The sequence below is a fragment of the Anabrus simplex genome, chromosome 1 (genome assembly GCF_040414725.1).
Source record: "Anabrus simplex isolate iqAnaSimp1 chromosome 1, ASM4041472v1, whole genome shotgun sequence".
NCBI classification, from domain to species: Eukaryota; Metazoa; Arthropoda; class Insecta; order Orthoptera; family Tettigoniidae; genus Anabrus; species Anabrus simplex.
This window is the reverse complement of record NC_090265.1, coordinates 638,356,477-638,500,655: the sequence shown is the minus strand read 5'-3', so window position 1 is coordinate 638,500,655 and position 144,179 is coordinate 638,356,477. Positions and strand designations below refer to the sequence as shown.

The window sequence follows — 144,179 nt, the reverse complement described above, 5'->3', positions numbered from 1 at the left end:
AGGGTTGGCGTCAGGAAGACCATCGGGCCGTAAAACAGGGCCACATCCACATGTGCGACACAGTTCGCACCCGCGACCCCACCAATGTGGGAAAAGCGGTGGTAGAAGAAGATACATAAGGCTACGAAGCCCGTTAATCTACATAATTCGCTCTCAAATAATAGGTGTTAAGATCTTACACAAAATACAATACAGTAGAATATGAAAAATACAATGCAATATAACATAACGCATCCTAGAGTGTCATAAAGAGAGTGTTAAAACCATAAACATGAACTGTGTTCTGGTATGGTCATGAGTTAATCTGCTTTTTAATCTATCTTGAATCTTCGAACACATTTCCTGTAAGCAAAACTCTCGATTTACTTATCCATGGATTATTCCATATATTCCCCGTATAAGTTAATGCTGTAATACCTGCATGTAACTGTTCGGTTGCCTGGCTGAATGGTCTGCGTAGTTCAGAGGGCCCCAGGTTCGATGCCCGGCCAGGTTAGGGACATTAATCATGTCTGATTAATTCCTCTAACTCGGGGACTGGATTTTCATATTTGCCCTGACACTCTTCACTTTATACATACACAACAGGGCGTACTACCAACGACTACAGATGCAAGCAATAGTAAATAATTCCTCCACATAGAGTTGGCGTCAGGTAGGACACCTTGTCGTAAAACAAGGCCATACGCAACACAGTGGCGGAAGGAAAGAATACTCGTCACTGAAACCACACTTTGTCAGTAAAGGGCTCTATTTCAGAATTCTCTTCACCTCCTGATCCCCTTTTGATGGAGCCATTTGTAACAAGCTGAGTGATTTAGAAGGCAGAGAGTGCTAGCTTTCGAAGTCTTTCTCGGAGCGTAGGATATATTTGATTGTGCCCATTTACGTCAGCCTAGTGTCAGATGTACCGCGGGAGAAAAATTTCGACACTTTCATGTCTTCAAAAACCATGAAGTTATACAATGCAAAGTAAAACTATTAAAAATATTCATCATAATCAAAAGCCAAGATTCACTGCCGTAGTCCACGGGTTCCCACCTTGCCTACCGTGACTGAAATCCTGACTCTGCTCTGAACATTTTAAGGAACTTTGCAGAGTCTCTCTCACTCTCTCTCTCTCTCTCTCTCTCACACTCTTATTTCGAATCACGAAATTTGGCTCGTATGTGGCCATCGGTCGTGATATTGTGCGTGCCGAATCTGATGACTGTCTTTCCTATAAGTTGTGCTGATAAAAAGTACAAATTTTACGTAAAGTCGAAAAATTCTACTCTTTCTAACATATAAGGGATGGGGATACGACAAAATGTTACAGGACCAATGTTGTAGAACCTTTCAAGCCGAGTTCGATTGTAACATCCGTTTTGTGATACAACTTACCGTTTAGCCACGAAATGCCTCGAAACGATGTCTGCGCGGTCATTGAAAATTCCTCCGTATTTCGATGTTTTCCGGGGTAAAAAGTGAAAATTTTCTAGCTCGTCTGGCAGATTGTGCCGCCATCTTGATTTGGGGGAGGGGGTAAAATGAAGACTTTCAGGAAACAAATGCTAAAAAATATGCATATGATCACTATTTCGCCAGAAACGGATAACTACGAAATTTCGCCAAAATAGTCAATGTACAGACACACGATCGTTACGATTTTAATTATATAGGTATCATAATAAGAATACTTCTACCCCAATATCACTTCTTTTCTACCCTCACCCCATCTTTTTAACAAAAAAATAAGTGTCTAAATTTTTAAAGGAGATTCCAAGTACCAATTTTCACGCCTGTAACCTTCAGCCTTTGAGATATCAGTATCCAAATCAAAATAATTTAAACCCTTCTTCAGTTACTTTTACCCCCATCCCTCTTAAATGCTTTTACCGAAAACAAAAAATATATGTTCCTTTATATCTAATGGGGATTCCAAAAACTACTTTTCATGACTGCAACATGTTACACTTTTTAGATATACCCTTGATATACTCATTTTAAAAATTCACCCTTTGTCACTCCTCTTCACCCACCGTTTAGTAAATTTTCCGAAAACAACAAATACGTATTTATTTTTAAAAGAGATTCCAAATACCAATTTTTATATCTGTAACATGTTCAGTTGCTGAGATATAAGTTTTCTCATAAAAGGTATTCAACCCAATCTTCACTGTTTTTCACAACCCTTAAGGGAATTTTCCGAAAACAAAAAATACCATTATTTTTAAAGTAGGTTCCAAATACGAATTTTTACGGCTGTAAACAGTTAAGTTTTTGAGATATAGGTGAACTAATTTAAGAAATTCACCCCCTTTTCACCCGAAAATCCTCTCTTAGTGAGCACCTACACTGTAACATAAATGTATACCCAAAATTCATTTCTTTATTGAAAAGTAGTTTTGGATGGGCGTTGATTAAAGTCAATCGGACTTAGGATTTTATACAGAGAGACGATATCGATGACATAAGCATGGACACGTTTATAAGTGTAGACCTTCATTTCGAGATTTATTGCTCCTAAACGATACATCATACCGACAAACGGATTGTGGCATCAGGCGGCCCCTTAATCGTTCTACATGGCTAGTCCTATAACATTTTCTAGTATCCCTAATATTTATGGTCATGTTGAGTTAGAAACTTTGCAGAGGGCGAAATTTAGGTACATTGTTATCACTTCACATTATTTTTCGCATAGTTATGTGGAAGCTAGAACAATGAAATTTGGCTCGCATATAGCCATGAGTTGTGTGAATATGAGTGCAAACTTTGATGACTATCTTTCCTATAAGTGTGCCACAGTATAAAAATACTTGTAAAAAGTATAAAAATTACGTAAAATCGAGAAATGCTGCTCTTTATAACGTATAAGGGATGAAGACACGACAACATATCACCGGACCAGTGTTATAGATCTCTTCATGCTGAGTTCGAATGTGCCATTCGTTTTGTTCTACGACTTACCGTTTAACCACGAAGTTAATCGAAACGAAGTTCTGCACCGTCATTAAAATTGCCTCCATATTTCTATATTTTCCGGGGAAGGGGGAGGGGGGCGGAAGGTAAGAAGTGAAATTTAAACATCAGAGAATTTTTCTGTCGGTTACAGGCCAAAACCTATAATTTTGCCAAATTTCAATTTTCTAGCTCGTCAGGCAGGTTGTGCCGCCATCTTGAATTTGGGGAAAGGGCTAAAAATCAGGACTTTCAGGAAACGAAAGCTAACTGTACAATAATTTCGTCGAAATAGTCAATGTACAGACACACGGTCGTTACGATTTTATTTATATAGATAAGTATCAAATGAAAAATACTTCAACCAATACTTCACTTTTTTCCAAGCCCCCTTAAGTGGATTTTCCGAAAAAATTGTGTGTGTTTCTTTACGTATACAGGAGATTTCAAATACCAGTTTTCACGTCCGTAGAATGTTACATTTTTTTAAGATATACTATTGATATACTCATTTTAAAAATTCACCCATTGTCACTCATGTTCACTCCCCCCCCCCTGGTTAAGTGGATTTTCCGGAAACAAAAAAATACGCGTTTGTTTATTTTTAAAGGAGGTTCCAAATACCAATTTTCGTGTCTCTAACATCTTCAGTTTTTGGGATATAATTATCCTCATAATAAGAGGTATTGCACCCCTTTTTTAAACCATTTTCACCCCTTAAATTAATTTTCCTAAACAAAAAATACGTGTTTATTTTTAAACTATATTCCGAATACCAATTTCTACGTCTGTAAACTGTTAATTTATTGAGATATACATGTAGTCCTTTAAAACGTTCACCCCCCCCTTTTCACTCCCTCAGCGACGAAATATTCAAAATCCCCCCTTAGTGAGCACTTACACTGCAATATAAAATAATGTATCTCCAAAATTTTATTTCTTTATGTCTCGTAGTTTTGGTTGGGCACTGATTACAGCTAGTCGGAGTTAGCCTTTTATATACAGAGATTAATCAAAGCATGTAGGATCATTGTCATGTAATGTGGCACACTGTGATTAAATGGTTTAAGAAACACCCACAACTACAGACCTTCGTTATAAAATTCTACGCCTTTCAGTATCCAGTCTGCAAGCTTCAATGAATGAATTAAGCGTCTCCACAATCCTCTTTAGCCTCGTTTTTTTCCTATCCTCTTACTTTTAAATTGTTCATGTGTGTAGTGTAACGGTTAGCGTTAGTAAGTGTCGGCCTCGAGAGTCCGGGTTAGATTCCTGGTACTGCCAGACAAATTAAAATTGGCAGAAGAGACAATATGGACAACAAACGGCTTCAAAACTATCGCAAACTTATTCGAGAGGGTAGCGTGGCTTGTCAGAATTCTAAAAGAGTCCAAACTTCCCTACGCCGAGCGTCAAAAGGCTAGTTGAGAGCTTCTCAAAGTTAAGATAAGTGAGCACCGTGAGGCGAGTTTCACGCTACTAAACCCTAGTCGAGCACTTTCGCCCCAGAAGTAGACATCATTTAGAGCTCATGGATATGGATACTGATCACCTTGACAATGGTGCAAGAGGCTCCGGCGTAGTCATCACCAAAGCCCGGATTTTCATGCCGTAACAGGTTAGATTGCAAACTCAATTTGGTTAATAGGAAGTGCCGGCCACCAGCCCTTCCATAATGTACCAGGAGTAACATAAATTGTAGGAGTTGTGATGGGCCGTACCCCTAATGTTTATGCAAACCTCGTAGCACGATCGTTGTGAATGTAGACTATGCTTGCTGCTCGCTTCAGAATCTTTGCATTCTAACCTATTAATGCATAGAAATCCGGGCTCTAGCTCATCAAGAATGTATAAGCTTAGAATTAACAAATAAAATGTTCATACAATTCCAAACTCATTGACTACTGGGAACGTCCCACGGCTCTCCTTGTACCGGCAAGCTACTGATCCATATCCTTTTATACAATACAAAGATATAAAAAATGTGAAATCATTTACGAATTTCACAGCCATACATCATGACCACTGGATATATAAAGATTACAACGAGACCAACAACGCAGTTCTCCAACCACCTCAAGCCGAGAGAAAAGGTACATCACAAACTTGATAACTTATCTTGGAAACATAAAATTCTGAAATTTAGATTTCTTTCTGCTACTGCAAACTGCCATAAGACAAAATAAATCTGTAATAACAAATTATAACTTAATTTACTTAATGAACTGTTTAATAAATTTCACTTTTTTTGTATCCACACCTAGTTATTCTTCATCTACACAAATGAAGTCGTAACGACCGCGTGTCTGAACATTGCCCCCCCCCCCAACAACCACGGCTATCCCTGTACCGGCTATGCGAAGAAAAAGATACTTTTTTTTAAATTCCATGTTAGCCACTTAAAACTAAAAGCAATTTATAGAAACCCTGTTGTCTATTACCAAATTCTTTCCTTTAATTAACTTAAATATTTGAAAATAGCGGAAATATGCACAAAAGTAATTCGACGCAGCTAACAGATTTTTCAGCGCCTCACCAAGTACTGAAGACTCGCGCAGCAGCGCCTAGAAGCGCGACTGGTATCTGATGGCACAAAAGCTTAGTTACTCACAAGTGTAGTTGTTCCTCTGGTGAAAATATAGTATTGAATTTAAAAAATATATATTTCCGCAGTTAAGTTGGAAAACTGTCAACCTTTACTTAGCTGTGGAAATTCGCTCAGAGAGCAACAAAAACTTACCACTTTCTACAGTAGCTATTTTGTTGTCTACCCCACACTATATTCCCCAGGTTCCCGGTACTATTCATCAATTAATTGTAATACTACCGTTGATTATACGGCAAACTAATTAATAACAGTAAATTTAGGATATTTTAATTCATCATTAACCCAAGTTTCATTCAAATCTGTCTAGTCTAACCACTGTTCATGAGTTCAATAATCAACTCTTTAGCTCTGATTATTAAGCCGAAGACTTTTTCCAATGCTTATTTCTTACAGAAATATTCTGATGCTTTTTTCTTCTCACGGTCAACTTCTTTTGCCTGTTCAAAGCCTGTTTCAAATCGTATGCTGGATCGATTATGAAACCCGAATTTGTTTTGGTCGATTGCAGTGATATCCACTCTTCTTGTTCTCCCGTTGTCGGCAATGCAGTGACTTCCTCAAATACTTCATATATTTTTTTCTGTAAGAGAAGCTGCTTTATTGCTCCTAATTCGATGGTGGCTAGCGTTACGTTAGTTCACCTTGTGGACAAGAAACTAGGACTTGTGCTCATGTTTCCATCTCGCTACACTGTCTGCAGCAGGTTACGTCCAGGTTTCGACCGTGGATAGCCCTTCGGGGAGCGAAATAGTCTTGCAGTTTGATTATATCTTTCCATTCAGACTCCTACTCCCCGTTCTTGTTTTCATCGTCTGTTAGTAAAGGGACAATCTTCGTAGAGAATGACGCCTTTACTATGAATACGTAGGTGATAAAGTATAAAACATTCCAATGCATATTGTATTAACATTTGTATTCGATCAGATAACGGGTTTTTAGAAACAATTTCTGAGAAGTTGACGCATGGCTGAAGCACGTTTAAAAATGAACATTCTTTCTGCGATAAGAAACATAAAACTATAAATTAAAATTCCAAACCTATATGACCTAATGTGAAATGAAACTAGGGAAATGGTGTTATTGAATTTTCTGCAGGCCATACCTTACATTATATATCATAAAACAACTTCCAAACTCGAGAGCAGATACATTATTTCGACAATACGTATCATGCGGTATGTATTCAAAGTTCAAATTTGCGGCCCAGATCATGAAACAGCTCTATTCGAATATTACTTTTAAAATGCGCCTCTCTGAGCCAGGGCCAGTGTGTCCTGTGGTAAATGCCGATCTGCAACGAACACTGCACAATAAACCACACAATGCACGTCGCTGTAAGTATGAATAGACGGTATCTCTCGTAACTACAATAATTAAAAGTCGCGTCGTGCAGTTTCCGCAAGATAAGCTGGCATACCTGCGTAAGATACGCACCGCTACACAACCGCAGCTTGAAGGAATGTTCAGCATCCGTTGAGGTGACATATAAAAGGGAGATTATCTGTGCAGTTGGTACTATTCAACGTGTTCCCTCTCTCAACTACTGTCCTCAAGTAACATGGAGACATCAAAGGTAAGGATAGCATTATCTTCTACACTGACGGTAAGCTGGGTTTCCGTTGATGATGATGATTATTATTATTATCATCATTATTATTATCATTATTATTATTATCATTATTATTATTATGTAAAGATCTGGAATCACGGATAAGGATATTTGAGGATGATGTTATACTGTATAGAGTAGTAAATGAGTTGCAAGATTGTGCGCGTCTGCAGGGGCACTTAAACAATGTAGTGAGATGGACAGCAGACAATGGTATGAATGTACTGTAAATGGGAGGAAAAGTCAAGAAGTTTCACCAAGAGGAAAGGTCAACTCAGTTTTAATTATTGTGTTGATGGGGTGATAGTATGTCATGAGGATCACCGTAAGTACCTAGGTGTTAATATAAGGAATTATCTTCATTGGCGTAATCATATTAACAACGTAGTTAAGAAAGCTTACAGATCTCTTCACATGGTTATAAGAGTATTTGGGGGTTGTAGTATGGATGTAAAGGAGAGGGCGTGCAAGTATTTGGTAAGACCGCAGTTGGAGTATGGCTCCAGTGTATGGGACCCTCACCAGGACTACTTGAAACGAGAACAGGAAAAATTTAAAGGAAAGCAGCATGATTTGTTCTGGGAGATTTTCGACAAAGGAGTAGTGTTACCAAAATGTTTCAAACTTTGGGCTGGGAAGACCTGGGAGTAAGGAGACGAGATGCTCGACTATGCGGAATGTTTTAAGCCGTCATTGGTGAGTTGGTGTGGAATGGCATAAGTAGAAGTATAAGCTTGAGTGGAGCTTTTAAAAGTAGGAAAGATCATAATATAAAGTTGGAATTCAAGAGGACAAATTGGAGCAAATATTAATTTATAGGACAAGCAGTAAGGGATTGGAATAAATTATCAAGGGAAATGTTCGATACATTTCCAAGTTCTTTTAAAATATTTAAGAAAAAGCCAGGTAAACAATATTATAAATAAATAAATAAATAAATAAATAAATAAATGTAAATATGAGGAAAATGACCGATTATTATTATTATTATTATTATTATTATTATTATTATTATTATTATTATTATTATTATTATACTACCAACAGATAGTTTTCGAGCTTAAAATATTGTAAGCTTGCTTTTACTTTCTCTAGATTGTTACTCTGGCAGTAGTAGTCCTGGTTGCAGTTTTGCATCAGACCACCGCAGGTGAAATAGATTTAGGAGGCCTTTCACAATACGATGATGCCCATGTTAGCTCCTACGATCACCAAGCTGGGGCAGCGTTTCAACAAGGCGGATACGAAGAACACGGAACCGGTGATCACGACTCTGTGGACTATGTCGTAAGTAGAATTCAGAGATAATCCTTTATAAGTGTAACCGTCTCTCATAAAGCTAAGACCTCAAGAAGAAATTACTTTAGAAAATACATCGAAAGCTATATTATAACAACACACTTCAAGAAAATAATTTTGAAAATACACAACGAGTTCAAAAATAATACAAGTCAGATGTTAGCAAAGTGAAATTTCGCTTTTCTTTTCATATTTCGAAGGTTCATGATACATGTTTGAGTTTCTACATTTTCTACTTGAGTCTGAATTCAATGCTGTAGACCTAAGACCCTGAGGCATTCCAGCAATATTATGAAGTGTTCGGTACGTGATTCTGGTGGATGTTTAGACCAAGATTTTCCAATTTTTTACTTGTATAATTTTCGTCGAACTACGTATCAACACTGTCAAAATTTTCATGTTCGTCTTCATCATTATCGTTTTCTATTTCATTTTCTACCTTTTCTAGTGCCCTTCTATCGAAGTAATTCTTGTGATAAATTTGTTACTTCATTTTCTTTCTCAGTCTGTATCATAGGAATCACCCACTCAACATGTTTAATATTTCTGTGCGTCAAAAACTGTAAGCCTTGTAGAGCACAGACCTTATTCACTTATTTACTGAACCAAAAGTGAAGGAAAATTTTAAAAAAACCACACACAATGTAGAACTAATTTAAACTGCTGGGAAGACATACCAACGACAAAAACCGGTGACAAATATTTTACACACCACGAAGTACCAAGTAGGGTCAACAAAGACGCAACTGAATGAACATAATTATTATTCTCTTCCGGAAGAAACAGTTACGTAATCAATACAACCAACATACCGTGATAAACAACTGTGACAACAACAAAATATGCATAAACGTGCACTGATAGTGTTTTCACTCAAGAACCTCAAAACTCTTTGTATTAGAGTCTCTAACGAACAAGCTTGAAGCCTGAAGGTTAACTGAACACTGCACTCAAACCATGCACCTACAGAGTTGATTATTGAATTCATTAACAATGGTTAGACCAGATAGATTTGAATGTTCAATTAAAATATCCTAAAACTTAGTGTTGTTAATTAGTTTGTCGTATAATCAACGGTAGTGTTATAACTAATTGCTGAATAGGCAGCTCGGAGCAGTTACCTAATGACGATGTAGAATGATCCTTGCCTATCAACTGTAGAAATATAGAAATTTTCAAGTCAGAAAACAGTTTACACCTGTAAATATATTGTGAAAACACGAACAGAATTTCACGCTCTTTAAACCTATTTTACTAACACGTACAGTTTTAATACTTATGTATCATTTATATTGAAAGCTATAATATTGTGCCGTATTAAATCTTTTGTCATCTATATTTGAACCTGCATGACATTAACATTAGCATAAACGAAGAAACTGCCTGCTTCTTGTTCAAAATCACTCGCTTTGTTATACGATGGACAGCCTATGTAACAACGGCAGGCTTGCAGCGATGTCTTAATGTCTTAATTGATCATCCCACCAAGTTACTTTGCAATCGGTGTCTTCGACACATCAGGTTCTATTTAAAACTGCAGCAAAAATTACTCCTTTTCTAGGTACGTAAATATTACAGTCGAACTTCGATATCTCGAAGTGCCTACAGAGGCTGAAAATATTTCGAGTTATCAAAATTCGAGACATAGAAAAACGTACATACTACTAGTGCAACGGCTCCAGAAAAAAAAAATCAGCTCTACTGTTATTTACTTCCTGAAGTTTGACACTGTTCCTTTTTCCGAACATCTAAAATTATATTATCTAATATCATTCGATATCGTAGGCTATTAAATTTTTTGCCATAAAAAGCCATTCTCATTTTAGAACCTTTAAAATTTTTGAGAAATCTCATGTGCTGTCTTAAACATTCTCTAACAGATTAACAGCACTACGTGCATTGTCGCCAACTTAGCATTGTCTTCCCGTATTGTAAAGCACTTGCTTGGAGTTGCAACGTGGCCTAAAATGAGGGTTTTAAGCTACTGTGGTACTCAAGGTCTATTCAAAGTCGCAATGAGTATACAGCTGGACAAACAATACACTCAAACTAAAATATGGAGTGTGTTTCATTTTTTATAGGAAGCAATTTGGCTTAGTTTTCTCCCTCAGGAACTAACTATATGTGGGGATAGTCAAGTACACATACGCCTAATGTTCTGCATATACTTCGAGTTACACAAAAAAAGTTTAACACCTGGACTTGAGATATCCTTCGAGCAGGGGCGTATTCTCCTTGAATGCAAGGCATTCGTTGCATGCGTTATGATACCAAAGAACTGTCTGAAGTACGATTTTAGGTTATTTCATGTCAAATATTAACGATTTCATTTCTCAGAAGTTCAAAAGTTCCGCGCGTTTGTACTAATAATGTTATTTGCTTTACGTCCCACTAACTACTTTTTAAGGTCTTCGGAGACGCCGAGGTGCCGGAATTTAGTCCCGCAGGAGTTCTTTTACGTGCCAGTAAATCTACCGACACGGGGCTGTCGTATTTGAGCACCTTCAAATACCACCGGACTGAGCCAGGATCGAACCTGCCAAGTTGGGGTTAGAAGGCCAGCGCCTTAACCGTCTGCGCCACTCAGCCCGGCGCGTTTGTACTAGCTCCGTTGCTTGACTACGTGTGGTGCTGGTGTAGTCTCGCCATCTATTCCACTCTAGCAAGAAAGAGATAGCAAATGAAGGAGTTAAGGATGTAAGGCATTCAATCTTAAAATTGCATTCGGTGGCAGACATAGTTCTGAAACCTTCTGAATGATGTTACTGCAATTGAAACTTGGTCAGACTTTATCACTCCATACACGTGCTACCCTCTGCCATCTGTTAGCAACTTGGAGAAAGTCGGCATGTCCAAGTTAACAGCGAACGGGACCCACAGAAAACCCCCCAGCGAGAACACAACGTGACGAAACTGACCAGTGCCACTGGGGTGACTCACTGGTCGTGGCTGATTAGTGAGTTCATTCATTGTGTGTTTTGCTGCGTAGTGAGTTCATTCTGTGTGTGCTGTTCCTGTGCTATTCGTCGTTTTCGGTGTTTTATTATATTTTGCGCATATGTGGTATTAACGATGGATGAGTCTAAAACGGATATAATTGTAAATCAGTTTGAAAAGTCATTTACTGGCCGTTCGTTTGATGAAAAGATTCAAATAGTTAAAGCCAGGAGACCTCTACCTTCCATCGCAAATTTAAAAACAGAAAAGAAGAATTGTATACGCACGTTCAATCCAGAAACTTAGAGTAAAACTGTTCGACTCGAGTTCACCTACATGTAATTAGGGTGAGTAGAATTGAAATTTGCTTAATACATTGTGTTACTACATGGTTACTAGTTGCATGCCTCGGTGGAGATTCCAGGATACGCCACTGCCTTCGAGATATCTAAGAATTCGAGTAATAGAACTTCGAGTTATATAAAATATATAACATGATTTACTGTATATATGATTCCGTCGGGAAATTAAAATTCCTTCGAGATATAGAAAATTAAGAGTTACAGACGTTAGAGTTATAGAAGTTTAACGGTATTTTACGACAGAATGATTATGACTATTACTGTGAAGTTTATGACGTCTTGGTTGATTATCTTATCAAGTTTTATTGCAATCGTGTGGTCCAACCGTAACAACTTCGTTGTAAAAGTCAGTTAACCTGACGACAACTGCTGGAGAATTTACATTTATGAGTGGTTATTATCGTTCCAGGCTTATCCCAAATACCAGTTTGCTTACGGAGTGACTGATCCCCACACTGGCGATTCCAAGGCCCAGCAAGAGACACGTGATGGTCATCAAGTGGTCGGAGAGTACGAAGTGAAGGAGCCTGGTGGTAATGTAAGGTCTGTCAAGTATTCATCAGATGAGAAGGAAGGATTCACTGCTCACGTCATCAACAATGGCGCCAACGTCCATTCCGATGCTCACGGCCATGGTGATGGGTACTCGATCGCCAACTTCCATGGCCCCGTGTCGGGCCCGGCTTATCCTGTACCCGTTGATGGAAGTCATGGCAGCGGACACTGAGCGACCTCACCCAAGTAACTGTTAGGAGAGTGCATGTATTTTTGTATTTAAAAACGCTGACTTTAAAATAAAGCATATATTACCCAAGCTGTTAGTTGAAGATTACCTTAACTTCTACTAGCCTAAACTAGACCAAAATATCCTATTTTAATTCCATATAAACACAACATGACCGCCTCTGTAGTGTAGTGGTTAGCGTGATTAGCTGCCACCCCTGGAGGCCCTGGTTCGATTCCAGAATTTGCTACGAAATCTGAATCGTGGTAAGAGGTCTGGAACGGGGTCCACTCAGCCTCGGGAGGTCAACTGAGTAGGGAGGGGGAGGGGTTCGATTCTTACCTCAGGGATCCTCGAAGTTGTTTTCCGTGTTTCCCATTTCTCCAGGCAAATGCAGCAATGGTACCTAACCTAAGGCCACGGCCGCTTCCTTCCCTCTTCCTTGCATATCCTTTACAATCTTCCCATCCGCCATAATGCCCCTGTTCAGTATAGCAAGTGAGGCCGCCTGGGCGAGGTACTGGTCCTATCCCCGACCAAATATCTCACGCTCCAGGACACTGCCCTACTTTCTGGGCCACATAAACATGCAAGGCTGTATAAACTATTAAGTACGCAATCTTGCCACATCCCATACAATTAGAGGTAAAAGTAAATTCTTGCATGGGATTCGAAATTCCGTATCTTCGAGCCACTTTCCACTATCACATCTCCGACCGCGCCTATGAAAGGAGAGATGTTACGACGCTTGAATTGCAGCGAGCAGTTCCCAGCCTATACAATACCTATTCCTGTTCTGTATGTGCACCTCCTGTTGTAAGGTTCGCGTTCTTTGTATCTGTGCTCGTTCTACGAGTTCATTCGGGGAATCCGTAATGAATTAATAGTGGCTCTCACGATTTCTACTCTCTTCTAGTCCGTAACCACCCCGATTTAGGAGAGGGACCGAAGTATTTCAGAATTGTAGTAAACTCGATGGGTTGGATAAAACTAGATAGCAAGGGGCGTGTAGACCACCCGGTGTGTGTGTGTGTTTTAATTGGGTCAAACAGGGAGACGGACTGTCACCTATGTTATTCAACGTAGCACTAGCAGTTATCAGACACTGGAGGACTACAAATGAAAAGATGGCGATACCTTAGACACATGTAGGGGACAAGAAGGATAACATAGCACAGGTGGACTGCCCAGACTTTGCGGACGACATAGCCATAGTAAGAGATACGGAAGAAGATGCAAGGAAACAACTCAACAACATGAACATGATAGCTAGAAGGGTAGGGCTTCGGATCGCCTACGAAAAGACAGACTCTAAACACCACCAGTGATTGGAAAAATAAGGTAGAAAAGTTTAAGTAACAGGAAGGAACAGGAGCAACGATGGGATAAAAGAGCGAGTGAAAATGATCACTACCTGCCTTGCTACCAGAGACGTTTACAATAAAAGAAACATATCAACAGACTCAAAGCTCGGACTCTACAAGGCAACATGAGGTACGCAGTACTGTACGCCGCTGTGACGTTGACACTGGGAAGGCATGGGGCAGAGCAACTGGAGAAAGAACTAAATCTAAGAAAGATACTGGAATCAAAAAGAGGAGGTGAAAGATGGGAACGAAGACCGAAACATGAGGACGATCTCCGAAGAAATATGACTCAAAAGTCATGTGATGAGGATGGACATGTAGAAAATGACTAGAGTATGGGAGACAACGCGCCATTGGGAACTTCAGCTTGCCAAGCAGACTGCTGCCCATGTAGAAGGCTGGATGTTACTTGCTCAGCGTAACGACATCCTCACCCTATTGCTTGCCTTCTGCGATCGGATCGTGGTCAATTTCATGAGGCTGAATGAAACCCGTTCCAACTCTTAGTCCAGAATTAAGATCGTTCTACCGGGTGGGGATCGAACCCAGGCCCTCCGGTTAAAAGGAAGGAGGACTAACACTATACTTCGGACCACATCTTTTAATCCGAAAGGAAAATAAAATAAAATAATCAGTTGCCCTCTGAAATGTATAACTTCCGACTTCACGATACATCAATATGAACGTTGGCAGTATTTCAACTGCTCGCAAATCACGAAAAATGCTGCCGAAATGAGAGTTGAAGGGTAGGTCCAAATCGCTGAACCAGGAAGCAGTTTCTCTTCACTGCATGGGGTGGCAGCACAGTGTGCAACCCAACAGTTAGGAAATCACTAGTTTCAAGAGTCATCATCATCGGCATTCACTCACTGGCGAGTACAGAAAATAGTGTCTGCCGAGGGCATCAGTCACCAATTACAACCTACGAGGACTATAAATAAATACAGTAAATAAAAAAATAGTGGCAATATTGGTAGAACGCAATATTTATTTAACTAACAAGTACAATTGCAGTAGATTCCTTCAGTGAAGTTAGGCGCAAAGTCTATTACCTTTTGCCAAATGTCGGGAAGACGTTGGGGACCGCTGGCAAGTCGTTCTCTGGTTTTCCTGCTGTCAATTCCCTTGTGGCCATTACCAAGCCCCCGTCTCCTGCCTATCCACTCTATTGGCTGTAAAGCACTTTCCACGCCGCCCGCCCCTCAGCATCACCAATAAAGATCGTACCCTCTAATCTCTAGTCTACAACAACACCTTTTCTGTCGCCGAGATCTTACTGTTTCAGTGCCCCCGCAGCCGTTTGACGCCGTACTACCACAGAAGTGGGGTACGGGCCCACTACACTCCCGTGAAGAATCCTTGTGCACGGCGCGCCGGAGTCCATCTCCCGGCAAAGGCTGAAGTGCGGCGCCCTTACCACCAACTCACCTGGGGACTGGATTTATTCTTCTAATCTGCGGCGTCCATCACCACGACTACCCCTCTCATGGTAGCGGGAGAGGTGTATCTGAGGGTACTTGAGGGGTCCGGACGACCTCAACTGGATATCGGCAGCGGCGGCAGTACTTGCCGTCAAAATTATCAACATGTATTTCACATTCTACTGCAATAAAGACACTCTAAAGCTGGAGTTAAACTACCTTCTACCTATCTACTTAAAAAACTTAGAAAATTTTCTTCAACTGGAAATAATTTTTTCAAAATTCTTCTTTGTCACCCATAGGAAGGACATTTGGGGGGGGGGGGTCTGTACCTGGAGGTACACCCTAACGCCTTGCATTTGAATCTAACGCCTAAAAGAACTCCTCTACTGGAGAAACCGTGAAAAAGAAACTGGACCAACTTACAAATTTACTCAGAAGATGTCACAACAGAAATCTGATGTAATTTTGTTATTGTGAAGTTTCCTGAACTGACTGTATTTATACTTGTTTTGTTTGCCATTCATCAAGAAGTTTGGACTTTCGTCCATAGATGTCACTACAAAAAACTATGATCATGCACCCTGGTGCGAAGTGAAAGAACTTTTGACTTTAAGAAGTTTTGTATTCATAAGTTTTTTTACTAATTGATGTTCATTTATTTCCGGGTGGCAATATTTATTTTTTCTTTCCGCCAGTTTTGAATCTAGCCAATACCTAATTACTGTAATTAATTTTCTACCAATCACCATCTTCCTCGATTTTGAGTGTACTTTCAAAACTGACCAATAAACATGAGGGGGTGTGGCTAGTTTAATCTTGAATGGTCTCGAACTTTCCCCGAGGGTTTATAAACTGCAGATTTTCTCGTCTCTGGGCCAATTGATAGTCATCTGAACTAGTGTGTGTGTCTAAGCAGGATGCGGGCGGCGCCTCCATCACGCAGCTGTACGCCGACAAGGTAATGGCCTCATAACATCTTTATTTCTTGATAGTTCCGCATTTTAACCCGAGGGAAAGGTCCGAATTGTTAACTATGTAACCTAGTTTTCCTAAAAATGTAACTTTCTGCCGGCTAATGTAAAAACGTCATAAATATTTAACTGTAAATCGGAGATAGAGAGTGATGTACCCTCTCGAGCTCCCCTTCATCTTGGTTTGAGGTGACTACGTTTGTAACTGGCTTTCTTCCTTTCCGTAATGCATTCATTTATCCTTATACGAGTCACCTCAGTAGTTTAGGAATAGCCCCTGTTTCACCGGCCTAGTGCCCTTTAGGTTTTGAGTGCTCATATCTAGGAGTGCAAGCATTCGCCTCCATTCATTTTGTGTTCGGGCCAATTATTTAACCGTTGTCCGACTAGTTGGATGAACGGTCAGCGTACTGGCCTTCGGTTCAGAGGGTCCCGGGTTCGATTCCCGGCCGGGTCGGGGATTTTAACCTTAATTGGTTAATTCTAATGGCACGGGCGCTGGGTGTATGTGTTGTTTTCATCATCATTTCATCCCCATCATGACGCGCAGGTCGCCTATGGGAGTCAAATAGAAAGACCTGCACCTGGCGAGCCGATCCCGTCCTGGGATATTCCGGCACTAGAAGCCATACGACATTTCATTTAACCGTTTTTCCTTTTACATAAAGGCCCAGTAGGTTGGGTATTAAATACCCCTGTATAATCATTTTCCTATTGTAAGTTGTGCCTTCAGGGGCCAGAATTTGTAAGTTGATGTTGCCTTGAGTAGGCTTGGAAAACTGAGAACCTGTTAGCTCTTTTTCAAAGTTTTTGTAAGATTAATGAATGCCTCTTGAAGGCTAGGTGTTGTGATTTCGGGAAGGAAGTGCTCCGTGAATAAGGGCATTTTTGCCCTTTGAACAAATTGGTTGTCGTCTGTAAATTTGAGCTGGGAGCTCAAAAATTGTAAAACTAGGGGCTTGAAGCCCAAGAGTGTTAAAGTTCTGAAATGTTGGATTTTCTAAGTCTTGTTTCCAAATTGCTATTTTGTACCTGAAATGTCATTGTTATCTCACTAAGTGAAAATTTGTTAAGTTGTTGCTTTTCGAAAATATAACCTTCAGTTTAAGTTTTAAATTCTTTTCTTGACATTGTAGTTAGACCCATTCACCCCGGCACCTTCTTTCACTTCTGCGGTCCACGATAAAACCCGGAACAATGACAACGGCGGAACGCCCTAAGTTACTGCGCGGAATGCATGTGCCATGTCAGAAAATCGGCGTCCTTGAACTTCGGAAAAAAGGACGAAGTCACAAGAACTCGTGTCTGGTGAGTACGTAGGGTGTTCCAAGACCTCCCAATGTCACGTTGCAATAAGAGCTTGACATTATTTGTGACATAACAATGTAACAATATTGACAAAGAAAGGTATTATGGAACTTGTGGCTGGTTAGGGCAATAGCTCCACTTTACTGAAAATAGGTCAGGGCGATCGTCTTGCAATAACCGTGGATGTTTGCGCCGCATAGCTGGACGCAGATGTCACCCCAGAAAACGGCAATAGTAGTCACTGTAGTCGCATGCCACAATCAGCATAGGCTTCACCCGAATGGGATCCTGTCGAAATTTCTGTGGACGTGGCGAACCTGGTTGAGGCCATTCATTCAATTGACGCTTTAAATCAGGCTTTTAGGTTCGTGTTCACATCTTATCAATGGCGACAATACGTTGTGGTATCTGGCCAGGTGGATGTTAGCCAATGCATACCGGTGCCATTCCTATACGTCTGACAGTCAATTTAGAATCCAGCGGGACGCAATTTTCCTCATCTTAAGACATTTCGTCGGTATGTGCCACACCGTTTGATGACAGACCAACCACTACGGATAATTCCGCGACAGTCCATCGAGGGTCTATGGAAACGAGACCACTCACGATGTCAATCTGATCTTGAGAAATGGACGGGCGACATATGCCGTGTATGGTAAGTGCGTGTTATACTAATGGAGAATGGTGCTTCAGACAGTGACAGTCAGTACAAATACAAGTCCCCGAGCTAGTGGAAATAACCATTTAAAGTTAACATCTCCGGCCCGGCCGGGAATTGAACCCGGGACCCCCTGGACCGAAGGAGATTACACTGGCCATTCCGCCAAGGAGCCGGACAAGCGAAATAGTGCACTTGAACACTTTGATCGGCTTGTAGGCAATTATATTTCAGAACAGCTAAAATATTAATCGTTTCTTACCATTTCTATGCATAAGAGTGGGCGAACACAGTAGTAATTATTCTTACGACAGAAAACTACAGTACTTGCAAGTTGGCACTGTACATTCACATAAAGCAAATGAAGAAAGGAACTCACTCATAAATCTCCCGTGGACCAATGAACGTTTCAACAGGTCATGTATTGATTCTGAAATTGTCGTAACATTTTATGTTAAAGAATTAACTTCCTACACGGGGATTTTTTAATCATATTCTTAACATTAATAATCTTTCCTTTCTTTCTTTCTTTCTTTCTTTCTTTCTTTCTTAATCTATTTACCCTCCAGGGTCAGTTTTTCCCTCGGACTCAGCGAAGGATTCCATCTCTACCGCCTCATGGCAAGTGTCCTGGAGCGCGAGACTTCGTAGGTCTGGAAATTAAAAGGGGGAGGAGGACCAGTACCTCGCCCAGGCGGCCTCACCTGCTATGCTGAACAGGGGCCTTGTGGAGGGATGGGAAGAATGGAAGGGACAGGCGAGGAAAAGGGGAAGGAAGTGGTTGCGGCCTTGAGTTAGGTACCATCCCGGCATCTGCCTGGAGGAGAAGTGGGAAACCACGGGAAACTATTTCGAGGATGGCTGAGGTGGCAATAGAATCCACCTCTACTCAATTGCCCTCCCGAGGCTGAGTGGACCCCGTTCCAGCCCTCGTACCACTTTTCAAATTTCGTGGCATAGCCGGGAATCGAACCCGGCCTCCGGGGGTGGCAGGTAATCACGCTAACCACTACACCACAGAGACGGACACATTAATAATGTCTTGGTAAAAACTAGACCTACAGAAAAGTACAGTTAGATTTTAGGCTCCATTGTGGAATCACAGAAGCAACTAAAGATTTAAGTAAGTCCGACTCCATGGCTGAGTGGGCAGTGTAGCAACCTTCGGTTCAGAGGGTCTCGGGTTCGATTACCGGCCATGTCAGGGGTTTTAGCCGTATCTGGTTAATTCCCCTAGCTCAGGAGCTGGGCGTTTGTGTTAAGCTTAATACACACTTCTTCATTCACGCACAATTTGCCACACTACCAACCACCACAGACACACGCAAAAATGAATACAGTCCTTCACACAGAGTTGGGGTCATAAAAGGAATCCGGCTGTAAAACTGGGCTACCGGGCGACTTGACCGTGCGGTTAGGGGCGCGCGGCTGTGAGCTTGCATCCGGGAGATAGTGGGTTCGAATCCCATTGTCGGCAGCCCTGAAGATGGTTTTCCGTGGTTTCCCATTTTCACACCAGGCAAATGCTAGGGATGTGCCTTAAGGCCACGCCGTTTCCTTCCCACTCCTAGGCCTTTCCTATCCCATCGTCGTTATAAGACCTATCTGTGTCGGTGCGACTTAAAGCCACTAGAAAAAAAACCTAGGCCAAGTCAACATGTGCTATACACTTTCGCACCAAAGACTGTCACTAGGTCGTGGGAAAATCCTCAGAAGAGAAGAAGAGTAAAAAGAAGAAGAAGAAGAAGAAGAAGAAGAACGGCTAAAGAAATACGTAAAGTTTAACATATGGTCAATTTTGTTAATAGAACGGCAACGTGTCCTGTTATCCTGTTATCCTGTTTGAAGTTCCTGTACTATTTTTATCCTACTTTCCTCATGCTGAATCCTACTTTCTAGGTACGTCGGGCCCCGCGGTGTAGGGGGCAACGCGTCCGCCTGTCACCCGGCGGTCCCAGGTTCGATTCCCGGCCGGGTCAGGGGCTTTCAATTGTAAATGATTGATCTCCCTGGCCTGGGGGACTGGGTATTTGTGTCGTCTTTAACGTTCCTTTCCTCACTTTCAACGCTCTACACTTCCGCAATTACAATTACACGCAGGTTCATATCATATGGCACAAGTAGTGGTAAAAGATCTACAGAGGTCGACGCCACGAACAAATCTTTTTTAAATACAAAAATAAAAAACCTAGGTACACTTACATAAGTAATCGGGAACAAAGTTTTGTGAAGAAAGTATTGTAACAGAATATCTGAATTACTTGAAAAGCAGTGTATTTTGGATGTTTCAGCAGCCTCCTTATTCCTAACCGGCTGCCCTTCCCTAAGCGATGACGTCACAGCGAGGCGAAATTAAATATGGGCAATTGGCTAAGAGGGCATGCTTAACCTCACATAACGTCATAATCTAACGCTGGCTACGTGTGCAAGCTTAAACTTACAGGCCCGGATTCGACCTCAGGTTTAATATCACAGGGGCATTAACTTTACAGACCCAAGTTCGATGCCCGTGGGCAATAATTCCATCAGTTATCATGTCGGTATTTGGTCCAAGGGATCCCGGGTTCGATTCCCCACCGGCTTTGAGATTTTAACCTTCGTTGTTAACTGCCTCTGCCTCGGGGATTGGGTATTTGCACCGTCCCCAGCATTGGATTTCATCATAGGTTGGGGCCCCATTCTCGCACACAAGCAGGTCGCTCATTGACGTCAATTGGGAATAATAATAATAATAATAATAATAATAATAATAATAATAATAATAATAATAATAATAATAATAGCACGTTACTTAAAAACAGAATACATTTGCTTTAGCCGAAATTGGATATTTCCTAGAATGACACAGTTTTAAACATGAAGTTTTTCAAAAGCACATAAATAATTGAGCATTTACAATTCTAAAAGTGACAAATTTAAAAGACCACAACTTAGAATTAATCTACTCATAAATTATACCTAAGTGATATTAAAACTGAATTTAATTTGTAGATCATTATGCGTAGACCACGTTAACTATATAAATGGCTTCTAAGAATACTTCAGGAACATTTTAGACCATATGGACACTTCATAAACGGAAGCGCATCTCAGACCAAACTTCTTACGGAAGTCAACACACCTCTAGGTTCTAGGGTATTGTCCCCCTTGTAGCAATCATTAAAGCTACTAATGTATTTCTTTAGATGTTAGGTTTATTTTTGTCCACAGCAGAGGATGCTTTAATTGAGGGCTGGTGTTCATTCGTTTCCATCCTGAAGGCAGAGTCGGAAATGAAACCACTAATTCTGACAATTATCTTCGTGTTCTTGGTTTTGCGTTACGGTGACCTTAATGAAGATACATCCTCAACATTTGCCTGGTGAGAAAATCGGAAACCACGGAAGAACATCAGGGCTGCCGACAGTGGGGTTTGAACCCTCAATTTTCTCGAATGCAAGCTCACAGCTACGTGACAGACTGCGCAGCCAGCTCGCTCGGTGAAGGTGCCTGCAGTTTCCAGTTTAGAATAGATACAGAAAAGGTCGTTCGGGATCTCTGGTGACGAGTCTGCAGGCCGCTGGCGGCGCTGTTATCAACTTGAGCACGTCAAAACGGGGAGTGATGATTCACGTTAATACTGAGAACGTGTGTGTACAGTTTCGTGAGAATAGCTTCAACGATGACGAAGCGGATTGACCCTTAGTGGGATGGCTACATAAAAACCCTTTCTGATGCTAAGTATAGCTATATTCTGCAATCCAAGGGATGTGTAAGAAGCGTGATTTCTTCATATCGAAGAACGGGATCAGTGATGTATTGAGTAAAAAACGCAAAAGCCGACTGAATTAATTCCAGAGGAGAAAAAACAGGCATATCCACAACCAGCCACCAGCCGTACACAGGAAGTGGTGAGGAAAGTGAAGGCCCTTGTCAGGTAGTAACCCTGCCACCTAAAGACTATCGCACGTAAGTTGGGGATGTCTGTTTCAACAGTTAACACCATAATCAACAAGGACCTGCAATTAGAAAAGCCACCAGAGTTAACAAACTGTTGCCGCGTCACAATTAAAAAAGTCGCACTAACGCAAGAAAGCTGTATGAAGGCTATCAGATGGAAAAATATGGTGATATTAGACGAAGCATACGTGTACCTTAGCAATTGTAACAAACGCTGTTCGATATACCACCACCCTAGAGACAAAAATAAAATAGTTATCAAAAATTGGATAAAGAATGCCAAGAAAGTTATACAAAGAATTTCACGATCATCGCTCGATACTGCTACAATGACAATTAAACCATTCGCCGTGTCGCTTATAATGTGAAGGTGAACTCTACCTACTATCAGCAAGGGATTTACAACACAGATATGCCAGCACTGTATGGGACGGCGAAAGAAAGATATGGGTACATCAAGGTAAAGCATCCAGCCTCACCTCTCATTCGACTCGTCTGTTCTAAGAGAGAAATCCGTGCAATTCATTTTACTGACATTCCGGTGACGGCACCCGATGGGTCACCCATGGATTTCTATGCATTTGAACTCCTAAGCAGAGCCCTAGGAAATAGACGTCCCGGCACTAACACTGGCCTCTCGTAAGCCTGTCAGGAGGAGTGGGATGAGGGTTTGTTACAATTACTAAGGTACACGTATGCTTCGTCTAGCTCTGCGAAAAAGTCTGCTGCAATGGAAACTACGCTGTCGGGCTATAGCTAGAAATGCTGGCTTTCCAGTCGAGCATGATCATTGGTGGAGACATGCTTTTCATACGCTATTTACCCTTCAAACATCGTCCCCAGAGATCCCGAACGACCTTCTACATTATCCAACAAATGGCAATAGATTTCTCGTTTGGTCCTAAGATTCCAGTCATGCTCAATTAAAAGTCGCTGAATTTATTACAACGCCTGTAACATACATTCCATTAACTGCGGGAAAGTGTTCAAACATACAAGCACACACATACACAATAGTATGGTGACAAATTTCCGTATGGTAAAATCAAATGATCATAAATACGTCCTATGTCTCTCGGTCATGGCCATCCATCAACGGTTTACTATTTTCAGATGACCGCCAGTCATAAGGCACGCATAGCCTGCATGGTTGCTGGGTTACACAACGGGTACATCGAAAGAAAAAATAAATGAAAGACTCTTTTGGTGTTTGGGTAGAACGCGTACATCACCGAGAGTGCTTATTTTTAATGTCTCAGTTTACAGATAAAAGAGGAAGCTAAACTGTAGCAAAAAAAATTACAAAATGAAAGTTTGAAACGTAGTTTTCACGAATAGCCCTTCAAAGTAAGGCAAAATTTGTGCTAACTTTGTGACGTAACATGCACACTCTGTTATAAGATGACTCTGTGTTGACTCGCGCGCTCTCAATCAAAGCTCACTCCATTGCAAACAAACACCTAAGCCACCCTCAGCCATCCAACAAACAACCACCGTCGCTACTAATCCTATAAGCTTAACCCCCTCCTACGTACAACCTTAATCCACCTTCCCAACCCAAAATCACTTCCCACCCATAAGCACTGTATGCCTACCCAAAACAATATAACACGCCTAATAACTCCTCTAGACCTCTACTGCCTCCAATGCATATAACCTAACCCCCCCTCGTTCACAAATCAAAAATCGCCACCACCACATCTCAAATACTCCCACTCGCACGTGTCCCTACCTTCCAGAAATACTGGAAGCTAGGGCAGGAAACTCCAGTCTTCAGGAGCAAAACGTCGCCACACTTCACCTGAAGAGGATTGTCGCTCCGAAAGAAAGTTGCATCAGGCTAAGGAACCCACCAGTCGTCTTGGGACAAAGGGCCTAGATTAAGGTCGGCGGTCCCCACAAACCAACTTAAACCACCTCCTCCGCAGTGTCGCGCGGTGTCGCTACCTCCGAGCTCGACTCTCGCGCTCATTTGGAGGGTAGCTGTTGTTGTGAATACATTTTATTTGTATAGTCACAAATTTAATGAAGCCTCCGTGGTTCAGGCGGCAGCACGCCGGCATCTCACCGCTGGGTTCCGTAGTTCAAATCGCGGTCACCCCATGCGAAAATTGTGCTGGACAAAGCGGAGACGGACAGATGTTTCTCCGGATACTTCGGTTTTCCCTCTCATGTTTCATTCCCGCCCCGGTCAAATGACTGGAAACAGGCTGCGGATTTTCATTTTCACAAATTTAATAATGGAAAAGAAAGATTGACGTCGCATGCATACCGGTTTTTAAGACTGTTGTAGACGCGCGCGCTCAGTTGGAGGTTGATTTTCTCAAACATCACTTTAATTTGAATGTTGTGCCGAGCAACTATCCCAGCACATTGGGCAATTCATTTATTGATCTCACCTTTACTCGTAATATTACTACACTGAGTCATTAGCCACATTCCAAGTGTACCACGTTCTATTGAATACAATATATTATTCACATAATATTTGTCCTTTATTTCTAATGAGTAAATTGAAATCCTCAAAACTCTGCGGCCGCTACAATAGTGACAGCCTACTGCCAACATTTTGTTACACATATTCCCGAATGACTCACAGCTCTAAGATATATTTATGACGTTGAAAGCAGCACACTGTGGTAGGGTTCGCGTCTCCCGTATTCGAGAATCCAGGTCCCCATCCAGACAGATTACGTTGGTGTAGGAGACTTAAGTAGATTTCAGGATTTTGAAGGGAAAATATCTCGCACTCAGGCGTGTAGCTGAACGGACATTACACAAGTCTTAATTCATTATTAGCTCTATTCTGAACCATTTTAGTTCGGCGCCTTCCACAAGAGAAAGTATTCTCCCCCCGGGCTAATCCAGTCTAATTTCGTTATCAAAATAGAAGTAATTTTTGTTTGTACTATTTGAAAGTGACCATTCCCCCAGTGGGAGTGGACGGTTCGATTCAGGCTCAGTCCGATGGTATATGAAGGTGGTAAGACACGTCAGCCCAGTGTCGGTAGATTTACCTCTGAGGGACAAAATTCCCCACACCTCGGCGTCTCTGAAAACCATAGAATTACTTAGTGAGACGTAAAATTATTATTATTATTATTATTATTATTATTATTATTATTATTATTATTATTATTATTTATATGTGAATAGGATGCCATTTCTGGGGAGATGTTTAGTGCACTATGTCTTCTGGTATGGGCTAGAATAAATTTCTTACTTTCATGGATCTGTCGCACTCTTACCCTTGGCTTTGACAATATGAAAGTGACAGAGGTATGAGCGATGCTAGTAATACCATTTCTTATGCAGCCAGTCCCTGTTATGAATAGTGTGAAAATGTCACTCATAGGGTCGGTTGGTGCCTGCATTTCAGTGGGCTTGGCAGACTGATATGTAATAGCAACTTCTGACTCGGTGAGGAAAGCAACGGAAAACTACTTCACTCCTCATTTCTCTAGCATGCCTCTTCAGTGACGCCAAGGCTATCAATGACAGCTTTTGGCGGAACTGTGGAGGATCAAACCCGCCTTCGGGCTGAATACCCAACATACAACATACATGCGAATAGGCCCGTTAAGACTACGCAAAATACTCAGAGGTGTGAATTTCCCTTCCTCTGTGCCCATATTTCTTTCATTCTTTCACTGTGTGCTTCCTTTCTGTCTTCAGACCATGTTGTTCCAGTCTTCCTGTGTGGTCTTTCCTCTTGGTCAACTTGCCATTTATGAATTTTGGATCTGAAGATTGCCCTGTTTTGGTCATCTGCTGGTGTAATTCCCGACTGTTCCAAATCGGTTTGATTTCGCCAATCTATTTTAGCGTTAGTCCTGTTTTCATAGAATTCGACTATTTGTTTGGTAAATGTCTCTGGGTGCATTTTTTAATATGTCTATAGAATCTTAGCCTGAGTTTTGTATTATTATTATTATTATTATTATTATTATTATTATTATTATTATTATTATTATTATTATTATTGTAGTGGTTGACAGTGTGGGGGTGTTACGTGTATATGAAGTGACGTGTATTGAGACAAACGCTAGAGGAATTAACCAAACAAGTCTAAAATCTCGGGGCAGGCCTAAAACCGATCCTTCTGCACCGAAGGCGGCAACGTCGATCATTCAGTCAAGGAGCCAGACTATTTCTGTTCAAAATCAATTCAACGAAATTATGAAAATAGAACAATATCAAACTGTTCTAAGTATCATACTTCAATATGTATACAGTACATTAAAACAAGCACTTGGCACACACTAATTACTACTTTGAAACAGTTGAAAATGCAGATGTTTATCAGCAACAGTGCGATTGTAACATCTTCGTGAACACGACTTTCTTACGATAGACAAGCACAAAAGCATAATTATACAAAGCCATCGCATTCTTGCATTAAGGAATGTCCTTGTATTCTCGAATGGGGTATAAGAAGAAGGACCTGAAGTCTAGTGGACATCATTCGACGTGTTCAAGTGAAGTCGGCAATATGGTAACATCAAAGGTAGGTTTTTTCATGAATGTACCTTAAATTGTAACTGAACGCAAGGTCCCAGAATATCTATATATATATAAAATGAGAGTTTTGTCTGCACATTTTTCAGAATTTGAAGAGAACGGTATTTCTGTATTGGTCATGTCCACAGTAACAAGGAAATCCACTTTTTTACTTTTCCGTAATGTCTGTCGGTCTGTATGTATGCATGCATGTACACGCATCATGAGAATACGGCTGAAGGGAATTTAATGAAAATTGGTATGTAAAGTCGGGAGATAAGAAACTACAGTACAGTCTAAGTTATAAACAATTTTATTCACCCTGGATGAAATTTTAGTTTAGGGGAAGGCATCAAATATTTAATTTTTAAGTACCTATGTTATTGATCCTATCGAAAAGTACTACGTAACAAAGGTCGTTTTGTTTTATTCAGTTTTACCGTACCGACTATGATAAGAGTGGTATTTCAGAGCCAGAAGAAAACTAAACGTGAAGACCTACAATATCGAAAGCGCATTACATTGACCATTGTTTGTTGTGATGTTCTTCGTCTCTTATGCTGCCACTGAACTGTGATCGATTGGATTACTGCTGCGTACCAAGTATAACAGCCTGACTGAATATTGGCTGGAAATAGCTGGGGAGTTTAAAAACTTTCGTCTTTAGCATGCCATTCCTCGGGTTCATACATTTCCTGATACTGCTGGTACGTAACACACCGGTTCATCATAGTATTCCAGCTATTCGATCCCTACTCTTGCTTGTTGTTTTAAGGGGCCTAACATCGAAGGTCATCGGCCCTATCCCTACTCTGACGCGCTGTTTTGAATGAGCACATTTAAAGCAAAGGCTCAATTAGTAGTAGTAGTAGTAGTAGTAGTAGTAGTATTATGACCTGGTCTAGAATTACAATTTAGGCCTATTCCAATTTTTCATAGCACCACAATTCACTAAATAACTTAAAATTAAACCCTGAAAAAGAGCTGTTTCTTAAGAAAGATTTCTCTTCATTTTTATTAAATTCTACATTCATTTTATTCAAAATTAGCAGTGAAGAGGTGGTTTCTCCTCTGGCTTGGAGGAATTTGCCTCCAAGTCAGATAATTCTTTCCGCCGCCAGAGTAGTGAATTGATATTTTCCGATTCACCGGGTACTCCTAGGAAGCAGGTTAGCAAATGAGCATAGTTTTTGGCCTGGGACTCTCCACTATTCGACCCCTCCCGCCGCCGAAAAAAGACCAAGAGTTTTCATGGATCACGGCTGTCTGCGGCTTGGTCATTCGAGTTCTGGAGCTTTGGACTTTTAGATCAGCAGCGTAGTACTGTTCGTTAAAAGTGAGAAAATGTGTGGTTTCTCATTTGGTCGAGTATTTTATATGAAAGTATTGATCATGCCATTCCTACTGACGTCATTGTAATGACCTATGTGCATTTCAGTTGGGGAAACTACTAAGAAATTCGAGGATGTAAAAGGGCAGGCGGAGAGTGAGTGTCTGTCATTATAATGAAAACTCCCTAACTTGATTGTGATTGATAGTAGGCAAGCGGGGCTACCATTACAATGGAAATTTCCTAACCCAGGCTTCATATGAGAAGAGACGTTTGGAGACTTCCCCGTCGCGTTTCTAGTGTACCGTTAAGAGGTATGCAATTTTATACAATCTTGCTCACAACGTGTACACTACCTGGCCTAGAATTCTGTATACGATGTAGAATTCCGTAGCGAAGCACGGGTACATCACCTAATCTATATATATAAAATAACTTGTCCTGACTGACTCATCATCGCCGAGCCAAAACTACTGGACATAAAGTGAAATTTTGATGGTGATTATGCTTGTTGTTTAAAGGGGCCTAACATCTGATGTCATCGGCCCCGAAATTTTGGGGATACATATATATCACAGTGTAGGTGCTCAGTAAGGAAGTATTTATGGATATTCCGTCGCTAAGGGGGTGAAAAGAAGGATGGATTTTTAAAATGAGTATACCTCAAAAACTTAACGGTTTAAAGGCGTGAAAATTGGTACTTGAATGCCTTTTAAGAAAAAAGAAGCAAGTGTTTATTTTGTTTATGGAAAATCCACTTAGGGGAGGGGTGGGGGCGGGGGTGGAAAGAGGTGAAGGAGATGAATTCTTTATATGAGGATACGTATATCTTAAAAACTGAAGATGTTGCAGACGTTAAAATTGGTCATTTGAAATCTCCTTCAAATCTAAAGGAAAACTACTTTTTGAATCCGGAGTGAGAGAGGACTGTTTCTCAGTTGTACATTTCTGTGTAGGATGTTCCAGAGTTAGCTCTGCCAGTAGGCTGGTCATCTTAGCCCCAAAGGCAATACCACAAACGTGTTTTTGTTGTTGTTGCTATTTTGCTTTACGTCGCACCGACACAGATGTCTTACGGCGACGATGGGATAGGAAAGGCCTAGAAATGGGAAGGAAGCGTCCGTGGCCTTAAGGTACAGCCCCTGCATTTGCCTGGTGTGAAAATGGGAAACCACGGAAAACCATCTTCAGCGCTGCCGACAGTGGGATTCGAACCCACTATCTCCCGATTACTGGATACTGGCCGCACTTAAGCGACCAAACGTGGTTTAAAAGGAGGTTCTGGGGTAAAAGAAACTCAATTTTTCGGTGAGTTTTTATACTCTAGGGATTTTCAGATTATGTCTTAGTGCAATACGGAAGAACAATTACTTTTATCAAATTACGAATTTCACGCGAGACAGCAAGTAACTTATAAATAGGGAAAGGAATTTTAGCACTAATAGTTTAGAATGCAAACTTATTTAATCAAGGCGCAAATGTCTTCTATCCGCACAGCGGTTGTGCTGTGAGTTTTGCATACATATTAGCGATCTGCACTATCAAAACCCTAAAATTTAAGCAACTTAACGACATAACTTTCGAGCGGCCAGATTACATTTGCGCCTTGTTCAAATACTGAACGTTTGCATTCTAAACTTTTCGTGGCTTTCCCTACTTGTAAAGTAATATCCCACGGCGGTTGTGAATAAAGGAAGTGAAATATAAATACCGAAATATAAATTTGTGATTTGCGACACTCTTGAGTGTATTGTCATGAAGCTGAATGCAAGTGATGCCTCAATACAGATCCATAACTGAAAAATTCTTTTAGAGACACCCAATTTGAATGCGTATCTTTTGAGAGGAAGTATTTTCCTGGAACTTGTGGGTTTTCCGTCTGGTAATTTTTAACCGGCTGTACTTTCAATCGAAATTCAATTGCAGAAGTGAAAATCATAAATAATCTAAACTATTCATAGATGATTTTCGACTTTTCTACCACAGCAGTAGCTATACCCGTGTGGACTAGGCCATTCTTGCTGTTCGATCATGGAGTAGGCCTAAGTTTAAGGAAGCATCAACAGGGCAACGACATGATTAAGATCGGATAGTTTATGTGTCGGCTGATGGAACTACCAGATGGAGGTCTATGAAAATTTGGTATGGAAAGCTAATTTTAGCTGACTAGCTCAGACGGTTAAGGCACTGGCTTACTGAGCCCAAGTTGGCAGGCTCGATCCTGACTCAGTCCGGAGGTATTTGAAGGTGCTCAAATACCTCACTCCGTGTCAGTATATTTACAGCCAATAACATCATTAACATTAAAATAATAATAATAGTAATAATATATTATATATATTATTATTTTACGTCCCACTATATTTACGGTTTCCGGAGAAGCCGAGGTGCCAGAATTTTGTCCCTTAGGAGTTTCTTTTTTACGAGTCGGTCTATTACCGACATGAGGGTGGCATATTAGAGCACCTTCAAATACCATAGGCCTGAGTTAGGATCCAACCTGCCAACTTTGAATCATAAGGACCGGCGCTCTATCGTCTGAGATACTGAGCCCAGTACATTGCGCATTTATTTAAAATACTTTACTATTGTTCTTTCCAGTAGAAGCGCAGAAATCTTAAATTCGCTACTGTACAGAACTCCACAGTTACATTGGTGGAAGGTAGACAAAACCATTGCATATTAAATAGCCAAGAATTCTCTGGTACTTCGCTCCTTCATTTCGGCTGGGCTTTAAAGGGACAATTCTTCTTCCACTTCTTCTTCTTCTTCTTCTCCACTATTCATAACTCTCTCTCTCTCTCTCTCTCTCTCTCTCTCTCTCTCTCTCTCTCTCAAATGTAAACGTTTTTCAAATCTTTACTGGTTAATGTTCTTTCTTTAGATTGTAGTTTTGGCAGTACTGCTGGCTCTGTTTTCCGACGAGACTACAGCTGGTGTTTCTAGCGGACTTAGTTCGGGAGGATATGGAGGTGATCACGCGAACACTTTAACATACGAGACAGGACCAGCAGTGGTTGGACACGACGGAGAAGCCGGAGGCTATGAACATGGTAGTCACGAATCTGTGGACTATGTGGTGAGTATCTGCGTTATATCTCTCTGAAATATTTTACTATATACATATAAAATCCAAAGTTTGATTTTATATTGCGAATATATTCTACGATTGGCAGTTAATTTACACGCTGTATACAGTTTGGATAAAATGAACGATTTGTTTTTCTGTCTATACGTTCATAACGGGAATACTACTGGAGGCATTTAAACCTACCTTTATATTAAGGATGCGTTTAAGGTGCTTCTCAGTCCAAAATATACTGGGAAGCTGAAGAGAGGAAGAAATGAAATATCTTCGATGTTCGTTCGTTCGTAATCTGTTTACCCTCCAGGGTCGGTTTTCCCCTCGGACTCAGTGAGAGATCCCACCTCTACCGCCTCAAGGGCAGTGTCCTGGAGATTCAGACTTTGGGTCAGGGATACAACTGGGGAGAATGACCAGTACCTCGCCCAGACGGCCTCGCCTGCTATGCTGAACAGGGGCCTTGTGGAGGGATGGGAAGATTGGATGGGGCAGGCAAGGAAGAGGGAAGGAAGCGGCCGTGGCCTTAAGTTAAGTACCATCCCGGCATTTGCCTGGAGAAGAAGTGGGGATACCACTGAGAACCACTTTGAGGGTGGCTGAGGAGAGAATCCAAACCCCCTCTACTCAGTTGACCTCCAGATCTCAGCTGTTAACACGGTGAGGCAGTTATCATTGCAACACCGTATTTTCGTAAGTGAAACTTATTTTAAGTACGAGTCGGCTCGACAGGGACGCAATGCATTTGTTCAGCAATTTCCTGGTGAAGTGCCACCTTCATGAGGACAGATTCGCGTAATTGTAAATCAGTTTGAAACTAATGGCTCAGTGCTCCATAATAAACACCCGTGCATACAAACAGTTTTAACAGGGGAATGGCTAGATGACATTGGTGCAAATCTTGAACGGTCGCCGAATAAAAGGAACGGAAAGAACATTCTTAAAAGTTTGTTATACAGTCTTTTGATAGACCTAATCTCAATGAAAATAACCGGGAATGATCTTCCTATAAATACCAAATCTATGTGGTTACCATTACATCATATGTACCTAATAACACAATCAGGAGCGAGTAGATTCCAAATAAATAGTTTGGTTGAAATAAGTCCACCAATTTTCCACTTTTAGTAATAGACAGATAGACAACAAAGGAAAGGTTCTACCTCGTGTTTCCTTGGTGTTCAGATACATTAACTGGGATTAATTTTCAAGCGGAGAGAAATACTATGCATCCACTGATTTCATCCTGTTTTGGATCCTTCAAGTAACTGTAGGTGTGCAAGGGTGTCTGTCACTGGCTGTAGAGCATGAAGCCCGTAGAAAATAGAATTTTCTCCGTCATTTGAGGAGTAAGCGAAATTATGTACATATCAAAAATAATTTTAAATGAAGGGGCGTTTCACATATACTCCACATATTTTACATATAATCAATAGCGTAAGAGGAAATTGAAAAGAAACCTTATCTTCCTATAAACCTCCAGTCTGTTGAGTGGTCTTTAAATAATATGCATGTTAAAACCTGCTCTTAGATAAGTAGACTCTCAGTATGAATTGTGGTCGAAATATAATCAATAATGTAACCAAAAGCGAAGTCATCTCCATACAGGCCATGAAAGCACTTGGAGGGGTGGAAGGTGAAGGCTTCCACTATCCAGAGTGGTTAGCTCTACGCCCGGCCGCCTTTGCCCCCAGGAATTAAGCTGGTACTCATTTTTGGTGTTAGCTGAGTAAACCTCACGGCCATGTACACCGCCGGAAGTGGAAATCTCGTTTCTTAATTTTACGACTTCCTGACGGGGATTCGAACCCACGTCCTTCCGGGCGAACCGAGCACGCCTTTACCACCTCGGCCAGGCAGCCCCTTCGATAATGTTAGAGAAAATTGAAAACACGTCTTCTGGTTCAGTGACTTTTAGATTATATACATGTCGAAACCTTCTTCTGGATGAGGAAACTCTAAATATGGAGTTCGGTTGAGATCTACTCAGCTGTTTACTCGTGATGGTGGAACAGACAGACAGACAGACAGACAGACAGACAGACAGACAGACAGACAGACAGACAGACAGACAGACAGACAGACAGACAGACAGACAGACAGACAGACAGACAGACAGACAGACAGACAGACAGACAGACAGACAGACAGACAGACAGACAGACAGACAAGCTAAAAACTACTGATTTGACATCGCGTGGACCTAAAACGGATAGATATATCAAAATGTGGTGAAATAAATAACATTACAGACAGCGGACCTCCTAGAATTTTATTTATAAGATTGTATACACGCTCAAAGCAGGGTAGCCGCGCGGGACGTAAGTTCGGCTGAGGCAGCTGCCGTCGCACAGAGTACGAACACCGTGCGTTCGGTCTGAGTTCATATGAGAGACACTGTATACATGTTAAATTCTAAGAACTGAAGTAATTCAACATTGGCCGATTTAATTATAGGTGTTTGAGTCTCGTCCGGACTGTCCCACCATTCCCTTGCCTGCCTGTCAACAAATTACAAGTCAGAATACCGAGCGAGTTGTTTGTGTGCGTACCTGCGAGGTTGCAATTCTCCGTTTTTCCTGGGTTAGGTTTTATAACCTATTCCGAACAATTCGAATCTCTCTTATTATTATTGGCTTTACGTCGCACCGACACAGATATGTCTTATGGCGACGATGGGATAGGAAAGGTCTATGAGAGGGAAGGAAGCGGGCGTGGCCTTAAGGTACAGCATTTGCCTCGTGTGAAAATGGGAAACCACGTTAAACCATCTTCAGGGCTGCCGACAGTGGGGCTTGAAGCCACTATATCCCGGATGCAAAGCTCACAGCTGCACGACCCTAAACGCACGGCCAACTTGCCCGGTTTGAATCTCTCTTCCCCATAGTTTGTATAATTCCAAGCAATTTTTACATATTATACATTGGTTTCTGGAATTATCGTTTCCTGTGTCCGCTTAAGGTCATCTTTCGTGCTACCCTATTTTAAGTTTCTTTTGTGATTTGTTAACTAGGAATTTCATCCTTTTAGTGCATCCCTTAACCCAGTGGTTCCCAAAGAGTGCCGCGCCGAGTATATTGTTCTGTCCCTACCCAACTGTTAGAAATAACAAAATGACAATAATACGAATTATTTAAGAAGGCAGATGTCCTTAGGAAACAGCATTAAAAACAATGTTCTAACTGCCCATGCTGACAGAGACTAAAGATTTGAAAAAGTATTCTAATATAGTATCACTTCAATATCTCTGCATAAACGCTTCTATTAATACGATCGATAGACTTCAAAATAAATTAGTCCGCTCAAACGCATCAATTATATTACCAATTCACAGGTTCATAATTACGAAACAACATTTGTGTATAAGATTCATTAGAATCAGATTCGTTGTACTAATTATGGTCAAAATTCTCTATGGTATTTTTCTATAACTATGTATAATTCACTTCCAAAAATATTAAAATTGTATTAACCTCCTGTTTTCAAGAGTAATGAAACTAAGTACTAAAGTAGAATAGTAATTACGATCATGAGGTTTTGTCCTCTCTTGTTTATATTTTGTTGTAATGTCTTCATGAAACATGGCCGTCATTGTACTTACTTTGTATCGCACCAAGAAGAGCCTTGGCTCAGGTGCCTATATTGAAAATAAATAAAAATAAAGTTTTTAAACAACATTTTTAGTACATAAACTGCTCTCCAAGGGTTCGTTCTAATCCTACTGTAATTTCCTAATCACGGACCCCAGGAGAACAAGCTTGATGAACGTAACAAATCCAGCACTGGCTGATTTCTATTATAGGCGTTTGGTTCTCATCCACATTGTACCACCAATCCCTTGCCTGCCAATATAACACAAAAGTCGTGCCACTGTGCACATTTCCAACGCAAATGTATTTAGTGTTTTGGGTAGCGATGCTCACACTATTTTCGAAAAATGGTCCTTGTCCTTGTGAAGCCTGCCGAAAGCTTTCACACAATCTATGATTTGAAAATAAAATTCTAAATGAATTCTACTTTACATAAAATTTGATTCGTGATACTTAGTTCTAGTACTTCTTTGAGATGTTAAAACGGCATGCACGTACTAAGTACATTTGTTCCCAGAACTTAAGTAGAGCGTGAATACTATTTTCATAAAATGTTAAACATGTTATGTGGTCCTCAAATACACTTTCAATAATCGAGAGAACCTAGTGATGCAAGACTGTCAACATTATTATTATTATTATTATTATTATTATTATTATTATTATTATTATTATTATTATTATTATCGTACGTTTTTTCTCATTTAGTCTTATCCGAAGTACGAATTCGCCTATGGGGTGACGGATCCGTACACTGGCGATTCTAAAGCCCAGAAGGAGTCACGTGACGGCCACCAAGTGGAGGGAGAGTACGAAGTGAAGGAGCCCGGTGGTAATGTGAGAACTGTCAAATATTCATCAGATGAGAACGGAGGATTCACCGCTCACGTCATCAACAATGGTGGTAACGATCATTCTGGGGCCCATGGACAAAGCGATGGGTACTCGATAGCCAACTTCCACGGCCCCGTGTCGGGTCCATCTTATCCTTATCCTGTTAATGGAGAACATTGAGGATCCTGACTCTGTGATGTGCTTCAAGATCACTGATTTTAGCCGACACAATTGTGTTTGTTTCTCTATGTACTCCATTAAATTTAAAATAAAATATTTACAGTCATAATTAAGCATTATTGTGACCTTATCAGTGAATTTCAAGACATTCCTTTCCCTTAATTGCAGTAAGTTAATTGCAGCGAAAGGAGTGAAGTACGCTGCTTTAATATAGCATTTTTTTTACTCTTTCCTCGGTTTTCCTCCGTGGTAAGCTCGTAAGATATAAGATAACGAATTGTAACATTAGTGAATGAATATAATGAGCCAGGAAGTATAATGATTTGCAAGTATCCAATGTATATTTAACGGGGACACAAGAATGTTCATAAATACCGTAAGAGTGGTCTGCGATAAGCACTTGAGATTTACAGCTCAGATTTACTGTTCAATACTGGCTAAATTGTTAGCGCTGTGTACAAATTGGTCCAGGATTAGTTGTTCCAGATCTGTCTGAGGACGAGATATCAGAAAACGTCAAGCGAGTGCTAATCTGTTAAAGAAGCTGCTGTTATACATCAAAGTGTCAACCAGTTTATTACAGGTCTGCTGAAACTCTTAAGGATGTCATATCGGCGAACGAAACACGTGTAGTGTCATTTGGAGGATTATGGCGGTCGGTGGGGCACAGTGTTTCTAGTGTGTGCGTGCGTGTGTGCATTGTGTGTGTGTATGTGTGTGTGTGTGTGTGTGTGTGTGTGTGTGTACTCAAATAATGTTATTGATTTTACGTCCCACTAACAACAATTTCATGATTTTTGGAGCCGCCAAGTTGCCGGAATTTTGTTCGGCAGGAGTTCTTATACGTGCCAGTAAATCTATCAACACGAGGTGTTTGAGTACCTTTAGTTACCACCGGATTGCGTAAGGATCAAACCTGCCAACTTGGACCCAGGTCAGGCGCTCTATCGCCTGAGCTACTCAGCCCGGCAGTAACATACAGGGTGGTTGGAAACAACGTGAACAAGGTATAAAAGCGTTATAAAATTGATCATACTGATCAATAATTTGAAAATAATTCGATATCTCGTGCTGTTGTTACTTTATACGATTCTGAAGTTAGCCAATTAGATCGTTTCGCGAGCGAATTCAAATGAGATTTGCGAGGCAGTGTTGCTGAATTTGCGCGTGGCTTAGACCAGCTTGAGGGCCATGCGAAGAAATCGGCATCAATGCAAACACACCGGGGGTTTGAGCCGTGCCACCGTAGCGTACTTGCTATGGCGCGATCCTCGCAACTCGGAAGTCCGTGTTCAAATCCTTCCCCTGGCAAAGTTCTCTTTATTCGATGGGTTTTGCTAAAGCCTATCTTGACCCACGTGCAGATTTAGCAACAGCGCTTCGCAAAGACAATTCGCCCGCGAAGCGATCTGATTGGCCAACTGTAGCAGGTGATAAAATGGCAATGGTGCGAGATATCGAATTACTTTAAAAAAAATATTTACCGGTATGACCAGTAGCGGCTATTAGGGGGTGGGGGCAGTCGCCTCTCCACTTTTTGGAGAAAATATTACATTTTTTTTCCATTTTAGCTGGCTGAAACTAGGAATTATAGGAATTATTAAAGAAACCCATATGTACAAGCCCTGTTGTCTTACCAAATAATTCTTTTCTTTATTTTCTTTAATCATTACCAAAATTATTAGGGGAAATGCGCACAAAATGTCCTTCGTCCCGACTAACTGATTTTTATATCGCCACAGCAAATAGCGGAGACTTTGCATGAGCTGTGAGGAAGGGTACTAGGGCTATATTTTTTTGGCTAAGGTCATAGACACTGATGTATGATTCACCACCTTGCCGCGTGCATTCGTCAGTCAGGAAGGCTTTTTAGTGTCTTATCTTTTTAGTGTATAATGAAATATTAAATGATTTTAAGTGTATAATCACAACGTATTTCTTTTTAATTGTAATAATTAATGTATAATATTGTTCCTTCGGTGAAAGCTTTATTGTATAGTATTGAATCAAAATCTCAAAAGCCGGGCTGAATGGCTCAGACGGTTAAGGCGCTGGCCTTCTAACCCCAACTTGGCAGGTTCGATCCTGGCTCAGACAGGTGGTATTTGAAGGTGCTCAAATACGACAGCCTCGTGTCGGTAGATTTACTGGCACGTAAAAGAACTCCTGCGGGACTAAATTCCGGCACCTCGGCGTCTCCGAAGACCGTAAAAGTAGTTAGTGGGACGTAAAGCAAATAACATTATTAATTAAATCTCAAAAGGCTATTATTACCGCATTTAAGTTGGTAAACTGTCAGTCTTTACCTCTCTGTCGAAATTCGCTAAGAGAGCAGAACAAATTTACCATTTTGTGACTTTTTTAAAAGTTTTAATGTACTGTATATACCCCCTCTCCCCTCCGCTATATCCCACAAACCCGGGTCCTGTTTGTTATCAGTATTTTTTTTTTGGCCCCCACACATTTAATTCCCAATCGCCGCTACTGGGTATGACCAACCATTTAACGCTTATATACCCGGTTCACGTTCTTCGCGACAACCCCGTATATAATCCCTATTCTGCCTGTCTTTCACAGACCAATCGTGGATGACTATTCCTTAAAACAGTAACGAAACCACACTCATGTTCATAAAAAACGGAACACCTTGAAGGGCTAGAGATACCATGTTCATACTCACAGGACATGTTCATTAGTATGTTCTGAATAAATGACTAGCATTTCAGTCACCTAGGTTCAGCATATGTCCTGTTCCCTATTAGGCACTGGGTCTTCCATGGGCACTGATAACTTGTTCCATGCGTGATAGCATCGACGCGTATAAGGCGCGAATGGCATCCTGGGAGTATAGCCATCCATGCTGCATTCAACTGGTTCCACAGTTGATCTTTGGTGGTTGGTATTGGGTCGCCGCACCCGTCGTTTCATCATAGCCCACACATTTTCAATTGGCGACAAGTCCGGTGATCGGGCGGGCCAGTGCAACAGTTTGACATCCTGTGACAACAAGAATCTGTGTTCGTGCAGCATCATGTGGTCGCGCATTGCCCTGCTGAAATATGGCGTTTGCGGTGTGGTGCAGAAAGGGTGTGGCTACAGGCCGCAGGATGTCATTCACGTAGGTCAAACTGGTCACAGTGCCCTGGACACGCACCAACTGTGATTTGTGGTTGTACCCAACAGAACCCCACACCATAAGGCCTTCAGTGAGCGCTCTGTGTCTTGTGCAAATGCAGTCAATGTGATTCCCCTCCCCCTGTCTGCGGCGAACCAAAATGCGGCCATCATCTTCAAAAAAACAGAACCTGGATTCGTCCGAAAACACTATCTGCTGTCATTCCTACCCCTAGTGACGTCGTTCCATACAGCATTGCAGTCTAGCATCTTAACGTACATTAGTCAAAGGTAGACGGAGAAGTGGTTTACGCGCCGGTAACCCAGGTCGTAATAAACGGCGACGGACTGTCACTCCTGACAGTGTATGATGTGTTACACTGTTCCACTGTTGTGCCAGAGCCTAGGAGGACGCAGATCTGTCCTGCAATGCCATTCGGATGAGGTGTCTATCTTCTTGGGGGGTGGTCTGGGTGGTGCGACCAGACCCATCACGTCGTGTTCTACGGCCTTCTGTGAACCATTCTGTACACACTCGTTGCACTGCCGACACACTTCGTCCCGCACGAGCAGCGATTGCCAGATGTATGCATCACGTTCTCTCATGCCAATAATGCGTCCTATTTAAAACTCACTCATTTGATGGCACGGATCTTGCATACGTCGGCGAGGCATCCTGCACGTCTGCTCAAGTCACACTGATCCATTACCTTCTGTTTATAGCGACAACGAGAGCCGCAGGCACATTTTACCAGTCCTTGGTGGTGCGCCGAGATATCGATATGGACCTTGAACCCGAGGGCCGACATGGTTCAAATGCGAATCATTTCTTCAGAACATAATTAATGCACATGTCTGTGAATATGAACTTCCTGCCTGTAGTCTTTCAAGGTGTTCTGGTTTTAATGTACATGAATGTATATTTGAAATGATGTCCAGACGATTAGAGGTGGTTATATTTAAGCCAGAAATCCACACGCCACTCCTTGATTTATTCAGCCTTTAATATACTTACTGACGTGAAACGTCCAAACCTTCCCCAGTTCTGTAAAAGTATCATAACCTATGAATATCGGACTGCTCTCCCAACTGCCCTACGGTGTTCAGATACTTATAAACATTATATATCTAAAGGAGGTAGATACACTTTCTTTACTTGTACACAAACAATGAATGGGTCCCGAATACCAAAATTATTCTATACACTCTGAATTCGATCCCTTGACTGAATGATTAGTGTAGTGGCCTTCGGTTCTTGGGTTCAATTCTTTGTTGTGGCGGGAATTTTAACAGAGTCTTCTTAGTTGTTCTGGCTTGCGAGCTGGATGTTTGTGTTCATCTTCACACACATCTTCATGCATACAACACATCAAACTACAAGCCACCATAAAAACACGCAACAGGAAATGTTCCCTCCATCAGGAAAAGGATCCGGCCGTAAATCTGGACATAATCCAAACCACTACTGTCCTGAGGTAGTTAGGAAACTGCAGACAAGGACATTCTACACACAGGGTCTGATTATCTGTATTTTGAAATAACAAACGTGGCTCCATTGGCTTTACGTCGAACTACTTTTACGGGTTTCAGATACACCGATGTACTAAATTTTTTGTCCTGCTGAAATATTTCGAATATTTCCAGACTGATATTTTTTGGCTCAGACGGTAAAAGGTTTGGCCTTATAAGCCCATATTTATGGATTTGATACTGGCAAATTCCAGGGACATTTGAAGATGCTGAAATAAGGCAGCCTCGAACAACTAGATACCATAAAAACAGTATGATGTAAAACTATGATTATTATTATCATTCGTTGGGGCCATCCAGGACCATGTTAAGTCTTGTTACATTTGGCAGTTTGCCTCGCTTTCTTTTGAGCCCAGAATTCTCTCATTCACCGTGAGTGGGCCAGCTTGCGTTCCTCTGTCCAGATGGTACCTTGTCTTTTCGGTAACTTGTCTCGGTTTAGCCCATTCGTCAGTATCTTTCTGGGGAAGAGATCTCTATTGGAGGCGTCTTCTTTGGTGTTCATAAACCAGAGCATTGTGGTTTAGGGTTTGAGTCAAAAAAGTGAAAGATCTGTTTAGTCAGCCTGTTTCGGTCCATTAAACACATTATATATTTATATATTAGTAGAATCCGCGAATAGTCATAAACCGAGAAGTAGGTGTCATGCCATCCATCACAATATGTAACTTGGTTGCCCCCCCCCCTCCTTTTTTCTACTTGTGTAACGTCGCACTAACATATCGAAGGTTTTTGGCAACGGAAGGATGGGAAAGGGCTAGGACTGGGAAGTTAGCGGCCGTGACCTTAACGAGTAGTTCCAGCATTTGCCTGGTGTGAAACTGGGAAACCATGAGAAACCATGTTCAGGGCTGTCGACGGTGGGATTCGAACCCATTATCTCCCGAATGCAAGCTCACATCTGCGCGAACCTAACCGCACGGCTAACTCGCTCGGTAAGAAGTAAACTCGTGTCCGCATCCCCACACGTTGCAGCTCTTTTCAGACACACACCCGATGGAGGTGAGGTGCATGGACCATTTTAACCACTTACCAGCCCTCCTGCCATTCTTAAATCTCTGGTAGTGCCGGGAATCGAACCCGGCCCCCGAGGACGGAAGCTAATAGTGCTAATCGTTACGCTACGGAGATGTGTAACTTCAACAAAGAGGCGGACTGCGTTGTCAGCATGAAGGTAGGTACAATATGACGCACGTGTTCTTATTAAGTCACGTATTGGGACACGCTAAGAAATTAGGTGAAATTTGTGACAAAAACATTTCAATTAAAATACGCTGCCATGTCAAGTTTTCTTGGAACAGTCATGCATGAAAGCATTGTGTACATTACGAAATGAGTGTTACCTAAAGGAATGTTTACCGTCCTTTAGGAATATCTCTCTTGTTGGTATATAAAAGGAGGAAATTTACACTACCGGCATCATTCAATAGTTCCAGAGCTCTGTGGAAGACATCATGGGATCACCAAAGGTAAGTTCAGCAACTATCTGCGATTTACGTCATTTTTTTTTTTTTGCTAGTTGTTTTACGACGCACCGACACAGATAGGTCTTCGGCGACAATGGGACAGGAAAGGGCTAGGAGTGGGAAGGAAGCGGCCGTGGCCTTAATTAAGGTACAGCCCCAGCATTACGGCATGTATTATAAGTAGTATGCGCCCCTGTGGTGTAGTAGTTAGCGTGATTAGCTGCCGCCCCCGTAGGCCCGGGTTCGATTCTCGGCTCTGCCACGAAGTTTGAAGAGTTATACGAGGGCTGGAACAAGGTGCACTCAGCCTCGGGAGGTCAAATAAGTAGACGGGGGTTCGATTCCCACCTGAGCCACCCTCGAAGTGGTTTTCCGTGGTTTCTCACTTCTCCTCCAGGCAAGTGCCGGCATGGTACCTAACTTTACGCCGCGGCCGCTTCCTTCCGTCTTTTTTGCCTGCCCCTTCCAATATTCCCATCCCTCCACAAGGCCCCTGTTCAGCATAGTAGGTGAGGCTGCCTGGGCAAGGCACTGGTCCTCCTCCTCAGTTGTATCCCGCGACCCAAATTCTCGCGCTCCAGGACACTGCACTTGAGGCGGTAGAGGTGGGATCCCTCGCTGAGTCCGAGGAATAAACCGACCCTGGAGGGTAAAGAGATCAAGAAAGAAAGAAAGAAAGAAAGAAAGAAAGAAAGAAGTAGTGATGAGGAAAGTACAAAATAAAAGCAATTACAGTTGAATGAGAAATATTTTACTCGCTTCACAGAGCGCGAGTCTTTAAGAAATCGTTGACATTTCTTTTCACATGGGGATGGAATAATAACGAAATTTGCAAGGAAAAAGAAATCACTCTATTTTGTGTGCTTTCTTTTTAGCATAAAGACACTAAGTGGCTGTCATCACTAAGCGAGACTAAAACTGTTAAAATAATTGCACCCGAGCAAAGTTTCCACATCACATTCGTGTTTTCATTATTTTCAGGGCCATATGTCTATTCAAATAGGAAAATATGGGCTCACTTGATATTTTCGTTGTTGTGAGTTTAATACCGTTCATATGAGAATGGATAAAAGTGAAAATCATGTGAGAGAAGAAAGTTTTTTTGCAGAAAGTAATTAAGTTAAGGCGTCAACTATTCGCAGCTTATTGCACACTACAACCCTCCTTGTTCACTTTTTCATTTCATGTGCTCTTAAAAATCTCTGTTGAGATGGACTAGCAAAATCTTTGTTTACTACCCCGTGTTGGTGGATGCGGTAGAATAACAGCCATGGTATCCCCCGACTGTCGTAAGAGGCGACTAAAAGGGGTCCCAGGGCTCTCAACTTGGGAGTGTGGGTTGGCGAAGACGGAGCACTGAGATGAGTCCTGCCATTGCTTCAACTTACTTGTGCCAGGCTCATTTTCATCCACTCTTCCGACCTCCCTTGTTCAACTCTTCTTCTTTTCCGACCCTGACAGTATTAGGTTGCGAGGCCGACAGAGTCTTTCATTTTCACGCCCTACGTGGCCCTTCTCTCTCTTTGGCCGATGCCTTCATTTTTCAAAATGTCGGATCCTTTCCATTGTTCTATCTGATTAGTGTTGTTATAGATGATGGTTGCCTAGTTGTAGCCTACTTCATCTTAAAACAATAATCACCACCACCATCATCTTAGTTTACTGATGATATAAGCCAAGATTTTAAAGGATACTTTGAGTGTCCGAGCAGAACTGCACTAGAGAAACACAATGATACTGTGTATCACTACCAACCGGTGGAGTGCAATGCGAAGCTGCTATTTGAAGGTTATGCTACATTCCTTGCAGTGGAACGTTCTATTACCTGCCAATCCTATTAAGCAAATACTCAAAAGTTCTGCAATCTAACCTAAATCTCCCATTCATATGTTTGTTACATGCCAGTACAGGTTGTTTTTGACGCAACATTTATTGAACGGTGAATACCTACACTGGTTCCTTATCACTATTTGAATCAGAGTCGAACATTTCAGTGATCTTCACTATTTTATGCCAAAATATTAAAATACCACTCACTTTGGTTTCACTAATAATATGAATTATGAGTCAAAATACACTCATGGAAATAATCCTAATAATATGAGTAACTTTTATTAGTCATGTTGTCTATGAAACAATTTACTGATATTATTAGGAATATCTACTAATAATTTTGACTCATAAACTAATTACTAATATTATTAGCTAATAACTATATGATACATAATACTAAACATTATTAGTTAATATTATTGGTTTCTTACTAATAATATTAGTGAAAGATATTTTATGAAACACTGGGGCTCCAAATTGGCCAAACTCTCGATGCGATGTATATCCGAAAATGTAACTTTTATAATTATATTACCGGACGAGTTGGCCGTGCGCGGCTGTGAGCTTGCATCCGGGAGATAGTAGGTTCGAATCCCACTATCGGCAGCCCTGAAAATGGTTTTCCGTGGTTTCCCATTTTCACACCAGGCAAATGCTGGGGCTGTACCTTAATTAAGGCCACGGCCGCTTCCTTCCAACTCCTAAGCCTTTCCTATCCCATCGTCGCCAAAAGACCTATCTGTGTCGGTGCGACGTAAAGCCCCTAGCAAAAAAAAAATAAACATATATATAAAATTGTATTTCAGAAACAAATTACGAGTAAAAATTACATTTTGTGAAAAGTAACGATTACAATTATAGATTACTAAAAAGTAATCGTTACAAGTAATTCAATTACTTCCCATAGTAAGGAGATTTTTTTTAAATCTCGAAATCACCTTTGCTCATCTCTCGTATATGCCCCAAGCACATGAGTTTCGTTGTAACGCACAGTTTCTCTTCTTGTAGAAATTGTTTAGCCTAATAGATATTATCTCCAGAAAGGAACTCCCTTAAAATGAAGTAACATATACTACATATTCAAGATCATATTATCACGTAGCACATTTACACAATCTATTCTTCGTCAATACTGAGCCCACAACTACAGCGATTTGGAGCGCAGGAAAACAATATATCTCCACCATTCTGGATGAGTTAATCTCCTGAGGCCTGATGTCCTTTTAAAAGGACACTGTTTAAAACTGGAATATCCCAAAAATATATTTAAAAACAAAAATAAAACTGAGCACATATTTTTTTTTCCAATCTTTTGGAAATTCATTTAACTTGGTGTGGTATGCTTTTCACCTCACTGTCTCCCTCCAATACACTGTTAGAGAATTACACACTTTTATGAGATTTGACCAAAAGAAATGTTCTGGGCCTCAGAAGAAAATAACCTTCGATGTCACCTACATAAGTTCAATATTATCTACTAATCTTGTATTTACGTGCTATAAAATATCTATAAGTTGATGTGAAAACTGTCATCACCGTCATTCACTGAATAACTAACTCCCTTACCAAAGCAACCAATTTTTCTCTGTCTGCTATCCTCACATCCGTTCGTCATAATTTGGAGTTGTTTCCATAACTTTGTTAATATCTTCAACGTATCTTTCCATAGATCTTCCCTTTGTCATTTTATAGCAAATTTTGTCTTCAGAGATTTGTATAAAGACCATAAAACGAATCTTTCTTAAAACTGTAAGCCAAAGAACATAATTCATAATTTTCTCTCCCCAGTTGTTGACTGTAGCAGTACTGTTGGCTGCTGCCTCCCATCAGACCATCGCAGGTGTTTTAGGTGGACTGGGAGTTGGAGGATTTGGTCACGGCAGCACTGGAGCAACTTACGGCGGCTACGGAGATTATGGAGGTTACGGAGGTTATGGGGCTGCTGGCCACGGATATGTTGATTATGTGGTAAGTATGGCGAAGACTACCGCTATTAATTTAAATACTGCTTTATTAATTCTTGTATCCATCTCTTGGCACAGGCCAGGGCTAAGTGTAGCTTCCACCCAAGTCCCAGTCTCATCCATGGCTGTGACAATATGGAAGTTGCTGGGGTATGGGTGGTGTTGAGTAATGACATTCGGAGCACAAATAGTGTGAGTGTTACGAAAGGTGTTGCTCATAGGATCAGTCGTGCTGCAGTGGCACATTCTGGCCCAGTGAAGAAAGCAACGGCAAACTACCTCACTCCTCATCTTGCCCAGTATGCCTTATCTGAGCTCTGCTATTAGTTTTTGCAGTTTCCCTATAACTGCATGGCCTTTGGTGGTGCTATTTAAGGATTCAACCAGCCTCTGGGCTGATAACCGAACAGACAGATCCGAATTCTGGTCCTAATACGTTCACAAGAGAATACTTTTGTTTAAACTGATCACTAGGGGGCGGATGTTGTTGAAATGTCATCTCCCCCCCCCCCCTTCTTTAGGACGTTGCTCAGTAGTATAGACATTAATTCTGCGATATAACGAACTATAATAATAACACGTTTTTATTTTGCATTATTTTGCACTTTTTTCCGATTTGGGATGTTCAGTCATTATTTAAACTTTAAAAAAGGCTTTAGGTAAATAAAAAACCTTTTTTTTGCTAGGGGCCTTACGTCGCCCCGACACAGATAGGTCTTATGGCGACGATGGGATAGGAAAGGCCTAGGAGTTGGAAGGAAGCAGCCGTGGCCTTAATTAAGGTACAGCCCCAGCATTTGCCTGGTGTGAAAATGGGAAACCACGGAAAACCATTTTCAGGGCTGCCGATAGTGGGATTCGAACCTACTATCTCCCGGATGCAAGCTCACAGCCGCGCGCCTCTACGCGCACGGCCAACTCGCCCGGTAAAAACCTTTTTAGAACGTTTATATCATTTTAAAAATGTTTTTAATCTATGCTTGTATTCCTTATTGTCAGACTGATAAAAGTTCACAGGTAACAAAATAAAAAATATAAATCTTTCATGTGGTTAAATTTGCTAAATATCTTTCATAACAAAGCAGTCCGAATGAATGGTAAGCGTACTGACCTTCCGTTCAGAGGGTCCCGGGTTCGATTCCCGGCCGGGTCGGGGATTTAAACCTTCATTGGTTAATTCCAAAGGCTCGGGGGCTGGGTGTTTGTGCTGTCCCCAACATCCTGGCTACTCACACACACAACATTATCCTCCACCACAATAACACGCAGTTAGCTACACATGGCAGATGCCACCCATCCCTATCGGAGGGTCTACCTTACAAGGGCTGGACCCGGCTAGAAATAGCCACACGAAATTAAATTAATAACAAAGCAAACTGACGAGCAGTGCTGGTGAACAAGAAAGGGTAAGGTAAAAATATTTATACCTATATGTTTTTAAGATTATAGCCTGGGTGCACCATTCTCTGTAAATATCACGCCTTACGAAACCGTGGTAAAATCTTACGTGGTATTGTCATTAAACTGTTGCAGCACTGCTAATCCTTGGCTTCGAAACCACGGTTTCTTGACGCTCGGAAGTAATTCAAAATAGTATTCAGAAGTCAGTGATTAGCTCGATAGTCACTTGTCTTTACTTTATCCAGAAGGCAGTGATATTTTCGACGGTCACGTGTCTATAATTTATCTTGTTCCCAGTTATTTACGTTTTGTCTAGAATCATCAATTGTCTTTATTTCTAGGACGAATATTATTTTACACTTGCAGAAAAAAAAAGTTTTATAATCAGCATCATTGTAATAACTTTTCTCATACCTTCTATTATATTCCTTTATTTTTAAGATGAATTCATTTTGTCTCGTTCGGTTAGTTTTAGTATCAGCCATATCAGCCGATATCGAAAAGGAAGGGGGAACGACAACGCCAAATTTTAGTGCATTTGAAACTGAAATGCTCACTGACTGAGTTTACTTCTTGGCGAAACAGGGTTATTTCTATGAGGTGCGAACTCAACTTGGGTCACCTATGAATTGTAATAAGGACGCCACAGTCTCTTTCTGTCTGTTCACCATCCTCAAGATATTGTAGATATGCGATAGGTGCGGTGCCATTTTAATGATAACGTCACAGCACTTTGGATGCATGCAATGTGACGTTATATGGCTCACTCGCGACTGGTAAACATTTAAATCGGATCACGACACTTTTGATGCACGTGCTACATAATTAACCCGTGAGGTTATGTAGCGTATGTAGGCCTTAAAGCCTCCGTTATCTGCTTAACCGCTCGCTCATTACCGGTTAACTTTTAACAGCGATAAAACGTCACAAATTTCAAAACCGGTCTTGATGAAACAGAAATACAACTTAACTATGGTAAACTATCCATTTTACCTCGGTTAACCCGTAACCGAGGGTGATGCACCTGGGCATATATGCAGGAACACAATACAGAACTCTGATAACGGGGAGAAAGTATTTCCAAAGCAAAAGGAATGCAGCAGCCTTCGCACCCGCCTCTACAGCCTGTCATTCATCCCCGCGTACCTCAGGGCCAAGAACAAATGGAAACGAGAAGGAATTAGAATAGGGACGGATCCGGTTAGTTTATTCGCACGAAGTAGTTCATTAGATACTGTTCATAGCATTGAGTCGTTCAAACTAACTAGTTCAAATGAACGAGGTAGTTCATGAGGTGATGTCTTAAGCTGGGTTTACACTAGCGAAAGTCGCACGGGTGAAACTTACTCGCTTCGAGTGAAATTTCGCACTACCCAAAACAGAGCGCAATTCAGAGCGAAAAATAGCGCGAGTGGGGCGAGTCACCTTCGACAAGCCTGAACGCTTCTGCTCTTGTTTTGCAGCCATGGAAACTTGTTTTGTCCCTCCAGCCGCTGCAGCCGCGTTTTTCATCATATCAATGTCATTTTTGATCAAGGAAGGGAAGAAGAAAAATCGGCGCCCTCGACGATGGTGGAGCAAACAATTATTCCTTGGAAGACCGCATGAGTACCCACTATTTTGAACAACTCCTTTCACTGATCAGTCAAAAAGTTTAAAAACAAGACAACATTCATAGAAGCAGTGCTGATGATGCTGCTTGTTTTAAGGGGCCTAACATCGAAGATCCATAGAAGCAGTAACAGTGAGAGAAAGGTTGGCTGTCACACTGCGTTTTTTAGCAACTGGTGATTCGTACACGAGTTTGCAGTATTTATTTAAAATATAGAAGTGCACTATATCAAAAATCGTCCCAGAAGTTTGTGACGCGTTGATTGAAACAGTTCAGGATTATGTGAAGGTAAGGATAACAACTAATCACATTTAAAACAGTAAATCGACTCTGTATTATATATGTCTTTAAAAAAGTCAAATGAACAAATAGGAATGCTAATAATTAAAAATCACACAATATTAATTCAATTTAGAAATACATTTCGCATCCAAACCGCACAAATTCAAAAAATAGCGTTTGATATATTTGTTAATTGATCAATACAAAAATGGGTAATAATAATAATTTCGTATGGCTATTTCTAGCCGAGTGCAGCCCTTGTAAGGCAGACCCTCCGATGAGGGTGGGCGGCATCTGCTATGTGTAGGTAACTGCGTGTTATTGTGGTGGAGGATAGTGTTGTGTAGTGTGTGAGTTGCAGGGATGTTGGGGACATCACAAACACCCAGCCCCGGGCCATTGGAATTAACCAATGAAGGTTAAAATCCCCGACCCGGCCGGGAATCGAACCCGGGACCGTCTGAACCGAAGGCCAGTACGCTGACCATTCAGCCAACGAGTTGGACACAAAAATGGGTGAAAATGTAAAATAAAGATAAAATAGTGGAAGAAAACATAAATCACAAACCAAGTAAAACTAGTCACAGGCGCAATAGCCTATCTAAATATGACGAATCCAAATGTTCAGGGCTTGTGTCTTCTGAATGTGGTGGTGTCTGCCCACTAGTGGAAGTTCTTCACAATGACCCAAGAATGCTTCAAAATAGGTACCGGTAGGTTCAAAAAAAGTAATGAAATGACACAATTTTGCACTATAAACCAATAGTAATAGCTTACCTGATCCAGTGACTCTGCTCTTATTTTCTTACGATCTTTCACTTCGATATGATCCCAGTAGCGCTTTCATCTTCGCTTTCACTGTAGAGATAGGAAAGTTTAGTCGAGAACTAATTTCCTTCCACGCATCTTCTCTTTTATTGCGATTGAAATAGTTTTTGTTTTTCGGATTCCACATAAAATCTCTATTTTTGTAGAACTCGATGAGCTGCAAGCACTGTTCTTGATTCATCCCTCGCGCAACTACGGGGACCACGTTTACACTGAGAGAAATTCGATGAGCGAAACCCTTTGATGCGCGGACAAAAACCGACTGACCTCCGGCTCGCAGCGAGGGCCCTCACTCCGCAATTACTCAGGGGTGAGGGAGCGTCTACACTAGGCTCAATTCCCTCGCGAAGTTATTTCACGAGGAAATTGCGCTTAGTGTAAACGCAGCTTTAGAAACAGCCCTCGCGGCACTTCGTTCAAATGAACGAGTTAGTTTATTATGAGCACGAACAGAAAACAGCTACACAATGCCGCCGCCAGTCTGCCTAAGTGAAGAAATGATATCTACGAGGGACGGAGAGACAGATAAACTTTCTAATTTTGCATAACTCCTCCCCCAGTTGAGAAGTGTGAGAGATGTGCTGTCACGTGACCATTAACACGGCACGCCATTGGCCATTCATGTGCAAGCTTATTTGTCGTTCAAATGAACGAGGTAGTTCATTTATGCCGCCTTCATGGAAAGAGCTCTCGCGGCGCTTCGTTCAATGAACAAAGTCGTTCAAATGAACGAGGTGCAAGCTAGTACGTACATTTTACAATAGATGGTGCTTGCTTAGGTCTTCGTCCTCTAACATGCTTGTATGCTCGCGTGAACGACCCGTTCAAAATATTTGAACGAACTCGTACCAGTTCAAATAAAAGAGTCGTTCAAATGAACTAGTTCGTTCATGAACGACCCAACTCTAGTACAGAATTATCCTCCCAAGTAGTACCGTGCAACAAAAATGCCAGAAGATAAATCACAAAGTATTTTGAATTCAGCTAGTGAATGAATTTGGAAAAGACGTGTTTACAACAGATGGGCGCGTTTTATTTTGTGAACTGTGAAGTGCATTAAACGAGAAAATCATCTAGAAAGCTGTAACGAGTCCATAGAACAGCTGGTGTACCCATATTCTTCGAAAAATCAGTATGTCTACATTTAGATCCACTTCAAAGTAAATTATTAATTACTACCAAATATATCCGTGCTTCGCTACGGCATTCTACATCGTATACGGATATCGAAGTAAATTACTGTACACGCAGTGAACAGGATTTTTTAAAATTACTGTATGCCTCTTAGCGTTATCCGAGAAACAGCATGTGGAGGTCCTCATACGTTGTTTCCAATGTAAAGTGTGAGTTGCGGAGTTGTGATAATAATGACAGGCTCACTTGCTTACTGCCATTCACAATCGAGTAGGAGAGATATGAGCAAAATTGCATGCTCCCTTGCCTTCTGCCAGTCAAATCGAGAAGGAAATTATTCATTACAATGATAGGCCCTCCTTGCTAATGACAGTTACACACGAGTTGGAGAAGGACCCCATTACTACTGCCAAAGTCGATGTGGGGAGTATTGATTGCAATAGCAGACATACCCTATCTAAATCGCTACAAATCGACATCAATGTATATTTATATGGATCGACATACGAAAGTATATGCATGTTTACAATATTACAGACATTCATTTTCAGATTAACTGCTGCTAAATGGTGCATCATATCGACAAACGAATTATACCGTAATACGCCATATTTAGCGGTCTAAATGGCTGGTCAAATGATATTTTCTTGTTTATCATATATTCATGGATTGGACTGAGTTAGAAACGTTGAGTAGGGTGACAATTGGGTATGATTGTCTCACAGTATATTACTTTTCGGATAATTATGCGACAGCTACAAACACAGTATTTGGCACACTCGGTGGGCCAATGTTCGTGTCGAATTTCATGATTCTGTCATCCCTATAAGTGATTCAAACTATGAATTATGCGTACAAAAAATGCAAAAAATTACTTACAATCGAGAAATGGAGACAAATCTAACGTATACGGGATAGAGATACGACAAAAAGTCATCGAACCAAAGTTGTAGATCATTCCAAATTGAACCGAGATTGTGTAATCCGTTTTGTGATAGGACTTACCGTTTAGCCACGAAATACCTCGAAGTGAAAGTCTGTACCGTCATTAAAATTGCCTCCATATTTCAATATTTTTAGAGGATAAAAAATGTAAAATATAAAGATCTTGAAATTTTTCCTATAATTATACCAAATTTCAATTTTCTAGCTCGTCTGGCAGATTGTGCCGCAATCTTTCAGGAAACTAAAGTTAAAAAATATGCAGAGGGTCATTATTACACCTGAAACGGATAACTGTAAGAAAATTTCACCAGAATAGTTAATGTGGAGACACACGGTCATTAAGGTTTTATTTATATAAATTTATGTCAAAACAAGAGCTGTGCAGTGAATAGAACAGGGATATATTACTTGTAAAACCATTGTTAAATCGGGACCAGCATTTAGTTTAGATAAATATTTTGAAGTAATTTTTTATTTATTTTGTAATTTTTTTCTCATGAATTTCAGGGCATTTTATTCACCATTTTCGGTGCTTTTGCGTCATCAACATCCGCCCCCACTGATCACATTTAATAAAAAAAATACGAAACCATTTACAATTAATTTAGCTGAGGTTACGTACACCATACCTGTCTTGCAAACATACTAGACACTGGCAGTTTCGTTTTAATCGTACTCGCCATGTTATTGTGATCGAGAATCCCTACAACTGTCTGACCCCGCCAGTTTCGTACTCACAGCGCCGTTTGTCTAGGCAACATTACATTACTCAGTTCTCTATAGGTAAACGGATTATTTATTGAACATTGAACATTACAGGCTGTTCGCCCCGATACATGTTCACAGTGCTAGAATAAACAGAAAGAACCATAAATAAACTAAACTAAACAATTCTAAACAGTTCTATAAGCTCACCAACTAGTCTACTGAGCTGTCCCCTACATGGGCGGATGACCAGTCCACATGTAAGGGTCAAGCCTGCAATCCTGTCAACTAACTTGGTGGTCCCTCACACGAGCGGTATACCAGTCTCCATGTAAGGCACCACCCTAGACTAATTCTACTAAGTTGCCCCTACTAATAACAAAGGGAACCAATTAAATAAACAAAAGGAAAAAAACAGTATAAGCATAACTATACCAACTTAATCTACTGATGGCCACTTACATGGGCGGATGACCATACCACATGCAAGTGCCAACCCTATAACCCTAAAATCTAATCTAAAGTAAAACAAGAGCCAAAATTAAGCATCTACCCCTACTGCCCGGCCGTGTCATCACCCCTGGTGAGAAGAAGCCGCCCTCCCGATGACGACACGGCTGGCCCTATCCACTAGGCCCTAATAAGGACTCCCACAACTACCAGATGACCGTGTGTCCCTCTCACCATTCCTTTGCGGCCTGCTCCGCAAAGCTGAAGCCGCTCTCGTTCCTATCAACTAAAACTACTGGGTGGACCCCCACATTGGCGGATGACCAGTCCACATGTAAGGGCCAACCCTACTTCCCTATACACTTACAACATACTTGGTGGCCCCCCGCACGAGCGGGATACCAGTCTCCATGCAGGGTACCACGCCCAGTCTAACTCTATTAAGTTGGCACTTACATCTTTCGGGTGGGCCCGTCCCACCCCTTTTTAACGGTTATATCTTGAATCCCCTTTTCCCCTCATTCCTAATTCTATCTTAGTACCTCTAATTATTAACTAATACTATTCTTTCTACTATCTCCTACTCAATATGATTCCTGGTTTACATCTAATCTAATATAAATAGGAATGTATATTAAGAATGAAACCTAACTGCACTCTATGGGGGTACATATCTTCCCTCATCATTAGTGCCATCAACACTTGTCCATGATCCATTTTGTTGCACACACACATGGCAGATCGTTGAGTCATATACTAACTACTTCTAACTCTAAGACTCCTAAACCCTAAGAACAGCATTGACCAGCTCCTTCTTCTATTTTACTCACACATATTTTTTTGCCGCACATAAGTATTTATTTAAATTACCAGCTCTTAACCATTCTTTCACTACCCAATTCATAATTTTATGATCATCCCCCTGCTTAAATATGGTTTGCTCTTCTTGATTCAACAGTTTATTTCTCCCTTTATCTAGAGCCACACATTCTTTCACCAAGTGCAGATCATTTGCCACTTTTTCACATAATATACACCGTGACTTGTCCGCTCTTCTTATCCATCCCCTATTTTATGCAACCCCATTAACCATCATACCATTCCTCTTCTCTCTGCTCTGTTTACATTGGTGATGCTTATTCTTGTTATTTTGGCGATTTCATAATACAGGCTAAGGGAACACTTCTCCATACCTTCCTCTATCAAGCGCTGTCTTTGGATGTCTTTGACTCTCTCTACTATCTCACTCAGTCTACAGCTCTCTTTCCCGCGCCAGACTGTCTTCCAGATATACCCCATACCAATCCTATTCAGATACTCTTTAACTCTCGTCAACCAACAGCCCTTAAACATATGTTTCAACTGTCGGATATATGCTGCTTGTAGGACTGCACCCCCCTCTCCTAGTTTAAGTCTCATCCAATATTTTAGTACTCATTTTAAACAATCAGATTCAATACACTCCCCACACACCAGTAATGCCCCGGCACTAGCCGTGCATTGTGGTAATTGCATTATTATTTTACTGAACCTGGATATAATCTGTCAACATGTCATTTTTGTCCTCTAAACCCCATAGCTCCGCCCCGTACAGAGCTCTGCATTGCACCAGCGTTTTCAAGACCATTCTCTGCAGACTGTAATTTACACCAGGGAATTTTGACTCTAGGATGTTGACCACCGAAAGTGCTGCGGTTCCTTTCCACTTCGCTGCCCTCACTTGGTCGTTCCAGTCTCCTTTCCTGTTTAAAATTACCCCAAGATATTCTAGTTTGCTTCTTCAATCTTCTCTCCCTATACCGCCCATATCCTTTCATTCTTCCTTCTCTTAGTTTTACTTACTACCAACACCTTCGACTTACTTCCATTGATTTTCAGGGACCATTTCCTTGCAAACTCCTCAACCATGTTGAGGCTTTCCTGTAAGCCTCCCCCTGTCCAGGCTAGTAGGATCACATCACCTGCAAATATTAAGCCTGGTACCTCAAGCCCATGTACCGCTGGCACCGCCCATCTATCTCTACCGTGGCCCTGGAGGATGTCATTAATGAACAGGAGAAATAATATGGGCGATAATTTGCAGCCCTGTTTCAGACCTACCTTACACTCTATTGGTTTGCTCAACCGATTGTCCTCCAATCTAACCCTACAATATAACTTCCTATATATAGCTTCAATCGCGAAGATCATTTTCCTAGATACCCCTACGTTCCCTAATTTTTCCAATAAAGCTCTTCTACTAACCGTATCAAATGCCTTCTCAAAGTCTATTGCAGCTATGTACACTTTCCCCCCTTTTCCATCCAGATATTTTTCTATGATCATCTTGACAGTCATTATGCTATCTGTTGTTCTGCGACGTCTCCTAAACCCCCCTTGGTAGACTGACAATATCGACTGACTCTCCGCCCAGTCGCTTAGCCTATTCGCTAGTATCCCTGTGTACACCTTACACAACGAGTCTACCAGTGTTATTCCTCTATAATTCTTTGGTAGATTTCTATGTCCTTTCTTTTTGTAAATAGGACATACTACACCAACTTCTCATTCTTTTGGGTAGTTCCCTTCTTCGAAGATCTTGTTAAAAAGTTTAACTATACCATCTACTATCTGAACGTGCTTACCTATTTCCTTCCAAAAACGTTATTTATTCCATTACATCCTCCTGCTGATTTACTCTTAAGATTACTCAGTACCCTCATCACTTCTTCCCTCGAGATCTCTTTATCCAGTTCCTGGATGCGTACCTCTTGATTTTGTCCTCCTGCCATTTCCATATCTGCCTTTTCCCATTTATCTTCACCACCTAGCAGCTCCCGAAAATAATCCAACCATTGCTCGTCCGCTATATTCGGTTTGCAAACCTTTTTCCCTCCTTTGTTAATTTTATTAATTCTGTCCCATACTCTTTCCACTTGATTCATTTTACATTCCTTGTTTATTAGCTCTGTTTGCTCTTTCATCCATATTCTTTTTCTCTCTGCAATTTTTAATTTGTATTCTTTAGGTTGCAGAACGCTATTCTTTCTTGGCACCCTCCCTTCTTTCTAAACTCTTTTAGTGCCACTATTACTGCTTTTCTTTTTTCTTTACATTCATTGTTGTACCAGCACTCTACATTGTTCTTCGATCTTTTAGGGACTCTATTCACCTTTGCCACTCTTTTAAATGGGTATTCGATTAATTGAAGAGCTTTATCAGTCTTACCTTCTCTCAGTGCCTCTTCCCACCCAATCCTAATTATATCCAGCTCCTTTTCTAAAAGGGCATTTAGCTCCTGTGATGTATTTTCCGTCCACCTGTACTTAGTGAGACCAGTGCCCTTCCCCATGCCTCCCTTTACCTCCTCCTCGTCCTCTATTTTTTCCTCGCTTCTTTCTAACATTACCCATACTAGTGCATGATGGGACTCGGCCCAGTCTCCAATCTGTATCTTTTTGATATACTCTAACATGTCCTCTGTGCATAGTATTAAATCAATCACACTCCCCCCCCCCCCTGTTCCGTAATGAAGGTTAGCTTACCCCCTCGATCTCCTTCCCACCAGCCATTCAAAATACAAAATTGGCCTGTCGCACATAGCTCCAATAGTTTTGATCCATACCCATTCCTTTCCTTGTCTGCACTTTGCCTTCTTACCCTCATCGTCATCTCGTCTTCTTAACTGCAGACATGGCACAATTCTACTATCCTGGCATTCCAATCCCCGAATAACAACAATCCATCTTCATCAATCCTCTTATGGTATTCACTTCTATAACTAATTCCTCATAGAAATTTTCGTTCGCGTAGGCAGAGTTCTGTGGGTGGCAATAAGCAAAGGCCATACATATCTTCCTTTCCCTCCCCCTGTTAAACCTGACCCAGATTACTTCTTCCATTTGATTGTCGATCACTTCTACTAGCTCGCTAATCTTTTCTTTTATTAATAGCACTATTCCTTCCGGAACTCTCCCTTTGTTGCTCTTTTTTCTCCTAGATTTATACTTTACCTCGTACCCTTTCCATTTTATCTCTTTCCCAAACTCAAGCCAGGTCTCTAATAGGGCCACAATGTCAAAACTTTCTATCGTTTTAATAACTGCCTCATTACCCAGTTTATTTAATAGCCCTTCAATATTTATAAATCCTGCCTTACAGTCTAGCTATGACTTCCCCTCCCGTCCCTCTCGATTATCTCCCTTATTTTTGCTTCTTGTTATTATGGCCCTTTCCTCATCTGTTCCGATTCCATTTTTCTTTTGCCCTTTGGCACGCAGTCTGTCATCTTTGTCTTCTGCAAGTCTTTTTTTCTTTTCACCCCATAATTTGTTTAGGCTTAAACTTCTCCCTTTATTCAAGACATCTCTACCTTTTGATTCCTCGCGTGTTCCTTGTTCCTTATTGGACACTTGTCTATTTATATTTAAACTGCCTTGATCTTGTAAGTCGACTTCTGCCGGCACTTGCTGACTCTCCATTTCGGCTTCCGCACTGCTTACTGGACTGCTCGGTACACTGACCCCAGACAAACGCTCCTTACTTGCTTCCCTGACCCGCGCTGTTTCGTCTTCTGTCTTCCTGTCTGTTGACATATTTTCTTCTCGTTTTAGATTTTCGTCAATCTCCTGTAGCTTCTCCACTGTCCATCGCCTTACCCATTTTCCGTTAGAAACTATAAACTGCTGTCCCCTGATGTGTACTCTGAGCCCTTGCCTTCTAGCTCTAAATAGGTGGGCTCTTAATATATTGAAGCACTTACTACCTTCACTTCTCATGTCTCTTCTCACCCATACTTTCTCACCTTGAAAATTGTTCGCGTTTCTTACTATAATTTCCGCCATGAGTGTTGATATCAATTTCATTCTGATCGGCCTGCTCCCTCTCACTTTTCCAACCCTTTCCACATAGCCGATATCGGCTTCGCTAAAGTTGATCTTCATTTTAGCCTGAATTACATCGACCGCCTTGTATATAAGTTCAACATTGTCTTTTGCCTCTTCCTTCACTCCATATATGAAAATACATTTCTTCACTCGTTCCCGTCCACTGTTAGCCTCTTCTTTCTTCAATTTCGTTACTTCTTCCAGGTTTTTGACTTTTTTCTTTAATTTCCTGATTTCTTCCTCATTCTTTCCTGACTTTATAGCTACCTCTTCGGTTTTTCCCTTTATCCATCTCTCCAACTCTTCGAACTTACATGACTGGTTCTGGAACATCTGCTTTAGTTGTTCTGTTGTACAGATATCCTTCACCTCTTCTCTTATTATTCCTTTAATAACCTCTATGTCGTCCCAATTCATATTGCCGTTCTCATTCGGACCTGGGTTAAGTTCCACGCCCCCAACCATTAACAGCGTCGAAACTCGGTTCTCGCCCGACGTCACACGAAATGACAGGCTTGTTCTTTGTTCTAAAGTCACACCGCCTGAAACTCTCTTCTTCTGTTTTAACCTGTTACTTATTAAAATAGTAAATTTAGACTTTTATATTTAGCTAATATTCTAAATTATAGTTAGTTCAATTCTGAATACGACGGTGTGTGTTTATATTTCAGGCTTATCCCAAGTACGACTTTGCCTACGGAGTGACAGACCACCACACCGGCGATTCCAAGGCCCAGAAAGAGTCACGTGACGGCGACCACGTGGTGGGAGGGTACGAACTCAAGGAGCCCGGCGGTAACTTGAGAATTGTCAAGTACGAGGCAGACAACAAGGGAGGTTTCTTCGCTCACGTCGTCAACAATGGTGGTAACGACCATTCTGGTGCTCATGGCCACGGTCATGCGCACTCTTTCGCTCACTTCCATGGCCCCGTAGTGGGACCCGCTCACCCGGTGTCTGTCCATGGAGGAGGCCATGGGGGATACTAGAATGGTCGGCTTTAATAAATGTTATTTTTGTTGAAATGTAATATTTTCCGCTATGTATATTGCTCATTTGTAATAAATTATTTATTGCTGGAAGTGTGAGTAGTTGAGTGAACCTTTAATTAGCAATTAGTTGCCTGTCAATCATAAAAACATCCTATAAACCTTTACACCTCTTTGAAAGCCTAGGACTAATACTACCAATGTTTGTTTGTGGTGATGTAGCCTACAATAACACAAGTTGTTCACTTCGTTCTAAACTTCAACGGGCGCATAATGTATGCATTCGATTCATTCCGAATGTTCCACTCCATTCCCACATCAGCCCATTCCTCCATCAGCTGTCCAGATTATGTGATTTATACCATGCTTTTCTTCTTCATTAAATACTGCAAACAGGTAAACCAGATTGCCTCAGAACTGATTTCAATTCTACTACCTCTCCACCTCAGGAAGAGAACCCTGAAGGTCATCAATACAATGCTTGCTGTCCATCCCAACTCATCCCAGCAGTACGTGAAAGAACTCATTTGTACCGGGGACCATGCGTTCCTGTAATTCTATCCCAGCTGAAATTAAGAGACATAAGAAACCTAAAGCTATTAATTAAATGGCACTAAGAAGCATCATTTTTAACCTGAAGATCTACAGCAAGAGTGATCAAGATCCTGTACATGAACTTCTATTTTTAATTCAAGAAAAGTGTCATAAGTGTTAAAATTGTGTTGATTTCTTGCCATTTTTGTGTCAGCTGATGATGACATGGATATATGTCGAAACCGGTCCCATAACATATTAAATACGTTGCTACATTAATTCGTGCAACAATATTATTGTATTGAATACGTGGAACATCTTTCTCTTTTTAGTACTGTAACTAAGAAGCATCCTCAAAAAGTTAGATTATTAAATAAATGGTATGTAAATGTACAGTTAGTAACATTATAGTTTAAATTTTTCATGATTTAGTTTTTAAACATAGTAAATACTGCATTCATTTAATAATTATTTTAAAATTAATTTCTATGATAGTTGAAATTTCAGTTTAAATTACATTTTTCGTTAACTTTATATTAAATTTACTTTTAATTTTTAGTATTTATAATGCAGAGTATATTGTGATTTTTCGTTAACTATATATTAAATTTACTTTTAATTTTTAGTATTTATAATGCAGAGTATATTGTGATATTGTCGGAATCATTTAAAGAGGCGGTTAACCAAACCACTCAACTACAGAGACAAGCGACTAAAGGAGGCCTACAGATCTCTATCAAAAAGACACAGTATCTGACAAACACTAAGGGAGCTCCTAGATGGGTGGCAATAGAAACGGAACATTCAGAAGGTTGAGGGAAGTAATAATAATGGCGTGTGACCTCCGAAGAGGCCGGGTGCAGGTCTTTCGAGTTGACACCGTATAGGTGACCTGCGCGTCTATGAGAGTGGGGCCCTACCTAATGCTGAAGACGGCACACGCACCCAGCCCCCGAGCCATTGGAAATAACCAATTAAGGTTAAAATCCCCGGCCCGGCCGGGAATCGAACCCGGGACCCTCTGGACCAAACGCCAGCACGCTAACCATTTAGCCATGAAGCCGGACGTTGAGGGAAGTTAGGAGAATGGATAGAAACTGGGCTGACAGAAAAAGAACAAGTGGGAGCTCGAATAAACAAATTCAATTCAACATACAACAGCTTCCACGGCTCAGGCGGCAGCGCGCCGGTCTCTCACCGCTGGATACCGTGGTTCAAATCGCGGTCACTCCATGTGAGATTTGTACTGGACAAAACGGAGGCGGGGCAGGTTTCTCTCCGGGCACTCCAACTTTCCCTGTCACCTTTCATTCCGGCAACACTCTCCATTAACATTTCATCTGTCAGTCATTTATCATTGCCCCAGAGGGGTGCGACAGTCTTCGGCAGCCGACAGACCGACAACGAACCTACAGGTTACCATGACAACGTCTCTGACTGCTTGTCAGCAGGGAAGTAACTAATTGCGATTTTCGTCACCATTCCTGTAAACTCGTGGTTGTTCCTTGAGTTGAAAGAAAGAGAGACTGTATATTAAGAAGAGAAAATCTCGGACATCATACGGTAAAGAAGAAGCGTGTTTTTCGGACACATTCTGAGAATGGACCAAGGGACATTAACACTGCAAATAATAGTTTTTGTTAACCAAGGGAACCAAAGTACTCTGGATCCAAGAGGCACAAACGGATCTAGAAGACATAGGAATACAGGGACCAGAGATATACAAATGAGTTCTATTTTAATTAAAACCATTAGGCTTGCACAGGTTTTCAGGACAGAACTAGGCCCAAAAGAAAATCATCATGGACAGAAGAGCAAAGAAGGTTGCAAAGTATGAGAACGAAAGAATATTGGACAAGGAGAAAGACCAGAAGAAACGAAGCTGATATGAATTAACGTGGTCCTCAGATGGCTAAAACGAAGGAAAGAAGCAGCTCAATGTTTATGCAGGTAAATAAATAATTGCATGGTTTGGAATAATAGCAGGCTGCATAGCCTGAACCCTGCCAAATAAATAAATAAATAAATAAATAAATAAATAAATAAATAAATAAATAAATAAATAAATAAATAAATAAATAAATAAATAAAATGCATTACGAATAAAAGCTCGCGAACTTGAATCCACGTGCTTGAATCTACGCTGAAAAGTTTCCTTCGCACTAGCTGAGGCTAGTTCTCCGTATCTGTCTTAAAGATACATGCAAATCTGAAGATTTGTATAGGTCACCTTGAATAACCACATTTGTCTTTATTTATTTATTTATTTATTTATTTATTTATTTATTTATTTATTTATTTATTGGATACAGCCTGTGGAGGGCCATTTTACACTAATAATAATAAGCTTAATGTATAAAAGATAATCGGCATAAACAACAATATTAAGTATCAACAGTAAGTTTTAACAATTATCTACATAAATAAAGTTTTAGGTGGTCCGCGGTCTGTAGTTTCGTTTGTTCTGCCAATTTTTCAGATATTTATCCGTTTTAGGTTAACACAAGACCATACCAGTGTTTTTTATTTTTCTTGTCTGTTTGTTCCACCATCACGGCGAAACTGCTGGACAGATCTGGACCTAAATTCATATTTAGAATACACTCATCCCGGGGAAGGTTTTGATATGCATATGATTTAAAACTCTCTGAGGAGCCGGGGGCTTTATAGCAGAACCAGAACAGTTTTCTTCCATTTTCTCTTATACTATTTATACTATTGATTTTCTGTAAAATCCGTGGAGTTATGCGAAACAACCTTTCATTATAGACAATTGTTGTGTACATAATTACACTTACTCTTCAAATGACGAATAAAGTACTATTTTCTGCGGGTCTCATGCTCGTATTCAGTGACCGACAGACCGACAACGAACCTACAGGTTACCATGGCAACGTCTCTGTCTGCTTGTCAGCAGGAAAGTAACGAATTGCCATTTTCGTCAACATTCCTGTTAACTCGTGGTTGTTCCTTGGGTAGAAAGAAAGAGACGTCAATCGGCTATTCTGCGGGATATTGGCGGAATACTATTGGAGGGTACAATCGCCCTCGAATAGCACTAAGGGGCGTTGTTAATATTTGAACAGTACCGCGGAATGTATCCCATTATTTCATACCGTAAAGTGTTTTCTGTCATTTGCTATAATTTTTACTGTATTTCTACTTTACTTCTGTTTTCCACTTTAATTTCTTGCCTTTTCCTTGCCTCTTTAGGCTTAAGTAATTACACCATAAGTCATCATTCTATCTGTTTACCTAAGAATCCCAGCACCTGAATTTCTCATCTGTTACCGCCTTCTTATATCCGTAACTCATACCATCATAATATATTAAGGGGCATTTTATTTTCAAATACATCCACTTGGTATTTACATATTTGCCTTATATGGCTGTCTGCAGTTATAATCCTATTTTCTATTAATTTCAATTTACTTAGCTGTATTACTTTCTTCCTTAATGATTCCGTATGTATGCGAGTGCTAATCCCGAAACCTGGACACTTTTCTTTGAGAAAAGAATCTAAGCTGTTCAAATGTTTAACTTTTGGCCCCAGAAAAGATCGAAACATGAATGCATTTTAATGACTGCAGACCTTCGTTTCGTGGTCGTTGGTGGCTAAACGGTAAGTCGAACTACAAAACAGATAGCACTATCACCGTTCATCTTGGAGAGATCTATAGTTTTGGTCCTATGACTAAGTCTCATTGTTGTGTCTCGATTTGTAATACGTTAGATAGCGCTGCATTTTTCGATTATAATCAAATCTCTCCAGTTCGATTGCGACTGACATTAGGAAAAGGAGCCTGTCTTTATAATTAAAACTTTCCATCTCTACTGTGCATGGCAGTTGCCAAGTGAGCCTGCCGTTATAGCAGAAACTCGCGAATTCGATTGTGACTGGCAGTAGGAAATATGGCCTGCCATCATTAACAAAACTTCCCCAATGCCTACCTTATATCGGAAACAAAGTATGGTGGCCTCCCTGTTTTGTTTCTCGGATAGCGCTAAGATTCATGCAATTTAATATAATCTTACTCACTGCCTTTACAGTAATTTACAGATAAATCCTATACTGTGTAGAATACCGTAGCGAAGCACGGGTACATTTGCTAGTTAACAGTAACAATGTAACAACAATGGCAACGATAACTGGCCAGGGTCTGTTACAGAGTTAGAAAGAAGAAAGGTCAAGGGTTGGATGGACGGAGAAAATGGAAACCTGGAGAAGACTTCAAAGGATTTTTTTTGTTTGTTTTTGTTTGAAGGATGCGAAAGTTGCTTTTCGGAAACTAAGTTATGTACAAGAAACCTTTTTTGAACCAGAAGATAGACGGTTTCTACGAATAAAATGTATTGCACAACTCAACAGAGAAATGTAAAATTCGAAATAAGTCCCTCCAATTTGCAAATTACTAATTTGGAGCAGTTTAAACCATTTGATTTTCGTGCAATATTTAACAAAGTACTTGAAGCTTTATAGTACACTGTTATGAAAAGGGCATAGGATGCAAATAGGATGAAATACGAAGGATCATAGAACAAAGGAAGTTTGAATGTCGAGAGGAATGATGGAATGTACCAAATATTGAGAGAATAGTTTTAACAAACCACATGTTACATAATATTAGCATTTGCCAGTAAATATACTGTAGAACTACAACTGAGGGAAGACTTGGTAGTCCAGCTCCTTGACCGAATGGTCAGCGTCGAGGTCTTTGGTTTAAGGGGTCCTGTGTTCTTTCCCTACTCAAGTCGGGGAGTTGAATCGCTTGTGGTAAATTCCTGTGACCAATGGAGTTTCTGTTTGTGTGGTATGTATATGAAGAGGAGAATGTTGGGCCAAACACAACCTACCACAGAAACACGAAAGAGTGAATACATCCCTCCACGAAAAGCTGACATCGAATCTGTGCCAAGTTGGGCTAAGAAGGCCAGCGCTCTACCATAGTCGGTCACTTGCTTTCTTGGCTTACGCTGCCTGAACCGTCGACGATAGACCCCAAGTGTAAGCATACGAATTGTAGAGCATAAAAACGTCTACAAAAAATTCCGCGATGGTATATACCTATTTCGAACCGGTTGCCTTCTAGAAGCGATTTTATGTTATAGTCCGCGGTAAAAGACATAATTCCTTAAGATTAAATAAATATTTCGATATTATCCTCTAACTCCTTCTCGAAATAAATTGTTTGACCTCCTCCACTATTTTATAAGGATTACAATAACCTTGTCAGGACATTATTTGCATGAATGGTTCAGAAGTTATGACCATTTTTGACTGTAGTGGTAATTCGTTCCCTGTTGTCTGCTAGCAAGTTGCCTCTACCTCGCCGCTAGAGGTGCTAGTATCGCTCCAGCTGTCAAGTGGATGAACCTCCTCTTATTAGAGCTTCGCGACTGTATATATTAGACTGTGGTATAACTCCGCAGTGGTAAGGGATTATCTAACTGCAGTCCGGCTCCATGGCTAAATGGTCAGCGTGCTGGCCTTTGGTCAAGGGGGTCCCGGGTTCGATTCCCGGCAGGGTCGGGAATTTTAACCATCATTGGTTAATTTCGCTGAAACGGGGGTTGGGTATGTATGTCTTCTTCATCATCCTCATTACGACGCATTGGTCGCCTATGGGCGTCAGATCAAAAGATCTGCATCTGGCGAGCCGAACTTGTCCTCAGACACCCCCGGCACTAAAAGCCATACGCATTTTTCATCTAATTGCCGTGCATGATATTGATATACAGCGATTGGCATGCACGAAAAAAGCTAGAGTGTTAGGTTTGACTGATTTCAAAGGTGGACTGGCCTGGTTATCGAATTTCAAGACACTTCACACGATTGTTACTAGCAAAGTTAGCTTACAAATATCCTCAATCGCAAGAAAAGATTGAGAATTCTGTAACTGCACTTGGTACTGAAATCAGTGATAAATACTTAGTAAATAAATAAATAAATAAATAAATAAATAAATAAATAAATACTGAAATCAGTGACAAGACCATTCCTAGTTATTCATCAGCTGAGATTATGAATACCACCCAATCTGGGTTTAATTACGAAATTCACAGAGACCGTACAATGTGGCATCAGTGAAACAGGTCAGGGGGGCGAAATCAGCGTCTGGAATATCACATCCGTATGCAATCAGCTCACTGTCTCCAATAAAGGTAAACTTCTCTCTCCGCTTCTCACCGTCCTACGTGAACCAAGTGGCACATTTGGTCCTCTTATACATGGTCTGACGTCCTAACATGAGCCGTTACTTTATGGCCACCTACCTAATACGATGTAGGACCACCTTTTACCTGCAGAACCGCGGTCACTCGGCGATCCATCGATTCAACGACGTGGCGGAAGGTATCCTCGAGTAACATATCACAAGCGCAACAACAGGTCCTCCACATTGCGGTGGTGATGTAGCACGAAACCTCTTCTCGAGCTAAAAATCGTCGTTGCCGGGACATGTGATAATAGTTTTGGAGATATGCTGACTCGCAGCACATACATTATGAACAGCGAGAATGCCTTGGCAATATTCATACAATATTGCACCTTAGATGACAGAACCTTACCGGCCAAAGTTCTAAGCTAAAATATTTCAGATAGGAGGTTTTGTCCCGGCAGCGACGAAATGGTGAATGGGGGGGTTCATATCTGGGAGCCACAACGTTAAATCATTTTCACTATCGTATTTCTAGAACCAGTCCTTCACAAACATGGCAGTGTGACATGGACAAATTGTCCTGCTGGAAGTGGCCGTCGCTATCACGGAACATTGATAATTATGAACGAATCGACTTTGTCCCAATAAGGTCCAGATACCAGATAGCTGTAAGGGTTTGATGTACCGCAATAATGGGCCCCAGTGTGTCCAGAAATAAGGCTTTTTGCAGATGATATTCTGTATAAAGTAATAAATAAATACAAAGGTTCTGAGCAACTGAAAAAAGACCTAGACAATGTTGTGAAATGTAACTTTAAAAAAAATCCAGTCTATCAAACACACAATTCTATAACACTCATAAAAATACACAATGTTAAACAAAGAATGACGTGTTTCGTTCTACAAGAACATCTAATGAGAACAAGAAAGGTCCAGCTATTCAATACCATACAATGTTATAAAATACTTTATAACATTTTATTATTATTCTTAGGATCGGTTTCGATGCTGGTGTGCATCATCAGCCATAAAATTGGAAAAAAACATACAATGACAAGGTTGCAAAAACAATGCATAAACGTGCACACAAATTTTGCAAATTATTTTATAACATTGTATGGTATTGAATAGGTGAACCTTTCTTGTTCCCATTAGATTCTCGGTTCAGTACGGAACTAACATGAAGTTTTTGAACTACAAGAACATCCTCATATTCTATCAAATCACTTAAATCATGCGTGTGTATGTGCAGTATTGTTCACGTAGCGTAAACTTGTCAATGGTAGTTTGGTGAAAATATGAACAAGTATTAACAGATAATGATTGTATAACCATATTAACTTAGTGAAATATTTCTGTATTTGTATATTAGCGAAGAAATATCCAAACACCGAGAAGGGGTTGTGATATATTAATGAATGTTGGTAAGCGTGTTTTACAGTACATCTGGAAGATAACGTTGATTCAAATTTCCCGCAAAATCGTATCAGCGTGACGCTAGTAGCGGCCCCATGACGTTGCATATCAGGTTTGCTTTAAACATGGGCTGTATTGTGCGAGAGCGTTAGTTACCTGTGAGATTGGACAGAGTGACTGAGTGGGTCAAGAATGCCTGTATGACGATGAAGAGGCCTGTATCAATAGCTCACTGCGGTTGAACGAGGCCGTTTAATAGGGCAACGTGAAGGTGGAATTTTCCTTCCCCGCTATTGCAGAACGACTTGGCGGGAATGTCTCCACTGTACATGCGTGCTGGCAGCAGTGGCCACGAGAAGATACACTCGCAAGATGACCGGGATCCGGACATCCCCGTGGCAGCACGGAGAGGGAGGACCACCGTATTCGGCGTATGGCTGTGGCGCAGCGGACTGCGTCTGCCGCAGCAATTTGAGCGGCAGTTGGCACTACAGTGACGCAACGAACTGTTCAAAAACGGTTACTTGAAGCAGAGCTCCGCGCCAGACTCCCTGCGGCGTGCATTTCACTTACCCCAAACCACCGCCGCCATCTGCAGCTTTAGTGGTGTCGAGCGAGAGCTCATTGCACGATGGAGTGGATTCTGTTGTGTTTTCCGATGAAAGTCAATCCTGCATTGGTGCCAGTGATGGTCGTTTGTTGGTTAGAAGGAGGTAAGGTGAGCGCCTGAATTTCACCTGTCTGCGGCGTCGACACACTGGACCTACAACGGGAGTTCTGGTCTGGGGAGCAATTTCCTATGATAGCAGGAGCATTCTCGTGGTTATCCCACGCACCTTAACTGCAAATGTGTGTGTCCGTCTGGTGATTCGACCTGTTTTGCTGCCATTCATGAACAGTATTCCCGGGGGTGTTTTCCAACAGGATAATACACGCCTCCACGTCGCTGGTGTAACCCAACGTACTCTACAGAGTATAAACATGTTGCCTTGGCCAGCTCGAGCCCCCGATCTGTACCGAATCGAGCGCGTGTGGGATATCATTGGACGACAACTTCAGCGTCATCCACAACCGGCGTTAACCATCCCTGTATTGACCGACCAAGTTCAACAGGCATGGAACTCCATCCCATAAGTTGACATACGGCACCTGTACGAAACAATGCATGCACGTTTGCATGCCTGCATTCAACAGTCAGGCGATTACACCGGTTATTAATGGACCAGCATGGCACATCTGCGATGGCTTTTATCGCGCGGATATTAACCTGTAGTCTTGTACCTTTAATCAACTAAATATATCGCCAAAATTTCCGTATTCTACATTCCTTATTTCATCATGTTTGAGTATTTCCGGCAGTATATAATCAGCCGAAGCCACCCTGGCTTCTCCTCTGCTTCCCCACCCGTCTGCGCGGAACGTTGTACGGCGGCCACGAGGCTTTCCACTGACCTCTGCATGACCGCAGTCCGGAAACAGAGTTTGTAAACAACGGACAACGCTTCGGAAGGTTAGGTAAGTACAGAAGTATTTCATTAAGTTAATATGGTGATGGCTGAATACTAATGCCATTATTATTTGTTAACCCTCTGCTGCACAGTGTTGCCATCAGGCAACATACAACTTTTCACCTGTGTAAATGGATAGAGACTGTGGACAGAGGTGCTTTTACGGCACACCTTCAACTGTACAGTCAGTTAAACACATATTCTAGTGATGCCTTGTGGTTTTTTTATATAACAGATGGCAAAACAGCCCTAAAACCAAAGGTACTCCTTCCACCCCGTCAAAATCCACGCGGACCAACCACCGTTTATTTCCCGTGGACCCTCCCACTCACATTACCATAGGCTTCAGGAGTACCTCTGGCTCAAACTCAAAGACATTACCGACCTACGGCAGTGCAAGTATCCATGCGCCTTGCAATACGTACCCATGGCCAGTAGACAGTAATACACACATTATTTGTTAATACTTGTTCATATTTTCACCAAACTCTCGATCACTGACACGTTTACGCTACTTAAACAATACTGTACATACACACGCACGATGTAAGTGATTTGATAGGATCTGAGGATGTTCTTGTAAAACGAAACATGACATTCTTTGTTTAATAGTGTGTATTTTTTACAGGTATGTTGTAGTGTTATAATTTATATTGGAATCGTGTATTCGACGAACTGGAAAGTTTTTAAAGTTACATTTAACTAAGTCTACACTGGAAAATATGGAGTCCTTGTTAGCAAGGTTGTGAGATGGACAACAGACAATGTTGTGATGATAAATGGAGTTAAAAGTCAGGTTGTGAGTTTCACAAATAGCAAAGGTCTTCTCAACTTTAATTACCGCGTTGATGGGGTGAAAGTTTCTTATGGGAATCACTGTAGGTACCTAGGTGTTAATATAAAGAAAGATCTTCATTGGGGTTATCACATAAATACGATTGTCAATAAAGGGTGCAGATCTCTGCATGTGGTTATGAGGATATTTAGGGGTAGTAGTAAGGATGTAAAGGAGAGGGCTCGTAAGTCTCTGATAAGACACCAACTAGAGTATGGTTCCAGTGTATGGGATCCTCATCAGGATTACTTGATTGAAGAAATGGAAAAATCTATAGAAAAGCAGCTCGATTTGTTCTGGGTGACTTCCGACAAAAGAGTAGCGTTACAAAAATGTTTCAAAGTTTGGGCTGGGAAGACTTGGGGTAAAGGAGAAGAGCTGCTCGACTAAGTGGTATGTTCCGAGCTGTCAATCGAGAGATGGCATGGAATGATATTAGTAGACGAATAATTTTAGTGGTGTTTTAAGGATTGGAATAATTTACCAAGGGAGATGTCCGATAAACTTCCACATTCTTTGCAATCATTTAAGAAAAGGTTAGGAAAACAACAGGTAGGGAATCTGCCACCTGGGCGACTGCCCTAAATGCAGATCAGTGGTGATTAATCGATTGGATTGACTGATAGATACACGCGCTCGACTGTCGACGTAATGAATCAGGAATCTGGATTCATCGGACAAGGCGACCTTTTCCGAATCATCCATAGTCAAGTGACAATGATTTTATGCCCACCTCATGCACTACTTTTGGTTGAATGCAGTCAGAATTGCAGTACGACTGGGTCGTCAAATCCGCAGTCCCAAGCGCAGCAGTGTTTGATGGACCTTTCTTACGCTTGCACCGTCAAGCCTTCGTTGAGTTAATGCGACTTAAAACTAAAAGGAAGGAAACCTATGAAGAGAGACCAAGGAGCATCGCTTGAAAAGCAGCAAGTTTTTTCTCACTTACTGTACGAAGAAAAATAACAGTTCTGGAGTCTAACAAGTCAGTGTTAAACTGTTGTCAGGAACTAGGAGGTTGCAACGTCTGATCAACAGATGTAGCAACGTATTATCCACGAGGGCCACGATCATTTTGAACAACAGCAAGGCAGGCTCTAGTCCGATGAGTGGTTCGTAGAAATAAACGAGGAAATCAGATGGAATAATCACCAGGCTCCGAAACAACAATGAAAAGAAAAAAGAAAATTCGCAACTTGTTTCTAGTCACTTGACCGGGTCAAGAATGGAATGAATGACGTCTCCACCTAGCGGTGAGGATAGAAATTGTGCCGGTTGCCGAAGCTTGTCGCACTCCTCTGTGGCAATGATTAATGACTGACGGTTGAAATCAAATTATATTGGGGAGTGTTGCTGGAATGAAAGATGGCAGGGAAAGCAGGAGTGCCCGGTGGAAAACCTGTCACGCCTCCGGTTTGTTCAGCACAAATCTTGCAGTGTGACCGGGATTTGAACCACGGAACCCAGCGGTGGAAAGCTAGCGCGCTGCCACCTGAACCACGGAGGTTCTTGCAACAACACTTGTTATTGAATGTATATGAATTTCAATTTGGTTCACATACTGTGTTTCCCGACATTTAAGTATTTCCAAGGTTCTCCAAAACAAAATAACGTTTTTTTTGCTAGTTGTTTTACGTCGCACCGACACAGATAGGTCTTACGGCGACGATGGGACAGGAAAGGGCTAGGAGTGGGAAGGAAGCGACCGTGACCTTAATTAAGGTACAGCCCCAGCATTTGCCTGGTGTGAAAATGGGAAACCACGGAGAACCATTTTCAGGGCTGCCGACAGTGGGGTTCGAACCTACTATCTCCCGAATACTGGATACTGGCCGCAATTAAGCGACTGCAGCTATCGAGCTCGGTAACAAAAGAATGTATAGACTAGTGGTCCGCAAACGTTTTACGCCGTGCTCCTCTTCTGGAACATGCAATTGCTTGAGCCCCATTCCCCCTTTATTCTTCACTCCTTATTATCCTTACTATAAAATAATTAAATGACGTGCGTCATAGGGACGTGTGCACACAAGAAAAAATTAAAGAGCGATAATTCAAAACAAATCAGAATAATAACACAACAAGCAAGGAAGAGTACTGGAACCAACCAATGGAACGAGAGAGGGGTGGATCAAGGGACTACGGGGCAAAGCAACATCAAAATGACACCAACATTTTTATAAAATAAAAAATAATAATAAATAATGATTACCATTATACAACAATTTAAAAAATTAAAACAACTCGGAGGAAGCATTAATCTTGCAAAAAGAAAGAAACACAGCATTAAGACGTAAAATGAAAATTTATGTAAATCAAATAAAATTTCTAATAAATAGTACCTTTCTGTTCTAATATACATATATATATATATATATATATATATACACACACACTGATGCATCAGCTTAACTTAATTATTATTAATACAGTAGACACATGTCTGAAGTCTTAATATTAAATTAATTTAAAATTTAATACAGAGAAGGGAAGCATTTGAATTGAAAATCGAGAGCTTTTGACAGCACCCCAGTGGAAAATAAGACCCCACCAAACCACATATTAATGAAGAAACCCGACATATCACCATTAACACAGAACACAGCAAATACAGACATAATGTCTCCTCAGGAGACACGCCCAGAAAAAAAAAAAAATCATACGACCCATGTTAAGGAGAGACAATAAATAAAAATACCGACACATAATTTACAGGATAGAACCAGTTCACATAACGTCACCGTGAACCAAAAAATTAAAATGCAGTTTCAGAAGGAAACAGTTATAATAATATTCACGGAGCAAATCACAAGATACACTTATCGCGCCGGCGACAATTCACAATCTCCCCAATAATGACAACAATAAGTTACGTAACCGTTAGGCCAGAACAGATAACACAACAATACTAATCAGGAGCGATAAGATAAGGACCAGGCACCATATCTTTTGTACTCGGGTTGTCTAAGCCCTCGATTAAAATGAAAACTTTACAATGGCATTGTTGACAAACGTTAACGTAAATTCGGGTTTACAGAATAATTAGAACATGGATCTCATTAAAAACCCGCAAGAGGGATGAAAATTAACTAACTAAACTCAAATAAATTTTCCAAGAGAGAAATTTTTGAATAGACGAAATAATAATAATAATAATAATAATAATAATAATAATAATAATAATAATAATAATAATAATAATAATGAACTTAAAAACCTTAGAAACTAATGTAAGCGTAGGTAGTGTTAGTTCGAACACGGGAAAATGAAATGCCAAAACACACGGAAAGATATACCAAAAATTTAGATGAGAATAACGACCAAAATACACGCAGGAATGTGTAACCACACACACCACGACAGCAAAATTTGAAAGTATACACCAAAGGAACGGCACATGCAACAAACAGAGGCCATAATCACTCGCAAAATACAGAAACATATAAACCCAAAGGAAAATCAACTTTTCAATCAAGGCGGAGGAGAATTTAGAAATTACCTAGGCAATAATGGTCAACTACGTTATAAACACAGAACACACTGAAACATGACGCCTTACCACAAAACTTAGATATATTTTAAAATCACAAGGAACACACGCACGATTATATAACGGACTTACACAAGATTTGAGCACAAGAAAATGATAACGGCGTACATGCCTTAATCCATATATGCCTAGGTAAGGCAACCGTGTTCCAACTATCACTACAACTCACCAGTAAGAAATAAACTTAAGATATTCACATACTTACAACCACATATTTACACAAAATTACAATGGAACTAATTTACACCTTAACACAAAAGCATAATTCCCCAGATGGGAAGGGTAAGGGCATCACCCTATACCAGTCTGCGAATGCATTGTTTTTGCAGCGGGAACGTAAGCCATGTTCGCGACAGCGTCTTCTCTCCAAACCTTCAAGCGCAGAATGTCTCACTTCCAAGTTCCTCGCTAGGAGTGACACGGAATAGGCCGGATACTCGCCCTGTTGGGCAATGTCAAAACACACACTGTAGTAGCAAATGTAGTCTCATAGGTGGCGTAAAGTAAGTGTAGCTGTCCGCAGTGCAATTATACTGCTTAGAAATAATGACACACAGTGCAACTATGTGACGAAAGGTTCACTTCTCCTCGTATAGACAGAGTAGATGACTAGTGGCTTTGCTGCTAGCATCCCCTATCGATCGCCGAGCTTCGCGTACTAGTAACACGGGATTGAGATTTTCACGTGAAAAATCCGCGGCTTCTGCATATTAATGCATGCATGAACATGAAACAAGCTATAATTCGTCAAATAAAAGAACACATTCAAACTTACACTAAAATAAATATCATTAAATTACACCAAATCTCAATAGTTTTATGCAAAGTAATCCTGTATTACTCAAACGTTGTCGAAGATTTAATATTACAACAAGATGGGAAATTTCAATGGTTGTGTGTACAGTAATCTGGGAATGAACGAATTGTTCACTTAACTTCAGAAACTTTGACACTAATTAGTTATTCTTCACTAAATCACATCTATGTCACTTGTATATAGACAGCAAATAACAAGGGTGGCCATTTATGGTTGATCAAAATTGTGGGTATACTGGGTGTCCATGGAGGAATGGTCAATATTCAGGGATACGACAGGAACGATCATTTGAGGCAAAAATATTCATATAGACATATTGCACCCGACATGGGCATGATCCAAGGACCTCTAGTTAATACGGGTCTTTGAAATTACAGACGCAATGATCTTTGAGGGAATAAAACCGAAACTAATTAATATCCATATCATTAAGACAGGTAAAAGGAGTCTTTTAAATTTATTCTACAGGATTTCATTACTTGCGATCTATTGCGCAATACCTTCCTTTGTGCAGCGGGAACCCGCGGCAGAAGTCAAGCCCACCTAGACTCGGGAGGGGCTGCAATCGGTGGTTCACCATGACGTAACTCGAGAGAAGACATCCCTTCCCCACGACTAGGAGATTGAGGGGAAGCAACATTTTTCGAAACGAAATATGGGAACCATCTTTAATTCAGACTAGCCAACTCATTATCTACGATATAAAATTAAGGAAATCCGAATTCTGGAGTCGTCTCCCGATTAAAAAAGGTAACTATAACTGGGACATTTATTTAGAGTGTCTAATCTCCTCTTACTCGATAACTTTCAGATGAAGAAAAATACTGTGTTGTTTCTGTGTGGAAAAGTACCAGGGGCCATCTGGTTATTTTCCAGACACCTTCTTGACATGGGAGTTCACCCTCGCATGGAAGGGGAAGCAGGACAAACTTTAAATAATTACAGGAGATCCTACGAAGAATAATCGTACGGATATGTCTCAATCACATCAGGTGAATACTGGTCACCTGATGATCGTACTATTTGACCTCTAGTGGGCCGTGGGTAGGCTATATGCAGATTTTGAGTGGGAGAAATTGCCTCCTTGTAAAAAGCACTGCCGAGGGCGAATCGCGTCATTCGGGACTCTCAGCTTACTAAGGGTGGAGCTATGTTTAGCTAAACTCTCATTGATTCTTTGTTTACGTGACTTAAAACTCAAATTTCGAGTAAAATAGTGTAATTCGTGTAAATATTGCATAGATTTGATATACCTGTCGCCAGGGATTAAACTGTGACGTGTCACGAACACTCAGTACGAATCGTAATATTATTATTACTACGACACTACTGTGTCGGGTAGTAACAAAGGTAGACTGGCTGAGAGGTACACGGAATCCGATACTGAACCGCGGATTACGAGGTAATATCCGAAATCGTGGCCGGACGTTCACGCTGAACGCAATTAAACAGATTTTGAAATAAAGAGTGACGTTTTGTGTGCTCAGGATTACTGCCAGCGGCTTCGTCGACCAGAAACTATGGACTTCCAGCTTAAAGGAGGAATGGAACTACCAGTAATCGCCTTGGTGCCAATGAGTCAGCAGTAAAACCTGAAATGGATTTCCCAAACTGACAAAGATGTCGTCAAGTGATGGAGATGAGTATTTTTTCATATTTTATATGGCATGATTAGAGGGGACGGGAATTATTTATCATAAGCTGACGCTATCATGTTATTAGGGATATAAATTTATTTAAATGTTGAAGTGCCGAAATGGGGCACGTAATTTCTATTTCTTTGTTTATTTAATTAATAACAGGTCTGAGTGACTTAATTGTAGATAAGGAAAACCATAGTTTAATAGGTTTGCATGCAGTAGAACATCTACTTATTAACTTCATTTTGGGAGACTTGTGGTCAGTTAATGCGTCAGAAGACCAGTTTTTTAGTAATTCATGGTAATTCAAGCTAGGTTGTAGTTGATCCAGTATTGATAAATGCATGACTGGTAAGTAATATAAATATGCTACGTGAGGTCCCAAAGTCACGAGATATATAGACGAAACTCATACCCCAGGCCTCCTTTGACATATTTAGCTAGGGAGTGTTACAATTTAAGCTGGATTATTCGATCAGGTTTATCATGATTTAATTACAACTTGATTGAGTTAATTACCGTGTGAATATTTAATTATGCTAATCACTGTGTGAATATTTAATTAGAAGTTAATTCCAGTGTGAATGTTTGATTGAGCTGATCAGCGTGTGAATATTTAATTCATTATTGTATTACCGTGTGACGATTTAATTATAAAATAATTATGTGTTAATCATAAATTGATTAGGGTTTAACTATGAATTAATTGCCGTTGGGTTATTTAATTATATCGTAATTACGAGGAAATTTCAGTGTGATGACTCAGTAAGATCTAATTGCCAGGTAAATCACGTAGGAAGATAGTGTAATGATGAAACCGTCAATAATAATAACAATCGTGATGACAGTAATCATGCAAATATTGGTATCTTAAAAACCGGTGGCGTGTTGTAAGATAGGTGAGATATTTGAAGTCATGATTGGGTCATGAAAAATATATGTGTTGAATCGAGGTGATTTATTTGAATCCGATGCAATTTGATTAATGAGGGATAAGCCTGTTTATTGTGAACGTACCTCGGGAAGAGGTGGTTCTGCTTAAAGAAATGGCTTGTTATGCCTGTGAAGGGCAAGGCTATTGACCGCCCGTGGTAGGGGGTTGAGACGCTTGACCTTGCAAACAGACGTGTTTTTGTGTGTGTGTCCGCCACTATAGGAGGGGCGCCTTGAGCTAAGAAAAGAAGGCCTATATGAATCGGCTAATAATGGGAAATATTCAACACGCCAGAATGAAGCATTCGCTTATAAATGACACGGTAATTGGTACTAGCACTTGTTAGTTTACTGTTGTTACTCATTTGAGTATAATATTTAGCTAGGGATTTCAGAGCCATATTTTCATCCCAGGGGTCGTTAGTTCAGTTCCTTACGCCGGCATTGGTATTCCACAATGCTAAAATGAGGAATAGGGTGCCTCACGTGTTTATTGTATGAAATATGTGATTCTTTATGTTGTTTTATGTGACATGTTGTGACTATAATTAGCGTCAGCGATGGTTCTACCCCATCGGGGCGGCGAATTGTATTCCAGTGAGGGTCGGTTCAAACCCGGGTGTTTGTTCCACATTTGTATAATTTCTTTCATGGTATTTCGTTGGGAAATAATTGCGTGCTTTTAGAATAGGGATCGCTCAGACTTGTTGCATGAATGTTAATTTCATTTGTCAATAATGTCATATAGCCTCAGTGTTTATGGTAAATGTTTCCGCTCACATCACGTCATGGCAAATCGCTTTGCGATAATTAATACTCGGATCTATCACACACGACTACAAGTCGATAAATAATCCACAACAATTGTTAATAATTAATGTAATTCATTTGTGAATATGGATGCGCCATTCCTATCGTCATCAAGGTCTAATAAACCGCTTGTATTAATTTAAACTTTAATTTGATTGTGTTCTCATTGTAGTTAAGTATGCCCCGTTTCTCCTACCCTGTATGCCATTAAGGTAATGTTAGATAAGCGCCTATTTTATTTTATTTTCAACCCGTTAACGCCCTGTAGATATTTTGCCGGAGCCTGTTTTTGGGTAGGTGCGGGTACAATATGCCGTATTACGCATGGTTTCCAAGATATAACGCATTTAATGTGCATTTGTTTATGGGTTGCCGGCCCCGTGGTGTAGGGGTAGCGTGCCTGCCTCTCACCCTAGGCCCCAGTTTCGATTCCGGACCAGGTCAAGGATTTTTATCTGGACCTGAGGTCTGGTTCGAGGTCCACTCAGCCTACGTAATTAGAATTGAGGAGCTATATGACGGTGAGATAGCGGCCCCGGTCTAAAAAGCCAAGAATAACGGCCGACAGTATTCGTCATGCTGACCACACAACACCTCGTAATCTGCATGCCTTCAGGCTGAGCAGCGGTCGCTTGGTAGGCCAAGATCCTTCAAGGGCTTTAGTGCCATGTTTTTTTTTGGCTAGTGGCGCGCACTTATGTTTCGTATCCAACCAACCTCTTTGACGTTTTGTTCTAGCCCAACTTACCTCGTTGCTTTAAATCTCTTTGCTCTGGCTGTCTTTCTGCCATTAACTAGCCCGTTGGACTCGCAGTACTCCATCGTGTGTTGTGGGTGAAGTAGTGCGAGAGACAAAGTGATAAGCATCAGTTAACTGTGTTTGTACACGCGCTGGCTAAAATGCCACACATCTACACTAATGAAGAATACGCAGATATGGTTGATGGATGTGTACGGCTTCTGCGATGGTAATGCTCCTGCTGCTGTCGAGGAATACCGTCGGCGCTTCCCGACACGTCGAATTCCTGATCGTAGAGTGTTTACCAGAGTGAAACATTGCGTGAAACAGGTATTCTACCAAGTTCCTGTTTTTCTTCTGAACGCGTAGTTTAATAACCTGTGCAGGAACAGCAACACATTGTTGAAATAGTGCAGTGTAGTCCTACTACCAGAACAAGGCGACTTCCTACACGTCTCAATGTCCCACGAACAAGTGTACGGCGAACATTACATGCGGAAAACTTATACCCATTTCAAAACTCCAAAGAGGTTGGGTGGGTAAGACATATACGTGCACGCCACTAGCCCGAAAACAGATGTATATTAAATGTGTTCTATCCCCGAAACCATTCGAAATAGGGCATATATCCATATGAAGGTTTTGCTTCAAATGATCGTTCCTGTCATGTCCCTGAAAACTGATCATTCCTCCTGGGACACCCTGTATATATGTGCGTGTGCAATTATTGGGTCATCCTGAAATAAATTAGAGTAACAAAACATACGTTGTTTTATTCGTAACATTATTATTATTATTATATAATAATTAATAATTATTACATATAATTATTATATAATAATAATAATAATTATTACATATAATTATTATATAATAATAATAATAATAATAATAATAATAATAATAATAATAATAATTTACTTTTTTGAATAGGCTTGGTACACATTTCCCCACTGCCGATCACTTCTGTAAATGAACTAATTTCAAGCTATACCTCTCCAGAAGATAAACAGGTTCTTAGTATTAAATCCGTAGAGTAAATAAGAGGTATCTTAGTCTCACTTAGCGACACTTCACGATTTAATCGGGGAAAACATCGGGAAAATCGCCGGTTAGCATAGTGACCTTCATTTCAAATGGACTTTGTTTCTATTCCCAGATGGGTCGGGGATTTTCATTACGTCCGGTTAATTCCTCTGGCTTGGAGACAATTGCTTGTGTCCCTATTAATACATATCTTCACTTACACACAACACGTCATACTACGAACCAAGAGTGAATATACAGGTGTGGTGTCAGGAAAGGCCCGGTCGTAAAATTGAGTATCCACGCATAGTGTTAATCCCAAGTAATTGGGATAAGACTAGAAGAAGTTGCAAAATCGCCCATTCTAATGCAACTCAAAATATACAGTATAGGCTACTTGCAAAGGAAACTGGTGCAGCAATTTTGAGGAATTTCCACCGTTCTAACACAGGGGGCATCCTTCAAATCATGCACCCAGGATAAATCTGGTGGCGATAATTTCAAAGACTTACATCACACTGAGAATCTCTAAAAATGACTTTTTGAACAGTGCTTGTAAGACTGAGAAACTCTTAACTTCTGCTGGCTGACATTTCATGGTATTTGAAGGTGGCAGTAAACCTTTACCCAGTGCTGTACATGACTTCAGTGGAATGAAATTCCGAAAGTATGAAAGATAAAGAAATATAATAGAGAGTTGCTCCATGGTCAGTTATTATGTATTACAAAAATTATGTCTTTTTTTCTGTAAGGACTGTTCATTCTCTCTGATATAAAATCGCATAATACTTCATAAAATGGCATCTGTAAAACTAAACGCAACATGATTGTTCATGTCAGAAAAAAGCGTATCGCCGGGCTGAGTGTCTCAGACGGTTAAGGCGCTGGCCTTCTAACCCCAACTTGGCAGGTTCGATCCTGGCTCAGTCCGGTAGTATTTGAAGGTGCTCAAATACGACAGCCTCGTGTCGGTAGATTTACTGGCACGTAAAAGAACTCCTGCGGGACTAAATTCCGGTACCTCGGCGTCTCCGAAGACCGTATAATTAGTTAGTGGGACGTAAAGCAAATAACATTATTATTTAAAAAGCGTATCTACACCATTACCAGTTTCGCTGTGCATAACTTTAATATACCTGGCGATATCATTGTTGCACTTATGTACATCGTCCTGTTCTTTACCTTCTATCAAACTCCATAAGGTAAATGCGAGCAGTATCCAGTATTCGGGACATAGTGGGTTCGAACCCCACTGTCGGCAGCCCTGAAGAGGGTTTTCCGTGGTTTCCTATTTTCGCACCAGGCAAACCTTAATTACGGCCACGGCCGCTTCCTTCGAACTCTTAGCCCTTTCCTATCCCATTGTCGCCATAAAACCTATCTCTGTCGTAGGTGCGACGTAAAGCAGCTTGTAAAAAAAACTCTAAGACATTCTGAAGTTTCTTGAATGTAGCCTAAATAACCTTTATCGATCACAAACCATGCAACCACTTCACCTTCTTCTACATATTGAGAGTTTCCGAGATTTTTCAATAACAACATCACTGCGGTGAGAATTGTGCCAGCTTAGAAATGTTACTGAAGTCAACACTGACCTGCATTTCGCAGAAGAGGTCCTCATAATCAATAGTTTCCAAGTAATCTTTCCTCTCAAGCAGAATCGGTGAACCGTCGCATTCTCGTCCCAATAATTAATATTCCATTTTAACCCGCCTGGTGCTCATGATCGTTAGGTGTCAAGTCTTTGCCATCTCACCCCGTGGTTTGAGTCTCGTTGTTGGAAAAATCAGTCAGAATGTTGACCGGCAGGGTGGGAGAGGTGGTGGCAGACAATTTATAATTGCTGCAAACCTCTCCGCAGTATTCTTATGGAATAAGGGCTTATAATAAGCCTTAAGCAGATACCTTGGTGCTATACGACGGGAGTAGGCTAGTGCCGTCACTAGGTTTCGCCATCACCATACATCCAGAAGCTTATGTCGCGAATAATAATAATAATAATAATAATAATAATAATAATAATAATAATAATAATAATAATAATGCAATTTTCTTCTTCTTCCCCTTCTCCTTTCATTTCTTTTATTGCTAGCCTGGTACGCACTGGGCAACCCTCCCAAAAGGGAAAAAGAACGAGGTTCGACACTTCGAAGAAAGGAATCGACAAAAGCCAACGGGAAGGGCCAATAAGGAAGTGAAAATGTAAGACTCCGTAGGCGTAGCAAACTTACCATCGTCGGGGTCGGAAGAGAACATGATTTGGCTAAAGGAGGTCAGGAAAGAGGAAAACTGGAAGCGAGGAGCCCGACATAAGAAGAAAAATCTGAGCTAGGGACCGCCTCACCTCCCCACATTTGGTCACCACTTCACGCTCCAAAGTTCAGAGCCGCCTTTTATGACAGGCAGGGGATATCGCAGATGTGCTCTACTCCTCCCTAAAAAAAAGGGAGTTGTGTGGGAAACTGTGTGTTGTTCCATTAGGCAGTGTTATGTGGTGTATGAATTAAAGGGATGTTGAGGACAGCACAAAAACCAAATACCCGAGACAAGGAAATTAAATGTTTAAGATTAAGATTCCTCGACTCGGCCGAGAGTTGAATTCTGCGTCCCCAGGACTGAAAGGGAATAAACTGAACACTCAGCCAGGAAGTCAGACATTGCGGAAATTACGACTTTCGTTCATTTGGAGGAAGTTTTACTGTCAAAATTATAAGTTCAACAAATGAACTCCGCGAATTAATCGCTAACAGAATTATCGGAAGTTGACTGTATTAGAATCAGTAAAATCTAATTATCATTGTTACTCATAAAATGGTTTTGTTTATTACTGTATACCTGCCGGCACGTTGAGGAATTGGGAGAAATTTGAAACAAAAACAGCAGTTTCAATTAAAATATTTCAGTACGTGAGGATTTCTTTAGACAGTCATGCATGACTGTAGTGGGCGTGAGTGTTGCGAAACTAGTGCTGGCTAAAGGAATGGTTAGCATTATTTAGGAATACAACATTGTTCTCGCTAGGTAGTGTATAAAAGGCAGCGATTCTGCACGATCATTATCATTCGAAGTACCGTAGCTTCGTCTTCCAGTTCTGTGGACAATATGATCGCGTCAAAGGTAGGTTAACAAATTTAACTATTGGCAGCTTTCCAGTCAAACATAAACACAGATATTATTACGGTAGTTCATGAAAATATCATGACCATTATCTCCATAGATTACGTTTAGCATTATCTCACCTTGTTATATTATGTACATATATAACTGAATATTTATGATATTGTGCTGCTGAAGAAAAGTGTATTGTTATTTCATATTTATGACTCCCTTACAAGGACTTTCATAGGAGATAATATAATTTTTATTTGATATTTGTTTTCATTTAATGTAATAGTATACGCGTTTCACATCATTAGGTTTATACTTGTCAGCTCAATAAATCAATAAACAAACAAACATACAAACCAACCAGAAATAGCACTGAAAAAATAAGCGGAAAATTACTGACCATGTAAACTGCATTTGGAAGCAAAGAGTCCTCTCGAAATATTCCAATTCAATTTTCTCGGAATTGTGTGGGAGTTGCGCCTTGCAAATTGGGCCAGTGAATATTTTCGCCATGATCTGCTTGTACGTTGAAAAGCGATCAAATAGATGGGGACACGTTAGCAATGCCTCCTTGTTAGACTTGGCTAACTGGATTGAGGAGAGATTTGGAATTTAATCCAGGCATTTGGCACGTAATCTAGTGATTATAAATTGTATGCTGCCACCCCTCCTACCCTGTTGGCTAATATTCTGATGGTGAAACTGTTCTCGACCAACGGGACGGTGTTAAACCATATAAACTAGACGCCTTAACGAGCATGGTTGCCATGCGGGCTAGTGACACATGTCTTAAGCCGGTTCAAAGTTCTCTGTAGGTCCAGTATAATTCAAAGTTCAGAATTTCTCATAAACTGTTGCCTATAAATTATGTCCTTGTCATTTACCTCAAGAAATTCATAATCAGTGGTGGAGTCATGATAGGCTAATGGAGGAGGATATGTTACTTAGGAGAATAAGTGGCTCGGCTAAAGAGGGTAAGAGAAGTAGAGGGAGACCAAGATGGCGATTGGTAGACTCAGTGGATTCGAATCCCACCACGTGGTTTCCCATTTTCACACGAGGCAAAGGCTCGGGCTGTGCCTTGATTAAGACTATAGTCTTTACTTTCCCAATCATTGCTCTTGCTCTCTCTCCCTCTCTCGCCGAAAATCTTCGATCTAGCTGTACGACGTTAAACCAGTGAAAGAAGAACATCGATCTACATGGGGAAGAACATCTGGCTGTAAGGGGTTAATCCGTATCAGCGTCAAGCCGGCATAACCGAGAAAAATTTTAGAGAAGAAAAATAAACTTTGTGTTGTAAATTAGGCCTATGCTATACACTAAATAATGTGAATATAAATAATCAATTTTTGATTTTCTGCAGGTAATCACTCTTGCGGTAGTATTGGCTGCTGCCTCACATCAGACCATCGCAGGTGTCTTCGGTGGACTGGGACTTGGAGGATACGGTGGAGGTCACGCCAGCTCCTTCGCTCACGGGGCAGGACCAGTGGTTGGAGCAGCTCATGGAGATTATGGTGCTCACGGTTATGTTGATTATGTGGTAAGTAGCTCTAAATAATGAGAGAAGCAATGACAAACTACTACACTCATCTTGCCTAGTACGCCTCATTACAGCGCAGTAATAGCATTTGTTGTTTTTTTCTTCTAATCATCGCTTTGGTGTTACTATTTGAGAATCCAACCCGCCTCTGCGATGGTGACTTGACAGGACGGTCTGAGTAAGTTGGCTGCATGGATCGGGTCGTGTAGCTGTTACTTTCCATGCGGGAGATGGTAGGTTCGAACCCCACTGTTCGCAGCACTAAATATAGTTTTTTGTGGTTTCCCATTTTTACACCAGGCTGTACCTTCCACCTTCGTTTCTTTCCGACTCCTAGCTCTGTCTTATTCGATCGTCGCTATAAGACTCATCCCAGTTATGTGACGAGAAAAATATACCATTGGCCGTAAGTGGCATAGAGTGGCTATTTCTATGACCGGGTGCCTTAGCCCCCAAGAATCAACCTGGTACTCATTTCTGAGTGAGCCGCAGAAAAGCTGCCTCGCCAGAAGTGGAAATCTGTGTCCGAGGTTCAACACACGTCAGGCATATGTTCATATTATGACATTTAAATTCACCAGCAATGCTATTAGCAGATGTACACTTGACACCAAATATTACATAGCGTTTTAAATGATCGAATTTCAGCTTTCATATAAGATCAAAATGTGAAATGTAATGATTTTTTTACACATTCAAACCATTGAAACTCCCCTGAAGTAAATGCAGGATTTTGCATTATTAAATTCTATCATGTGTATTCCAGGCTTATCCCAAGTACGACTTCGCCTATGGAGTTGCCGGTCACCACACTGGAGATTTCAAGGCCCAGAAGGAGTCACGTGACGGCCATCACGTGGTGGGAGAGTACGAACTCAAGGAGCCCGGTGGTAACGTGAGGACTGTCAAGTACGAAGCAGACAACAAGGGAGGCTTCTTCGCTCACGTCATCAACAATGGTGGTAACGACCATTCTGGTGCTCATGGCCACGGTCATGCGCACTCCTTCGCTCACTTCCACGGCCCCGTGGTGGGACCCGCTCACCCGGTGTCTGTTCATGGGGGAGGCAATGGTGGATACTGATTGTGAGACTATGTTGCTTGAACATCAGTTCGGGCATAGTATCTGTTGTACATAAAACCTAATAAAATATTTATCAAATTACACGCCACTGAAAACTTTTCCACCTTTTTCACTCCTGTACTTAAGAGATGTAAATGGGGAAAATGGAATAAGTAAAACCATGAAAGGGTGTTCGAACAACTCCCCACGTCCGCATAGTAGACTGGTATGAGGCAGTGTTTCTATGATAATACATTCATGAACCTCTGAGCGAATATGTAGACGTGGTCCAGTACACGGCGTGGCCACCCCGAGCTACAATATATTGCTGAATCTTGTAAGGTAATGGAATCAGTAAAACCCTGGAGGACGTCCCGTGGATTTGCGGCCTGTACTTGCTGCAGTGCGAGGCCTAGTTCGTTCACAGTTCGACGTGGCTAAAGGGAGCTGTGTAAGCGTCTACATTGCACCACAATAGTTGGCCACTGTAAAAGTATGATGTCCCGAAGAACCTCCCTGGTGATCTCTTCAGTAGAGGACGGCCAATGTTTTGCTGGAGCATCCCATTTGTATCAGCCATCACCTGAGGGGCAACAGCAAGTTTGACAACCCTGTTCATATATTATCAAGCAGTTATTGTGTTCTCAATAGTCACCAATGTCGATTTGATATGGAGGCCAATATCTACCCAGAATGTAATACCTGGAGTTTGTCCCGAGCCCCTCTACCCACAATAAAACTCCTGCCCCCGGTACGCCCTTGGACACAATTGAGACGATCACTGAGACTATGATAAAAGAACGACTCATCACTGAAGACGTCACTATGCCTTTCGTCGGGCGAGTGTGAACGCTTCCGTCACCAGGACAGCCTCACACGTCGATCTTGTGGGATCAGTGGAACGCTTTCTGCAGGAACAAAGGGTCATTACGCCACAAACAACTGATAATCGTTTGCTTGTCACAGTAACTCGAATTTTTGCTGCTATTGGTCGGAGGTCTGTCCGGGACATCTGAATGTTGTGGCTATTCTTCCGCTTTGTTGTCCATCAGGTTGATCTTGACCCAGGGTTCCGAACACGTGTGTCTCCACTTGGCCACTGTTCTCATACGCAATGTACGTCGATGTACTTCGGTCAATACGTACAGCCCACTAAGATAACCCATTCTCATACAGACCAATTATCCGGACACCATCAACTGGTGACAGTCACAAATCTCCTGATCACACCCGTCGGTGAGGCATAATTCACAAGCAAACACACTCCATACGTCTACTTTTTCTTCATGTAATGGAACTGTATAAATGAATCGAAGATTCACTGTGCACCAAAATCTATTTTTCCCTTAAGCTACGCAACCATGTAAATGAAACCATGCCTTTTCAGAAAAATAATATCAAATATGGATCCAAAAACCATCAACAATATTTTCTAAAACCCAGTACAGAAATTTACGTTTTTTTAGTGTCTCGGGGCCCTAATTCATGCACAACAGCCACTCCATGATATTTCAGTTTAAGAAGTTTAGTAGCCGTATCGACCAAGGCTTATGAAATACCAACTTCCTACGCAACATGCCGTAGAGATTTATTTCGAAAGTTAGCAAACCATGTACGGATTTCGTCAAATTTTCCCTCCGTCAGAACTCTTCGTTTATGTTTTGGAATTTTAGCATTTAGCGATCCCGTTGTTAACAGTAAGTCTAACAGATACTCTGCCTGGAATTGGAGCATCAGAGAATTTCACCTGAAACTGTCTACGCAACTCTCTACAAGGGTTCGCTTTTACATACGTGCCTTACATAAAAATTCTTTGTTCAAGCGTGAATTTATCGGTTCTCATTGCAATAGACGAATTTGGTTATTCGCCACGCAAATTAACTGATAATTCACACGCGCACACACTAGATTTTAAAACAATTGTAAAAACTTACATTGCTCCATGAGGCATGTCACCGAAATTTTAAGAACCTTATGGTGCATGATCAAGCACATAACTACTGTAAATGGGACACTTGTACGGGACTGCGACCTTCACGGGCGAGCTTCCACATGCCTTCTTGCCTCAGGAAACTCCAGAAACTACCGCTTCGCATGTAGGCCTATACACTGTTCCGGACCAACGCCGAACTACCCGCTCTGTACCATAATATGGGCAAACCCCAAATCACCCGACAGGCAACCCGCAGACCCAGCCAATACTTCGTAGTTCAGAATGAACCGGGAGATGGAGGCACAAGTAGATAGTGAGTGCAATGACTGTTGCCGATTCTTATAGTTCGGCCCACGGGAGTTGGAGTCTAACAATTGAGTGGTGAAAGCAGAACCTACGAAGTACGTTGCGTTGTCATAGTTACCCCCATCTGCGGCATATCAACCTTTCATACAGGTTGAGTTTTTAATAAAACACGTAGGCCTACTGCAATTCAATAAACTTTGACCCGTTCCTAAGCTCGTGCTAATAATCCCAGCATTTGAGACAAAACACGTCATTGCCGATAAATGATTTATAATCACCAACAAAATTCAGTTTCTGACAATAACCTCAACAAATGCACATGTCAAATACAGAATAGAACTGTACAACTAGCCACTGATCAACTTAACAACATAAACTAATAACGAAAATAATATTCAGAAAACAAACACTTTAATACGTAGGCCTAAACCAGCTCATCAGCTAACAGAGTACCACTCCGAATAATACCACAAAAGCGACTGAGAGCAAGCCAACCCCATGTGGCGATAGCTTCCTTAAATGTGTCATCGCTATTATCGTTGCCATAGCAACAGACCATTTTCGAGCAACGTTAGTCAACTTTCCCTTGCCGGTGGCGCTTAACGTCAGACTCCAACTCTCATAGGCAAATACTGATTATACTTTGTATGTACATCAGACTACAGTAAACAATAAACTATGATATTTTACTTTTTAGCTAAGAATTAGGGATTGAAATAATTCACCAACGGAGATGTTCGATTAATTTGTTTGATATTATTTAAGTAAAGACTAGGTAAAAAATGAAATGGCGTATGGCTTTTAGTGCCGGGATGTGTCCGAGTACTTCGGCTTACTAGGTGCAGGTTTTTTAATTTGATTCCCATAGGCGACCTGAGCGTCTTTATGAGGATGGTGTGATGATGAAGACTACACATACACCCAGTCCCCGTGCCAGGGGAGTTAACCAATTATGGTTAATTTCCCGACCCTGCCGGGAATCGAACCCAGGATCCCTGTGACCGAAGGCCAGCACGCTAACCATGTAGCCGGACAAAAGACTAGGTTAAGAACTGTTACGGAATCCGCTACTTGAGCGACAGCCCTGCAGATCAGCGGTAAATGAAATGATAAGAATAAAAAGAACATATAGTAAAAATCTTCCGGGCTATTATGCCGTGGTCCACTCCTCTCGTTTCTACCAAACGTTTCGACTACTGCTGTAGTCATCTTCTGTGGCGTCGTGTCCATACGCTCTCAGAAGATGACTACCGCAGCAGTAGTCGAAACGTTTGGTAGAAACGAGAGGAGTGGACGACGGCATAATAGCCCGGAATATTTTTATTATATTGACACCGGCCGTGAAAGCCTTCATACTTTAATAAAAAGAACCTTTCACATTCCTATTATTTCACTAATATCTGAGTTCTTTAAAGCTGTTTTCAGCTGCCCCTACAGACATTCGCCAGTCAAATGGGACCTGCATTTTAACTCGACACTAGTTCTTTTATAAAGAAGCTTAATTCCACAAGGTGGAAATGTATTTAATTAGGCGTGCAGAGCGGGTAGTTCCTATCTTGGCCGAGAGGAACACACGTGTCAAGGACATAGGTCAAAATGCGTGGGAACCCTCGTTAAAGAAGCAGGAAAAAAATCAGCAAACAACACCATCATGACTGGGGAAAATAGGTGGCATCTCTGGGGTGAGTCTCGAAGAAATCGGTCCAGTGGACATCTAATGGAATGACTGCACAACAGTAGATAATTCCAAGCAGAGCGTCCCTAGCAAATGCATAAATACCCCCTTCTCAACCAAGAGCGTCAGTCATCAATCATCATTCAATTGTCCGGGAGGGTGAATCTGCGTCAGGCGACATTAAGGAGACAAAGTGGGCGAAATAGAATTTTAGAATCTCTAAAGCCACTCGGCTGGAGGGATGAATATTACCAAGTGGTAAATGGTGAACGGAGACAAATGAGATATTGAAACATTGTATTCAAGATATCCATCCCGGTCGGGGAAGAATATCATAAGTTAAATAATTGTAGGATTCCTGAACTTCTGCGTAGGGAGACAACAGATTCATTGATAGCTCTTGTGAATTATTGCGGACGATGTTATTTTGGTGATCGGAAAGAGGGAGGACTGTGTTAGTCTGGCGAAGATAAGTTTTTGTCTCACGGTCAGTCACACCTGTAAAACACCTGGATAGGAAGGAGTTTGAGGTCTCCGCAAACGGTATTAGTTTAGTTTTCGACACGAAGTGGGACGGTTTAACTGTTGTATAAGTATACAGAATAAAATTTATTGGTAAAGTGTTATATATTTAAAAAATTAATGTGTGTTGCTTCAAGCCGAGTGCAGGATCAGTATATTTATAAGGCAGTGAGTCCTGCAATTATGAGAGGCTACATCCGAGGTGGCTGGCATAAAATGAAGCCGAGATAACGCACGCCAACGATGAAATTACAGGTCTTTGTAATTTAAATACCATGTTTTTAAGTTAGAAATGTAAATGCTTGTTCCTTTAAATTAATTAATTAATGAATCATAACACTGCGTTGGATAAGTGGCGTGTGTAAAATTTAAGAGTTGTGACGATTGTTATTCTTGTGTGGAGGTGAATTGTCTGTCATTCATGTCAGCGCGCGAGACTTTAAAATGTGTTCAAATTTCTTTAAAAAAGTAAAAGTGAGGTTAAATATTGCAATGAAAATAAATGAAATAATGTTCGAGCCAGTGAAGGTTACAATAATGGCAACGATAAAACAACCGTTATGAATGTGATAAAGTCAAATATCCACGTATTCAATAATAATAATAATAATAATAATAATAATAATAATAATTGTACCGGGAGGTACACCTCAACGCCGTGCATTCAAATTCAAGGCCTAAAGAACTCCTCTATTGGTGAAACTGAAATTGAAACTATACCTACTTAGAACTTTACTCAGAAGATGCCACCACTAAAATCTCACTAAAATCTGATGTAATTTTGTTATTGTGAAGTTTCCTGAACTGACTGCATTTCTACTTGTTTTGTTTAAAATTCATCAAGAAGTTTGGAATTCTTCCACAGATGTCACTACTAAAAACTATGATCATGCACCCTGGTGCGAAGTGAAAGAACTTTTGATTTAAAGAAGTTTGGTATTCATAAGTTTTTTTTTTACTGATTGATATTTATTTATTTTTGGGTTGGCAATATTTACCTTTTCTTTCCGCCAGTTTTGAATCCAACCAATCAATAATTTCTGTAATTAATTTTCCACCTATCACAGGCTTCTCCTTCGATTTTGAGCGTAACCTTTAAATTAACCAATAAAATTGAGAGGGTGAGGCTGGTTTATTCGTGAAAGATCTCGAACCTTCCCTGAGGGTTTATAAACTGCGGCTTTTCACGTCTCTTGGCCAATTGATCGTCAGCTTACTAAGTGTGTGTGTCAAAGCGGGAGGCCTCTTTCATCAGGCAGCAGTACATCGACAAGGTAATGGCCACATAACAACTTTCGTTCTTGCTAACTCCGCAGTTTAACCCGAGGGAAAGGTCAGAATCTTTAACTATGTAACCAACTTTTCTAAAATGTAAACTTTTTTCGGCTAATGTATTAACTTCATAAAATCTTTAACTGTAAATCGGGGATAGAGAGTGATGTACCCTCTCGAGCTCCCCTTCATCTTGGTTTGAGGTGCCACGTTTTTGTAACCTTTCGTTTCTGCAATGTATTTAAGTTATTTCAATCCGAGCAACCTCAGTAGTTTGGGAATAGTCCCTGTTTCGTCGGCCAAGCGTCCTATAGGTCTTAATTTTTTTAGGGGGCTCAGTATTCGCCTCCATTCAAATTTTACTCGGGCCGTTTATTTAGTCTGTTCTTTTTCACTAATGCCCTGTAGGTTGGGCACTAGATACCTCTGTGTAGTAAGATTTCTATTTGTAAATAGTGCCTTGTAAGGCCAGAGATTATTAGAGTTTCATGCTATGTTGCCTTGAGTAGGCTTGGAAAACAGAGCACGTTAGCTCTTTTTCAAGTGTGGTAAAAGTGCCTCTGCGAGGCCTGACATTGTAATTTTGGGAGCAAGGGCTCCATGAACTAGGGCGATTTCTGCCCTTGTGTAAATTTTGTGCTCTTTGTAAATTTGATCTTGTAGCTCAAGAAATATAAAGCTAGGGGCTTAAAGCCCAAGGTGTTAAGATTCTGAATCTTGGATGTTTTACCAATCTTGTTTTTAACGTTTGCTACTTGTAAAAATTGTTACATTTTGATGTCAAAAAATATAAACTTCAGTTTAAGTTTTAAATTCATTCTTGACATTGTAGTTAGACCCATTCATCCCGGCACCTTCTTTCACCTCTGCGATCCACAATAAACCACGTAATAATAATAATAATAATAATAATAATAATAATAATAATAATAATAATAATAATAATAATAATAGTAATAATAATCACGTCAGGGTAAAATTTGCGATGATGGTAATTATGCGTTCAGCAGTTACCTAAGCGAGATTTGCGGTTTATATCGAAATCCAGTGAAGTATGATAAAGTTGGCATTTCTGGGAAACTTGGAAATTTTTGTCCCCGTATATTTGTGATACAGAAAATCACGGTATGCTATTTTGCTCCTGAGGTCAGGAAAAGTTTTGAGAAGTAAACTGTGAGATCGTTATCAAGTTATTTGGTCATGGGATCGCTTGTAATTTAAAAAGGTTTCAAGCAAGAAGGAAATGGATTGTAATGGAAATGAAATATTATGAGAATAGTTAGGAAGATGTTAATGGCGGAGTAAGCCTGTATTTTATGAGTGATGTAGAATAAGTAGACGCCGAGGGTAATAGGCCCTGTATTTCGACGAAGAGGAATTTTTGTGACATGGTGTATAGGTTGAGGTGTAATATTTTTCAGACAGGCTGTATGAGAGGAGCGATGCCCTTTAGCAATCCAGAACGATTGATGCATGTAAAGGTTGTCAAATTTTAGTGAGCGCGCTGTAACGCCTATTTTCAGTACAAGTTAATGGTCTCCCATGATTACTATTTTATGTAAGACCGTAGGTAACGGCAATTAAATTTAAGTGACTGTTCCATTTGATACCAGCGAAGTGCATTTTTGCGATAGCCGACATCACGAACAAAATACATTCTGACACACGGTCAAGATTATTGTAAATTGCATTCTAGTCCGACTCGTTAGCTGAATGGTCAGCGTACTAGCCTTCGGTTCAGAGGGTCCCGGGTTCGATTCCCGGCTCGGTCTGGGATTTTAATCACTTATGATTAATTCTTCTGACTCGGGGACTGGGTATATGTGTCCGTCCCAACACACTCTTCTTCATCTTCAAACAACATACCCCACTACCAACCATCACAGAACATGCAATAGCGATTACATCCCTCCATAGGGTTGGCGTCAGGAAGGGCATTCGGCCGTAAAACAGGGTCAAATGGACAAGTGTGACGCAGTTCGCACACGCGAACCCCCACAGGTGTGAAAAAAGCGGTAGGAAAATAAGATTGTAAATTGAATTCTATTCTGTATCTTTACGAGATTTCATTAATCATTGCCCCAGAGGAGTGCGACAGGCTTCGGCAACCGGCACAATTCCTATCCTCGCCGCTAGGGGGGCTTCATTAATTCCATCCCTGACCCGGTCGAATGATTGGAAAGAGGCTGTGGATTTTGATCTTTACGAGATGAAAATATCGCTGACTGGATACATTGCGGGTGTGAAAAATAAATGTTATTAGAATGAGAGTTTAACTTGCGTGGATCGATGCGAAGTTACTTCACTGGACAATTCACTATGGTACATGTCTGGAGTGTTGACATGGTAGGTCAGTTGGAGCCTCACACTCGAGTTATGCCGTGAATATCTTGATGGTAGTGATTACTGTTTTCAGCGATATTACGTAATACCAAACGGGAGTTGGGTTTAGTTTTATTTAGCGAACTTCACTGCATGTGTTGTGATTGTGTTGAGGAATAGATTAAACTATCCAGACATGTTTAATTCCGATTTCACGCTTTATTGTAGAAAATAGACACAGTAATATTTCCAGGGACTTCATTTTTGTAGCAAATTTCATTTCATGTGTTAGAGTTTCAACGGGGAACAGATTTAAATATCCGGATTGTGTTAAAAGTTTCGATTTCGCCTGGCAGTATGAATGATGTGTAGATACCATAACATTGGCTCAACGACAGATTTAGGATGCCGCGTGTATTATATAACTTAAGGATGAGTAGACACAGTAACACTGACTAAACGACAGGATTAGGACGCCGTCTGTACATAGCCAAGTCACAGGTTAGGCATTTCTGCGAATCGACTAGAACGATGTTAGTGTTTGCAGTAGCGGTTACAATGTGGAAAATATTAGGGGATGCTATTTAGGCCATATTTCGGCATAATTCTTACTAGCCAGAAGGTGTTCCCATAATAGCGTTGCATCGGTTGTGGCATGAATGTACGGGTTGTACCACGTGGAAACCTAGCTAATGGAGACTTATCACTACTACTTAGCCATGTGTGTTCAAGTTCGATGAACTTTTGTTCATATTTATTTACGTTTTCTTTACTTGAAGATTTATTCTTCGGGTGTCCGATATTATGATAGTGCCGTGTGTTGACACTTAGTTCATGTATGTAGGATTTACACTACGAATGCGGTTTCGATTCGTCAGCTGTTAATATATTTTAGTTTCATTTTTCGTTATTCACATTATTTATAGGAGACGTTGATCCACCGATCATTTGTAATTTGGTTTAATGGGACAAGTGTAGGAAGACAGATTTGTAATTGTAGTCGTAGTTACAGAAAATTGGAGATTTTGTTTTATATTGTGGACTTGTATTTAACAAAGAACATTTTCAAGTGATTTATCACTTTTCTTTAACTTCATTATTTGGCATTTCTTCTAAATGCATAATGAATTAATGTGTCCCTGGATTTCGCAGTTTTGTTCCTTCAGAACGATGTAACTTAAGATCCCGTCGGAAGTGTTCTTTTGGTTCCATCTGAACATCTGTTTGGGGGTGATGCATATTAAGCATCGGGATTTCTCTGTAACTTAAGGGTGTCACATGACGACGATGCATGGTGGAATTTTGTTCTTGATTGTGACAATTGCTGTTAAGTTGTAATGAACTCCATGCTTTCAAGTAATATTTCGCAACCTATCGAAAGCAAATGATAGTCAATTTGGCTCGATTAATGATCCATTCACCGAGATCGATAGCTGCAGTCGCTTAAGTGCGGCTAATATCCAGTATTCGGGAGATAGTAGGTTTGAACCCCACTGTCGGCAGCCCTGAAAACGGTTTTCCGTGGTTTCCCATTTTCACACCAGGCAAATGCTGGCTGGGGCTGTACCTTAATTAAGGCCACGGCCGCTTCCTTCCCACTCTTAGCCCCTTCCTGTCCTATCGTCGCCATAAGACCTATCTGTGTCGGCGCGACGTAAAACAACCAGCAAAAATAAAAAGGATCCACTCGGGGCGGGCGGGGGGGGGGTGTTCCAATATCCGATAAGTTAGGACAGTCGACTGGTGGATAAGCTTAATTAAATGCATATCTGGAATTGTACTGGTTGAAGGTCAGATTTTCCACGGAGCGTATGGGTTGTCTCTCAGTTATCGTTTGGATCAGTGTTGCCCGATTTTCAAATTTTTTATTCTTTTCTGGTTTTTGCTGTCCACGAATGTTACACTGCATTTCCATTCTTTGAAAGAAAATAAACAATTTCAATAAAACTTTATATCAGGTTGTGAAAATTTTAAGCGAATTTTCCTGCCATTTAATTAATAAATAAATTATCGTGATTTACAATGAATAAATATTTTAGTAAGAACATTTTTGCACCTCATTTGAAGTTATGCTCTCCTCTGAACCCTATCGTTTGGTCGATGAAGTGACAGAAAAAACTCGCAACGACCCCAAGATCCAAGAGTACGATATTGCTCTACCGAATCAGCCGAAATAGGCGACCAACGATGGAACGGTAATTTCAAGGGTTCAATGTTTTGTTCTACAAGGAAATCCTCAGATTATATGAAATCACTTTAAATCATGCGCATATGTGCAATATTGTTTATGTTAGTCGATGATAATGAACTGGTGATGTTGTGAACAAATAATGTATGTATTAGTCCTCTACTGCCACTTTAGTAAATAATGGAAATCTTTCTGTACTTATCTTTGCTGCTATCGTCCGTTACCTTCAGCAACTGAGTTTGGACTGACGCCGGTTCTCTAGCTCCGGTCTTGGCGTTGGTAGGTAAACAGGCGCTAAGGAGAAATTTTGTTGGCAATAAAACTGTTTCGTGGAGAGGGGAGGGGAAGTAGGTGGGGTGATGGGAATGTGTGTGTATTGATGCTGTCTATTGGAGAGGGGGAGTGCTGCTTCTTCATCTTATAATGTACTTTTGTGTAGTAGGGTGTAAATGTAAGTTAATGATTTTGATGAAATAAAAGTAAGTAACTGAAATAAAGAGTTTCCTGCAAGACATATTTATTGATAAATAAAACGTCTGTATTAGCGAAGACGGTAAAAATAAGGATATCTTAACTCACATTCCAGACATTTTAGTCAGGAAAGCCTCCTGTGGGATTCATTAAGCGCTAACGCAAAACGTTGTTACCTACAGAACATCATTTTACACTTCTAGAAAAAAGAACACACCTTGACAATCCTGTTTAGTCTAATTAGAGACATGTGCTTTAATTCATAGACCACACCTCCTGCTTGTACAAAAATTATGAACGTTTGCATTAAAAACTCCATTGAATAGTACGAATCCTTACCTGAACTTAGCGATTTACAGCGTACAGAATACTGTTTTGAATAACTCTGAAGATCACAAGCTTCCAACAATTTGGAGCTAATAGAGGAAGGCGACGGTGTTGCTGAGAAAGTCAAGTCTTCAAAATGCCTCCCTGTTGTCGGATATATCAGCCAAGCTTTCTTCAACCGAATTACAACGTCGCAGCCTGGTGATACTCCTAGTTAATGACTTTACAATTTCCACAAGTATTCTGAACTAGTTTGTACTCGTCCAAAAGTAACTCCGGTAATCACTGGCATCGGTAAGTCTAATTTAGTGTAGTAAATTTAGATGGGAATATTTTTTGCGGGTTTAAAGCCAGTCTCATTTACCGTAAGGCTCGTTTACTGCGCAGTTTTGGCCGTAAGGCAGATGTTGCTTTCGCACTAAAACGGCTTCTTCCCGTCGTAAGCTCAGTGCATATCTTGATGCTGTCGTACAATTGAGTCTTGCAATGAATCGTTAACAAATGATTGCGTTATGGTTATTTCATCGTCACAGAAAGATACAAAGACGAAGTCTTTATCCAACAATACATCCAACAAAGCAATGCAGTGAACATTTTACGAACAAAACAAAACCACAGTACTTAAGCCTACAATGTAAACTTAACAGGTTATTTCTTGGGTGCGGCTTTCTCTACAGTTGGCGTACGATTAAAAACCGTACAGTATGAAAGCATGCATTTAGTCAACGGCAGCCGTCGATTCCAGTGGCAATGCACGGCTGTTGCACGGAACGGCAACGTGCCATGACCGTGTAATGCTCTTGTTCGCTCCACTAAAATCATGTGGCATTACGGTACTGTCCTTTAGAATGAAGGACATTATTACTGTATAGCCCGACATGTACCCTAATTGAAATATGTAAGTGACTGTGCAGAGAGAGAACTTCAATGTGTACTTTGGTACTCACCAAGCGTATGACCAGTTGCGAGAACAGGACGACGGTAACAGCTCATCCGTCAGTGATGACATCATGCTGTCAAGGCAGCTACTTTCTCCCCAGCTGTCAAACTGTGAAGTAAAAAAAAAAATTATTGGAAGGGATCATTAGTTGAAAAGGTTTTGTAGACTCCAAAATTTCAATTCTACACTACTACATCAGTGAATCCTTTCTTGTCTTCATGTTCAGTTTTACTCTAATGCATAGAATGTCGGTAGTACTAACGGGCAATGCATCATCGTAATTTACTATCGTGAAATATTTCATGCAAATGTAGTAATCGCGGCCATAAAGTTTTTCATTAATGATTGAAAAAAACAGTTAAGATTATTTTATACCCTTCATTCTCCTTCGCTCATTGGCTGAGCTCCAACCGAACTAGCTCTCAATCGCTTCTCCCTGAGTCCACACAATGAACTGAACTTCGTACTTGTCCGTCGCCTTACATAATGGGGCAGTCCCTTCTAGATACATTGGCCTCTCGATGTTCGTGAAAACCTCCAGATATAGACCGCTCTCGGACCGCGGGCCTAGTCCTTTACGCACCCCTCGAGACCAGAGCGACGTAGCGCCGAAGACGGCACTCTGACTGGTGTCCCACCAATGGGTGCCAGCCCTCTTCCATGAGGTTGGCTGTACAGCGGGAAGCGAGGCCCCGACAAGTCGACGTCACACGAGGCGCGGGCACAATGGATCGCTGCTCCTCCAGCCCGCTCCATAATATAGCGAACACACCATATTATTATTATAATAATTATTATTATTAATGTGATAACGTTATTGGTTTTACGCCCCACTAACTACTTTAACGGTTTTAAGAGACCCGGAGATGCCGGAATTTTGCCCCTCAGTTATTTTACGTGCCTGTAAATCTACAGACACGGGGCTGACGTATTTCAGCACGTTCAAATACCACCGGACTGAGCTAGGATCGAACCTACCAACTTAGGCTCAGAAATGTCTCTTTTTTGTGTGTGCATGAATTTTAATGCCGGTTGTGTCCGAAGGTATGTTCGGCTCGCCAGACCTGTGGCTGCTTTTCCCAGTACACCCCATTGGAGTGAGCTGCATGTAGGCTTACTACTGTGTAAGAGTGCTGCCTGTGGGTGTAGGTGTAATTGTCCGGGCTAGAAATGGGAAGGAAATGATAATGGTCACGAGAAAGGCATGGGCATGTTGTAGGATAAAACGTAAAGGCATCCCCATATCTCGTAATGCAAAATCTACGAGTTTCCTCCAGGAGTGTTACGTAAAGTAGGGGCATTAGCTGCTTAGCTTCAAGTGACATTGCGCTCAGTGCTGGTACTTCGCAGTCAATTGAAAAAAAATCAATTTAGGAAGATGTGTTTCCCGAAAATCCATGGACTGATCTTGATGATCCTCAAGAACTGTATATATAGGCTGTCCAAATGAAATGTATTCAACCCTTTACCCTTCCAGCCTTTGAAATGTGGCACCGGCTTGAGACATCACAGGGTCGCTGACTGGGTACTACCCACAGAGACATCTTCGAATATTATAAACTAACCTTAAATTAATTATGCAGGAAGGATAAAAGAGAAGAAAATAAAAAAATTAAATAAAAAAATCTGAATGAGAACCTTTACGAATACAAATTTTATTGAAAGAATAAACTTTGGCAAAGCAAATACCTCTATACAAATCAATAAACTCTTCGGACCAAATATTGTTTATAACCTTTGTCAACTCCGACTAAAAGTATCAACATCATGACTCATAAATTTCAAATCTTCTTCCAAACACATTATTCAATTTTGATTACTATTTCCTCATCTTATTTACCAACTCTACTCCAGTACCTCCAATTTTAATTCAATTCCATTCCACTCATAGTTGGTTATCACCATATTTCAAATTTTCCAATAATAAAAAAAATATCATAATAATTTACCATCATAACCTTCGTTAATTCGTCAGAGTAACCTTTGAAATGTTAATATACAACCAAACTTCTTCCATTCATTCTTTGAATAAACGAATTCGTATTTACTCTCCATACCTTCAAATTTACTTCATCACCATATTATAAACTTTGTAATTACAATTACTAATTATCAAATTATTTACTTGATTACAACCCTCCATTCTGAAATGTATGAGGCTATGTAAATTCATTAAGCACAACATCCGCCGTGTAATTCATGAACTCACCATTTTAATTAATTAAATTAATTAAATTCATTATGATTCACTAATTTCGTGGTTATCATGTCATTATAGTTGTTACCTCTAAAATCATAAATTTATCCAATTACGTTTGTAAGATTTGGTAACTTAATCCAATTTTTGATATATCATTAAATTATTCATCTCAAAATTTTATATAAAATAATCCCTATTATTATTTGAGTCCGAAACTATTTTACTTATTCTTTCTCAATACCATCCTCCACTCATATAAATGCTGATAATATGGAACGCACGCGCGAAATCGAAAGTAACCCTGACATAAATAAATTAAATTAATTCACTGATTCATTTAAAATTATAAATATCCCGCATATGCTTAATTAGCTGTTTATCATACACAAAACATATGCATACCCTGTAGCAAGAAACCTACACAACAACAGTAATACACCTTAACCTACACTGATTCGACAAACAATGGGATAGAACCTCATTGTCACAAATACAAACAACCAACGTGAACTGAATTCAACATCGCAAGAAATATTGCAACTGCAAATCAGAATTTGCATTGCTCACACACTGAAGAACATATAACATGAACAAACACAACATAATTCCAATCATATAGTCACAGGGAAAATCATTATTCACTGACTCGGCCGGGCATCGAACTCCGACCCTCAGTATGGCATCACTACAGTGACCTATCATTATACTCGCCACAATGAACTGTCACGAAGTGTATCTATTATTCTTTAATTTAAATGTGCTGTCCTATGTTCCACAAAACAGAATTATCTTAGGAATGACTGTAATATTTTTTACTTGTAAGACCCTACCACAGCTGCCATGGCTTCTCTAATGCACAACACGCCGACCCGGTCTGCTACCTTATCTCACGCCCCGACTCATTTCATTAACACGGCATTTTAACTTGTCCGCACCCAATTAATATTCTCTCTCTCTCCACTCTAAATGAAGCCATATGTTCCTCCACAATATCCTGCGTATTCTTGCTTTCTGTGCGAACAGTAACTAATTATATATAACACTCTCAATGCATCTTATTTGTTCCATATTTCACGTGTATAATTCTACATTTTCTCACTCAACATTATCAGGAACATGTATATCACTATGCCGGTATTTATACATATATGGCGCTACGCAATCTCATTGGTTCGACCCCTGCGGTTGGCATTTTGTGTCTTAGAGGCCCTACTTCAACACTAGCTAACTACATCTCGGATAAATTATAGGATGAAACTTATTCCCTACAGCACTTTTTTTTTCATTGGTTAACAATACACGTTACTTACTGATGACATATATATTCAAATCCCACTGTAATGTGCCGGAAAAACCAAGGTTCGAATCTTTGGTCAGTGAAAATTTTCTTGACGAACTTTTCATGCGACATGCCAGGTTAATCTATCTACTCCCTCTGACTAATACCTTACTGATGCCTCCTAAATCACATTAAATATTCACACACACACACGCTAGTATTTATCAGAAGATCGCGCACTAAGGAAAACCATATTTCACACACGTAATAGAAGATCATTATTTACACACACATTATTTCCTCATTCGCGAAGACCATTTTCAACACACGCTATAATATCACAATATTTACTCCCCCTAGACATCAGTATAAAATTACCTAAAAAACCTAACTATCCTTGCTACAGTACTTAAAGAGAAAATAAACGAATAATCATGCATTAATTTATTTACAAGCTAACAGCTAACCATGCACATGCCAGATATAATGAATCAGGGTACTTATCGATTCGGCGACGCTCCATACTCAGCTCCACGGCCTCATGGTTTCAGGTCGGCCCCATGATGTACTTAAGCCATCATACAGGCGGCCTCAGCACCTGAACCGATACCATTCTTCATAACCATGGTCTTCATTCCTGTGGCTTTAATGAATTCACACGACTTCACTTCTTAATACACAAAATACATATAAAACACAGATATAATTAAATTATTCTAGCACATAAACACTTATTTACACTGGTAGTGAATACTTTGTCTCTGCTCTTTTCCGCGAGTTTAGCACGTGGCACTGCAAAGCGTCCTTGCATCGATCTCGCTCCGGTCCTATTTTTCAATTAATATTGTAAAAATCGCCTTCTTGAGTTTAACCAGATTTTCGGTCGTTATTGAGTTGAATACATAGTCTATCGGACCCGTAGTATCCTATCGACAACTAGTTAGTGGACTAGAAAATGCTCAAGATTAGGGTTCCTCGTGAACCACATACGCGTTACGTCCGACACGTTCAAATTTCCGTAGCAGAGTGAGTCTTCTGAGCGGCACGCGTCCTCTTCATGCACGCCAGCTCCTGGATAGGGAGCTCGGGGAACCCCATCAACAATGATGTAACATCCCGTCACGTATGCCTGCAATTATTTATTCCAATAAATTATTGCAAATATGCCGTTTTTAATTATTGTTCTCCAAATAGTTTAATAGTGTTTTCACATTATCCCTTGGTGGAATTAATTATTTTTGGAGGTCATTTGTACGGCACCCATCTTTAATTTACCCCCATCATTCCAAAACTTGCTACGCTGCTATTCGCTGCCTGAAAGTGCTGCCAACTTAAAACTGGTGACCTTGATCACACACCTCACGGAATATTCCAGTACTTCCCATTTCATCATCAAATGACCCTGACACGTGGAACTTATCTTTAAACCGGGGCAAGCGAAATGGCGCCACACATCCGGCCTATAATGAAACTGTGGTTCATTCCCTTATATGCCATCTTTAATTTAATATATTTTAAAGACAATGCTATGAGCCAATTGGGCTCAGTATACATTTAAATGAATATAACAGAATTGTTTCAAAAATCAAAATAATGTAAACAAATGTAGAAACCAGCCAATTATCGAGTGTCAAATTATTGGCCATTGTGGTCGAAGCACAGCTGATAACGCTGACTGATTGAATCCAAAACGTTCCTAATTATTTCAATTGGTATTTCGGCACATTCTCTTTCAATAACTGCTCTCAACTAATCGATTGTAGCTGGTTTTGTGGTGTAAACATTGTGTTTAACATACCCCCACAGAAAAATATCCACGGGAGTCAAATCCGTTAAGCGTGGAGGGTACTCTACTCTTCGTCCTACTCATCTGTTTGACAGGTGGCCGTCAAGATCGGCCCTTACATTCCGATGGTAGTGGGGAGGTGCACCATCCTGATTGAAATACAATTCTTCATTCCTAAACATCTCTTGGAAGAGTGGCATAGCGTATTCTTGTAGTAAGTTGAGGTAATTTGGACCATTAACGGTATCATCAAAAAAGAAAGGTCCAATTAAACTAAATGCTGACAAACTACACCATACTGTAACTGTAGGTAAGTTCACATGGTGTCCCACTGTCACATGAGGATTGTTAGCTGCCCAGTAGGTGCACTTGTGACGATTAATGGAACCATTTAACTTGAACGTAGCCTCATCACTCCAAACAATCCTGTATGGGAATTGATTGTCCTCTGCAGATTTTGCTTGGTACCACTCACTAAATTCAATTCTCCTGTTATAATCATCTTCAAAATGCGATGGACGCTCGATTTTGGAATTCCTGTCTCACGAGTCGCTTGCCGAACAGATTTTCTAGGCGATTGCTGAAATCGTGCCATGACTTCTCTTTCTCTTGTAGGGCTGGTAGATGATCGTGGTCTTTCGGAATGGCTCTTATTAACATCCTTCACAGTACCTTCTTCCTCAAATTTATCTCGCAAACGAGTAATTGTGAATCTCGTTGGTGCATCGCGCTGAAACTTTATTCTAAACAGTCTTTGCACTTCACTTGCGGTTATGAGCTGTCAAAAAGTGTATACATTTTATTAGTACATCCTGTATATGGTAACTGTAAAAGAAATATAATCTTCATTAAAATATAACTGAACTTGTGTTATTCAGTATAGAATTACCTGATTGTACATTCCCCCGACATGTGCAGGGTTTTGACCTCAACATTTCTCATGCATTATTTATGGCCCATCTATATTTTTTTATGAGGAAGGAACATCTCTGCCTATGGCATTCCAAATTGTACATTACGCTGGTTTAGTTTACAACGACGAGTCCTTGAGTTGGTTTTAGATATTACATTGCATGATGTTCTATTTGAACTTCCCTCATACAAATGTACTCAAATTATTATTAATAAACCTTTCACGGAATCGCTGGGATTGTTCTCCGTAAAGGCTTATAGAGGTTATATTTCCCGACGACAAATTCAATGTACATAATTAAATGTTGTGAGCGGTTTTTGGTTACAACAGTTCGATATTTGAACAGAACCAAGAACAATTTCTTTCCCTACCCGGTAAGCAGTGCTATAAATTGTTGGCCTATTTTCTAACCTTTTGTGGTTCTAATTTAGCTTACCTTATCTTGGATGATGGATGACATAGCTTATTAAAATGAAAATTATGTTGTCAATACTGGCGGCATCCGGCACGGTTACAGATAATGCGGTCACTAGTGACACCGTTCGCATGCGGCATGGTCACATCTTGCACGACACCGCCGAAACATCACAATTGAAAACATGGAGAATGATCGCATCCCTATAAAAATGTTACCGTACTATTTTTGTTAATAGAGGTTTAAAGACAGATTATCCATTAACTTTACTTACTAATTTTTATTAGTTTCATTTTTAGGGCATGAAGGCAACCGGAAATTAACTACAACAATATAGCCTACTGTGTAATATATTCAATGAGTTGCAATGTATAACAATTTTTAAATATTTAAAATACGTATTTTGATTATGCCTGCAGTTTGATTATTTAATACTGTCAAAATTAGAAAGCAGTACACTATACACATTATCTAAAGCAACTACGATGGTCGTTACAAAATATGGGGTTAGTTAAAACAATGCTATTATCTCATATCACAACCGTAAGTCATAACAAGTATATACGGGCGATTTTGTAAATTTAGTGCAGTAATACTACTGTATATTTTATGAATATTACAGTACCGGTCAAAAGTTTAGGACCACACTCAAAAAATGATGGAAGTTCCACCTAAAACCTAAAATTCTGCTACTACACCTCTAATTTTTTTCCTGAGCTCTCGCATCTAACATGATACACGTAGCCTGATCTCAGTGATTTACGCCAAGTATTGTATAAGGTATACATTTTTAACTGTTGGTCAAGTGAGTAGAGGTGGGTTCGATTCCCACGTCAGCCATCCTCGAAGTGGTTTTCCGTGGTTACCCACTTCTCCTCCAGGCAAATGCCGGGATGGTACCTAACTTAAGGTCACGGCCGCTTCCTTCCCCCTTCCTTGTCTATACCTTCCAAACTTTCCATCCCACCCCCCACAACGCCCCTGTTCAGCATAGCAGGTGAGGCCGCCTGGGCGAGGTACTCGTCCGACCCAATGTCTCACACTCAAAGCCCTAGAGGTAATAATAGAGGTGCGATCCCTCGCTGAGTCCGAGGGATAAACGAACCCTGTAGGGTAAACAGATTAAGAAAGAAGGAATAATTGTACAAATCGCTGTTAGAAGGGATCTGGTATGTCCTCTCATAAGTGAGTGGAAATTGAACTCTTACGAAATTATTTTCAATTGCCATAATCGTGAATTAAACAACTATAGGACAGAGAACGTGTGGACATGGAATTTTGAATGTGTAGGCTGCTTAGTGTTGGCCTTTTTTTTCAATTTATTGACTGATAATTATTAAGAAATAAACAGCTATTCTGTAAACAATGCAACGGTGTACAAGACGGTGTACAGGTAATAATAATTGGAAAAACATGGGCCTAGAATCCGAAAAATGTGGCTGATAAAGCTTGATAAAACCTGTCTAGTTTTACGGCAATGTATTGCTTCAAATCATTAAACATTATCTGAAAAATTCTCTATAAGTATAATCTTGATTTCTCCTTCACCGGGCGAGTTGGCCGTGCGGTTAGAGCCGCGCAGCAGTGAGCTTGCATCCGGGAGATAGTGGGTTCGAACTTCACTGTCGGCAGCCCTGAAGAGGGTTTTTCCGTGGTTTCCCATTTTTACACCAAGCAAAGACTGGGACTGTACTTCAATTAGGCCATGGCCGCTTCCTTCCCACTCCTAGCCCTTTCCTATCCCATCGTCGCCATAAGACCTATCAATGTCGGTGCGACATAAAGCAATTTGTAAAAAAATCTCCTTTTCACATTTTTTAATAGTAAAAGAATGTTTAAATATAATATTGCGAAAATTTTTACCAGGCCCAAATCTATGAAATGCTCATTACAAGCCTGTGAGCTACGAGGTCTTTTTTAAGGTTAACAATTCCATGCAGCGATTTTTGTGGTTTTTCTGTTTTCGGAGACTTGTTAGTGGGGATTGTTCAGTAACAAAACAAAATGTGTTCAGTTTTCATGTGTGCACGGCAGTTGGTGTAGGCTGTGTCTTTCATCATCAATTACTTGGGAGTGGCTTAGTTTCCCCTGAGGTCTTAATGAGACATTGTGGGACGTTTACGGAGTATCAACGTGAAAGAACATACAGACTTACACATTTCACGTCCCAATTTTATCTCTTCAGACTTCGGATTACTTCCCTGTATACCCTACAACTTCTGCCGGGCATGCGATTTAAAATTAGCAATACAGTGTTTTTGGTTTTCGAACTGACGATCTTCTGTTTCCTGTTGCTGTCCCTTTTAAAAATATTTCTGTGTACCTAATTAACATTCGTTCGTACCGTGTTATCCCGTGTCATAGAAATAATAACGACAAGTGTATTCATCCGAGTGTTAATGTAAGTTAATGCATATATTCCGTACTACGATCTCCTCGGCGACCTCAGGAGTGCTCTCAACATGGCGGTACGCGCCATGGACATCTCTTCCCCAGTCACACACTACTGCGCAGCGGGCGGTGTGCGGCCTTGGTTTTGATTTCGTGTTTTTTTCTATCACTACATACAGTCCCCTTTCCGAGCTATTCATTATAAAATATGTGTCAGTTTGTACTTTCCGTTCACTAGCTTTGTAAAAATAATACTTATGTTCTTTCTTTAATTTTTGTTTCGAAATCCACTCATTCGCTTCAGTAGCTGTGCATACCCTAGTACAGTAGTATTTATTGCATTAATAATTATACTCGTGGAGATACATCGTTGCTAGACAATGAACATAACAATGAACACTTTGTAATTCCACTCACGAGAAAACCACGTTTTCCCATCTGCCTTGTGAAGCCTTGCCACATTGCCTGAGAAGGGAACAGAAGGCTCCAATGGTCGAATAATTGCGCTATCGTTAAGCAATGAAAATGCTAAGAACAGTTCTCCGGTCGTTGCTTGCCGCTCAGTTTTGGACTCCTTCAGTAAACCTTACTCAGGACTTACGGGGATGCCTTTGCCCAGCGACGATAAGCATAAATTATTGTTATTATTGGGGGGCAGGGTGGTGTAATTGTTTACCTGCTTCCCTGCCATCCCGGCGACCGTGGTTTGATTCCTTGCGATGCTGGGGTGTTGAAAATCCCGCGGTGTCAGGAAGGGCATGCGACCTATCTCCGGCAACAACCCTGTCATGCCTCAGTGCCCCTGCAGGGACCCTGAACAAGAGGGATAAGCTTTCGGAAGATTCTTCTTCTTCTTCCTCTTCTTCCTCCTCTTCTTCCTCTTCTTCTTCCTCTTCTTCTTCTTCTTCTTCTTCTTCTTCTTATTAGACATCCATCAGCAATCATTTGTTATCTCTGATATAATTGCAATATTCTCATACTTCGGGGGTACGGAGATGAAACAATTAGATTTTGGGGTTACGCCAAACAAAATGTGTGAATATCACTGCGCTAGTGTTTGAAGATTTGGAGAAAGTTCTTGTCCTTTTGTAGTTAGATGTTTGTCTTTATATCCTCTTTTCACTGCTGCTCCTCCAACTCTGACCTGTAATTGCGTAATGCGTTCATTTTCTTGTTCCTATCTATAAAACATTAGTTTAGCAACTGTGGAGACGACAACCATGACCTCCGAGTAAATTCTTGTTCGCTGAAGTGGAACCTATTACAATTTCATCCAAGTTCCAAGTGACTTAAGAAAAACGAAATCTTATGTTTTATTTACATTGATGTAGCAACATGCTGCCAATTAAATTCATGCCGAGCTATTTGTTACGCCACGTAGTGCGTGCCAGAATAAACCGTAACATTAATAGCTAACAAATTACACCACTATTAACATGGAATTTAAGTAATATTCACAATTATTTGCTTTCAAAATAACATTTACTTCTAACTAGCTTATGTACCCGTGCTTCGCTACGGAATCCTACATCGTATCAACCTTCCCAATCCGACGGACGGATCACCATCAACAGCGCCATATGCCCTCACTCCATACGAGCACTAGGGAGAGGTTTGGAATTTAATGCAGGCTTTTGGCACGCAATATAGTGATTAGAAATTGTATACCACCACCTCCCCTGCCCTGCCGGCCAACATTCTGATAGTGAACATTTTTTCGACCAACGGGACTCGAACCGGCTAACCTCGATGTCAGACCATTTAGACTTCAGGTAGGTAGAGTACACATTGTGAGCAAGACTGTATTAAATTGCATAGCTCATAACGTCACCCTAGAAACGCGACGGAGAAATCACCAAACGTCTTTTCTCATACGAAGACTGCGTTAGAGAATTTTCATTGTAATGGTGGGCCCGCTTGCCTACCATCAGTCACAATCAGGTTGGGAAATTGCATTATAATGGCAGACACTCACTCTCCACCTGCCTTTTTACATTCTCATTCTCTTAGTGGTTTTCCCAGCTGAAATGAACATAGGTCATTACAATGATGCCAGTAGGAATAGCGAGTAAAAGCAATGATTTCACATGAAATACTTGATCAAATAAAAATAAACACACGTTTTCTCACTTTTAACGAACAGTACTACGCTGCCGATCTAACAATCCAAAGTTCCAGAGCTGGAATGACCAGGTCGCAGACAGCCATGATCCGTGAACGCTGTCTTTTTTCGGGGGCGGGGGAAGGGTCGAGTAGTGGAGAGTCCCAGGGCAAGAGCCATGCCCTTTTACTAATCTGTTTCCTAGGAGTACCCGATGAGTCGGAAAATCTCAATTCACATACTAGCGGCGTAAAAATCTAACCGACTTGCAGGCAATTTTTTCCTCCAAGCCAGTGGAAAAACCTCTTCACCGCTAATTTGGAATAAAATGAATATTGAGTTCAATAAAAGTGAAGAGGAAGAAGCTCTCTTTTTAAGAAACGGCTCTTTTCAGGGTTGAATATTGAGTTATTTAGTGAATTGTAGTGCTATAATTTGGAAGATGCCTAAATTGTAATTCTAGACCAGGTCATACTACTACTACTACTACTACTACTACTACTACTACTACCACCACCAAGTGAGACTGCCTTAAGAATGCACACTGCTCATTCAAAACAGCGCGTCAGAGTGGGGATCGAATAGATGGAATACTATGATGAACCAGTGAGTTGCGTACCAGTAGTACGGTATCAGAAAATGTATGAACCAGAGGAATGACATGCTAAAGAAGAAAGCTTTCTAACTCCGCAGCTATTTCCCGCCAATAGTCAGTCAGGCTGTTATACTCGGTACGCATCAGTAATCCCATCCATCGGAGTTGAGCGGCAGCATAAGAGACAAAGATCATCACCACAAACAATAGTCAATGTAATGTTATTGTTTGTCATTGTTGTCAGGTCAGAATCACTCTGCTACCGTATGTGACAGTAGACGGTACTACCTGCGACTGTCTGGCCGGGGGTCAGGCGGCCAGTACCAAACCTGGCAAATTAGGGGAGAACCAACGGCTACGGGCGGATGAGCTCTCCCTTAGCAGGTTTGGTGAAGCCTGTGTATAGGAAATGACACATAAATTCATCAAGTTCAGGGCACTCTCTTGCCCTTGGGGTGGGAAACTTCCCCTAAAGGCGGATGAACCATATTTGGTCAACGGCATAGAAAGTCCTCAACGGCGGACCAGGTGAAAGGACAGTAAGCCCCTCCTCGGCTGGAATGGTGGACGAAGGTTGCAGTGACTAGGAACCCTTCAATCGTCTTGCATCGGCTTGCCATTGAAAACAGTTCTTAAGTCATCAAGTACAGTGCGTTTGTTGAAGTGCAGCAACACTCTCACTCTAAAAGAATCTCACGCACAGCAGTCTTCCAACAACAGATTGACTCTTCCAAAAGTCCTGCGGAGATCAGGAAGTTGCGACGGGGGCAGGATTGTGATGTCTGGAAGCCTCTAGTGATAACTTGGCACGTAGGCGGTAGATGTGCGATCGGTCGTCTTGCTTAGGATTGTGGCTGTAGAACAATTCCGTTGCTGCATCTACGACTGAGCAGTCCTATTTAGGGTCCACTCTGCTCACCTCACATGGGGAAGGGGCTAGAAAAGGTGCCCTAAACATAGTCAGTCACTTCTAGTACCGATTGGATAGCCGCGTCCAATGGTATCACCTCAATGCGGTCGAACAAGAAAGAAATTATATTTTGCTACATGGAACGTAAGAACACTTAATGATGACCCTTCAAATGAGAGACCCGAAAGGAGAACAGCCCTTGAGGGTAGAGAATTACGAAGATACAATATCGACATAGCAGCACTCCAGGAGACCCGACTTGCTGAAGGAGGTCAGTTGAATGAAAACTGAGCAGGGTACACTTTCTTCTGGAAGGGTAAACCTACCAGCGAACACCGAACACATAGGGTAGGCTTTGCTATCAAGAATAAGCGTCTCAGAGACCTGATGGAGCTTCCAACTGGACGTAATGAACGTATCATGACATTAAGACTTCGATTAAATGGCGACCAGCATGCCACAGTATTTGCGCATATGCCCCCACATTAGACTCTGATGATGACATCAAAGAAACATTCTACTCAGATCTGGATGACATCCTATCAAACATCAATCGCCTAGATAAAATCATCTTGCTTGGTGATTTTAATGTCATAGTGGGAAAGGACCATAACGTATGGAATGGTGTCATTGGCAAGGAAGGAGTTGGCAGTGAAAACTCCAATGGTATTAGACTCTCCTCAAAATGTGCTGAGCATGGGTTGATAATCACCAACACCATCTTTCGCCAAAGGGATCGCTTCAAAACAACCTGGCAGCATCCTAGATCGAAACACTGGCACCTCATTGACTATGTAATCGTCCACAAGCAAGATCTACGCGTTCTCATCACCAAAGCAATGACGGGAGCTGATGACTGTTGGACAGAGCACCGACTTATTAGATCAGTGATGCATTTGTCACTGTTCATCCAGAGGAGGAAACAACAGAAGAGCTTCAGACATACTTTTGACATCGAGAAGTTGGGCAATACAGAAATGACTTCAAAACAGAGAGTTCCTTCATCGGACGTTGCCGAAGGAATATCAACCTGATGTAACAACACTGGGAGAGTCTGAAGATCACTATTCAAGATGCTTGCAAAGAAACAGTACGATATAAGACCAGAAAACATCAGGACTAGTTTGAAAAAATGAAGAAATTGAAGCATTGATCTCAGAGAAGGGAAAAGCCTTGCAAGCATGGCGAAGGGACATAAACTCCCACTCTAAGAAACAAGCCGTAAGTATTGCCAAAGCAAATGTCCAAAGAAAAACCCTTGAGCTCAAGAATGCATGGTGGACAGCAAAGGCAAAAGAGTTGGAATATCTAGCAGATAAAGATTCACGACAGTTCTTCCAAGCAACAAAAGCAGTTTATGGTCCCACCACCTTTGGGAGGAATCCTCTTTGGTCCAGCGATAAGTGTACACTTTTAAAATATCAGTACTCTATCATGAATAGGCGGAAAGAGCATTTTGAAGACCTCTTGAACCAGGATTCGATTATTGATGAACAGGTGCATGATATATTAAAACAAGCTCCCATCAATGAAGAACATGGCTCCCCACCAACACTAGATTAAATTAAGTATGCTGTCAATCAAGCAAAGCGTCACAAAGCCTCTGGTCCGGATGGTATACCAGTGGAAGCTCTCAAAGAAGGAGGTGAGGAACTAATAAGTGTACCCTACAGGGCACATCAATACTGCAGGATCATACCTACCTGCTCACCTTCTCTTGCATACGGGCACCAGCTCAGCTGCAGTCGGCAGAAGTGGTCGATAGTTGGGTTCTTATGACGAGAGGATCATGGGGAACTCATACAATTACATTAAACTACGAAATGAGGAACACTTTCGCTGTGATCAGAATTTTGAGCATAAGTTTGTATTCATAACTCAAATTATTTACAATGATTGCACCTGGAGTGCCCAAATAAGTGCCCCAAAGGCTCACATCTACAGTTTAAAAGGAGAACAAAGAAAATACAATCCGGATGATGACGTTATGCTGAAGTTTGTCGATCTGTGAACCAAGAAAGACCGGATGTGTTCCCCCACATGGAAACCGCATACCTATGCCTGCGACATAAAATGATATGATGGTAGAATTAAGGATACCCGCAGAGATTATCGCTATTATGAAAGTTTCCTCCCATACCGGGATATTTATATACACCAAAAATAGCAGCGCAATAAGTAATAAAAGTAATCTCAGATAACCTACTCTAGCGCCCTCAATTTCATATTTACACGGACGTGAACCCACGTCCACCAGGCAGAATTTCGTGTCAACAGATGGACTCTCACAATAATTATATCGTGCAAGATAACTTAAGGGTAAATATGCAACCATAAGAAATGCAGAAACAAAAAAAAATAAAGGTAAGGAGATAAACGTTCGAATGAATGAGGTAACAGTGTCCCCAGAAAACATCTCTGTTTCAAAGGAAAGATGACCTTCCCGCGGGCTACACCAAGATGGCTGTGCTACCCCCAGAGTGCGGGCCGTGCATTGACCTGCTTCGTCTAGCCATGACGGACTCGCCCTAAGCAAAAAATTTGTAAACACACCGACCGGCTGTGACCCAGTATCCTGGTTCTCGTGCTCCCAGAGCTAACTTCACAAAGGGGCTTTTATTTATCTACGCTTGACAAAGCAAAATAGCCACAAAAATAAGTGAGGAAATACATCTTACACTATGTATCCGATTTCACTGACAAACAACCACGGGCCCCAATTATAACATAAAAAGTCTACGATCGTACTACACCCCGATAAATCAAATACCGTCAAATTTACGACGAGGTCACAGTCACCTAAGGTCTGTGGTTCAAGCCCTGTCCGGCAGAGTCGCACAGAGTCCAATAATACTAATGTCTCCACCAGCGTTACAGATCACGTTCATTTAAGTTGCATAAATACGATTAGCATGCACCCCTAACATCACGCAGATATGTCTGCCCATCCCCATAAGATGAAAGAATGATTATACAAGTACCCTAATCATACAAGAGAAAAGAAAACGTATCCAACGAACGACGGTTCAAAGACATGTCCCGTCTACCACTCTCAAGCAACTTATATCCGCATGGCACACAACATCTTGCCGTGTTATCAAGATTACATCATTGTCTGCTTTACATAAAGATGACAAAACAAATCTAACTACTCTTACCCTAGATATATCAAAACAATCTTAATATGCAGCCTGATGGGCCACAATCAAATCCTATATTAATATTTACAAGTTTAATTCTACTATCTCTGCGTGACACCTTAACTCTACCACATGTCTAGTATCTCATGGTCCACTTATCTCATTATGGTGATCTCCTCCTCTCTCCCTCCGGGTAGGCTATCATGATTTAGCCCATCACGGTAGAGGTCTCAGCCAGGGTCGATTCTTGGAGTCCGGTCTTCCTGCCCCGCTGGTCCATGGTGCTGTCTTCTTCTTGAGGGATGCCTCGTTCAAGGTAGCGTCTTCGAAGCCACGTTCTGAAGTTCTTGCACCTCACTTCCCTCGGAATATCTCGACTTCTTACTACAATGAAATATTCACTTTAAACACAACGCAACATTCTGGACTTCATGTAGGTTGAGCTAACATACAGCGCTAACACTTCGCAATATACATTCCTCGTCCTCCATTCTCGTATAACTGAATACTCGCTAACTTGTTCACTATGCCACAAACTATTTTCTGCTCTAGAGACTATCCACTCGGTTATTCTGTTTTTATGCCCGCTTAATTTGGATTCAACAGTCTATCAGAGGATAAATATAGCCCTCCTTAGCCTATTGTCCACACTTCCTCGGCCCCTCAGGAGCTTCGCCCCTAGCGCTATTTATCCGAGTCTACAAGTACGGCGTTCTTTTGTTACTGATACAATTAACCACACGCGATCTCATTGATAAGTATCTGAACATCGCGCCACCTATAAATCCACCACCTGTAACTCTGTAAGTCACCGATCCACTGGATCAAAGTTGTCGCACTGTAATAATTACACACTGTCTTTGTTCTGAACAAAAGGTTTCTGGCGCAATCTAGGCAGACGTGCGACGCGTGCTGGCAGCAATATGATCGTCAACTGGATGATCTCCCCCCATATCACTCAGATTTTATATGAGGCAACACACCAAAGGACGCCAGGGAAAGTCCCGAGAAACAACTTGAGTCTGGAATGTGGCCACTGACAGAGCTTCCCACGGTGGTTCTGCTTGGTACATATTTATTGATCTCATTCTATGTTAATAAACCTAGAGGTATCTATAGCTTCGTAAAATTCTAGCAATCATTTCCATCTTTTTATTTTCCTGAGAAGCCTTCAATTACGGGAATTACGACACAATTTCCGTAATGTGGTGGGCCTGTCTGCTCCCGCTAAAAATCTGTTAAGATGGCAGGTCTCTCCCCCAGAGAAAATCCCATCTCTCTTTCTCTCTTCCTCACATATTCTTTCTTCGTCACACATGACCACGCCTTGCCTCGGGAAATCACCTTCACGACTCCCGCGCTCTATATAGCATCACGCCCTCACAAGCGGCGTCCTACTGCAAAATTTTTACTGCGTTAAATATCCATTCTCGCGGTTAAATATAATGGTACATAAGATACATACATTAACTGATTGTCAAAATTTGCAGCACAAAAGAAATGCCTCCTGATTTCAGAGACAGTCTGGTAGTTCCCATATTTAAGAAAGGGGATCGAACAAACTGCAATAAATATCGGGGAATATCCTTACCGTCGTGCATGGGAAAGCTTATTGCTCGAATCTTGGCAAATCGTATTGTACCCCTGGTGGAGAAAATACTTCCAGAGAGTCAGTGTGGCTTCAGGCCTTCTAGAAGAACCACAGATATGATATTCACAGCTCGTCAACTCCAGAAAAAAATGCAGATAAAAAATAGACCTCTTTATATTGCCTTTATTGATCTTACCAAGGCATTTGGCTCAGTGAACCGAGAAGTTTTTTTGGAAAATTTTAGCTCTATATGGCTTTCCGCAGAAATTTATTGCCATCTTGAAATTGCTGTACACTGATATGATGGCAGCTGTCATTGGCAACGGCTCTATTGGAGAGCCATTCCATATCAATACCGGTGTTAAGCAAGGCTGTGTGATAGCCCCCACTTTGTTTTCCTTGTATGTTGCCGCTGTCATGGAACTTGTCAGAGATGATCTCCCTCCCTTATAGGATGGATGGTAAACTTTTTAATTTGAGCCGTTTAAAGGCAGGAACTCGAACATCGTCTGCAGCATTAGTTGAGTTACAGTATGCTGATGATAATGCTGTCGTAGCTCAGACACAAGAAGAGCTTATGATAATCCTGAATGCTTTTTCTGCTGCGTACAACAAGATCGGACTAAAACAATACCTGCAAAACACAGATCCTATACCAACCAGCCCCTGGGGAAGGTCAAAGAGATATCAATGTCACAATTGATGGAGTGAGCCTTGAAGTTGTAAACACCTTCCCATACCTTGGCAGCACCCTCTCACCAAGCGCAAATATAGATTCAGAAATCCAACCCAGAATTAACCGTGCAGGAGCATCCTTTGCTAAGTTAAGATCTCGAGTTTTTGACAATCATGATGTCAATATCACAACATAGATTCTTGTGTACAATTTTGTTGTAGTTCCAACTTTATTCTACGGATCTGAATCCTGGACATGCTACAGTCGACACCTTAAGAAGCTGGATCAGTATCATCAACGTTCCTTGAGGATAATACTGCAAATAACTTGGCAAGACAGGCACACAAATATCAGCGTTCTTGAAGAGGCGCACACCACCAGTATAGCTACGATGGACAGGGCACGTAGTTCACATGCCCAATAATCGCATTCCCAAACAAGTGTTTTACTCTGAGCTAACAGTAGGTAAACGCTGTCTAGGCGGTCAGAGGAAGCGATTTAAAGATGTAATCAAGGCTAAATTGAAGAGATGTAACATTGATGTTGATAACTGGGAGAACTTAACCCTTGAGCGTTCATCCTGGAGATCACTAGTCCATTACGGCACACTGTCTTTTGAAGAAAACCGCCGACGTACAGCGAATGACAAGAGGCAACGTAGGAAAGAAAAAGAAGTGCTGAGAAGACATAGAAATAACATGACTGCTCCACCTGGGACTACCTGTCATCACTGTGGCAAATTGTGTAACTCCCGCATTGGACTGTACAGTCACCTCCGAACGCATAGATGAAGAAGCATCTTGCCTGGAGGACAAACCTACTCGATTACGAGTGTTTGCTATCATCATCATCATCATCATCATCATCATCATTGTTGATCAATGTTATGCGCTTTCAATATTGTAGGCCTTCACATTTAGTTTTCTTCCGACTCTGAAATACCGCTCTTATAGTTGGTACGGTAAAATTGAATAAAACATAAGTGGTCAGAAAGTGTATTCTCTATAAATTTTGTTATGTGGTACTTTTCAATAGGACCAATAACATAGATATTTAAACATTAAATTTTAGGCGCCTTTCGCTAAACTACAATTTCATACTGGGCGAATACAATTGTTTATAACTTAGACTGTAGTTTCTTATTCCCCGAGTCTATATATCGACTTTCATTAAATTCTGTTAACCCATTTTCTCGTGGCTCGGCGTTGATATGGACTTGGCAGCAAAATTACAAATTCATGAATATCTGTGTTATCAAAGCCGGTACGGTAACAATGTAAGACATAAATTTAATTCCATGCAACTTTGGTTATGTAGTATTTATCGATAGGGCCACTAATAATATAAATATTTGAGAATTCAATTTTAGGCCTTGCCCTAAACTACACTCAGCGTGAGTAAAATGATTTATAGCCTAGATTGTAGTGGCTCATCCCCCCACTTCACATACCGATTTTCATTAAATTCTCTTCAGCCGTTTTCTCGTGATGCGTGTACATACATACATACATACATACATACATACATACATACATACAGAAATTACGGAAAAGTAAAAAGTTCATTTCCTGGTTACTATGGATATGACCGATGCAGAAACGCCACTCTTCAAATTCAAAACAATATACAGACAAAACTCTTATTTTATATATATTGATACTACGATAGTGATTTATCTGCTGTCGAACCACGTGTGAAGGAATTTAATTTCATGTATGTATGTATATATGTATGTATGTATGTTCAGTCTTCAGCCCTAAGGCTGGTTGGATCCCCAACAGCTCTGCCATCAGCTGTCATAGATGACCTAGGCATCACTAAAGATGCATACTAGGGAAATTAGGAGTGAGGTAGTTTCCCGTTGCTTTCCTCGCCGAGCCAGAAGTTGCTATTACATATCAGTCTGCCAAGCCCACTGAAATGCACCAACCGACCCTATGAGCAACGTTTTCACACCATTCATAGCAGGGACTGGCTGCACAAGGAATGGCATTACCAGCATCGTTCATACCTCAGTCACTTTCATATTGTCAAAGCCAAGGGTAAGACTGCGACAGATCAATAAAAGTAACAAAATTGCTCTAGCCCATACCAGAAGACATAGTGCACTGTAAACACTAGGTCCTGCCAGCAAAGGCAAGTTTGACCGATGAACTAACATATAAGGTGTATGCGTATTAATTTGACACATACGTCAGTTTGTTCGTCTGACATTAAGTTACCCGCACACACACACAAGCTGAGTCCGCCAAACATTAGCATCTGTGTCGTATCGTTCAGTGATCATGTCGACGTTTGTGCCTGAAAAAAGAACATTTGCGGCACGCGTTGCTTTTCTTACTTCATCTAAAGAAAAAGGCTGTGGGAAGTCATTGTTTGCTGGTAGAAACATATGAACACGCTCCATCGATTAGAACAATTGAGGCATGGTTTCAACAATTTAAACGTGGTGATTTCAATGTGCAAGACATTGCCCGCTCTGGAAGATCACAAAAGTGCGAAGACTTTTGAAGCCCGGCGAAACCGCTAATGAAAAACGCTATCGCCAACGAATGATTAATTTAAGTAAGGCATTGATCGAAAGACAACCGGAACTGGCCAGAAGACATGGCAAAGTGATTTTGTTACACAACAATGCGCCGTCTCACACTGCAGAACCAGTGAAAGACACCTTGAAATCTCTTGGATGGGACATCCTTCCGCACCCGCCGTACTGCCCCGACCTGGCACCATCTATCACCTCTTCGCATCAATGGGGCACGCGTTCGCAGAGCAGCACTTCAGCAATTTCGAGGAAGTTGGAGAATGGCTCGACGAATGGCTTGCCGCAAAGGACAACCAGTTTTTCTGGTATGGTATTCATAACTTACCTGAAAGATGGGTGAAGAGTGTAGAAGCCGATCGCCAATATTTTGAATAAACAAAAAATGAATTTCCTTGAATATTACGCGTTTTCTCTACTACCAAAACCGACAAAAACGTATGCATACACCTGGTACAAGTTCATATTTCCATAGACGCAAATACTGTACTATGTTAATTTGGAGGACCAGACTGCACTGCACGGACAGACACAAATATCACTCCCAGACATGAGTCGCGGCATTTAGTTCGTACACCAATTTACACGTGAAGCCTTACAGGTTCAAAAACACGTCCGTTGCTGCTACTAGCCATCTTGTCTCTGTCTAGTTTCGTTGCCTACGCTATAATACAAGGCCTTGAAATGCACTCATGGAAACTGGCGTCATCCTAGTTCACCATTCAGCCGCTAGGATCGCGTTCTTGACCCTTTCTGTTCGCATGGCTGTATACGTCAGTACGTAAATTATATCCTAAATAAAGAGAGTTTAATTTTGTTGCGAGTATTGGCAGTATTTTATTTATAGAGCGGTGCTTCATTGGCTTTGGATATGTCACTGAAGTTTCAAAACTTTCCTTTTGTGGGGCTTCTTATCAAGTTTCAAAACTGTCTCTTCTACTTGAGTGGCTCGAAGCAATGTTGTCTAATAGAGGTCTCAGAAATTTTGGTAGTAAAAAGAGGTGGTTTATCGTCTTTACAGTTTCTACGCTTAATTTCACTGATGAACATGTCTTTCGAAAAAAAAAACCACCTTTTAGTAACTCTCTTCGGGGCAAGTTTTGCACAGCAGAGATGATAAATTCCGTAGTGCATTGCAGAAGTGCCACAGACGATGGTTTCGGGTATCTGAGAGCTCCTCGATCTTGAAAACGATGTTGGACTTCGAGTAGCTGGAGAAGAGATATGTTCTAAATAGCCTTCACAGTCCGTTTGTTCTTCTACCAAACACACTAAGTAGGCCTATCATGTTACCATAGCTACAGAAATACCATTCATTTTAGCTTGTAATCTTGAAACGAATTAATCTTATTTATATAGTAGCCAACTCTTAACAATCAAGTATTGTTCAAACAGATTTGATGTAATTTACCTTGCAAGGGTTTTGTCATGGTAGATATTATGTGCTCAGGAAGCTGTGGAATTTGCACATATTCGCGACTTTCATGCGTTCTATAATATTCTCATCCATCTGGCACTTTCTTGATTGCAGTAAACTGTTTCGTACAGTGTGGGTCTTCTCTTCATCGCTCAGCTCAACATTGCCATGTTTTGATGCCGCAATAATCCCAGTATGGAGCGTTGTTACGATTGCGTTAAGGAATGGCCTTGCGTCCATAGTATCATTGTATCCCACTTTGCGTCTTAGCTGAAGAAGAGCTCAGTGTCATCACTTGTTAAGTTCCTTGTCAATACATAATGCAAATGTACACTTATGACTTTATGAGGCATTTTACGCAGGCCCCAGTGGGTTGATTAGTTAAGATCGATTTTAAACTGCCTATGTCTTTAAAACTCTCCGAACAAACCACCCGCATACTTTTCAAATCACAGATTGTTCCATGGGAAAATGAAATAGACTTTCAGCTCTTGCTACATTCATTCTCTCCAAATTTGTCAGGCAAATTACTTTTCTGGTTAGTTTCCTTACCGGCTTCATTAATTGAAGATTTGAGTTTGAAGAAGCCTCTCGACGGTAGCATTGTTTACAAAATCGTCCAATGACAAATGTTGGGATCGGTCGATTTCTTTTACGTAACGGGGGCGAAAACTTAGGAACAGAGGCCTAGTTTCATCAGCTGGACGTCGTATCTCATGCGTAATGCTTCCTCCGCATAATTTTTTGAACACTGAACATTCACTGGAAACATGTGAAATTAAATTCTACTACCTTTAATTTATCGTGAATGGAGCTGTGAATACTTAAGAAGATTACACATACTCGCAACCAACTCACTTAATAAACCCGTTTAAAGGCGCGAACCCGGTAGACAGGGGGCAAGAGAGCGATCCTAGCGGCCCGGCATTGAACTTAAGTGTGACCACTACGATAGAGTCTCACGGGCGCTATTTCAAGGCCATGTATTATAACGTAGGCAACATACAGTTTTAAAGTTTATATATCGAAGCATCGAAGATGCAGCTACACCTTACCAACTATACCATGTTAAATTTATCACGAGCGGCATACGCAGTGTTGTCGCAACAGGGTGTTTGTGCGATAATACAAATATTTCTTTTCTGTTGGTTATTGGCATGGCCATGAATACGTATGACCTCAAAATAATGTCCTGTTTCAAAAATAAAACATTTAAGTCGAAAATTTGATGTAGTAGCTCAGGTAAGTTTAGAAACAAAATTTTACGTCACACCGACACGGATAGGTCTTACGGCGACGATGGGATTGAAAAGGGCTATGTGTGGGAAGGAAGCGACTGTGGCCTTAATATACAGCCCCAATATGTGCCTGGTGTGAAAATAGGAAACCATGGAAATCCACCTTCCGGGCTACCGACATTGGGGTTCGGACCCACTGTCTCCCGGATGCAAGCTGACAGCTACGAGCCCCAAACCGCATAGCCACTCGCTCGTTAGATCAGGTAGTATCTAATGATGGACTACTTAGGGTTTTGCTGACATATACATTAAAATATTTTCCAGTGTGAAAACGTTCGCTTCTTGTACGTAGAACTATTGTAGCTATCACCTTCGCATTCGGGAGATAGTGGGTTCGAACCCCACTGTCGGCAGCCCTGAAGATGGTTTTCCGTGGTTTCCCATTTTAATAATTAATTTTAATGTTATTTGTTTTACGTCCCACTAACTACTCTTACCGTTTTCGGAGACGCCGAGGTGCCGGAATTTAGTCCCGCAGGAGTTCTTTTGAGTGCCGGTAAATCTACCGACACGAGGCTGACGTATTTGAGTACCTTCAAATACCACCGGACTGAGCCAGGATCGAACCTGCCAAGTTGGGGTCAGAAGGCCAGCGCCTCAACCGCCTGAGCCACTCAGCCCGGCGATTTCCCATTTTCACACCAGGCAAATGCCTGGGTTGTACCTTAAGGCTATGGTCGCTTCCTTCCTACCCATAGCCCTCTTCTATCCCATTGTGGCCGTAAGACATATCTGTGTCGGTGTGACGTAAAGCAGATTGTAAAAAAAAAAAAAAAAAAAAAGAAAGAAAAATGTACGTAGAACTTTACCATACAACTTATGCGTTCATACACTACCTGAAACTGCAGTGCAGTTATGTACTTAGAACTGTGTCTTGCACATGACATATTACTTGAAGCTGCAGTGAAGTGACTGGTGCACCTACAAAATATTTCGCACACACTACGGACGCATACTATCTGGGTCTAACGAGAAGTCGCAGCAGCTTGTAGGTACGGCAGGAGTCACAGATACTACGCTCTTAGCTAGTCGTAACGGACAATGCGAGCTCTCTCAATCAATGCACATTCCTTATCAAACTGTTCATTATGCAGTACATACAGTAAATGATTAACTAAGGCACAACTGCTCTACCAGTTTGAAACTTGACATCACCTCAATTTGAAAGAGTCGCCGCAGACGTAAAGGATTTTTTTGTCAGGCCTTGAGACTTGAGTCGGGCGCATGCGCGGCAGCCATGCTTACTCCTCGTACCTCTTACAACGCATTCACGCGAGTTCTCATTAGGCACCCGTAGCAGCTAGAAGAGAGACGGTAGGTGTCACGAGACGGATGCGCAGTAGACTGCCGTGGTCATGACGTCACTGGACCGTCGCTCCCATTACACTACGCATTGTTTGGCATGTTAATATTAGTCTACATACTCTTTGGTGTCGGTGATTTCATTCTAAGCAGTGAATTCCGGTGCACTGCTGTTCGTCTGCGGTCTGTACATTGTTTTTTTAATTATTTAATTACTTTCGAGGCTTCCGAATGTTTTGAAAGTCGCGAACTTGTACATATCGTTCGTGAATGAAGTGAATTCCAGTGTATATGTCGTGTTTGTGCTGTTAAAAGGCCGTCCTGTGCGGTTGCAGGCTGTATAAACAATCCCAGCCATAATATACTTTTGTGAAATAGGTTTTCATGCTTTACTGGATATTCAATAATAATAATAATAGTAGTAGTAGTAGTAGTAGTAGTAGTAGTATATTATATTCTGTTAGCAATAAAAAAGCAACAATGAAAGTACAGTACTTACTATTTTCAGGAAAAGTAACAACATGCAGTATTTAATGTTTATTTTATTTAGACTTTGAAAATCCACAGCCTGTTTCGGTTAATATTATTTCTTGATTGTTAAGCTCTGATTTATTTAATCTGTACGTGTATAGTATTGGGAACTGTAAATACTAACATTTCCGGTATATTGGAACATTTAAAAATTATTTTTAAACATATTGGCAAAAGATCTCATTATTCTGGATTTCAAAGTATATCTGCAATATTTACGAAAGCACACATAAAATATAATAAAAAAATAATAGTTCTGTGCAATATCTTAGTGGTTTTCATGTGAAAATTTTTATTACATAAATGTAATTGTGATAAGGAACATAAGCGGGGTGCTCGGCACGCTGATTTGCAGTAAGTTATAGCCCCTGGCAGACGGTCCACGGTCCGCTGACGTCACACGCTCCTGGCCGGCTGCGCGTGACACCTACCGTTTTTTTTTCAGCTACCGTGGTACTACTTGATGCACTGTACGGCGGGTGGTACAAGCCGAGAGGCAAACGAATCTACTACCCATCTCACAAGTATCACGCTCTAGTTCAAACTCCTCCTTCAGACAAACCAATCGCTAAGTTACTAACTACGATCATTCATCCCTACCATCCGTAATGTTATTTTTACTCTTTTGGGGAGATTGGGATAGGAAAGGGAGCTAAGAATGGGATGGAAAGTGACCAGAGCCCTGATGTGAAAATGAGAAACCACGGAAAACACCTCCATGGTTGTCGATGGAGGGGTTCAAAACCACCATTTCCGGAATGGAAACTCACAGCTATGTGACCCGGACCGCGCAGCCAATTCACTCTGTGTAAGGAAGTGAACTACCTGGACAGAGAGTTAAGGGGGCCGCCTTGCCGTGGCGGTAAAGGCGAACTCTATTCATCCGGAAGCACGTGGGTTCGATTCCCCATGAGGAAGGAAACCCTTAGAAACGAGACTTCCAGTTCAGAAGCAGCATATACAGTAGTCCTAGGTTTCATTCAGAGTACTCCAGAAATTAGTACAGTGTTAACGTCTTGAGGCGACGGCAGCTAGGCATGAAGTTATGCACTCTCTCCCACTTCGTGCCGAGGTTACGGATAGTGGAACCCGATACTTTCTGCTCTTCCAGGGGCCTTCATAGCCTGTATTGAACTGGATTAGCATTGCCTTTGGAGAGAGAGTAAACAAAGTGGAGTTTCTAGAGGTAACTGAGGTGTCTTGAAACGGAATGCAGAGAACATAACTGTGGACACTTAGAAATACAGTATTATTTTACGAATGGGGATAAAGCTAGGGCTACAGAATTTTGTACTGGGCTAAAATTTGAAATTTAGTTTCGGTTACGTTAAGTCAATTTCAAGTTAATTTTTCAAGGGCACACGAAAGATAGCAATAGCTGTCGAGGTACTGCTTTGATCACTATACAATACAGTACAACGTGTTCATATGCGTTTCAGAAAAGGATTTGATCAAAGGTGGAGAGGAAGTTGGATGTGGTTTCAGATTACAAGAGGACCAGCTTTTAAGTTTGTGTCAAATAACTGAAACATGCTAATAGATTTACATTTATATTTCAAATATCCAGAGGTGTTTGGCTAAGAGAACAGAAATGTTGGTAAATATGCACTATAAGCTTCATTGTGTCTTAGGTCAACATTTTACCCTCTTCGAGTTCTGTCGCGTGATCAGTACAGATGTGCTAAACTGAAACAGAACCTCATTTCAAACCGAAAATCTGATGCACTCATTTCCATCAACCTTATTCTCCATTATGCACTGCACTCTAGTTCCACAATGCCAGCGGAGTCTTTGTCTAGGATGCTGATAAAATAAATACCTAGTTAGTGGATTTATTCCCCTATTGTTTTTAAATTAGACTGACTACCTTTTTGCCCAAGCAGGAGATGCCTGACCCTAATTGTACACAGTTTTCTAGCTCCGTTACCGCTATACGTCTCTATTTATGACCTAATTTCAACCACTACTACGACTTCTCTATATACCACTCTCTCCTCGCTTTCAGTTTTCTTCAACACACTCATGGTGCAAGAAATATGACAACCAGCGAAATATCCATTAACAATATCCCTTCCATAAATACAGCATTTAACGAGATTCTACTGCGAATTTATCTACACTAACTTTTAAAAGATGTTCAGATCAAACTTGCTTCTATTTGTACAATTTAATACAGCATAGACGCATTTCTCATACATTTCAGTACTTTGCCGACGCTGGCTCTTTACTTTAGGACAGTGAGATCTGCGGGCGGTCTCACAACGAATTGTATACAATGGAGCCGCGTCCCGTCTCATTCACAGATTATGGTTTCGTTTTCTCTGGCTCGTCTGCACAAAAGTCAAACTAACTTTTTATGAAGCGGGACATACAGAACGTACTTAGGAGCTAGGACAATTACGAAATTAATCAATATGAACTTTCAGCTTCTTAATGCATTTTATACGGAAAGTAAACGTACAAATGCAGGAATGGAAGCGTTTGCGTTCAGACAGTTTGGTAAATCATAAATCATCTGTCATAAAACCAGAGGCTTTGTATGCAGCGGAATGCCTTACTAAATGAAGAAAGGCCTCATAGAAAATTTGGAAATTAAAGGAAAGAAGAAAGAAAGAAAGAAAGGTGAACATACACGTCGGCATAACTATAAACTGTATACTCAATGTCCAGAAGATCTCTGATGTCATGCGGAGAAGAAGAATTGCATTTATGGCCACTTGCTAAGAATGAAACCCGTAAGATTATAAAACCAGATCTTTACCTATTTTAAAGACAAGAAGACTCAGCCAATTTGGTTCAAGGAGGTGGAAAGGGACTTATAGGAGATGGGGAGCACTTATGAAGATATATAAGAACTCAATCCACTGAGAAGGAAACAAAAAGACCACCAGGATTTTCAAGAAATGCCAAAGTTGAAGACGGGAAAGACGTGGACGGAAGAAAGAAAAGAGTAACACCGGCAACGAATGAAGGAACACTGGGCAAAGCTCACAGAAGACAGCTGAAATATCGTGGTTGTTAGTAGGTCGATACGAACAAATAATAATAATAATAATAATAATAATAATAATAATAATAATAATAATAATAATAATAATAAAGCACTCCTGGATGATCGACTTAGGAACAGCAATCTTTTGTGAAAATAAACCCTGGTCGTAAAACAGGAATGAATGCAAGAATGTGAGATACCATTTAAGTGTAGTCTACATTTTGAAAACAAAAATACTCGTACAAAGATGGCTTTTTTGGTCGCTCCTCACAATATCTGGGAGACCTACCGGCGTTCTCAAAGAAATTGGCGTTCTTACTCATTATTGACTGATTGAGGCTGAGATATCGGAATTTTATCCCGCGGCAGTTCTTTTATGTGGCAGTAAATCTTCCTACAAGAGGCTGGCTTATTTGAGCACTTTCAAGTATTATTGCACTGAGCCGGGATCTAACTAGCTAACTTTCTTCAATAATTGAACTTGTGCTTTATCGCACAGACACTCAAGGAAATGAATGTTGGGAGAATGAACAGAAGGAATATACACAAACAATCACTAAAAGATGCGACGAAAACTCAGGCTGTTGAACCACGCGGAAGTCTGTAGCAACGTGATGATGCGACAGTTCCAAGGGACGGTGAAGGCAGTCGTTGCGAAAACTACAAAAAACAGCCTCCAACTCGTAAGTTTTAATGCCATATGTGTATTACTTTCTCTATTTATCAGGTCACATATTTTCCGAGCGGAGTAGTCACGCGTGATAATGCGCTCTGCATTCGGGAAACGAGTGAGTTCGAACCCCAGCGTCGGCTGTCCTGAGAAAAGTTTTCTGCGGTTTTTCCACTTTCACTTCCACGCAAATTCCTGGACAGTTCCTATTCACAGGCCATAACAGTTTCCTTCCACTTCCTTATCCGATTTCATTCACTATCATTCATTTCATTTCAGTAGCTCTTGAACCGAGGTTGGCGTCAGAAAGGACGTCCGGCCGTAAAAGAATAAAAATTAAATTAAAATGTTGCCGGTAGGCTGTCACTACTGTAACGACCATAGGTTTTAGAGGCTTTCGTATTTATTTATTTATTTATTTATTTATTTATTTATTTATTTATTTATTTATTTATTTATTTCCACTTTCCCCAACTGAAAATTGCAACTGACTACAAAGCATACAAAAAAGACACGATAAATATTAAAAATAATTGTGGGTTGGTTAGCACATTTGACACAGGTTGCAGTAAAAAGTTGCATTATTAAATTTATTCTATACAACTGACCACACCGGGCGAGTTGGCTGTGGGAAGCTGTGAACTTGCATCCGGGAGATAGTGAGCTCGAGCCCCACTGTTGGCAGCCCTGAAGATGATGATCTGTGGTTTCCCATCTTTCACACCAGGCAAATGCTGGGGCTGTAGCTTAAGGCCACGGCCGCTTCCTTCACACTCCTTTGCCTTTCTTATTCCATCGTCGCCGTAAGACCTGTCTGTGTCGGTGTGACGTAAAGTTAATTCTAATAAATAACTGACCACGATGTACTCACAACGACAGCTAACGTCCAACAGAGCGCGCGAGTCAATACGAAGCCATCATATAACAAGAGTATGCGTGTGACGCCACATATTTAGTACACATTTTGCCTTACTTGAAAATTACGCTTCAGATTTTTCTTTTTTTGCAACAGGTATCCTTTTTTATGTGTCAACTGAATTATTATTAAGATTATTAGGTGCTGATAGGTTAGAATGCAAACTTACTTAAGCCAGTAACAAGTATACGCTACACTGTACACCGGTTATGCTATGCGATTTGCATAGACATTAGGGGTACAGCCTACAGAACTCCTTAAATTTATGCTACTCTTCCTACATTTTGGTACAACGGGTTATATAACACTTCCTACAAACCAAATTACTTTGCATTCTAACCTATTACCACCTACAAATCCGAGGTATATTAATCATAACGTAAGTTAGATACTCTCAGTAATATACGTGTTCTACCCAAACACCAAAAGCGTCTTCACATTTTTCATTCCATGTACCCGTTGTCGAGGAACGTAGGTCTACGCTAAAAACATGCCATATAATTTCATCCCGCTTCATTCCAGACGGTTACGTCTCAAAACTCACGAGTTTCAATACACACGGGCTAAAATTAGTTACAAATAGTATCAAAACTCTCGACTACAAGCTGAAAACTAAAGTAAACATTCTAACGAGTCTCAAAATTTACGATTCCTGACGGCAGGTGCTTGAGATGACCGCAGGAGAGATGAGGAGCGCGGTGACTCACGCTTCCCTTTTTAGTCGCTTCTTACTGCAGATGTCATTCCGCCATCCCCAACCCACAGGGGAAAAATAATGGCTGGTGAATGAAAGAGACCGAGGTGTATTATTATTATTATTATTATTATTATTATTATTATTATTATTATTATTATTATTATTATTATTATTATTATTATAATATTTTGCTGTTGTCTTAAAGCTAATATAATGAATTTTTACCTTTCACATAAATTTATAATAATGACGTGTGGCCTCCGGGGAGGTCTGGTGCAGGTCTTTAGAGTTGACGCCGTATAGGCGACCTGCACGTCTGTGAGTATGAGGCCCTACCTAAGATGAAATATAATGCTGAAGACGGCACGAAAACGCAGTCCCCGAGCTATATGAATTAATTAATGGGAGTTAAAATCTCCGACCCGACCGGAAGTCGAACCCGGGACTCCCTGGATCCCTTGGACTAAAGTCCAGCATGCTAAAAATTTATGTATGCAGCCAGACGACATAAAATTAAAGTAGGTATATTGCCCGCTGCTAGTGAAAAAGAAACTGTCAGTTGGTAGTTACTGGAGCTTAGTTCCTTTATGCGGCCAGAATGCGGCATTTACTTGAATAAGGAATTTTATTTAGAGATATTAAAGATCAAGAGAGTTAATTCACTCATTTAGTTTCAACACTTCGAGATTCATTTGAAAAAAAAGACGTGTTTCGATTATTCTGTGCGATATAACAATGATATTTGAAACTCATTCGATTATTTAAATAATCGGTTGGAAGTTATTCGATTATTAAAAGTATTCCATTATCCCATCACTAATAGGGCGGACATTTATCCATTTATCCGTGAGTTTTGAGACTGACCCAGGTAGAGAAACCTGTTCTTACTAATCCTCTTCCTGGAATTCGTGAGTTTTGGGACTCATGAGTTTTGAGATGACACATTTCAGACTCCGTATCAAGAAACGAGTCTAAGGGGTAGACAAACATACATCATGTCACACGTTTCATTTTTCCTTCTGATTATGTTGTGTGTTTCTCCTTGTAAATACCTCAACACCCCACCCCTGGGTGACGTCCACCGACTGGGAACCAATGCCCTAATCAATGCGAAAAAATAAAAATCTTATCCTCCTCCTGCTCCTCGTCCTCAGGTATTGCGGTTCTCCTCAGGCACAACCCCAAATGGAGATGAACTGCAGGTACTTATTCAATCACATTTCAGCCATCTCGCTTATCAAATTTCTGTCAGTACCGGGAATCGAACCCGAGCTCCAGGGGACGGCTGATAACACTAACATTTGCACTAGGCATGTATTATAGTATATTAATTTTTAATACATAAACCATGTTCCCAAGTTTCTTTCGATCGTTGTAAGCATCTTGGAATGCAGGAATCAGATCACAGATATTAGTTTTCTCTCCTAGTATTTAGGGTAACTTTCTTCTGTTATTGAGACAAGCGACACGTTGGGAAATTGATAAAAAGCAAACAAGGTTACAATTAAACGTATCCAAGCATTGCTTTGCGCGGTCAACCGTTACACAGCCGTTACATGTGCGTTACGTCATAAACAAATGTATTGGAACTGTTTCGGTAACTCTAATAAAGAAACTGCACTCTGTGGGAACATTAGAACTCGGCTGAGTATATAAGAGCTGGTTATCGACGAACTTCATATCAGTCACCACTGCACTACTCCAGCCATGAAGACAATCGAGGTAGGTGTGCAACACACAATTATCATCAAATCAATCAATAATGATCTGCATTTAGGGCAGTCGCTTAGGTGGCAGATACTCTCAGTTGTTTATCTAGTCCTTTTTTAAATAATGTCAAAGAAGTTGGAAATTTATCGAAATATCTTCCTTGTTAAGTTATTCCAATCCCCTTAATCATTTTGCTATAAACGAATATTTGCCCCAATTTGTCCTCTTGAATTCCAACTTTATCTTCATATCGTGATCTTTCCTACTTTTAAAAAATACCACTCAACCGTATTCGTCCAGTAATGCCATTTCACGCCTTCTTTCCACTGACAGCTCGCAACATACAGTTTAGTCGAGTAGCTCATCTCCTTACTACCAAGTCTTCCCAGACCAAAGTTTGCAACATTTTCATAACACTACTGTTTTGTCTAAAATTCCCCACAACAAATCGTGCTGCTTTTCATTTGATTTTTTCAGTTCTCGGATTAAGTAATCCTGGTGAGGGTTCCATACAATGGAACCATACTCTAATTGGGGTCTTACCAGATAGTTATATGCCCTCTCTTTTACATCTTTACTACAATCCCTAAATCCCTCATAAATATTTATTTATTTATTTATTTATTTATTTATAATCTCGTTTGTGTAATTCCCCCAGTGATGATCTTTCCTTGTATTAATTAACACCTGCGTATCAGACTGGAGAACCTATTGTGCTGCCACACGGTGGTACGAATCTGCTTTTTTTTTTCTTTTTGCTATTGGCTTTACGTCGCACCGACACAGATAGGTCTTATGGCGACGATGGGGCAGGAAAGGACTAGAACTGGGAAGGAAGCGGCCGTGGCTTTAATTAAGGTACAGCCCCAGCATTTGCCTGGTGTGAAAATGGGAAACCACGGAAAACCATCTTCAGGGCTGCCGACAGTGGGGTTCGAACCCACTCTCCCGAATGAAGGCACGAATCTGACAGCTGATACTGTAGCATTCATCATTACAGTAATAATGTAATTTGTTTTTCGTCCCACTAACTACTTTTATTGCTTTCGGAGAAGCCAAGGTGCTGGAATTTAGTCCCGCAGTAGTTATTTTACGTGCCAGTAAACCTACCGACACCAGGCTGACGTACCTGAGCACCTTCAAATACCACCAGACTGAGCCAGGATCGAACCTGTCGAGTTGGGGTCAGAAGACCAGCATCTCAACCATCTGAGACACTCAGCCCGGTCATTCACCATTACAACGCTGTGCAATCCTAGTTCTTCCGTAGGCAAATGCTTGGGTGCCACTTAGGGTCAGCTTTCATGAGTGTATTAATTCAATTACAAACTTTCTTACATTGTGTCTGCTTGATGGTGGCGTTGATTGCTATTTTGAGACGACTCTTCTAAATCATTCGTGATTGCCTTTGGTACAGCGCTTCTTACACTAGCAATGATCTGATGGATAGTGCTGCCGAGGTTATTTCAATAATACTCTATTATATTTTACAATTTTATTTTATTTCTTTAGCGACACTAGTTTAACTTCGCAGTAACAATGATAGATTTTTCTGTGTCACCAGGATGTAAAAGTGTTCTCTAGGTCTGGGAAGGCATTTATTAAGGTGCAGTCTATGCACGTAGCTGGTATAAAAAAGGAAAATCAAGATAAATCATCGTCTGATCTGACGATGGTTGGGTTCGAACATACTATCTCTTGAATGCAATCCAACAGCTTCACGGCCTGAACTCCGTAGCCAACTTGCACGGTTAAAATTATATTAGGAAGAGTTCCAGGTGAAAAGCCTGATGAAACCGAGCGAAATGTCTGCATTATTCGCGCCGTGTAGATATCCACTTGCATTCGGGAGATGGTGGGTTCGAAACCCCAATATAAGCAGTCCTTGAGGTTTTTCGATGGTTTCCCATTTTTAAGGAAACTTTCAAAAAGTTGTCTCATGTTTGTAACTACTTTACCTCGGATGTAAGGTGGAGCAATTCCAGCCAGAGGGTAGATTTTGTGAAATGGTGCTGGTTGCCGACATCCAGACATAATTCTAAATGTCATTCAGTGCTGTGGCTACCTCTTTGGCATGGAAAAAAAAATAAACCTGTTGTCGTAGAAGCAACTGAGAATTACAGCCCAAGAGCTGTTCTGAGTCTGATGGCGAGAGCGCCCCAGATCATATTTAGATGCAAAGAAACGCAGGTTTGCTTCGATTTACATACTGGTATTCATTGGATTCGTAAATTGTTCGTCGTTATCATAAAATAGGTTTCCTGTTGATAGCCATTTGCCAGCCAGGTGAAATTATAATTACATTATTTGATTTCTTTATTAATTATTCTCAGGAATTGATCATGAAGCAGATCCCTTTAGAAATCATGGTTGGGTCGGCTATGAGACCCCTCTTCAAATTCCCTTCCATGATATCACTCCATTTAACAAATCCTTTGTTTGCACTGCATCACATATCTTTAACGTCTTTAAACTTCACCGTTTCGCAAATAACACTAATTGTACTCATCCACAGCAGTCCTTAACATTTATCTTCCCGAAGGAGTACGCAGGGGGCTGAGATCACGCATTCTTGTGTCTATCAGAAATATGTATATTTCTTAGAGACATTTTTTACTCTCTGCTTAGCTTTAGATTATTTTAGTCAAAAATTGTAAATAGGCTTAATGTTTTATTTTCTTACTTATTATATAACGTTTTTTTAATTTTACTGGATTTCGTATCTATATTTTAATTTATTTTAAAGTTTAATGTTTAATTAAATATTTGTATATTATGAAAATTCAGTTAGTGTGTTCATAAACCCGTATATTATTACATGAAGACGCTACATAAAGGGACTTTCCAGTCTCGGTGGCATGTAAATTATCAATAAATTCAATTCAATTCTCTCTCATATCAGGAAATGTTGCTTTTCCTTATACTCAGAAGGGACTACTTTTTAAAGGAGTATATATTATTAAGAAATATTAATTTAATGAACACGAGTGAAAAATGTTTTATTTTCCCACAGAAGTCTAAGATAATGATTATTCCTTTGCAGATGCTGACGCCTGTCGTTTTGCTGGCCGTTCTTGCACAGTTGACCTCTGCTGGGCATCTAGGCGGTGCAGGCTATGGTGGATACGGGGACGGTCATGCGACCTCTTTTGTTCATCAGCAAGGACCCGTGGTGGGACCTGCCCATGCAGTAGCTGTTGACGAAGGGCATGGAGTATATGGAGGAGGTTACGGCGGAGGTTACGGAGGAGGTTACGGTGGAGGTGATCATGGAGCCAGTCATTATGTTGACTATGTGGTGAGTAACATTACTCCTCTCTTACGAGATAACCACTGACAAGAGGCGTGGACAGGGGCTGAAAATCAAGTAGCCTGGGGTGCTCACTATTGCTTATGTGAGGAGGATACTAGGAGAATAATTAATAAACTCGGCCATGGAGGGCAAGAAAAGTAGAGGAATACCAAGGCGACGATGGCTAGACTCTGCTGTTAATTACGAGTATTTAAAGAAAAGAGATTTGGAACTAAACGAGGCAACAGAGCTAGTTACACAGGACCAGTAGCGGCGACTGGAAATTTCAAGTGGGGAAGTGGGGACAGACAAAAGATTTATAGAAAACAAAAGGTGCCCGGGTCTCTGATATATAGCGGGAATGGGAGGTAAACAACGTTGAAAAGTCCACAATTCTTGCCCTTCAAGCAAGTAACTAAATATTGAAAACATCCTAGGGATATGAGCTACGAATTTTAGGTAAATGAAATATAATTATGATAATATATTGTTTATTTCTTCCTAAAAGTTACAATCCTTTTCTTAATAATAGTTATTCGGTCGATTAGATTAGCAGTTTGCCTTTTTCTACCACTACGAGCGCAAATGCGAGTCAGTGCAAAGTTTTACTTAAGTCTTCATAACTACATTCGGTGTGGGACATTTTTCAAAAAAGAAACTCTTGAGGGTGTTTAACCATGGAACACATTACAGAAAGAAGTACCGTATGTAAGTAAGTTAATTTGGCTAGGAATCTAATATAAAAAGTGAAAACGAGTAAAGAAAAAAGCGATTTTCGAAATTTGTTCTCGTTTCATAGAGCTATGCAGGATTCACAATTTAAAATCTTTCCGGCGTTTAGAGCCCTTAAAATGTCAGCCCAATTGAGAAAATTGCTTAATTTCACGTTCTTAGTATGGGGGCCCCTACTTTGTCTGCTAAGGTTTTCAACATTAAAATAGCTATCGATAGAGACGTAAAGGTTGACAGTCTACAAACTCAAGTGCGGTATTAATAATAATAATAATAATAATAATAATAATAATAATAATAATAATAATAATAATAATAATAATAATAATAATACAGTGCGTCCCACTCCCAGCGGGGCCGGGAAACAACATGCATGTTCCGAGCGCTATATTCACAACTTCCCGCGTATTCTGTTACCGATATTATTACATTTATTGTTTGTTTATGCACCCAATAGCCTTTATCATGAGTACTAACTTTTTTTCAGGCGGTGTTGAAAGAGGTATCCTTCAGTATTCAAATATTCCTGGCATCTCCTAATGACATTGCTATTCACATGCAAAAGTTCCTGCTGCGTATAACTGTCCTAATTACTGCTGTTATTTTGTTTTTTAAGTTCTATGGTGTGAGTAGACCTACTATTTCTGTAAACTTTACTTTTTATGGTTCTCCACAAATAATAGTGTACACAGCAAGATCCAGTTGCAAATAGGCATCTCTGTCAACATTTTAAAAATGTTGCGAGAATGTTTGTGCGGTATGTCTCGGAATTTATGGCGCCGCTCAAAAATATGGGGCTCAATATCCGTTCCGCAGTTACAGCACACCATGCACCAATTTTCTGATCATGTACAGGAACTTCGTGAATTAATCACGGATTTTCAGTGCTCCAATACCTATTGTTTTGTGAAGAAACATGACCACTCAAATGAATACACCGCTTGGAGTGTGCATGTGCATGTCGACTGGCGGCCCCGCTGAGAGCGGGACACACTGTATTATACAATAAAACTTTCACCAAAGGAACAATACTTATGCATGTATTACAGTTAAATAGAAGAATAGCGTGATTATACAATTAAAAATTCATTTATTATTTGACTACACACTAAGTAAAAGACACTAGAGAGAATCGAGTGACAAATATACCCCTACTACCCTTCGTCGCAGAACATGCTTAACATTGTTCCCCGGGTCTGCACTACTTCCTGTGGCGCTGTACAATTCGGTTAGCCGCGACGAATGACATTTTTTGTGTATTATAACTAAGTATTTTTCTTAATAATTAAAAAAATCAAAGGAAATAATTAACTGGAAATACAACAGGGTTCGTACAAATGGCTTTCTTTTTAAAAATCTTAGTTTTAGGGGATTGAAATGGAACAAATTTTACTTCTTCCTTCAGAAAGTGGCTGGGGGTAGGGGTTGGGGGTGAGTGACCCTCCTCACCTCCCTAATCGTCGCCACTGCACAGGACCTATACAGGGTCGTGGAGACGGTTAGTTAATTCACAGAGGCTTGCAGACTGGACAGTGAAATGTGTAACAGTACCTATATAAAGATGATTTATGTATACGTTGCAGCATTTGCTAGTATATCGATAAGGTCTGTTAATTAATAACCTGCACTGACCTTTTCCAGGCGTACCCTAAGTATGATTTCGCTTACGGAGTAACGGATCACCATACAGGAGATTCCAAGGCCCAGAAGGAGTCACGTGACGGCGATCACGTGGTTGGCGAGTACACCCTTAAGGAGCCCGGCGGTAACGTGAGGACTGTGAAGTACGTCGCTGACGACAAGGGAGGCTTCTTCGCTCACGTCATCAACGAAGGAGGTAACGACCACTCTGGAGGAACCTACGGCGGTCACGGAGGGTATGGAGGTGGTCACGGAGGCTACGGTGACGGACACGCCCACTCTTACGCCCACAATCACGGCCCCGTCGTGGGACCACACCACAAGGTTGCTGTTGAAGGAGGATACGGAGGACATGGAGGACATGGAGGATACTGAATATCAAAATTTCCTCTCTCCAAACCGTTGCTTGTGATATTTACTGTTATCTCATTTATTTATTGAATTGTATTTATTTATTTATTTATTAATTACTGTAACGTTGGTGTTTGATTGTAAATAAATCATCTATTATCTCCTTTAATCCATTGGAATAACAATTTTCTTGTCCTTCGCACTTCCAGAATTAGTAAGTTATTTAATTTACATGAATCACAGTTATTCGTTATGTTCTCAAGCAAACTTTTAAATTTATAAAATAAACCCTTAAATATTAACTTCGGACTTTCTTCGGCATTCCACTAGATTTTCATGGTGTGGAAAATTCTGAAGCAGTCAGGGGTGTGGAAAGCCACGAGGCATTTATAGCATTCATATCAGTTAAAGAACTGCAAACCACCACCACAGAAACACAAAACACTGAATATATCCCTCGACATAGGGTCGGCATCAGGAAGGGCATCCGGCCGTAAAATAGGTCAAGTCTACATATGGAACGCAGTTTGCAGCCGTGACCCCTCCAGGGTGTGACAAAAACAGCATAAGAAGAAATGTTATAAACATTTTGAATTTATGATGGTGCCTATTTTTAAATTTTTTCATGCTTATTTAGCCTGCTAAAAGAGGATGTCTTCGTACTTTGCCCTCTATCTTCTGCGCGCAACACACTAATAAGCAGAACCTTCGAATATTAAAAATGACGGTTCTTACGTTCAATTCGGATAATGATTTCCCCCTAAAAATAATTACGAATGTTCACAAATCCTAGGTCATTTCCATATTCATGAAGAAAGAGGTAGGAATGGAAGAACTTTTGTGTAAAGATAATTACAGTTACAGTATATTGATCATAGGCCTACGTCAGAAACAAATAATTTGATTTATCATACCTACACTCAAGATTTTTAGGATATTTCGTAATGTTTCCCTTTATAACAAACTAGCATATGTACCCGTGCTTTGCTACGGTATTCTACATTGTATAGGGATATCGAAGTAAATTACTGTACATGAAGTGAATAAGATTTTTAAAATGGCATGTCTCTTGGCGTTATCCGAGAAACAGCATAGGGAGGCCCGCAGACGTTATTTCCTATGTAAAGTGCAAGTTGCGGAGTTGTAATAACAACGACAGGTCCACTTGTATACTGCAATTCACTATGCGTAACGTCAGTCACATTTTGACTTGCAAGGGGGCACCTATATCTAATGATAAGGAGAATCATGTAAAAGAGTTTTGAAAAAATGCACGCTTCCTTGCCTTCTGCTAGTCAAATCGAGAAGGGAATTATTCATTACAATGGTACACAGGAGTTGGAGGACCACCCCCATTCCTACTGCCAGTTTAAGTCGATGTGGGAAGTACTGATTACAATTGCTACGCTCTCCTGCTGACAGTCACTCTTGATTTGTAAATTATTAATTACAATGGCAGACAAACCCCTTCTGGATCGCTACAAATTGACTTCAATGAATAAATATAGATCGGCATACGGAAGTATATGAATGTTCACCTTAATTTACAGAATAGCTGCTGTTAAACGGTGCATCATATCGAAAACCGGATTGTACGATAAGACGCCTCTGGCCACATTTAGCGATCTAACAGGCTGGTCCTATGATATTTCACCGTATTTCCCCTATTTAAAGGTGAGATTGTTTTAGAAACGTTGAATAGGGTGAAATTTGTGTAAGGTTTTCACACATTGAAATACTTTTCAGATACTTATGCGACAGCTTCAAACATAGAATTTGGCTCACATATGGCTCCTGGGTAGGCCAGTATTCGTGTATAATTTGATGATCCTATAAGTGATTCAAACCATCAATTATACGTGTACAAAGTGCAGAATTTAGGTAAATCCAGAAATAGAGCCAAATTTAACGTATAGAGATACGACAAAATGTCATAGGACCAAAGTTGTAAATCACTCCAAATTGTGTCATCCGTTTTGGGATAAGACTTGCCGTTTAGCCGCAAAATGCCGCGAAATACCTCGAAACGAACGCCTGAACCATCATTAAAATTGCCTCCATATTTCGATATTTTTCTGGGTTAAAAATAAAATTTTTAAACATCTCGTTTTTTCCCGTCGGTTACAGATTAAAAGGTATCATTTTGGAAAATTTCAAATTTCTAGCTCATCTGGCAGATTGTGCCGCCATCTTGATATGGGGGAGGTGGTTATAAATTAGGATTTTCAGGAAACTTTTGAGCCCATGAAACCTATAGGTTATCGTTTTGGATAAATATATCCGACTGCGTTCTTATGTAGATTTGAAACTCCCAGCGTGTCCCCCTCAGAGAATGCTGAGAATTTCCGTTTTTACTAGGGATCCTGAAGTCGTCAGCTTGTCTGGTACCAAGTATTTTCTATGATGCCTGGAAGTTTCTCATTAATTCACATCTGTTTTCATTTTGCTGCCTTAATTTATATATATACAGTGCAGTATATATATATCGCTACATAGTGACTTCCATTTATTAAAATGGATTACATTTCACCCCCTTCCCTAGTGGTTCTAGGGTCGTCTTACTCCCACAGTATATTTTACAGGTAGTAAGTCATACTGGAACATACACACGTTCATTATCTCGGTCATTTTGGGCATTTTTTCCCACCTTTTCTCAGCCCCTATGCCAAAGGGGGCTGAAGTCTGACTTAAAAAATCCGGAATGTTACTATTCATCTCGGCAACCCGGAAAACTGTGGATTGGACACTATTTTCGATTATTTTTATATCTCACTCCCCCCTCGTCTCCCACCGCAAAGAGGGCTGAACATTGATTTTACAAAATCCGGAGTGTTACTATTCATCTCGGCGGCCCCGAAAACTATGGATTCGACACTATTTTTGATTATTTTTATATCTTACTCCCCCCTCGTCCCCCACCACAAAGGGAGCTGAATTTGGATTTTTTTTAAATTCAGAAGTGTCACTATTAACCTCAGCGACCCCAAAAACTATGGATTCGACACTATTTTCGATTATTTTTATACCTGACCCCCCTAACCCTCTACCCCCAAGGGGACTAGAGATGGCTTACCCCCAAGGTGCTCGTCTCCAGATAGCAAATAATAAGTGTTCAAAATTTGATAGAAATTACTCCAGTGGTTTAGGAGATGTGTCACACACACACACACACACACACACACACACACACACACACACACACACACACACACACACACACACACACACACACACACACACACACACTCTTATCCATTTTTGTAAGATTAATGCTGCATAATTAACAATGCCTCCTCTATGAACCATGTGACCTTGCCGCGGTGAGGAGGCTTGAGTGTCCCAATGACGCAGATAGCCGAGCCGCAGGTGCAACCATACCGGATGGGTATCTGTTGAGAGACCAGACTAACGAATGGTTCATCGAAAGGGGGGCAGCAGCCTTTCGGAAGTTGCAAGGGCGGCAGTCTGGATGATTGACTGATATGGCCTTGTAATAATACTTAACATGGCTTAGCTGTGTTGATACTGCTACACGGCTGAAAGCAACGGGAAACTACAGCCGTAACTAACTCCCGAGGACATGCAGCTCTTTCTGTATGAATGATGTACTGATGATGGCTTCCTCCCGGGTAAAATATTCCGGAGGTAAGCTAGTCCCCCATTCGGATCTCCGGGTGGGGACTACACGAGAGGGGGAAGGTGGATACTGACATTCTGCGAGTCGGAGCGTGGAATGTTAGAAGTTTGAATCGTTGTGGTAGGTTCGAGAATCTGAAAATGGAGATGGATAGACTAAAGTTAGATGTAGTCGGTATAAGTGAAGTACGTTGGCAGAAAGAACAGGATTTCTGGTCAGGTGACTACCGAATTATCAACACGAAATCAAACAAGGGAAATGCAGGAGTTGGTTTAATAATGAATAAGAAAATAGGGCAGCGGGTAAGCTACTACGACCAGCATAGTGAAAGAATTAGTCGTCAAGATAGATACCAAACCAATGGCCACCACAATACTGCAGGTCTATATGCCTACTAGTTCAGCGGATGATGAAGAAATTGAAAGAATATATGAGGAGATAGAAGATTTAATACAATTTGTAAAAGGAGACGAGAATCTAATTGTGATGGGAGACTGGAATGCAGTGGTAGGCCAAGGAAGAGAAGGTAGTACAGTAGAAGATTATGGATTGGGACAAAGGAACGAAAGGGGAAGTCGGCTGGTTGAATTCTGCACTGATCATAATTTAGTCCTTGACAATACCTGGTTCGAACACCACAAACGAAGGCTGTATACGTGGACGAGACCTGGAAACACTGGAAGATATCAAACAGACTTCATTATGATTAGGCAGAGATTCAGAAACCAGGTGTTGGATTGCAAAACTTTCCCCGGAGCAGACGTGGACTCTGACCACAACTTGTTGGTCATGAAATGCCATCTGAAGTTGAAGAAATTGAACAAAGGAAAGAATGCAAAAAGAATGGATCTAGACAAGTTGAAAGAAAAGAGTGCGAGGGATTGTTTCAAAGAACATGTGGCACAAGGGCTAAATGAAAAGGCTGAAGGAAACACAATAGAGGAAGAGTGGGTAGTCACGAAAAATGAAGTCAGTAGGGCTGCTGAAGAGATGTTAGAAAGGAAGAGAAGATCAACTAAGAATCAGTGTATAACTCAGGAGATACTAGACCTGATTGATAAACGACGAAAATACAAGAATGCTAGAAATGAAGAGGGCAGAAAAGAATACAGGCGATTAAAGAATCAAGTGGATAGAAAGTGCAAGGTAGCTAAGGAAGAATGGCTGAAGGAGAAGTGCAAGGATGTTGAAGGTTGTATGGTCCTGGGAAAAGTAGATGCTGCATACAGGAAAATCATGGAAATCTTTGGAGAAAGGAAATCTAGGTGTATGAATATTAAGAAATCAGATGGAAAGCCACTTCTAGGGAAAGACGACAAAGCAGAAAAATGTCAAGAACATATCCAACAGTTGTATTAAGTTAAAGATGTAGATAATTTGGTTCTGTAACAAGAAGAGGCTGTTGATGCTGATGAAATGGGAGACTCAATTTTGAGGTCAGAGTTTGACAGAGCTGTGAGAGACCCTAAATAGGAACAAGGCACCTGGAATTGATGACATTCCTTCTGAATTACTGACTGCCTTAGGAGAAACCAGCATGGCAAGGTTATTCCATTTAGTGTGTAAGATGTATGAGACAGGAGAAGTCCTATCCGATTTTCTGCAGAATGTTGTTATACCTATTCCCAAGAAAGCCGATGCTGACAGGTGTGAAAACTACCGCACCATTAGTTTAGTATCTCATGCCTGCAAAATTTTAACACGTATTATTTACAGAAGAATGGAAAAACAAGTTGAAGCTGAGTTGGCAGAAGATTAATTTGGCTTCAGAAGAAATGTAGGAACACGAGAAGCAATCCTGACTTTACGTCTGATCTTAGAGGATCGAATCAAGAAGGACAAGTCCACGTACATGGCATTCGTAGATCTAGAAAAGGCATTTGATAATGTTGATTGGACCAAGCTATTTACGATTCTGAAAGTGATTGGGATCAGATACCGAGAACGAAGAATTATCTACAATCTGTATAAAAATCAGTCTGCAGTGATAAGAATCGAGGGCTTTGAAAAAGAAGCAGCAATCCAGAAAGGAGTGAGGCAAGGCTGCATTTTGTCCCCTCTCCTTTTCAATGTTTACATAGAACAGGCAGTAAAGGAAATCAAAGATAAATTTGGAAAGGGAATCACAATCCAAGGAGAGGAAATCAAAACCTTGAGATTTACCGATGATATTGTTATTTTATCTGAGACTGCAGAGGACCTCGAGAAGCTGCTGAATGGTATGGACGAAGTCTTGGGTAAGGAGTACAAGATGAAAATAAATAAGTCCAAAACAAAAGTAATGGAGTACAGTCGAACGAAGGCAGGTGATGAAGGAAATATTAGATTAGGAAATGAAGTCTTAAAGGAAGTAGATGAATATTGTTACTTGGGTAGTAAAAAAAACTAACGATGGCAGAAGGAAGGAGGACATAAGATGCAGACTAGCAGAAGCAAGGAAGAGCTTTCTTAAGAAAAGAAATTTGCTCACTTCAAACATTGATATAATTAGAAAGATGTTTTTGAAGACTTTCGTGTGGAACGTGGCATTGTATGGAAGTGAAACATGGACGATAACTAGCTCAGAAAGAAAGAGAATAGAAGCTTTTGAAATGTGGTGTTACAGAAGAATGCTGAAGGTGAGATGGATAGATCGAATCACGAATGAAGAGATACTGAATCGAATTGGTGAGAGGAGATCGATTTGGCTAAATTTGACAAGAAGAAGAGATAGAATGATAGGATACATCATAAGACACCCAGGACTTGGTTCAGTTGGTTTTTGAAGGAAGTGTAGGTGGTAAGAACAGTAGAGGTAGACCAAGGTTTGAATACGACAAGCAGATTAGAGCAGATGTAGGATGCAGTAGTTACGTACAGATGAAAAGCTTAGCACAGGATAGGGTGGCATGGAGGGCTGCATCAAACCAGTCCATGGACTGATGACTCGAACAACAACAATTAACAATTAAGTTTTTAACCCTAGAACTGGTAAATGTCGAATATTCGATATGTTAGTATTTCTTCTCGTAATTTCCTCATTTCTTCAGCAGATATCATAACAGTCTACTTTGTCGTTCACGATGTCTACAGTAGCCGCGAGTTCAGTTTCATTCGTATTTACAAACTCTTTTAGCGCAATTTCACAGAAATTGGTAGGTACAGTTTTCCGATGTTCTGTTTGAGCGCCATTTCTGTAATGTTTGTAAACAAACCTTCACGGGCTCTACCTTGCTGTTCCATTTTATTTTATTTTGTAGTTTTCCGTTCGGTGCGAGTTATTTTCTTCTTATGTATTGCTATTTGATTGATGATATGCATTTTTAGTACAGTGTGTGTCTAAATAAGGCATCTTCATTACGGAAAATTAGTGATAAAGTAGCGCGAAACTTGTTGGAAAATGAATGTGACTGATTTGACTGAGGTTGTGGAAAATTAACCATTGGATTCAGATTTGGAATGTTTATCAACCATTTTTTCGCATCAAATATCGGAAAGTGAAAGTGACGACGATCCTCCCTCCCATAAACCCAGCCTATCATTACAACGTGGTCTAAGGTCACGCTTCCAAATGATTGCGTGCCAATATATTTTCCCTAATATTTTCAAGAATATACCTTTCAAGGTGATGAAAATTTTGATAGTGTATTACGATGCAGATACATTATTGACAATCTGTATATCTTTGCGACATGTTCCAATTTAGTGTACATATGATCAAAAATGTATTATTATCTATATATATAAAAACAAGTCGGTCTGGAGTGATGTATATATAAATATTTAAAAATGAAAAAAGACGTGAATTAATGGGGCACTTCCAGAAATCTCAGCAATTTGAAACTTGGTACGGGAGAAGCTTATGACCCCAGGATACCTAGAAAAATCGAAAATTCTCAAAATTCCCTCAAGGTGGCACGCTGGGGGGCTCAAATTTTGGGCTCAGCATAAGAACGCAGTCGTATAATTTATCCAAAACGACAACCTCTAAGTTTCGTGGGCTTAAAAATTTTCGGGAATTTCCTATTTTTTTATCCCCCGTCCCTCCAAATCAAGATGGCGGCAAAACCTGCCAGACGGGGTAGAAAATTGAAATTTGGTGAAATTGTAGCTTTTGGTCCCTAACCGACGGAAAAATTCCAAAATGTTCAAATTTTTCACTTTTTACCCCCAAAGATATCGAAATATAGAGGCAATTTTAATGACTGTGCAGACATTCCTTTTGAGCTATTTGTTGGCTAAACGGTAAGTCGTATCACAAAAGGGATGGCACAATTTGGCTTCAATTCGGAGCGATCTACAAGTTTGGTCCTATGACATTTTGTCGTATCTCTCTCCTTTATACGTTAGATTTGGCCTATTTCTGGATTGTTCGTAAATTTGGTGATTTTTACAGGTATATTTCATGGTTTGACACACTTATATAAATGATAGGATCATCAAGTTCGGTTCGCACATTGGCACGATCAAGGGCCATATGTGGACCAAATTTCATGATTCTAGCTTATACATAAGTAGGCGAAAGTAATGTAAAATCAGCGTTCCCGCAGTTATAAACAGATGTACCCATCTAAAATGTGACTGGCATTGGGCAAACTGGCCTGCTATTTTGATGGAAACTCACCAACTTGGTGTAACTGACAGTAAACTGGCTGGCAGTTGGAAAAGGGGCCTGTCATCATAATGATAACTGCAGAACTCAATTTTGACTGGTTGTAGGGAAGTTTCCTGCCATTATAATAAAAACTCTTCAATTTGTAATATGTTTGGAAGTAGGAAAGGGGGGCTGCCATTGTAACGGAAATTACCCAAATCGATTGTGACCGCGCAGTAGGCAATGGGGCCTGCAATTATAATGTAAACTTCCCAACTCGATTGTGAATTGCAGTAGGCAAGTGAGCCTGCCGTTATCATCACAAATCCGTAACAAGCACTTTACATTGGAAACAACGTATGGGGACCTCTCCATGCTGTTTCTCGGATAACGCTAAGAGACACGCTATTTTAAAACAATCTTATTTACTGCATGTACAGTATTTACTTCAATATTCGTATACAATGCAGAATACCGTAGCGAAGCACGGGTACATTTGCTAGTTATTATTATTATTATTATTATTATTATTATTATTATTATTATTATGAATTGAGGAATTAGCCTTTTTGAACGGACTGCACATTTTTCTAGTCAAAATATGTATGCAATTTCGTATCGTCACGATAATCATCAGTGTATGAGATTTACCTAGATATATAAAACTTCGTAGATTTATTTCGTATCTTGCGAATATTTTGCATTTTATTTAGACAAGTAAAAACTGCTCAATATGGCTGACACCACAAGATTTAACATTGCCAGTTCTAGTGTTAAATCTATTTAAAAGTGAATTAACAATTTAATTTTACACACAATATGAATTGGCGTTAATCAGAGTCAGGTAATACTAAAAGGTAGATTAATAAATATAAAATGTAAAAGAATGTTTAAAATATCAAACATCTAACATTTCTCTGGACGTATTGCGATTTCAATGTGTTTCTTTTACTCTATAGTTCTTAGTATGTTTGGTTCCCACCTTCCACTGCGTTATGCGGCTTACGGCAGAGTTCTCTAGAACAGTCTGGCTACGGCTCTGGCCAATTCCTAATATAGCACAGTTTGCCATATCTGTTTTGCACGGAGGACTGACGTCAAATACTTATTTATTTGCTATAAAACTTAAAAATCCCCGTTTTTAGTATGAGTGACATTTCTCGCTTACAATTTCCAAAATTCAGGCAGCTTTCCTTAACCACATAGTTTGTTTTGTAGAGCACTGAATTAAGCAAATTAATATCTGAAATACCATTCATGATGAATGTAAAAAATGAATGATGCTCATTGGTAAACTAAGTGAGAAAGAAAAACTGAATCTGATGGAATACGCGTGATGCATATTTGTGAAACTAACGAATTTCGAAAATTTGTGTTGTGGTCAATCCGGAAGGATTTGTTAATCTAAAAGATTTCAGGAGTGTACATTTATTTCTAACATTAACTACTGTACCTTCAAGAC

The 144,179-nt window shown here is 40.7% G+C and overlaps 1 protein-coding gene across 1 annotated transcript; it reads left to right on the top strand.

Annotated features, from left to right (window-relative positions):
* Positions 1-77,924: 77,924 nt before the first annotated feature.
* Positions 77,925-134,531, top strand: LOC136883401 (uncharacterized). Its single transcript, XM_068229380.1, has 6 exons — positions 77,925-78,050; positions 83,221-83,400; positions 84,167-84,430; positions 131,535-131,789; positions 134,157-134,418; positions 134,494-134,531. Exons 1-6 carry the CDS (start codon positions 77,925-77,927, stop codon positions 134,529-134,531), a joined length of 1,125 nt encoding a protein of 374 aa, XP_068085481.1.
* Positions 134,532-144,179: the final 9,648 nt, after the last annotated feature.

Excerpts from the sequence above, each read along its gene's own strand:
- LOC136883401 (XM_068229380.1), top strand. The coding sequence starts at position 77,925 with ATGGATGTGTACGGCTTCTGCGATGGTAATGCTCCTGCTGCTGTCGAG. Across the intron at positions 78,051-83,220 it reads TGAAACATTGCGTGAAACAG|GTAATCACTCTTGCGGTAGT; the intron begins GTATTCTACCAA and ends GATTTTCTGCAG. Across the intron at positions 83,401-84,166 it reads ACGGTTATGTTGATTATGTG|GCTTATCCCAAGTACGACTT; the intron begins GTAAGTAGCTCT and ends TGTGTATTCCAG.